This window comes from Prionailurus bengalensis, chromosome B1 (genome assembly GCF_016509475.1).
Source record: "Prionailurus bengalensis isolate Pbe53 chromosome B1, Fcat_Pben_1.1_paternal_pri, whole genome shotgun sequence".
NCBI classification, from domain to species: domain Eukaryota; kingdom Metazoa; phylum Chordata; class Mammalia; order Carnivora; family Felidae; genus Prionailurus; species Prionailurus bengalensis.
The window spans coordinates 49,764,497-49,886,392 of record NC_057344.1 but is presented as its reverse complement, the minus strand read 5'-3'; the positions used below and the strand labels follow the sequence as shown (position 1 = coordinate 49,886,392).

The following is a 121,896-nucleotide window of genomic DNA, read 5'->3' as shown; positions in this document are numbered from 1 at the left end:
CGGGGCTGCAGCCGCCGGTTCCGATTTTGGGGTGGGGGTGGGGGGAGGTGTCACAACTCGGTCAGGTTCAAGTGCGCATGTGCGCGTGGAGTCGCTCGGGCACTTATTGAGCGCCCACTGTCTACGAACCGCCGGGGGTGTGTATCCCCGGCGCGCGGTGGGTGTGCGGGGAGGGCGTGTGCACGCGTGGCCGGCGGGGGCGCGCGGGCCGCGTGCGCGCGCGCGCGCGCGCGCGGCGCCTGTGGCTGGGGAGGGGGGCGGGCGGGGGGGTGTGTCCCCGAGGCTCGCTCTTTCGCTCGCTGGCTGGCGCGCTCCTCCGCTCCCTTCCCGGGCGGGGAATCCGGGCCGGGTTGTGGCCGCGGCCGCGTACGTGAGCGCAGTGTCCCGGAGAGGGAGGGCAGGCCGGCCAGGTGGGCGCGAACGGAGCCTCGGCGGGCGGGCGGCCGGAGCGGAGCGGGGCGGTGGGCCGCGCCGGGTGGGCGGGCTGGGGCCGCGGCAGCTGCAGCCCCGAGCCAAGCCGAGCTGTCCGAGCGGGAGCTGCCCGGCCCGCGCTGCTGCTCGTGGCGGGGCGAGGTGAGCTGCGCGGGGACCTCGCGGCGATGCAGCCCGGGGACTGGGGCGGCCCGGGAACTTCCCACGCTCCGCGCGCCCGCGGGGGCCGGGCCGGCGGCCTGGGGGCCCGGGAGGCGGGCGCCGCCGGGGCAGCGGCCGGTCGGGGCGCGGGGGCGCTGCGGCAGTGCCAGTGCCCGCGCTGGCCGGGTGGGGGGTGGCCGCCCGCTCTCCCGTGCGCCGCCTTGTTTATCTCGCCCGCCGCGGGCGCTCGCAGAGGAACCCCCTCCCCAACTTTGAGCGGTTGTCCGGAGTCGCCTCTCCGACGGAGACTGAACTGCCCCCTCCCTGACCCTTTCCGGCTGGGCCGCCAGCCCAACCCTCCCGGCGCCTCGCGCGTTCCTGCCCACTCCACCGAGCGAGCGAGCGGGCGAGTGCCGGGCTGCGGGACGCGCGGCGCGACACACCCTCCACCTCGGGGGTTGCCCCCTTCCCTTTCTGGCCCCTTTTGTCCACCCCCACTTCCTTACATGTGGTTTAATCCTGCCTCTCCTCACCGGTGTCCCCTGGCCCTCCTTGGAACTGGCACTGTGGGCAAGTGGGGTGCTCGGGTGGGGGCCTGGGCTGGGAGTTTGTCATGTGCAAACAATTTCAAAGGCAGATTTTTCTTCCCTGTCTTGGAGTTCAGGGCTCAGCGCCTTCACTTTAGGAATGACTCAGAAATCTAAAGAAGCCCACCTGCCAGGCGGTGGGGGTGCCACCGCCTCCTTGATATGAGGCAGTCCTAGGCAGTTTTCGGGAGCTTTGGAACATTTCCACCAGGCAGGCGTTTTCATGATGTCAGGCCGCCAGGCGCAGGGTTACGTACAGGCCACCACTATCTTCTTTACACTCCTCTTTCTAGAAAAGTGTCTCTGGTGCAGTTTGCCTGAAAGTGAGTGATCAACAGGTATCGCAGGCTTTTGTGACGCCCTCCTAAGGTGTTGTGTAAACAGAGGTTCCAGGTCTCAAAGAACTTGAAACACAGGGGAACACGGGAATTAAGTTAAACTCCACAGGCACTTTTGAGGGGCTGCTGTGTTCTCAGCATTATGCCAGGCTCTCAGGGAACGATGATAAGAGGCACACAAGAAATCTAAGGCCTCAGAAATCCCATTGGTGGAAGTGATTTGAGAGCTCCAGTTCAAATTAATGTGCTATGGCTGCCTGAGGCACTGTAAATGCTGGGGTGGGAGGAGGAATATGGAAGGAAAGGTTACAGTTGGGGGATGGATTTATGGTACTAAGTCATGAAGTAAGTCAGCACTTGGAGAATAACTTGCTGGCCAAGGCCCAAAGGCAAGAGAGGGAGAAACTACAGGTGCCAGAGGTAGCAGAGGTACTGCCAGAGGAGAATAGGTCTGAACAGTTATCTCAGTGAGGGAGGATACAAAAGATACAGGAGATGATTCCGTCCAGGACTTAGTCTCAGGGAGGAGACAGAAACACTTAAGCACGTGAAATAAGACCTCAAGATAAGGCACAATTAACTGTCGAAATGCAAGGTATAGGAGAGGTGCTGCTGGAGCTCAGAGAAGAGTGCTATGGGCAGGAATCACCAGGACTTCATTCCTGGAGGATGAGACCCTTGAGATGGGTCATGAGGTGTGATTGAACATGGCTTTCCTGAGAGACAGGAGGTGGGCTTGGCCAGACCAGGGAACGTTTCCTGAGCAGGAGATAAAGATGGAGAGGAACAATGGTTAGGATTGTGAAAGTCCTAGAAAGCCAGGCTGGGGAATTGCACTTTACCCTGTGTGTGCTGGGGAGACATTAAAGGTTTTTGAGCCAGAGAGTGACGTAACAGGAAGGTATTTGGAAAGGTTTTTTAAAAGTAATGTTAGGAGACAAATCAGTAGACTGTTACAGTTGTGGAGTGCTCAGAATTTGGACTGGGATAACTGAAAATGGAAAAGCGGGTGGATTTTAGAAGCATTACTGTTGAAATAATCTGTTGACAGGGGCAGGGTGAAGGAAGGAGATGAATGGAAATTAATTCTTTGTGGAAATTGATTACACGCCAGGGCCTTGGAACTGCTGTCGTTGGTAACTCGAGAAATCGGAAATGTGTATTTTGGAGAGAAGCAATTGACACTCAGGCTGCGGAGATTTCCTGTATTTGCCAAGACATCCAAACATAGGTGTCCTGCAAGCCACTGAAGCTCTGGGACTGGTGGGAAACCAGGCTGCCTGAGCTGGGGGAAGGAAGACCCTCAGAGTGGGGCATCGGCTTGGTCATAGCAATAGAGGATGCTAGTGAGTGGGACTGAGAGTCTGAACTGGAAGACTGAGCTGTATTGCCATTCCTGTGACATTGTCAGGTACTGAACCTGAAGTTGGCAAAGCAAGTTGGGATTGGAGATTTGAGGGAAGAATGGAATTTGCTAAACACATAAATTGCTGGGCTTTGAAACAAGTTAAATTTTGCTCTCCACCGAGACCCTTAGGCTAGTAGTCCTGGTGTCCCTTCATAGCTGTGTGTGTGGGGGGGGGGCGGGGGTTTGGGGTGGGGAAGCAAGAAGATGGGGGAGCAGCAAGGTGACAAGGAGCAAGGAGGAAACTTGGGGCCCAGGGATACTACCTTTCCCAGGGCCAGGTCTGTCCTAAACTGTGCCATTACCAGTTCCCGAGGAACGTGCAGTGGGAAGCTAGCTGGTGCCGGTTTTTTCCTGAGCTCTGAATTCTGCTTTCTTGTTGCAAGGATGACTTAGGGTGATTTGCTGAACAAATTCCCCAAGCCTCAACTTGCAACATCTGAGGGCTGGCGAGTTTGAAGGATGATTGCAAAAAGTTGCAGAATGGAGTGGAGAATAGAATAGCAGTTCCTTAGCCTCTATTTCTCTGAAATGCAAGATCAGTGAACTAGCAGGGGAAGCTGACTTGGGTGGGCAGAGGTGTCCATTGGATATTTTTTCTTTATAGGTAATATATAGGTATAGGTCAAAAAAATTTCACAGAGCAGTGGTTGAGCTAATTTACTCTTTAAGAATAGGGTGTTTTGACTGTGACCTACATTAAGAAATAAAAATTACGTCATGACCTAGGTACACTAAATCATGTATGTAAGAATCTTAATTTTAAGTTCACAAAGCACTACCTTCTTTTGCGTGGTGCAATCTCCTTTGGTACTTTTATTCTTTTATTTTTCATTTAAAAATGCTTTTTGTCTCTCACTAAGGTGACTTAACTGCTCTGTAGTGGATGTAACCCATGGTTTGAAAACCGGCTAAGGAGAGTTTTCTCATCTAGTAAGTATTTATTAAGCTGCTCAGGTGCAGGGCTCCCCTTACTGGTGCCGTAAGTGGAAGCAAGCATGAGGAAGAGATTGAACATTTACAGGCTAGTTGGAGAGATAAGATATACCTGTGATTAAGAAGCAAGGCAAGATGATTAAATGCCAAAGTGAAAAGTAAGTACCTGTAGGGTTCATAGGAGGGGGCGAGCATCTTGTGCTGGAGTGGCTTGGGAAAACTTTTGGGAATAGTGAAGGGAGTCTGAGATGAACTCTTCGGGGCGTCTTATGGTGCCGCACAGGTAGGAGGGTGTGTAACACGGACAGAGGCTTGGAGTTAGGATGTGCACAGTATATGTAAGAGTGAATCAAAGGGTTCTTGTTAGAGAGTGGGGGGAAACCAGTCTAGAAAGGTGGGTTACAATCAAAGTTAGGGGTTGTAAACCAGCCTACAGAAGTGTTATAATTTTCAGTACACAAAGGTTTTAAAAAATTGGGAACAACCCAGAAAACCTCCTGGTTTGGGACTCTATAAAGAAGCAGATCAGGCAGTGAGCAGTGGCTGCCTCCTGTGCACGGGAGATGGGCCCTGTGGTCCTCAGTTGTCATTGTCTCCGGACTCCCTGTCACATCAGTGTGGCCGCTCGACACTCCCTGTTTAGTCTTGCAGGACTTTGGGTTTGCGACCTGATCTTTCAAGAGGCTTAAATGCCAACCTGGGGGAATTTGGGATGGCTGTGCAGGCTCTGGGTGGCCACTGGCGGATTTGGGTGGGAGTCTGACATGATGGAATCTGAGAGATTTGTGTGCAAGTGATTTGTTTTAGGCAAGTCAACAGTACTTTCTGAGTTGCTGCTGGCTAAGACTTTAGAATCTTTTTCTGATGATTGGAATGGTGCTAATTAGGGAAGGCTTTGGGCTGTATTCTCTTATTGTGAGGCCAGTTTCTAGTGACCCCAAGATCTCTCAGACACTCCCATTGTCTACTTCTGGCTGGCATGATTAGATGGTGGCTCCTGGTATGTATGTTCTGAGAATGCTGTTGGGGTAATAATTTGGTGTGATGTGAGTCATAATTGTCAAATGCCATACGACATTAGATTAGATCTTTGGTCATGTGATTCAGTAATAAAGGAACAGCAAAGAGAGGGGCTGTTTCACTTCTTATTTCCTGACTCCTAGGATTACCCCAGGGGGTAGGCCTCTAGGATCCAGAGATTCATAAGCCAGTATTCAAAATGACCACAGAATTATTGGCTCAAACTCAGGTGTTTGTGCAAATGACTCCTGAAAACTAGGCTTATTTTGGGACGAGCTGAAGTGAGTAAATTCAGGTCTCTGTGGTCTAGAGACAGTTTGGTTTACCCTGGAAGTCCATAGCCACCAGTGATTCAGAACATTTCCCCAGGTAAGCTACAGGTGAGAGGGACCAAACAGTAGTCACCCTGCTTTATACAGGTTGCACAATCTGATGACTTAAAATTTTGCTGTTGTAACATTAACAGAAGCCAAAACTGAAGCGCGCTTTGCTGAAAAATGTGTATTAAGGACATGGCTTTAGGACATGAGGCTAACCAGAAGTCAGCCTAATGGTATCAAACTGAACCCATTTCCTGTCTTACGTGGTGGTTCAGTTACTAGAACAGAGGAATGAGGCAGTAGCTATGGTGCACTGTGACTTTGGTAAGGTATTTAACAGTTTCTTGACATATGATGGTCTGTATTAAATAAGTCGTAGAATGTGCTGGTTGGTGTTATTAATTTGACAGTTGTATGCAAAATCTGTTAATTAGTGGCACTGAGTCAGCCTGGAAGGGGGTCTGAAAATGAGTGTCACAGGGTTCTATTCTTGGCCTTGAGCTGTTCAACATTTTTTCCAGTGTTGCAGATGGCGATACAGAAGGTGCGTTTGTCAACTTTGTTGATGCCACAGAGGTGGGACAGATTGCTTATTTAGTAGATGAATCAAGGTTCACTATCATTCAGAATGAAGGCCCAAATTAAAAAAGAAATGCAGTAAGGGGTAAATGTAAAGTCTGATGTTGTTTTTAAAATTTGAATTGTAACGTATCGAGATGTTCATACGTTCTGGTAAGTTAGTTCTACTTCTAGAGGTACAGCTAAGACCATATCCAAAATGTAGATGATGTTTTATGCACAGAGATTATTCAGAGGTTTTTTTCTTTTTTAAACTGGAGTGAAAAATTAGAAACAGCCTAAATATTCAGTGGTATGAGTGGGCTGGAAGTCATCTATAAGTGATTCTGATGGATATGTCTTTATAATGGAATATTATGAAGCCATTAAAAATAATGTTTAGGAATAGCTTTAAAATAACATGGACAAATGTTTCTGTTAAAAGCTAAGGTGCACCTACAATATGATTTCAAATCTTAAAGAAACAAAGTGTATAGAAAATGGCTGGAAATGGGGCACCTGGGTGGCTCAGTCCATTAAGTGTCTGACTTTGGCTCAGGTCATGATGTCATGGTTTGTGAGTTCGAGCCCCGTGTTAGGCTCTGTGCTGACAGCTTGGAGCCTGGCTCCTGCTTCAGATTACCTGTCTCCCTCTCTCACTGCCCCTCCCTCGCTCACTCTCTCTCTGTCTCTCAAAAATAAATAAACATAAAAAAAAATGGCTGGAAGTAAATATATTAGTAATTCTGATACCAAAATACTAACACTGGATAGATGGATGGAGTTAACTGACTTATTTTTACATTTTGCATTTATTATTTATATACTCTATAACATGTATTTATAACATAGTGGGGAGAAAACACTGCTATAGATTTCTAAATGTATTTTCTAGAGTAGTTTTGGGCTTACAGCAAAACTGAGAAGGTACAGAGATTTCCCATTTGCCTGGGACGCATGCATAGCCTCCCCCACTATCAGTTTCCCACCAGAGTTGTACAACTGTTGCAATTGATGAACCTACATTGACCCATCTAATCACCCAAAGACCATAGTTTACATTAGTGTTTACTCTTGTACATTCTAGGAGTTTGGACAAATGTATAATGACATGTATCCACCATTATTACAGTATCATACGGAGAGAGTACTTTTACTGCCCTAAAATCCTCTGTGCTTTGCCTATTTACCCGTCCCTCCCCCCAATCCTTGGCAACCACTTTTACTTTTTCCTGTGGGCAGTTTAGCTTTTTCCAGAATGCCGTATAGTTGGAATCATACAGCATGTAGTCTTTTCAGATTGGCTTCTTCGACTCAGTAATATGCAATTAAACTTCCTCTCTATCTTTTGATAGTTTGATAGCTCATTCCTTTTTAGCATTGAAGAATATTCCATTGTCTGGATGTACCACCGTTTGTTTATCCATTCCCCTACTGAAGGGCATCTTGGTTGCTTCCAAGTTTTAACACTTTTTAGGAATAAAGCTGCTGTAAACATCTGCAGCTGTGTAGGTTTTTTTGTGGACATAGTTTTCAACTCCTGTGGACAAATGCCAAGAGGTGTGACTGCTAGATCGTATGATAAGAGTATGCTTAATTTTGTGAGGGACTGCCAAACTGTTTTCCAAAGTGGCTGTACCATTTTACGTCCCTCCCCCCCCCCCAGCAGTGAATGAGAGTTCCTGCTACTCCACATCCTCACCGGCATTCGGTGTGGTCATTGCTCTGGATTTTGGCCATTCTGGTAGTTGTGTAGTGGTGTCTTGTTCTAATTTGCATTTTCCTAGTGACACGCAGATGACATCTCTACATGTGAGTTTTGCCATCTGTATATCTCCTTGGGTGAGGTGTCTGTTAAGACCTTTGGCCCCTTTTTTATTTATTTATTTATTTAAAAATTTTTTTTTTCCCAACGTTTATTTATTTTTGGGACAGAGAGAGACAGAGCATGAACGGGAGAGGGGCAGAGAGAGAGGGAGACACAGAATCGGAAACAGGCTCCAGGCTCTGAGCCATCAGCCCAGAGCCTGACGCGGGGCTCGAACTCCCGGACCGCGAGATCGTGACCTGGCTGAAGTCGACGCTTAACCGACTGCGCCACCCAGGCGCCCGGCCCCTTTTTTTTAAAAAATCGAGTTGTTGTTTTCTTACTGTTGAGTTTAAAGAGCTCTTTGTATATTATGGATAATTGTCCTTTATCAGATGTGTCTTTTGCAAATATGTTTTCCCAGTCTATGGTTTGTCTTTTCATTCCCTTGAACACTGGTGTTTAAAAACACAAAACATTTTATTGTTCAAGGACAGGATAGGGTAAGGGTAGATGGTTTATTCAGTGACTGATCTTGAGTACCTACCTGCTATGTGTCAAGCAGTGGATTAGGCACTGGAGTCCCAAAATAAGACTCAGTCCCTGACCTGACGTTGATGATCTGATTGCAAGGGGGAGATCGTCCTGTGAATAGACAAGCACACTGTAGCCTGGGTGGTACCGTAGGCACACTGAAGAGGGCAAATCATGTGGGGAAAAAGTTTTGAGATTGTTCTCTTGTTCATGGTTTAATGTGAGCCCTGAGTGGGATGAGGCTTTTAAAAAATTGAATCTAGTTAGTAACTAGAATCAGAAATAACTGGATCAGAAATTCATTGTTCCAAGCAAAGGATCTAGTTTTAGCGACCTCTACCGGTCATTTGACATTTGGGCCATGAGGGGTTGGGAGACATGATTTAAGGAAACATGAACAAGAATGACTTTATCCCCAAGAGGGACACTAGGATGATGCAGGATCAGGAATGATTGGAGTGAGGACGCTCGTGGGGTGGGTACACAATAGTGCTTTTGAGTATTTTCATGTATTAGCGGGTATAGGAAAGAGTAGATTTACTCATTATTGCTTTTGGTGTTGGAATATGACCAGTGGATAGTACAGTTGGTTTATCCTTTCTAGCTTCAGATTTCTTATCTGTAGAATGATTATACATTATAGGATTCCTTATCTGTAGAATGATTATACATTATAGGATTCCTTATCTGTAGAATGATTACACCAGGTTGATGAGCTCTCAGTTTCCTTTTAATCCTAAATACTGGGAGAACAGACGTCAGTTCAATACGAAAAAGGGTTTTTTGGTTGGCAGAACTGTCCAACAATGGAAATGTCTGCCCATGGAATAGTAAGTTTCCCGTTGTCAGAGGTATTCAATTCGGGCTGAATGCTGTTGATAAGAAATGCCGTAGAAGAGAAGGACAGGAATTAGGCTGACCTCCAAAGTCCTTTCTAGCTGTTAGGGTCAGGTTATTATGTGACTTGTCAAAGCTGAAAGATAATGTAGAGGAGGGGATATACCTTTAGTTGCATAGTATTTGAGTCAACATCATCATGTAAGCTCTTGTAAAAATGTTTCTTAAAAAAATGTTTTTAAGTGGGTCTCCACACTTGAGAGACACCTTTGGGGTCATTTTAGAAAGGTTGAGGAGACCCGTTTCCAGGTTGGTTAGGGTTGTGGCCCCAGGGCTGCTGAAAATTGAATTTGGTCTTTACGAAAAGCAAGAAGGTGGTGGTTGGGTGGAAGTGGCAAGTACTAATAAAAGAGATTAACATGTAGAAGACCAATGTGTTTATTGGCCAGTTTTATTCAGTAATAATGAATGAATCAAGATGGGGCCCCTTAATTGAACACTTAATTCTCTGCTTGGCTTTGGAAGGACCAGGGAGTGCCGTTGACCATCTCCTTCCTAGTTCATTTCCCACATTGCACACATATCACCAGGTATTGCACGTTAAACACCGTCCTGACATCAGGGATAACACTGAGCCTCGTGATGGCTTTGTAGGTTTAGGGACAAAGAGAATGAGGGAGGATAAATTTAAAGAAACTTTGGAGTGGGATTTTCCAGGAATGTACATACTTAGTTTATATCAGACAATAAGTTTGTGGTTTGAGTTAAAAATGTTTACTTTTTCATTTTTATTTATAGCTTACACGTAGAAAATTTGATTTGAGGGGCGCCTGGGTGGCGCAGTCGGTTAAGCGTCCGACTTCAGCCAGGTCACGATCTCGCGGTCGGTGAGTTCGAGCCCCGCGTCGGGCTCTGGGCTGATGGCTCGGAGCCTGGAGCCTGTTTCCGATTCTGTGTCTCCCTCTCTCTCTGCCCCTCCCCCATTCATGCTCTGTCTCTCTCTGTCCCAAAAATAAATAAACGTTGAAAAAAAAAATTAAAAAAAAAAAAAAAGAAAATTTGATTTGATTTTGTCTAAATTTTACTTAAATATATGGTTTGTTTAGAATCCACTCTGATTATTTAAAGTTTTTAGATTTTCTTCCTGCTACTTTTGGATTACTTTTTTGTTGTTGTTGGGGGCACTGTTAGGGCTGAATCCCATAGCAGAAGTTTCTTGGCTCTGCAGAGAGAATGGAGGTTTATCTCATCTTTGGAGAATATCATGAGATGGTTTCTGTCTCCATTGTCCATCTTCACATTTTGGCACTTGAAAAATCAGTATTTGGCAAGAAAGTGCTCTTTTTGCACAGAGTAAAAGAATTTGGGGGTACACAAAATAGGGAACGACAACTTTAGCTGCGTGTAAGAAACATAGGCAGAACTTGGTCATTTAGAACTGTGGTTGGAAATGCTTGTGTACTTAAAGTGCTCGGGTGTCCTTTATCTCAGTATCATTTGGGGCTCACAGTGTGCGGCACATCATCTGTGCTTGTTGAATTGCTGTGAACTGGTTCCTTGGGCCACATACAGGAGGCATGGAAACCACTCAGAGTATCATACGCTTTTTTTTTTTTTTTTTAAAGCAAAGTATGATAAGAGATAACCGCTCACAGCCTTTTTTGTCCTCTGAGTATTGGGAAGCCATAAAACTCTTTTAGTAAAAACAACCACATTCAGTGGCTGTTTTTTTTTTCTTTTCCCAAAGTGCTGGTGGAATGAAAAACTCCCTCTCCTCTTTCTATTTTTCTTCTGCTGCAAATGAATTGCTCTTGGTGTGCCGTTCTTAAATTCATGTGTCCTCTATCCATTTTAATCTTGTTATCTATTTTTATGGTGACTGTCGCCATGGTACTCGAGCTCTTTACATAGCACAACAGAGATTTCAGATGTCTGATAGGACAGCTCAAAGTTCTGCTGCAGCTAGCAGAGAAACAGTGTTTGAGTAGCTTTTTTTTTTTTAATTGAGGTATAATTTGCATACAGTGGAATGCTTAGATCTTAAGTGTGCTGTTCAATCAGTTTTGACAAATGCATTTTGAGATAAGACATTTCCATCACCCCAGACATGTTCCTTATGACCATTACCAGATTATCCTCCCCTGTAACCAGAAGTATTTCAGCTCTGATTTCTGTCACCCTGGGTTAGTTTTGCCTTAGTAGGTTCTTAATTTTAAAATGTGTTTCTGAGTAGTGCTTTGAAGAGGTGGAGGAGTATTCTATATGGCTAGGTGGCCCTGGTAAGTAAATAATTTTTGGCACTTGTGTGCTGGGGCATTCAGATTCCTTCTCATTAGTCCACGGCATCCAGATTAATGTCAGAAATTCTGATTCCCAGGTAGAAGAGTCTGAGGCACAGCCAGCCCAGTGTGGGATATGTGTGGTTGGGGAAGGGTGTTTAGTTGGTTGTGTTTGGGAGAGCTAGAACGCTCAGCCAGAAGAACTGGAATTGCTCCTAGGACATCCCCTTGGATTACCCAGAAAGCCCCCTGACATACTTTCTATCTTCTGCCTCTTCCTTGAGCTAGCATATAAATTTAAGGATTCACAGAGTTACAGCGTTGGGCTTGTAATATTGTAACAAGATTGGTGTTACAAAACCCACTCTCTGCACTGCTGAGCGCTCAGCCTCCTGGAAAGCGTGTGTCAGATTCAGATAGAAATTGCCCCCAACACATTATTGAAATGTATTGAACCGGGTCAGTTTCTTTCTTTTTAAAAAACTTAAATGGCTAAATGAAACTTTCATTACAAAAGTAGTACATGAATACATTCTCTGTAGGAAAAAAAACAATGCAAACCTTCCAGAGGAAACAGAATCTTCCTTGACAACCACTCCTAATCCCAGTCCTTCTCCAGAGGTTAACCACTGTTAGGAGTTCGTTGGTGTCCAGATGCTTTACATACTTGGGTTTATACCTATAGAACTTAAAACAAGTTAAGTGTATTTAACTGGCACTAGGAGCACTGTGCTGTGCTCCCTGTCTTCCACAACAGAACATCTTGGTGATTGCTTCCTGTCCGTATGTATGTCTAGGACTTCTTGATTTTGTCTAACTCCTGCATGGCCTTCCTAAGAACCTTCCTAAGCAATGGACATTTTTTTTTTCACGTTTATTTATTTTTGAGACAGAGAGAGACAGAGCATGAACAGGGGAGGGGCAGAGAGAGAGGGAGACACAGAATCGGAAGCAGGCTCCAGGCTCTGAGCCATTAGCCCAGAGCCCAACGCGGGGCTCGAACTCACGGACCGTGAGATCATGACCTGAGCCGAAGTCGGACGCTCAACCGACCAAGCCACCCAGGCGCCCCAGCAATGGACATTTAAATTATTTCTAAATCTACTGTTACAAAACCTGTTACAATAAACTCAGCTGCACATGCCTCTTTGCAACACAGGTGAGTATTCCTCTAGGGTAGAGAAAGAGCAATTGCTGAGTAATGGGGCGCTCCAATTTGAAATCTTAAGATACATTATACGGCTAGTTCTTAGCTTAGACTTAATGTAGGCCTGGACATACTTGACGCGTGCTCACATGCGAAGTAAAGTCTTCCCTCCCTTCCTCCCTTCTTTCCTTCTTTCCTTCCTTCCTTCCTTTCTTCCTTCCTTCCTTCCCTCCCCGCTTCCTTCCTTCCTTCCCTCCCCCCTTCCTTCCTTCCTTCCTTCCTTCCTTCCTTCCTTCCTTCCTTCCTTCCTTCCTTCCTTCCCCCCTTCCCCTCCCTCCCTCTCTTTCTTGTTGACACACAATGTTATATTAGTTCCAGGTATACAACGCAGTGATTCAACAATTCTATACCACACGTGTAGCTACCATCTGTCACCATGCAACTCTATTACGATACCACTGACTGTATTCCCTGTGCTGTGCCTTTCATCCCCATGACTTACTCATTCCATGACTGGAAGCCTGTACCTCTCACTCCCCTTCACCCATTTTGGCTGTCCTCCCACCCCTGTCCCCTCTGGCAGCCATCAGTTCTCTGTACTTATGAGCCTGATTCTGCTTTTTTATTTGCTTTGTTTTTTAGATTTCACATATAAGTGAAATCATATGGCCATTTGTCTTTCTCTGACTTATTTCATATAGCATAATACCCTCTAGGTCCATCCATGTTGTTGCAAATGGCAAGACCTCTTGTTTTTATGGCTGAGTAATACTCCATTGTGTATATACCCTGCATCTTATTTATCCATCCATGGATACTGGGTTGCTTCCATATCTTGGCTATTGTAAATAATCCTTCAGTAAACATAAGGGTGCATATATCTTTTCAAAATTAGTATTTTTATTTTCTTTGGGTAAATACCCAGTAGTGGAATCATATGGTATTTCTATTTTTAATTTTTTGGGGAAACTCCATGCTGTTTTCACACTGGCTGCACCAATTTGCATTCCCACCAGCAGTATATGAGAGTTCCTTTTTCATTACATCCTCACCAATACTTGTGATTTCTTTTTTTTAATATTAAAATTCTTAAAATTTCTTTTTGATTTTAGGCATTCTGACAGGTGTAAGGTGATATCGCACTGTGCTTTTGATTTGCATCTCCCTGATAATTAGTGATGTTCATCATCTTTTCATGTGTCTCTCTCTTGGCCATCTGTATGTCTTCTTAGAAAAGTGTCTATTCAGTTTCTCTGCCCATTTTTAATTGGATTTTTTTTTTTTTGGTGTTGAGTTGTATAGTTTCTTCCTATATTTTGGATGCTAACCCCTTACTGGATATACTATTTGCAGATATCTTCTCCCATTCACTAGAGTTGCCCTTTTATTTTGTTGCTGGTTTCCTTTATTGTGCAAAAATTTATTTTTATGTAGCCCCAATAGTTTATTTTTGTTTTGTTTCTCTTGCCTCGGGAGGCAAGCCTTGAAAAATGTTGCTAAGGTTTCCAATGTCAAAGAAATTACTGCCTATGTTCTCTTATAGGATTTTCATGGTTTCAGGTCTCACATTTAGCTCTTTGGTCCATTTTCGGTTTCTTTTTGGGTATCGTGTAAACAAGTGGTCATTCTTTTGCATGTAGCTGTTCCATTTTCCCAGCACCATTTATTGAAGACACTGTCTTTTCTCCATTGTATATTCTTGCCTCCCTTGTCGTAGAATAATTGACCATATAAGCATGGGTTTATTTCTGGATCTATTCTGTTCTTTTGATCCATGTGTCTGTTTTGGGGCCAGTACCATACTTTTTTGTTTACTGCAGCTTTGTAGCATATCTTGAAATCTGGCATTATGATATGTCCAACTTTGTTCTTTCTCAAGGTTGGTTTGGCTAGTCAGGGTTTTTTTGTGGTACCTTAAAAATTTAAGTATTATTTGTTTTAGTTCTGTGAAAATTTCTGTTGATATTTTTGGTTTGCATCAAATCTGTAGATTGCTTTGGGTAGTATGGGCATTTTAATAATATTAATTCTTCCAATCCATGAGCATGTGTCATCTTCAATTTCTTTCATTGATGTTTTATAGTTTTCAGTGGCATACATAGATATTTTATTCTTTTTGGTGTGGTTGTAAATGGAATTGTTTCCCTAATTTTTCTCTCTGCTATTTCATTATTAGTGTGTAGAAATACAACTGATTTGTACGTGTTAGTTTTGTGTCCTGCAACTATATTGAATTTATTTATAACTTCTAATAGTTTTTTGGTGGGGCTTTAACTGTTTTCTATGTATAGTATTATATCATCTGCAGATAGTGACCGTTTAACTTCTTCTTTACCAATTTGGATGCCTTTTTTCCCCCTCTCGTGTCTGATTGCTCTGGCAATTGTTTTCTAAGACTAGGGCAGGATTTAGGTTGTGCTAGATGTATGCCCCCCACGAGTCAGGGCTGCTTGGCTAGAAGGGTTGGTGTTGGAAGAACCCCTTTGAGCCTCATGGTTTGTTCTGTTTGGTCTCCCCAAGGACTTTGGTCTGCATGTTGGTTGTGGTTGTGTGGAGAAGAATCACAGGATGGATAAGCAGCACACTGAGGATTCTGGATGATAAATTTTAAATCCAGTTAATTTCCTAACAGGAGACCTTCAATGCATCTGTAATTCTTTTCCATGACATCTTTAGAATACAAAGTATAGCTTAAATGCTCAAGCCAAGGGCGAGGCACATTTGGAAGCATTTTAGTGTTCTTAAAAAAAATCTAGAACACTGTCATGTTACTTTTATTAACAGTTTCATTTTATTTGGAGAAGGATGATGTGTGTCTCTCTGTATTCACACTTCTTGCCATCATCTCTGGATTTCTGAGAACTCTAGAAATGATGAAAATTCATCATGTCAAGCCAAGTCCTTGCCTTTAGGAGCCAGTGTGGCAAGGGAGGACTTGGCTGTGTCCCTCTTGAGGGCACATGCTGGTGGTGCTGGTCACCTATTTGCTGGTGAGAGGTGGAACCCTTTTGCAGCCTGAATTATTTCACATGTATTTGCCTTCAGATCCCTTGTGCAGATACTAATGAAAACAGTTCTGGTTCTGACCCCAGGGGAACCCCACTGTTGGCATTAAAACTATTGTCCAAACCTAGTAATGCATTTATATTGCATTTATATTGCCTTCTTTTGGGGGGGTATTGAGGCATCTCCTCCTCCCGTCTCCCTGGAGTGTTAACAGGCATTCCCTCCTTGGTCATTTAGGATTTGGGGACAAAGTTGGCACCCACCTTATCTCTCCCGTTTGATAGATTCTCTCGAGGCCCTCCTGGCCTTGATCTTTCTGGCCGTCTTAGCATGCCCTCCCCATCACACCACACAGCCTATGTTTTACAATATCTCTTTCTTGTTGGGCAGCAGCCAATGTCCCCAGTGTGGATGAATCTCTAAATTTATGGGGTGGGGGGTAGGTGGGCGGTGTGTTTCTTTTTGTTTTTAGTACTCTTGTAGTGGTGCTGGTGCTGGACAAACAGTTGGTTTGTTCGTCTTTTGACCTTTGTGATCACAGTAGTATGACAGTCTGATCTGTAGTGACATACAGGTCTTTTTATGGCATTCTGACTGTTGCCCCAGAGCTTTACATGGTTATAATGTTTTTTTCCTTAAATGTACTACATTGCCTTTATCATTGTTAAAATTTACTGGCTGCTTTCCACCCTATTTGTTCAAAATTTCCCGTGTGATCTTCCCATAAGTTTGGCTCATCACTACCCGGAGTTTGGTGCCTTATTTCTATTATTATTATTATTATTATTATTATTATTATTATTAATTTTGGCTATCACTTATTTGCAAGGAAGGGACAACATTTAGTACTTGAGGTGTATTTTTTCATTTTTTTTTCCTAGGCTTCTCTGTCAGACCGAGGGAATCAGAATCTCTAGGAAGAGGAGTGTGGAGACTCTTAAAAACCAAGACACTTTGAAAAAAAGCTGCATTGCTTCCTCAAAGCTCCAAATTATCCTTTGAGTAGGAGCCAATGTTTTCCTCATTTTACAAGTGAGGAAACTGAGGCACAGAGAGGTGAGATAATCTGCCTGAGGTCACATAACTGGGAAGTTAGAGTTCATTTACAACCCAGTCTCACTGTGCATTCTCTCTGGGGTATTTATAAAAGTGTTAAATAAGGATAATTGTAGTCCTAACCCTGGGTGAGCCCCACACTTGATACTTGGCTATCATAATGCCCATTTCATTTCCTCTTCCAGGCCCAGACCACCAATACCACATTAACCTCTCAGTGACTCGAAGTTTTTACTAACAAGGAGCCTTTAAGAGGCTATTTAGTCTAGCCTCTTACTCTTCCTGATGCATAGTTTTCTTGCATAAGATAGTAGACAGAGCATAGCTTTTGGAGTCAGACATATCTGATTTGATCACATGTCTGTTCTGTCACTGTCTAGCTGTGTGGCCTTGGGCATATTACTTAACCTCTCTGAGTTTCAGCATCTCATCTGTAAAAAGGAAAAGATGATGGTACTTGTCTCATGAGATTATCGTGAGGGATGAAATGTGATACCGTATATGAAATGCTCAGCAAGTGACTGGCATATAAGTCTTTGGCAGATAATAGCTCTTGGAACATTCCTGAAAGAACATCAGTCTTCGAAAGGCTGTTTATTACATAGAAGATCCCTATTTTTCTTTTGTCAGTTTATTCTCTAACAGTTCTAGCAAAGTGGTTAGATGTGATTTTGTGTGTGTGTGTGTGTGTGTGTGTGTGTGCACATGGCAGTGCCTTTTCCCTCAAAAGGTCCTAGTCCTCTGAACTAAGTATAGTCTACCTGTTAGCCTGATACAGGGCTGAGATTCCATGTGGTGGTGGCCTCCTTGACTGTCCTTGGGGCAGGCAGGAGCTCACCAGTGCCGCGTAACCATGGCCTGTGTATCTTGGCCTACTGAACACTGATTTCATCCTTCACTTGTCTCAAAACTCAGGAGCGTGAGCCATCTGGTCTCTGTGATTGATCCACATTTGTTTTGGCATTTTGGCTTAGATCATCCTCTCCAGTGAGCGCTCTCTGACCAATGCCATTAGCCTATCCATTTCAGGAGAAACATTCAAGAGTGGACACCCTGATATCCTGAGCCAAGATGGGGGTGACTGACCACTCATTCATCCAGTGTCTCCATCTCTGTTTTGTCTTTGAACTCATTGTCAGCCCCACAGTTATGGGGGCATGAAGACGCCTTAAACAGCCTTCTTCAGAGAAAGGTACTTCCTTAGTGGTCATGCTTTGGGTAAGCACCCTGTCCACTGTGTTCATTTTTCACTGTGTATTTAAACAGTCTGCCTTTATGATGTCTGTAGTCTTTTCACTTAGGCCGACTTTCTATTTTCTGGGGAAACGTGTCTGTCTCCCTCACTCTCCAGGCACCCAGCAGATTTTTTTTTAAATAGATTTATAACATACTTTATTTCAGCTTAATTAACTTATGTCAAACACTTAAAATTTTAACATGTACATTCATCTAACTTTAGGAGCTTAATGCTAAGAACCGTCTTTTTCTCAGGTTTCAGTGTCAGAGTGCTGGGTGTTCTTTGCCTTTTCCTGAAAGAAGCCCATTCTGATTCATTCATCTAATTATACAGCGCAAATATATGAATGTAGCTCCGGAGCATATTAAGTGCTTTTATAAACAAGTGCTGGATGTGTGATCCAGGTAGGAGCTCATAGTTCTTTAAAGGCAGGGTCTGAAGCTTAGGCTTCTTAATTATTCTGTTCAGTTCATTGGTAAGAGCCTGGCACATGTGTTGAATATCAGCAGGTTTTTAAAAACGCTGTTCTGGGGTGCTTCTTTCCCTGGGTTTCTGGTGAGTTGGTGCTGAATTGTTTCCCATATGGGTCTGCACCAGTGTGGGCCTGATCCGGATCTGGGACAGCTGGAATCTCAGACTGAAGTGTCTGCAGGAGGCAGGCCCTGGAGGTTGTTCAGAGAGGCTGGTCAAGTTACGCCTCAGGGAGCTTTGGCAGCAGGCCTTGAACCACCCTGGGCAGGGCACCAAGAGTGAGATTTTGGCTTGGGGGAGGAGAGCAGGATTGGGACCTGTGTGCAGAGAGTGAAGTGAGCAGGGGCCAGGTCATGTGGGAGACGGGCAGTGGCCTGGGGCTCTGGCTTTCAACTGCAGGGGCAAAGCTGTCTGGCTTGGTGTTGAACTCTAAGCCCTGATCCCTGGGGTTGATTCATTGTGGCCAGCAGGCCTCCAAATGGAATATGCTGGACTCCCCTATCTTGCCGAAATCAGTTTTGTTGTGATTTCAGTTAATCAGTGGCTCACCCGCAGTCTACTTCTTGGTTTCCCTTAGAGCCAGTCGTTGTATTACTGGTTCTGGTTGAATATCCTTTGCTAATCGTGGTTCCCAGATGCCAGCTTGACAGTGGCTACTGAGCATTCAGAGTGGCCTGTTGTGGTACGTAGCTATCTAGCACTGGTCTGGAGTAAGGGGACGGGGAAGGAAACATGTCTGTCAAGTTCCTTCCTGGTGCTGGGAACTTTTCTCAGTTTTCACAGGTGAGGCCGGAAATTGAGGTTCCAAGATGGTGACTGAGTGTCACAAGTCACACAGGTGGAGGTAGACCTGTTCGAATCTCTATCTACCAGCTGTTCTTTCCCTAGAGAAGTGCCCCCTGCAGGGAGTGTGCCTTGGCTCAGCTTCTCCTGCACAGGCTGGGTGTTCATTTTGATGAGCCAGGTTCAGCCCCTCAGCAGTGTCTAGCCTTTTTTCCTCTCTGAGCCATGGCATTCCTGGGGGATTGGAAGCATTCCCGTTGGTATTGGAGGAATGCTTCCCTCTCAGAGCATAGCAGAGTCTCCCAGGGGAAGGTGATAGAGTGATAGGGTGAGGAGCTGCCCCCCATTTGGAAACAGAAAACACACATAGTTAATTGGGGAGTGGGAAAAGTTAGATTAAAAGGAAAAGTTAGATTAAAAGTTAGATAAAGGGAAAAGTTAGATTAAAAGTTGATTTGTAGTAGCTTGCCACCTCCCTTCTCGCCAGACAGGTCTGTAGCCATTGGCTAGTCAGCCATTTCGGTCTTAGAACAAATTCTGGTGTCCAGCTCCTATTTCAGGATTTAAATGCTTTCACCCACTAGAATATTCTGCCAGGCCAACATCACGTTTCTTGTGATTTATAGTTTCCGAGATTATAGCTTCCCATTAGCTTGCCTTTTAGACCGGTGCCTCCCAGATGAATCTTGGATTCCTGAGAGATATTGGGGGCACCTTGATCCCTTTCCTTACCTGTTTATCTTTCCTGGTTAGGTGTCTCTGAGTTGACCTGTCTTGTCTGCATGTGCATGGTTTCTTATGTTTAATTTTGGGGCTCACTCTGCTGGCCCGCCCCCAGACAAGGTGGCACCTTTCTTGGGCACCCGAAGCCCCTTTGCGCTCTGATCATCCGCCACAGGACAGGGCTGCTGCCTTTTTATTACCTGTTGATTCCAGCCAGGCAAGGTAGCGGGTGGCTCACACCCTCCTTACAAGCCCCACTCTCTGTTTACTTAGCATTGTGGACAAACACGATTATTGTTTTCTCCAGTTTTATTGAGAAATAATTGACCTGTATCACTGCACGAGTTGAAAGCATACAGCATGATGGTTTGATTTACATATTTTGTGAAATGATGATCGCAACAGATACCTATCTTCTCATATAGATACAATAAAAAGGAAAGAAAGAAGAAAGGGAGGAAAGTGTTCCTCAGGATTTACTGTCTTAACATCTTGCCTATAGATCACACAGCAGTGTTGGCTCTAGTCATCATGTTGGGACATCACTTACTTATCACTGGAAGTTTGTGTCTTCTGGCCACCTTCCTCTGATTCCCCCCTTTGCCATCTGCCTTTGGTAACTACAAGTCTGATTTCTTTTTCTATGAGTTTTTGTTTGCTTGTTTGCGACGTTGTTGTAAATGGTAGGATTTACTCGTTTTTCATGGCTGAGTAACATTCCATAGTATATATATATATACATCTTCTTTATTCATCCATTGATGGACACTTAGGTTGTTTCCATTTCTTAGCTATTGTAAATAATGCTGCTGTGAATGTAGGGGTGCAGAGGTATCTGATTTAAGGTTTTCTGTACCTTTGGGTAAATTCCTAGAAGTGGAATTACTAATATGGTAGTGCTGGTTTTAATTTTTGAGAACCCTCCACACTGTTTTCCACCGCAGCTGCACCAGTTTGCATTCCCTCCGACAGTGCACAAGTGCTCCCTTTTCTCCACATCCTCACCAGCACTTGTTGTCTTTTGTCTTTTTGATGATGGCTGTTCTGACAGGTGTGAGGTGTTATCTCATTGTGGTTTTACTTTGCATTTCCCTGATGATGAGTGATGTTGAGCATCCTTTCACGCACCCATTGGCCTTCTATATATCTTCTTTGGAGAAATGTCTGTTCAGGTCTTTTGCTCACTTTTAATTGGGTTATTTGTAGGTTTTGTTGTTGTTTGTTTCTTCCTGTTGAATTGGATGAGTTCTTTATATGTTTTGGATATTAATCCCTTATCAGATATATGGTTTGCAAGTATTTTTTCCCCCATTCTGTAGGTTGTCTTTAGGGAATGTGATGATTCATTCAAATGACTGTTGAATCCAAAATAGTTTTTTCTACTTTAACCACTTACATGAAAAAAAAAATAGAGAATGAATTTCTCTGCCTTTTTTTTTTTTTGTCTCAGGATTGGCACCTTGAGCGTCATTACTGCACAGGCTTCCCTTTTGGCATGTGCACTACTCGGGGCCTTATGCTAATGGGCTCTGGATTGGTAGGCTTTTTAAATTCTCACCTCCATGTTTTATTCTTTTCTTCTAAATTCTTTTTAATGTTTATTTGTATTTGAGAGAGAGAGAGAGAGAGAGAGAGAGAGAGAGAGAGAGGGAGAGAGAGACAGTGCATGAGTGGGGGAGGGGCAGAGAGAGAGGGAGACCCAGAATCCGAAGCAGGCTCCAGGCTCTGAGCTGTCAGCACAGAACCCGATGTGGTGCTTGAACTCACCAGCTGTGAGATCATGACCTGAGCTAAAGTCAGACGCTTAATCGACTGAGCCAACCAGGTGCCCCTCACCTCCATGTTTTATATTTTTGGGGGGGTTCTTTTGTTGCCAGCTTGAGCTTTCCATTACTATGAAAAGTAATAGGTCCCTTCTATTAGATCCCTTCTTCTGATAGATCCCTCTTCCCAGTGAAACTCACACTTTCTTTCTCATAGTCCTATGAAGATCAGATAAGGCCATGGGAAGGCATTAGGGCTGGGAACTCCAGAGCCCTCCAACCTGAGCCCCTGTCCTGCTGCTGGGTCTCCACTTGTACAGAAGACAGAACTAGATCAGAGAGGATCCAAGAAAGCTGCAAACACCACAGCTTGCTAGCTTGGGCAAATAAATGACCTTGAGGAGCCTCAGTTTTCTGAGCTGTAAAATGGAGATTATATTGTCCTTCCATATTTTTTTGAGTTGGTGGGAGGTCAGGAAGAAAAGGAAGACCCCAAATGTGTGCATTAAAGTGAGTGTAAACCGAAGTGTCATTCGAACAGTCCTTGGTGGTTTGAGTTAATGAGCAGATCTCTTATATGCCTACTCTAAAAACTGCTAGAGAGAACTGTTAGTTCTCTGTGGCTCGTTCTCCAGGAGATAGTCAGCTTCTGGTTCCCTCCCTCCCACTGGGCTCTGGGTAAAATGCCGAGTCAGCAATCACTCATCTCCCCGCCTCCTGGAACGCTCATAGTTTTAGCCCAGTTGAGATCAGGTTTAACCACAGTGCATGCACGCACACACACGTACATATGTCCTTATGTGCTCTCCCTTCCCCCCATGCATGTACAAAAACAGTGCTGCATAAACTGTCTCCCTCACACAGCACATTTGCAAGCATGTTTTTACTTAATGCCTGCTACTTTATATAAATTCTCTGCCTGTTTTCAATAGAACACTAAAACTCTACCTTTGCTTTTGATAACCTGCCTTCATTTTTAGGGCAAGCCGCAGGTATTCTTTCTTATGACGTTACTTTTGAACCTGGGACTCTCCTCACCCACAGGAGTATCATCCATTTTAAAATCCTAAACCTGATGGGCTAAACGAGATTTGGTCTGTGTCCTCAAAGGGCTTACAGTCTAAGGGAGTTGCAGCCCTACTGGCAGCGGTAGAAATAGATCCCTGAGCCTGACCATGTGCCAAGCACTGGCCTGAGAAGTGTCCCGTGTAACACAGAGTAGTGTATGCAGGCCAGAGCAGCGAAACAAAGGGCATCACAGCAGCGGTTTTGAAAGCGACCCGGAGAGCTAGGTGTGAAGGAAGGGGAAGTGCTTGTTCCTGGGCAGAACTGTGAAAACAGCTTTCCTTCCCTGCTGGCAGTGCAAACAGAATGGTCCCTTTTACTTGATTGAATGATCGCTGTGCAGTCAGACTAACAAAAGTGTTTGTTGATGAGGGTCCTTTATTATTTGCTGGAGAAAATTCAGTGTAACTAGATCAGATGACCTATTTCTATGGCCCATCTGCTGGAATATGAAAATAGCAGTGCTATTTGGGACCCTTATTTTTTCCTTCCATTATTCTATTACATGTATTACAATAATGGGAAGGCTCGGTACTCACAGGGGGATGCTGTGGAGAGGATGGGGGATAGGCAGCCTTTAAGGTGCCTGTCAATCCTGATAGTCTATAATTTTAATTTTACTGGTAGTCTAAACCATCATATACCGATGTGGTGTAATCTAGCTTTCTGAAACCATCAGAAAAAGAAGATGATTAGAATGCCCTGAAAGTCCAAATGGTCATTTTTCGAACAGCTGATTTAGAAATGTTGGTATGGAATCAATCACTAATGTGCCCAGTGCTGTATATCTTAAAGCTTGTATTGTGAAAATCTAAAATGCACACCACATATTTTGAAATGCTATAATAGGGCCTGATAAATAACTTGAGAGGTCTGAAAGTTTTAGCTTAGGCCCTTGGCCACTCTTGGAGGGGTTTCTTTCAAAAGCCAGGCTGGGAAGAGTCCTCTGGGAAGAAAGGTTGAGGTATGACCAGTGAAGGCAGTATTTTGTTTGTTAGTTTGTTTTTACTTTTTCTGGAGAAGGCACTCCAGGAAAAAACACAAAGCTTTAGAACCACCAGTGGTAATAACAGAGTATGATAGCTGGTTTCTGCCAGGGTTCAAATGGTGATCTGAAAACTATGAAGACCACAGACATGTTTGCACATTGTCATAAATATGCTGTAAATGCATGTGGCATCTCTTGACAGAGATCATCCCTGGCTAAGAATTGCTGGAAAATGAATTGTGTGGGAATCCTGTTCTCCAGTGAGTTCTGTTGTAAAATAATAGATATGCTTTGCTACAATATTTTGACCTTTGGATGAGCTTAGAAAATCACTGTGGGGAGTGCCTGGGTGGCTCAGTCAGTTAAGCGACCGCCTGGATTTTCAGCTCAGGTCACATCTTGCGGTTCATGAGTTCGAGCCCCACATCGGGCTCTGTGCTGACAGTGCAGAGTCCGCTTGAGAGTCTCTCTCTGCTCCTCCCCAGCTTGCGCACTCTCTCTCTCTCTCTAAATAAAGAAACTTAAACTTTTTAGAAGAAAAAAATCACAGTGAAAACAATTTTAAGTTAAAACTTTATAGAATTTAAGAGAAAAAATTAGCTTTCTGATAAAAGATTTAAGACTGATATGCAAAATACTAGCCAAAGAACTGAAAACTCAAGCTGTCATTCTGGGTAGTGGTTACCCAGTGGAGATCATACAATAGGCAGAAAGCTGAGGTTTAGTAGAGGACCTGAAACTCTTGGCAGAGGGTTGATGTCCTTCACCATGCTCCATAAACTATTCATTAGAGAGGAAGCAAGCACCCAGGATTTAGCAAATGAGAGCCTTATTCCAAACTTCACTCTCCTTAAAACAGCAACAACAACAACAACAAAAAAACTCCCAAGAAATCCCATTAGTTGTGTACTGAATCACGTTGCCTTACGACTTGCATCCTGTAAGTGCCATTAGGTGATGTCCTGGCTTGCTGCAGTGTCCTTGGGTGGTAGGAGAGAGCAGCCATCGTGCATGAATACATGCACACACACGTACGTGTGCTGAGACAGGTGGTTGTCCAGCACCAGTCACATGTCAAATAGCAATTTGCAACTCAGAACCACAGAAAGGGTTTGTTTTCCTATTCTGTCTGTTCCAGTTATTTAACTGATGGCAGATGTCCTCATTAAGGGCTATTAGCACATCAGAATATGTTTGCTGAGCCTGGAAAAGAGTTAACCCCTTTTGGACACTGACCAATATATGAGGGCAGCCAACCCCACCCATTAGTGACAACAGCAGGGTGAGAAGCACAAGGTGACTCAGGATCCTCTTAAAACTGTCCATAACTGGGAAGGCTGTTTTTTAGAGTGAGTCTATGCTTCAAAGAATTCTACAGATAACTTCATAAAGTGGGATTTGGCTACTTGTTGAAACACTTTTAGCGTTAACCTGAAATAGATGTTTCTTGATCTCTTTTTGTTGCACTAGACCCATATAGTAAATTAAGGCATGGCTCTTTATGTGGACCACCGATAGCTCCCAAGAGAAAATCCGTATGGGGAATGACTAGAAGTAGAGATGAGGGAAGAGGGGTTTGAAGGAGGCTATAGTTAGACTGAGAGAAGCATGCTAAGGAGGGACGGTAGGATCCTCACTCAAGGTGCAAAGTAGTAGGTGATCCTAGAAAGTCACTCTAGGTCCAGAGTTAACCTGGCTTCTTTACCCACTTGCATCATAGACCCCTGTAGGTACTGCAGTTCATTTCTGAATCCCTGAAGGACTCTGTTGATGATGTTGTCCATAAAGCCATGTCCATAAAGTAACGAGTTTACTAATGAGCACAAGAGACGTGTTGATCGCCCCTGGTGATGCTGCCTGCTCTACATTTAGTCTGACTTGTATTCTTCACTTCCATGCTATCAATCCCCAGTATAAACTTAGCGAAAATTTTCCTTAACTTTTGGGATTGTCCCATTATCTCTTTGTGCCCTCTCAGAGGGCAATCAATAAGTGTGTAAAGGTCTTCCTGAACCACTGAATGATTAACAGTGACTTGGACTGTTTGACAAGGTCATGCTAAAGCACTGACCTTTATTTTGTAGGTAGGAGGCCAAGTGGAGAAGAGATTTTCAAGGAAAGAAAATGCACAAAGAAATGGAGAGACTTGTAGGGAGCTATTTTTTTCTATCAAGGTTCATTGACATAGGAAAAAAATACCATGTAGATGAAAAGTGGCTTAATTGACTGTTTTATTTTGAGAGACCCCACACCTACTAGAAATCTCCCTTCCCCTGCCCAGGAGCACTGGCTCCTATTTGTGTAGCCTCAGCAAGCTGACCTCTCTGTGGCTCAGTTTCCTCATCAGAAATAGAAGACTGTTGATCTCAAGTTGTTTCTGAGGATTTAATTAGGTACAATCTGTGAAAGCTAGTGCCTATTAGGTACTTAATCAAGGCAGTTTCCCTTCCTTGTTTCTCTTCTGCTTTTAAAAATTAAGATGTGGGCATACTATAAATAAATCAAATAATAAAAAGTATTTCAGTGGATTTGGGCCAGTTAAAGGAGAAAGGCCAGAGAGAATGAAAGCAAATGCTGGGATGAGCATTGGGTGTTGTATGTAAGTGATGAATCACTAAATTCTACTCTTGAAATCATTATTACACTAACTTCGATTTAAATAAAACCGAAAAATTAAAAAAAAATTAAAAGTAACAACAAAAGCAACAAAACAACCACCACAACAAAATGAAAGCAAATGCATGTGGGGACAGGCTGGAAGCGGACAGGTTCACCAACTTGACACAAATCCAGCAGGCTTTGGAGGGCTTGGGAGTCACAAACCAAGTAAAAAGTATCCTTTAAATTAAAAAAGAAAAAGGCTTACAAAAACATCGTCAGAGTCTGTTAGCCAAATATTTCAGGCCCCATCTGAAGACTGGAAGCCCAGGAATTTTGGAAATATTATCCTTTCTTCATTTTCAGTGCTAGAAACCTCAAACTTCCTGCTGTGGAAAAGTGGGGGTGGCCACTGTGTTTTTTGGTCAAGAAAAGGTTGTTTTTTTTTCCCTTTTTTTTTTCTTTTTTTTTTTTTTTTTCCCCTGGATGGGTGCTGCCATCTGATGTCTCCAAGTGGTACTGCGGCTTTTCCTCTAGCTCTTAGGAACCCATTGAAATTAAAAAGTCAGAGGTTCTTGTTTCTGGCTGGAGGCTTCAAGGATGAGGGTAGATGACTGAGTTCCTAGAACTGACTTAGCTTGGATATACTTTTTTTTTTTTGTAGTGGTAAATAATTTACTTCTTACATTTTTCTTCCTTTTCAGTGTTCTAGTAAAGCTTCCCAATAGTGTTATTCAGTAACACTGTGAAGTCACCAGACAGCTAAACAGGAACTCTATAGGATGCTGTGACTCTGACCTTTTCTTATCTGTTCTTTGCTTTCTAGGGAAATCATGGTAGAGATTCCATGCTATCTGGTTCCATCTGATTCCGATACCATGCTATCTGAAGCTTGGAGTAAAATACTTGTAAAAATGAGCCAGTTACTTTTTCTCGGTGTCTGCACCTTTATCGTTATCTTTTAAACTTATTTTTCCCATTTGTGTTACTGTAGAGATGTTTGCTTAGCATAATTTGCTGGAATATGGTTGGAAAGAGGCCAGGATTAGGAGATGTGGAGATAGCATGGGACCCAAACAAAGCCCCGAGACACTTTGGGACAAAGTAGGAAAAGTTTATGGAACTGTTCAAAATAAGTTTGAATTCATAGCTGTGATGATGGTTTTCTTCTGGTGTGAGTGTGGCCAGGGGAGGGGGAGTGGAAGGGAGGAGAAATGTGGCTGGAATAGTCTCTTGAAATGCCAAACTTAAGAGACTGCAGTAGAGTTAGCCTGGTGGGGAATGAAATATCATTGGTATAGAGGTCTATGAACATCCTTGTATTTTATACCTCCTACAGCACTGGGGAATGTGCTTTGCACATAGCAATTCCTCAACTAATTATTAACTGAATAAATGACTAGGAGGGTACAGAGGACCTGGAACGGCAGAGATTAGGAATGTGCTAGTGAACCCAAAGGAAATGAACCACAGGACAGCCAAAGAACTATGAGTGCTGTGCAGAAGGAGGGCAGCCTGAGTTTGAAAAGGGGTGGGTCTAACTCTTCTCCTGCCAGGAGACCCAGGCCTGAGAGGTAGGCCCCCTGGTAGGCACCTGCCCCTCAAACCCTGTGTAGGAGCAAAGGGTTCAGGTTTGTGGTAGTGAAGGGACTGCAAAGGCCTGTCCTGTTGTTAGGTGACCAGTGGAAGTCAGTTATCAGGAGTTGGTGAGAAGGGCACCTAAGTAGGCTGGGGGAACCAAGAAGGAGGCTTCTGACAGTGCTACTTTGTATTTCTGTCATACTTCACAGGTTGTGAAGAGCTTCTACAGAATGTTCTCATTTGCTCCCCCAACATATTGGTGAAGGGAGTATTAGTGTTGTGATTTACAGATGAGGAAATAGGCTGTGAGTAGGCACTGACCATGTGGTCTGAGGGCAGATCTGTGTTTTCCCTGCATCTCACTTAGTGGGAAGGAAGGCTGCAGGGCAGGGGAGGGGTTTCCCAAGGGTAAGCTCGTTGACTGATTCAGATCACTGAGGGATCTGGAAGATGAAGTTCTTGTTTTCTGGAATGGTGTAGGTGCATGAAAGTCAGGGAGGGGCCCAGAGAACTCCTGAGGGTCCCACCCAGCCCTGGAGTTCACCGAGGACCACAGTGATTAGAACCCCTCCTCTCTCACAGGAGGATTTTGACTAGTGAAACATCAGACCAAGGTTTCTAGCTTCAGTCTCCTCCCTAGCTTTTCCCTCTCTAGAATGTGGAAGACAGTGCTACCCAGTTCCCTGCTTTCTGCAGTATGATAAATGGGGGTACATGGATGCCTCAGAGTATGCTGAAAGGACACTTCCCATTTTTCACAGTGGCTCCTGTTTATCATGGGATGAACAGGCTGACCACTTTTACTGCTGTGAAGTCAAGCTCTCAGCATTAGTTTCTCAAGTGTAAAGTAAGGAAAGGAGAGTTAGCTTCTCATTTCTGTGGCTCTTTGCAACTTTGAAGCCAACTAAGCTTGAGAATCTACGAGTCTCTGACAAATGTCCTCATGCTCTGACTTAGCGATGTCCTACATGAGGACCTGACCTAAGGAAGCGTCCTTGGTATGTGTGTGCTGAGGTTGAGCTTGGAGGACGCTCCTTGCAGGCAGAGCAGATTAAACAGCACAACGCAGGATACAGCCCTCAGGTACGATAATAAAGGATGTGTTAAGTTAGCAATGATGCATCTGCCTAAGAAAATACTTTGTGGCTTCTTAAAAGCATTTTTTATAGAATAGCATTTAATGATACAGTAAAACCTACACAAACTATTAAGTGAGAATTCATGATCCCATATTTGTAGAAACAGAAGTATGTAAATATGTATGTAGAAGAAAGCATGGAATGTTACATAGGAAAATTGGGTATCATCTCTGGGAGGCAGCGTTTTGCGTGGTTTGTTTTTCTTTGTGCTTATCAATATTTTCTAAATGTCCTACTAGACTGGCTATTACTTTTGTAAAAAGAAAAATTGTAGAAGTTACTTTAAAATGTTTCATCTACTTTAATGGATACTTCTGGACTCCTGCTGCATGTAGGGCGTTGTACTAAAAAGCTTCCTGATTACTCCAGATAGTGGATAAAGGACTCCCTGTCCCCTTTGCCTCCCCAGGAAAGGCAGCAGCATGGCCAGCGTGCTGTCCCGGCGCCTTGGTAAGCGGTCCCTCCTGGGAGCCCGGGTGTTGGGGCCTCCTGGGGCAGCCCCATCCTCGGAGCCTCAGACTGAGCTGCTGGAAGGGGCGGCTACCCAGCCCTTCCTCGCCTCTAAGGACACTTCCTGCCGGGAGCAGCCCAAGGAGATCCTCAAGGCTCCTGGCCCCTCGGGCCTCCAGCAGGTGGCCTTTCAACCTGGGCAGAAGGTAGGTTGATTCACGTGTGGCCAGGTGTCTGATCTCCCCAGGCTTGGGGCTGGCAGGCCAGCAGTGCCCTGAGCGACAGGCCACAAACTCTCTGGGCACCAGTTTGTACACAGACCTTTTACTTGTATCCCTGTGAGCCCTTGGGCAGCAGGCTTCTCTAGAGAACGAGCCATCGTTAGCAGACCCAGGGCTCCTCCATGACAGTGCTGTCTGGTGTCTGTTATTCTGGACTTAGGCCTACTCAAAACCTCAGCTCAAAGCATGGTAAGAGCTCAGTTTCTCGTCTGCCTCTGCCTCAGTTTCCAGCTTGATAAAACAAGAATCTCAGGCTCATGAGAGACAGATAATATTTCATCTTTGAATCACCTTTAGACATTTTCAAGAGGCAAAGGTGTTGTTAAGTCAGGATGACATTTGGATTTCCTTTTCTAGTGTTCCCTCCCCTTGTGGCAGGGCTCAGTCATCACCTGTACCTGATATTATCACCAGGTCCAAATGCATTGCCTTCTCAAAGGCCCATAAATAGAGACTCTACCTTCTACCTCCTTGCTGAGGCTTCTGTTGTCCAGGCCTCTCTTCCCATGATATAAGTTGACTTGCCAACTGCTAGGCACCCCTTGAGAGAAGTCAGCCTACCTCTCCACCCCTACTATCTAGTCCTCAGGTAGACTTAGAATTCTCTGAAGGGAAAAATTCAGAGTGTGATCAATTCAAGGTAATAGTTGGAAATATATATAGGCAGCAGATATAAAGGACTTCAAAGGCAAGACGGAGTAAGACATCAGGAGGTTGGATACAGATTCCAAATTCATTTGGTTAGAGAATTTAATCCATTTACATTTAAAGTAATTATTGATAGGTAAGGACTTCTATTTTGTTGTTTTCTGACTGTTTTGTAGTTCCTTTCTTCCTCTTGCTGTCTTTTTTTTATGAATTGTTGATTTTTTTGTAGTCACATAGTTCGATTCCCTTCTCTTTTATTTTTTGCGTATCTACTAGAGGTTTTTTTCTTTCTGGTTACCATGAAGCTAACAGAAAACATGGTTATCACAGTCTATTTCAAGATGATAACAAGCTAACTGTAATTGTACATGGATTCCATGATCAGAAAATAATTCCAGAAAATGGCATGTTTGCTCTCTCCATCTAGAGAGTTTATACGGATCTGTTTTGGGAAGAACTGATCCACTGTGGCTAATTTGGGTGCCCAGGTGGGAGCAGGTACTTGAGCTGGGAACATGTACTTGAATTAAAAATGAGTCAGAGATAGGGGCACTTGGGTGGCTCAGTTGGTTAAGCATCCAACTTCAGCTCAGGTCATGATATCATGGTTCATGGGTTTGAGTCCCATGTCCGTCTCTGTGCTGACAGCTCAGAGTCTAGAACCTGCTTCAGATTCTGTATCTCCCTCTCTTTCTGCCCCTCCATTACTTGTGCTCTATCTCTCTCTGTCTCAAAAATGAATTTAAAAAGTTAAAAAAATTAAAAAAATGAGTCATGGAACTAGTTTGTGGCAGGTGGATCCTGGCTCTCACAACTGGGGGCATATGGCATAAGAACTACCAAGTACTGACCACTGGTTGCTCTTTTTTTCCCCCCTCAGGTTTATGTGTGGTACGGGGGTCAAGAGTGCACAGGACTAGTGGAGCAACATAGTTGGGCAGAGGACAAGGTGACTGTCTGGCTTTTGGATCAGAAGTTACAAATCTGCTGTAAAGCGGAGGAGGTGTGGCTGGCTGAGCTGCAGGGCCCCATTCCCCAGGCACCAGCCTATAGGCCTGTCTCCAGGAACATTGATGTCCCAAAGAGGTTTGTGTGGGAGCGCTTGGGCTCTGGGCTCTGGAAGTCATGTGGGTGGTGAGGTACGGGGTTGTGGGATGTCTTGTGATGGGAAAGGAATGTGAAAGTCCTAGCTGTCTAGTTGTCAAGATACTGGACAAATGGGATACAGAGAGGGGGCATCCTTTCAAACAAACAAACAAACAAACAAACAAACAAACCCAGAATGGCGTCTTTTCTTCCCTGTAACTCTATTATGAGTGGTATATCTTTGGCATGGCTAAGGGCTATTTTTGCCCCTTCATTCTTAAATTAAAATTAGTAGTTTTTCATGATGAAAGACGGGAAAAATGGCTTAGATCAGGAGTCAGCCAACTTGTTCTGAGTGGGCCAGATAGTGAATCATGTAGTGTGTGGCCCAACCAGTCTTTGTCCCAACTACTTAGCTCTGCTGTGGCAGTGTGAAAACAGCCACAGACAGTATACAAAGGGCATGGCCGTGCTCCAATAAAATGTTACCTATGGACACTCAGATTATAATTTTATCTAATTTTCTTGTGTCACATATCAAGAGAGAATTCTTTTATTTTTAGGACCATATAACAATTGTGCCACTCTTAGCTTATGAGCTGTATAAAAATAAGCAGCAGAGCACGTTTGTCCCACAGCCCATAGATTGCTGACCCCTGGCTTAGATCTTCAAAACCGCTGATGAGTGAAGAATGCCTATTTTGCTCTAGAATTTTATGATACAATTTTCCCCCAAGAATGAATGTAATTCATATATATATATATTCTCATCTCATATATATATATATATTCTCATCTCCTAATTTCTATATTATATATTCCATTGGTCTTGTAAGACTAAGAAGGAAAATTGGCCAGTGGGGATTGCCGTATGTTCAGGGTGTACAAGTAGTCAAGCCCCATTCCATTATTTCTGTGTCTGTCTGTGAGTACTACCCTTGTTGACAGCATATCCAGTGTCTTCAGACCAGACCAGAGCAATAGTATTTGCTTGTGAATTCAGTAGAACGCTGGCAAAGAAATTGTTTTGTTATTCTATGGAAATAAAAATTCAAAGATCACACACAAAAAGGGGATGCTAATATGTTTACTATATTACTCGTCTTGGTTTAGCTGCCTCAAACATGGTCCCAGATTTCAGTGGATCTGAACTGTAAAGAAAGAATTAATATAGTCCTTTGAAATAGATGAGCCACCTAGAAATTTACTTCAGAATAACTTTTCATACATTGGCCGTTATAGACAGCTCTAAGTTTATTTCCACATAATGTTTGTATGGATTTTTAAAAGTCCATATGGATTTTTTAACATATGGATTTAAAAAAATTACATGTAAAATTTTATAGACCTCTGGTTTCTAAGCATTGAGATTTACCCCAGGAGATTTAGTGTTTCTGGTTTACTTGCTCATTGGCTTGTGTACTACGTTCAGGAGCTATCAGAACACCTCATCATTTTTCTTAAGGGGAAGGGAAAAGAACTGGTTAGTGTAATTGCACCTTTCTTAAATTTCAATAGAAGATGAGGAAAGGAGGGTAATTTTAGTGCCTTCGAATTCCAGCAGGCGTCTTTTATCCCTGTGGTTGATTTTATTGCTTTTGCTCTTCTTCCTTTCCCCCAAGTAAAATTCTCAATTTTAAGCCACAGTTAGAGTTACAAAGTGAATTTCGGGGACAGTGGCGCTGCCTCCAGGTGTCAGCAATGGCATGGGGACCGACCTGCTTGCATTGGAGTTGACTGATACTAGAAATGCAATTCAGATTGGGTATTTTTCATGAAGAATGAGGAGAGAGACTTTCATGCTTTAGTTAGCACGCACACTGGCTGAGTGGAATGGGGGTATAGAAGGGACAGTCCAGAAGTGCAAGCCGATCATGCTACCCGCTGTGTCAGGAAGTAACCTTTGGCATTTACCCACTTCAATCCAGGAAGTCGGATGCAGTGGAAATGGATGAGATGATGGCGGCCATGGTGCTGACGTCCCTGTCCTGCAGTCCAGTCGTGCAGAGCCCTCCTGGGGCTGAGGCCAACTTCTCTGGTGAGGAAGGGGTCCCTGGTGGGTACTGGGTGTGGCACAGGCCCACCACTAACTGCCTCTGCTTAGACCAGCCAATTGCCTGGCAGTAGGATTTCCGGAGTCTCTTCTCACTTGCATCTCAGACTGGCTGAGTGGCATTGAGTTAGATGCTTCCATTCTTTTTCTTCAGTTTCCTCAGCTGGGGAGGAGTTTCCTGGTGCATTGTGAAGATGATTGAGCATGAGGCTGAGCCACACTGGCCACTCGAGTAAGTTCTTCTATGGGAGTAAGTGAGTGAGGCACTTTGGTGGGGGCCTGAACAAGGCCAGTAGAGGAATATTTAGTTCACAGAGAAACTTACTAAATGGTCCCCTAGTGGCCTCAGAAGATTCATGCCCCCATTCCAAGTGCCTAATTCAGCCTTGTAAATTAGTGCGGGCCTACAGGCCAAGGACCTGGAATAAATGAGCTGAAGTCTAACAAATCCAATTGCTTAACACAGAGCAATAGTATGACTTCACAGAAAATTCCTGAATTAAAAGAAAATCCTTCTGGTGCGACCCCTAAAATATATATGATCAGTAATATGGGAGGAAGAAGGGTTGCCTTATGTTAGTAGTTTGACCAGACTGATAGTGAACCTGAAGTTGTTTTTGAACTTCATTATAGGGCTGGCCTAACTTACTCCCAGGGAATAACTTTTCTTCATTGGTGACATCTAACTGAATTGTAGGCTACTTAAAAGCTTACAGGAAAATATGAGTTAGCTGTGAACACTTGTCAGGAGGAAAGTGGCCTTTGCAAGTATCCCTCATAAGGAATTTCCCTAGATAGAAGGTAAATTGAAAGGTGTGGTAAAGCAGGCTCACTTCCTTCACCCAGAGCCTGCCAGACGGCACCTATGTGTGAAGCTGAGCATTGCACACCTGCTCTGTTAGTGCCTGGGAGCTGCACAGGCAAAATGGGGAGGAAAGGAAAGGAGCCAACTTTAAGTTTTTTAGGAAATTCCACAAGTTCCGGAGATCCAGGAGGAAGATCAGGAAAGTGTCATAAAGGCAAAGAAAATCATTGACTCCAATTCCCATCAGGTCGTGTGCGTCTTGTGTGTGTATCATACATAAGTACACGTTCACACACACACCCCAGCACCAACATTAGACACATCTAACTGATAATATGCCGTGATCCTGATATCTTAAGTCCCAGTTTGACAGACATTTTTAATGGTCTATTAAAGATTTTTTTTCCATTACAATATATTTCTGATCTTATGGTTGAAGTCAGTGGAAAAATAAGGTTCCTTGGCAGCTAATTATATTGAAGTATTTTGCCAGGTGAGGTCTATGCCTTGCTGTAATAATCACGGGTACTATTTGCACAGAAACCACGTATTCTCTTTGTTCTCTGTACTGTTGGGATGGCTGTGTGTGTGTGTGTGTGTGTGTGTGTGTGTGTGTGTATGTGTGTGGAACAGAGGGACTTCTACACATTTCTGAGAAATTCACTGTAAACTCTCATAGCTGTGCATTTGCAGAGGAGCGCTTTGTTTTCATGGTATAGAAAATCTGTTACCCTTGCCCTAGAAGATCTTGTGATCTAAGGTAGAGTCATTTATGTTTATCTTATAACATAGAGATTAATGTATGATACTACATTTTTCTTTTGTTTTTTGTTTTTCTCCTATTGTATGTCAATTTTCCAGTTCCAGTGTTTGAGCCATTTGGGCAGTTCCTGTGTGGAAGCCTATTGTACTATAGGGTGAACCTGCCATTTGACCTGCCCTTTTTCTCCAGAGGCCTGGTCACACTAGATGCAGCATTCTATTCCCTGGCCTGTCTCTCCCTGATATACATGTGTGGGCCTTGGACCTGTTGGCCCATTGGTGGCTTCTGAGTTCTTCCCTGAAGGGTTATCCTGTTTTAAGCCCTACATGTGCATGTTTTCAAGACATGGGTCGCTTCAAACTGGGTTTTCAAGAAGTCATAGCTTTGAGACTTGACAGTGATACTTAGGGAGGGAAGAGTTCCTCCATCCCATTCTCTTCATTTGGAGGAGAGCCTGCCTTGGAAACACGGAATGCTGGGAATTTCAAATGTCTAGATTAGCCTAGAAGCAGGCTAATCGAGCTTGGGAATCGAGCAAGATGAGAGAAAAGCATTACGGTTTTTATCCTGACCAAGGGATGTAGTAGTTGACCTTAGAATCCAGGGTAGGGCAGCTGTTTGGAATGGCTACCCATGCCAGCAGGTGGGACTTTAGGGGACATGGCCATCATATGACACATGTCACAGTTCCCCGCTACCCCCTTCTCTTGCTATTTCTGTGTCTCAAAATTTCACATTCTCCTGTACTATAAATTAATCTGGATTTATGGCCTCGTCATGGAGAGTCTAGGTTGGATCTAAAGCAGCAACAGGCAGTTGTTTGTTTGTTTGTTTTAAATGTTTATTTATTTTTGGGGCAGAGAGAGAGGGGGACAGAGGATCCCAAGTGGGCTCTGCTCTGACAGCAGCGACCCCCATGCAGGGCTTGAACTCATGAGATCATGACCTGAGCCGAAGTCTTGTGCTTAACCAACTGAACCACTCAGGCGCCCAAGACAGGCAGTTTATAAACTGAAAATTGCACCTGTCTCCCTGTGGTCTTCTTCCTGTCTAGACGCACCACTGGGAGCAGGGGAGTGGGTTCGGGGCTGTGTTGGATGGAAGGGCCTCCCCGTCAACTCATGATTAGTTTGAACTGGCTTTGCCACTCCATGGTGGGGCAGGGGGAACCCTAAAACCTCTCATTTCTGAGCTCTGGTAAAAGGATCCCTGCTCTACACTACTGGCCATTTCTTACCACAGCCACGTGGGTAATCATTAACCGACAGACACACACTGCAACTTTGTTTTATGTATTATTAATAGAAAGATAACGAACTCTCAGGAGTTCGTCTTTCCTTCTCCAGATGTGTTGCTTGTGGATAAAAGCAGGAGTCACCCAGGCTGTAGCTAGTCTAGTAAATGTCACACCTCTTGTAGCCATAAGAGCTGGTGCAACTGTTTTTTCATGTGCAGGTTTTGAGGGCCTTCCTGTGTTTAAATTCTTGAAAGGCATTTTTCAAGAAAGCCTGGCCCAGAAGCCCTTAAGTTGGCCTTGCCATCTGACTCTGCTGCTGGAGGAAGGATCCCACATGAGATCCAGCAGGCTTGTGGTGCAAGTTCTCATCAACCCTTTCAGGCCTAGATGCAGGAGGAGGGGCTCTCCCTCCCCACACCCCAGTCTCCTCCCTGCTTTTCTTTTTAACATATAAAGTGAGAAATACATTTTAATTAGGTTATCTTTCTATTAACAACACATAAAACGAAGTTACAGTGTGTGTATGGCGGTTAATGATTACCCACGTGGCTGTGGTAGGAAATGGCCAGTAGTGCAGAACAGGGATCCTTTACTGGAGCTTAGAAATGAAAGGTTTTAGGGTCCCCCCCCCCCCCCCCCCCCCCCCGCCCATGGAGCGGCAAAGCCAGTCAGAGCCAGAGCCAGGAATTGGATTCAGGAACCCAGACTGCAAACTAGAATTTCATGGTCTCTGACTGGGGCTGTTGGTCTGGATCTGGTGTAGACAGAGGTGTGCCAGAGGTGTCCCCTGCCTGGGGATAGTGTGTGAGCGCCCTCTGTCTTCTCTCTGGTCAGTTTCCCGCGCGGCCTGTGATCCTTGGAAGGAAAGCGGTGATGTGTCGGACAGTGGCAGCAGCACCACCAGCGGGCACTGGAGCGCAAGCAGTGGCATTTCTACGCCCTCACCTCCCCACCCCCAGGCCAGCCCCAAGTATTTGGGGGATGCCTTTGGTTCTCCCCAAACTGATAACGGATTTGAGACCGATCCGGATGCTTTCCTGTTGGATGAACCAGCTCCACGCAAAAGAAAGGTATGTGATGTGGTGTGGGGCTGACGTCAGCTTGGGGCTGGCTTTGGAGGGTATGGGGGGCCCCCCAGGTCCTGGGTGTTCTCAGGCTCCATCCCATTTCGGTTTTCCTTTGTTCCTCTGTTCCGTCATGATATCCCCAGGAGCCCACTCCTCCTCTTTTATGCTTGTTCCTTTTCACCTCTGCCCTGAGCCCTGCCCTCATTGCTGCTCTCACATAGGGCCTGTGTGTAAGGGCCTCTGACAGGGTCTTACCCACATCACGAAGCACTGGTGTTGGCAGTGGGACCGAATCCTGGGACCAGGCTCTCTGCCCCTGCCTGTCAGTTTCTCTGGTCCCAGGGAGTCCCTTCCCTAGAGCCTTTTGTTGGCTTGTGTTTAAAGGCAGCTCAAGTCTCCACTGGATGAGGGTGAGGAGCGGGGAGGGGAGGGGCACATCCCGATGCTCCCATCTTCCTTTCTCCTAGAACTCTGTGAAGGTGATGTACAAGTGCCTGTGGCCAAACTGTGGCAAAGTTCTGCGCTCAATTGTGGGCATCAAACGACACGTCAAAGCCCTCCACCTGGGGTAGGTATCAAGTCCGGGGCATCTTTGCCTAGAGACCCACTCGGGTGTTCCTCCAGCCTGCCACCCACAGCCAAGAATGGTTCTGAGAAAACTATTTGCTGAGAATACCACCTGGTGCCTATCCCCGACCCCTGTGTCTGGCAAAATAGCCTGTTGGAAAGAGATCTGTGCTTGGAAGGGAAGACCCTCTTCTCATGGTGAATGATGACGCCATTCATGGGGAAGGAGCGCCGCCCATCCTGTGGACGTGTCTTCCTGCCTCACTGTAGGGGGCAAGATGTTTGAATTCTGGGTAGAAATTGGGTAATTTGACGACACCTCATTGCGGGTTCTGCACCTGCTTCCCCTCAGGGAGCTGGGCTCCATTAGCTCTGACTCCCCGGAGCCAGAGCTGCTCAGGGAGGTGGAAGATGATCCCCCAGCCCTCTCCCTTGTGGAGAGAGCATGACCACAGGTAGGTGGGGACCGGAGGGGACCCGGGGCAGAGCCAGATGACTGTTGCAGGAAGAGAGACACGTTCTATGAGAGGAGGAGCCTGAGGTGCCAGGAAAAACCGTGTTCAAGCACGTAATCCTCTATGACACCTTCTGGCGTCCCAGGACAGGGCCTTCTGGATGTTCTCGCGGGCTCCTTCCCTGACTTATTGGGTGGGCCTGGGCAAGTGCTCTTCCCTCTTCTGCCATGCATTTCCCGAGGCAACTTGTTCCTGACCCTCACTGCATCTCCTTCCCTCACAGAGACACTGTGGACTCCGACCAGTTCAAGCGGGAGGAGGATTTCTACTACACAGAGGTGCAGATGAAGGAGGAAGCTGCCGCTGGTGCCCCCACAGCTGACCCAGCCCCAACCCCCAGCATGACCAGCCCGCCCCTTGCTCTCCTCCCACCACCTCCTCCCAAAACCCAGTCCTCAGGCCCAGAACACCCTGGCCTGGAGTCTTATCTGCCCTCTGGTGCTCTCAGCAAGTCAGCTCCTGGCTCCTTCTGGCACATTCAGGCCGACCATGCATACCAGGTATGAGGCTGGGGCACATTGGGAGCTCAGCCGTGTGGCCGTAAAGGATGTTTGGTGTCTGACATGTCACTGGCCAGCCTGACCGAAGGCTGAGCCCTTTGGCTAAATTGCTGATCTCTAGCTTCTATAAAGAGGGAAAGAAAAATGACTTCACACTCAACAAATGTGGGAATTCCAGAGTTCTGCATCAGTGGCTGTCATGAGTAGTCACTAGAATCTGGCTGAATCCCTGAGTAACCAGGTGGATGGATTTGGACTGGGGAATCGTTACATCACTGGTTATAAAAGTGGATGGAATAGTGCAGTTGGGTTGCCCAGAGTAAATCTGTAACTTCTCTAAAATTGTGTTACATTAACAAACAATCCAGCACCCTTTGTTTTGAATACCTACCGTGTGTCAAACATTGGGCTAAACTTTTTAAATAGAATAAGACATAGTCCCCAACCAACCTTGTGAAATGCATGGTTTAGCTGGAGAGAGAAATAAATATGTAAGTTTAATTGAGTATAATGAGTGGTCAAAGTACCTTACGAGAGGCATGAGAAATTGCTGTGGGCACAGGAAGAATCACGCTGTTATGCCCACGTAGCTGGGAAAGTTGTCATGGAGGGGGTTACATGTAGGATGGTCCACATAGGTACTCTGAACACACAGTTTGCTTTCTGGCATTTTTTCCCTTAAAATCCTTTTATGCCTTCAGCTTGGTTTTATCAGACTCTAGGGTGATTTACACGTTAGTAATTAAAAAGCAGTGCTCTCAGTCAGATAGCCTTCACAAAATGAGCCAGCTCTCCTTCTCATTAGAATGAGTGGCTGCCTGGTTAGTTTATGTTTGGCCAACTTCAGGAGGCCCTTCGGGCAGCTGGCTGACCCTGCAAGTTGGGACCTATAGAGGGTGGCTGCATCCGGGCTTCCAGGAGAGTGTTGCTGCTTCCCAGTGGTTGCCTGGGGACATCATATACTTGGTGCAGCAACACCACCTGTGCTCAGAAGGGTTTTGGACTGCTTCGGGGAACTGCCTGTAGCATGTTCTTGGTAGGTGAGCCAGCTGAGAAGCTAATCGACTGTGATGATTCAGTCATGGGGCTGGCCTGAAGACCAGCTCTCAGAGAAGGGATCCAGCAAACAACTGGAGCCAGGGACTAAGGAGGGTATCAGAGTTGGGCTCGCTCTGCCGGGAGCAGAGTATTCGCGTGCACCCCCGTCTTTTCCTCTTGGAGGCCCATGCTCTGTGGTGGACCGTGAAGTTGCAGGGAACATGGGCGGACTTGCTAGCTGCCTGACTGGGCTCCAGGCTGACCTGCTCTCGTCTCTGGCAGGCTCTGCCATCTTTCCAGATTCCTGTGTCGCCACACATCTACACCAGTATTAGCTGGGCTGCTGCCCCCTCCACGGCCTCCTCCCTCTCTCCGGTGAGTGTGCCTATCTCTGAGCCCGTGGGCCCCCCTGGGGGTAAGCCTCCGCATGTTACCAGTGCTGGAGGCCATCTCCCGCACTTGCCTCCAGTGCCCAAACTTCCTGAAGGCCCCCATACACTCTCCCCCTTGCTTGCCCTCCCTAGTGTGTCACAGCCCTCCTAGGAGGTGCAAGGAGTGTGTCTGCAGAGGAGAAGCCAGATAAAGCAAGTTTACTGCCTAGGAAGTCACCAGGCGGGTCTGCAGTCAGTGCCCTATTGAGCTCTGAGTGTGGGTGGGTGCTCGTTAAGGTTTCAGTGTGGAGAGAGAGGAGGGCAGAGAATATGGAGGAGGTGGGGAGGATGAGGGGAGGAGCATGAAAGAAGATGGGTGCTAGTGGGGGCACTGGGAGGACCGTGGCCTTAGGTGGCTTGCCTCTGAGCTAAAATAAATCAGATGTCCTTTTGAACCACCCATAGTGGTCGTGGTCTTAAATATTGCCTACAGGAAGGCATCACACATTGTCAAACCTGGGTGCCTGAAGGTGGCTTTCAGGCAGCACAGTCCCTCCCTCGTCCCACATGTGGTAACTCCATCTAAACCTGCAGGGAGCAGCCCACCAGGAGACCAGGTCAAGAGCCTCCCCTGTTCAGGGCACTCACTCTTTCCAAAATGTGGTTTAAAGGCCTGTCCCTCACTCTGCAGCCTTTCCTCCCTACCTGGCCCCTGCTCACCTGTGCCTGGAATATCTTACCAGGGAAGGCCTCCTGCCCTCCTGCCACAAAGAGGGGCTTGGCGGGTGTGGCTGACTTTCCGGTGGGATGGTTGTCTCTCCTTTTGCTTCTGCCCTCATGCCCTTGGCCTGTGCTTACGGCCTCTCTCTCTCCCCATGGCCAGGTCCGGAGCAGGTCACTAAGCTTCAGCGAGCCCCAGCAGCCTCCACCTGCAATGAAATCCCACCTGATTGTTACTTCTCCACCCCGGGCCCAGAGCAGCGCCAGGTGAGACAGTTTGCTCCGTGGCCTCCCTTCTGGCTTCTGTCCTCACTGTCCCCACTATAAGTGTGGGTTCTGAGTCCACCAACCCTAGTCTCCTGGGTTAGTTCCCCCAGGGTGGCTGGGGGTGAGGAGGTGGGGGTGGATGCAGGGGAGGGTAGATGCAGGGGCGGCCTTTGCTCCTCTGGCCCCTTGGCTCTTGCCCTTCCAGCCTCTGCTGGTTTGCTCAGCCTCTCGCCTGGCCACTGTCCAGGTCTGCAGCCACCACTGCATGTCTGTATCCTCCTTACTCTTTTTTGCCAGGAAAGCCCGTGGGGAGGCTAAGAAGTGCCGCAAAGTGTATGGCATCGAGCACCGGGACCAGTGGTGCACGGCCTGCCGCTGGAAGAAGGCCTGCCAGCGCTTCCTGGACTGAACCCGCCCTGCCACCGGCTCATCCTCCCTGCTCCCTGCCCCCACCGGCAGCCAGGCCGCGAAAGACAGACGCGTCCCATGCCCTCTGCAGAAACCTAAACGTTAAAGAGTGGACATTGGGAGTTTGGGTTCTATTGGCTAAGGTTTAATACGTAAAACATTTCCCCCCTCCCTTTTGGGAACATTTGAGTTTTTAAAAGAAGAAAGGAAAATACTCCCCCCGCACCCCTAAAATAGGAGAGAGCCGAAACTGACCAAGGGTATTCTGCAGTGAACCAGAGACCAAAGAATTAATTACCCTCTCTTTCCCACGTCTCTGTCTAGGGGATTAGTTTGCATGTATCAAAAGAAGGAACAGCTCATTCTGTTTTCCTGCTGAGTTGGTGAATTCTTTGCTTTCTCAACTCTTCCAGAAGGGACTGTGAGCAAGATGAATTTACTTTTCTTAAAAAAAAAAAAAAAAAAGAAAAGAAAAAAAAGTTTCTGGCTGATGACTCCGAGAGCAGGACCTGCTGTGGTTGGTGGGGGGGATAGTGGGGGTATCTGTGCACTTTTTAAGGTGCAGCCAGCCCCTCTTCTCCACCCGAATCCAGGAGAAGGGAGAGCCTGTCCTCACCGAGCAGCTTCTATGGAAGTAAAAGGAAAACCCTTTCTTGATGACAACTGTTTGAATCTGGGTTCTCTCTGAAGTTGGGTTGCATCCCAACAAGTATTGTATGGCTTCTTCTTAAAGCCCAGACTAATAGGTTTTTAAAGACTGTCCCCAAATAGCTGAGCCAAAAGGCTATACGAATTCACTTTTTGAAATGTGGCAGTTAAACACTACCTTGATCATTCTTTCCTCTGTTCCTTGAGGAAACACTGGAGGGTTTTAGTGTTCGTGAAAGCCCTCTGCTGTTACCTGAGTGAATAAACTCCCTCTTGATGTTCCTCCCTCCAGTTATGGAGGTGACACCTTTAAAACACTTTGTTTTCTTTTCCCAGTGTATTCAGAAGCCTTTTATCTGATTCAAGTTCCCTTTCATTTGGGTGAGAGACCCCACCCCCACCCCTGTGCAGGTTCCTCTTTGTCTCTGGCTTTACCTGGGATTTTCCCATTCCCTCTGAAGGCTGCAGTTGGGGCTGGCGTGGGGGATGGAGAGAAAAATAAAAAGAGAGAGAAAGGTAAGTGGCAGCTTGCCCCCATATTGGAGCGCGAGTTGGCAGGTTCCCGAGTTTTAGGTTGGGTCAGAGGGCCTGGGAGAATGTGATAGGACAGGACTCTGCCATCAATGCAGGAGGTCTCTGGAATTTTATCAGTGTTGGTCCAGTTCCTGAAATGGGAGGGTCAGTTTGATGTGGTGTGACCTTCTCAGAGGTATCTGCTGAGCACCATTTCTTGCCTGCAGGTGGGAGGGGGAAAGTTAACTCTGAAGAACTCTCTGGAGGAGGGGTTGGGTTAGCAGCTCCTAGTGCTTTAGCCCTTGTTTCTGGAGGCCTGAAGAACTGAGAGCAGCCTGGATTGCATTGCTTGGGAAGTAAATATGCAAAACTATTCTTGTTGATGAGGGAGATGTGGACGGGGAGCTTGGGGCCCTGCTGATCAGTGCTTAACTAGGACCAGACAAGCTGAGACCTCAAGGGAGGTCATGTTTTGTTTTGGGGCTCCCCTTTCTTTTAAGCCTGACTTGTTTGGGAGTTCATCAGGCCAGCATGAGCATGGCCACTCGGTGCCCAGCTGTCTGGGGTCCCAGTACTGCACTTATATCCCTGAGGTCGGGGGCTCGAGAATCCCACCAGACCACCTATCCTGGGGCTGGGCAGCAGCATCCGTCCCCTGGCTGTAACCAGGCCATCCTCTCTTACTCCCAGGTGGAGATACTGGCCTACTGAGGATCCTTTGGCCACTGCATGTGGGACTTGTGCAGGTGCTTGTCAATCTGTGACACACAGAGTATTAGAAAACCCGCCAACCTTAGAAGCATGGTGTTGTGAAGGGTGATAGTGACCCGGGTTTGGTGATGGAGGGAAAGACACTCATTCATAGGTGTCTTTGGTGGTAATGGGGTATATTTTTATAACTTAGTAAAAAAAAATGTGGAATCTGTCCCTAAAGCTAGAAACCAGGCCAGCAAGAGGTGGCCCAGTGTCCTTCTTCTTGTCCCTTCTGCCGCCCTGAGAATTAAAAGCTGATGGCAGGTTGTGGATTGTCCTGACTGCTCACTTCCCTCGTTCATCTTCAGATCTTGGTGAGGGGAGGGAGCTTCTGAGACGTGAGGACTCTGCCCAGCAGCATCCTCCCCTCTCTTAATCAGGCTCTTGTTGAGTCTTGTCTTCAGAAAAGCTGTTTTCATTTTCCCCCTCAGTTTGGACCGTATCGATATAACTGGACAGCAAGACTTCCTCTAAGTGAGGTAGGCTTCTCATGTCCTTGGTACACAGGGCAGAAAAGGAAGAAGAGAGACAAGAAATGGATGAAACAGTTTAAAAACTGAGGTGGCTTTTTTTTTTTTAATGTTTTATTTTGGTGCAGCTTTCCCCTATCTGTATTTGCTCCTCTCTCCTTTTCCATGGTGATGGCCTCCTCTAGCCTCTGCCCTCTCGCTCCATCTTGTGGCTGTTGTGTTCTTGACATGTGGTCTGTCCTTGGGGTTGCCCCGTTTGTTCTTCTCGGAGGGTGGGGGTGGCTTGTGAACTGATCAGCAATTTTGCCTGTTCTCTACATCTTTGTGTCTCTCCCTGCTCCCCAGCCCACCTGGGCAGCAGAATCTGATAGGTCAGGTGCCACAGGAGTGCATTTGAAACTAACAGGACTGATTTTTGAAAGAAGTGATGTTGGGAAACCCATTTATTCCAGGGATGTTGACCCTATTCAAAGTATTTCTTGGAATTTACCTTTGGAGTCTGTGGTGCCTGCTTGGAATAGCCTTAATGATACTAAATCTGTACCTATGCTCATTCAGTGCAGAGTCTGGTGAATGATGTCTGTGGTCAAGTGAGATCACAGGCGCAAAGCTAATGGATGGACCAGTGAGGAAAATTGCTTGGATATATGTGGTTCTTAAGCTGGCTGTGAAAGCAGGTTTGTAATTTCAGAGAGCGTTTTGAGTGATAGCCACATTGTGATTCTAAGCCTATAGCTTGACTCCTTGGAGGACATTATTAATTTGGATGTGGAAACTCTGATTTGTTTGAAGAAATCTGTCCTGTTACTTTCTGGACCTCCCAGGTTCTGACTTAACCAGGGGCCAAAAAGAAAAAAAAAAAATAAGAAAGAAAAAAAAAAGAAAAGAAAAGAAAAAAAAAAACAAAAACAAAGGAAAAAAGGAGAGAGAGAAGAGGGAGATAAATCCCATCTGTGAATTTGTCTTATTGGCGCCTTTTCCCCCAGCTGTCTTCCAAGTATTATTTTTACTGTTAAAAATTTTTTTAAAAAAATGTGAAATGTAATGTTTTTACAGCAACAATATGAAATATATTTTATAAGGAATAAAATGGTACATTGTCTGATTTAATGTGTGCCTGTCCCTCTACCCCTTCCCCCTACAAAGGATAAGATTACTGTTGTTCTTGGTGTTAAACAAATGGTGGCATGTGGGCAAAGCGTACACATTCATTCATTCATTCATTCATTAGCTTATAATAACGATAGGGACCAGGGTCCAGGCCAAGTGCATACATGAATAACCAAGTGCTGACCTAAATGATCCAATGAGAGAGTTACTACTACTATTCCCATTTTACAGATGAGAAGAGGGAAGCACAGAAGTCAAATAACTTACCCCAGGTCATAAACTGTGAAATATCGGCATTAAGATTGTAATCCAGGTAGGAACCATTTTATATACTGCTTGTATTGACAGTGGGGAGCGTGTTCTTGGCTATATCCCTGAGTTGGTTGAGGAGTTGGCAAATGACTTAGGAAAAAATAAATCCTTTTCTGCTTATGGGATGGGTTCTGACTTCAGGGAACAATACGGGACACTCCCCGAGTTCTTTGATTCCACGTACTGTGATGGCCCAAATGGCTAATTAAAAGCTGGCCTATGTGGGAAGCAGAGAGCAAACTCCCATCCTTGTGCACTGGGGCTGCTTTAAGCAATTTTAGCTTCCGGGACCATAGGTGTCTCTGGGAGCAGGATCTGGAGACCCCTAAAAGGCCCTGATGGTGAGAGTGGTGTGCCCCTAGACCCAGGGGCTGGATTACATCACTCAAGCCCAGCAGCATGTAAAGCTGGTATGGGGGTGGCCATTTTCCATACCTCGTGGTAGAGCACAGGGCTTCTTTTGCCCCGTTTTCCCTTGTCCCCTGCCTCCCAAGAAAAGTCCCAGTAGAATCTATTGCTCCACTGCCGTTTGCCCAAGCTCCTCTACATCACTTGTGACTCTGGGCTACATATTCTCAATTTGTACTTCCCAGGCTCACCTTTATGGCTGCATGCACAGACTCCCTAACTTTCCAGCTTCTAGTTGGGTTTGACCCACAGGTGACAGACTGGGGTTTGAAGGGCTGGAGGACAGAGAAATTGGGGGATTGCATCACCTAGCCCTTCCTGCAGTGTCTGAATGGCTAAGGTTCCCTACTGAGAGCTCAGCAGGGCTCTCCAGTTCCCCAGCAGAGCTCCTTACCCTCCTGACTGATTTCCCATCACCCAGTATACACTCTAGACATTTGAGTCTCCTCAGTTGCCCTGTCTGGGTGCACCATATGTTTCTTCGCCTGACAGTTACACCTTGACATGTTTCGTGTTAAATTGGAGATAAACATGACATCAGTGAGTTCATCTAGGCTCTGCCCTTTTCCTCATGTCTTAATCCAGTGGTCTCAAAACAGCAAGATCTGCATCACTTGGAACTTGTTAAAAATGCAAATTCCTTCTGAGTCAGAAACTGGGGGTGGATTCTGTGTCTCCACCTGCAACCCGCCCCAACGGTGATGTTAACAGGCACCCGGAGGTTCTGAGCACCCTGCCTCTCCCCTCCCCGCTCATCCATTCATGCACTTGCTAGAGATGCAGTGCAATCGGAGTGTTTATGCTCCGTGTTCTTGCCCGTCGTGCTTTATATAAAGCAGAGCCATGTGCTTTTTGCTTCTCCTTCCCAAGAGAGGCAGCACTGATGGTGTGTTTGGAGTCTGGGCTTCTCAGACTCCTCAGACGTACATACAGCCAACCGACTTATTAACCGTTTGCTGAGTAGAAGTTTAATGGAGAAATATCTGTTTAAAACAATCAGCCAGAAAGAACAGCTCTTTTACAAACAAGTTATGGCAGTGACAAGTCAAAACCCCGGGTTTGATTTCCTGTTCCTTTGACCCACTCCTGGAAGAGGAAAGAGGGAAGTGAGAAGGAAAGATGGGGCTGTCAATATGTTAGCTGGAGGAATTACAAAAATACACTCTGATGTAGCAACAAGATTATCATGAAACATGCCATGGGGGCGGGGTGGGGGAGTGGGGAGGGAAAGACAGACTGGGAGGGTCTCCACCCTGGGGTGGAGACCTGGAGGCAAAGCTTGCCTCAGTGTCTTGGGGAAGAAGGAATCCCGATTCCCAGCCGGCAGGTCTGGGGCTGGAGACATGCTGTTTTGGGGATCACCCGGACACCTGGGGAGACAGAAATGATTAAAATGGCAAACTCAGTAGTTTTCCTGACCTTTCAATCCTATTTGTCCTGGTGACTGAGCAATAGAAGGGAGGCAATAAAAAGCTTATCAATGGAATAAATAGCCACTAAAACAGCAAGTAGGGTTCCCTAACTTCTATACACCTTGAGTCTACCGGTAGGACTCACAGAATAAAGAGGAGGTCTGTGGGCTGGGACTTGAAAGGCATAACATAGGCCCCATGCCCAGAAACAGCTCTCTTGTCCCTAGTATTTGGAATCCATATGTAGTAATTCAATTCATTTCTTGAGGCTAAATAGTGTTCTCATTTATGGCTCTTTAAACCAAGTTTCACTAATTCCTCACCATGAATGAATCTGCTCACTTTCCACTGTCTACAACGGTTAGGGCATGGGGGCATAAGACATAGTAGTGTGGGGACAGGGAAAATGATGGTAAGTAGATACCCTTTTCACAGTTCTGTCTAGGACTGGACCGCCATGTCCCTCTTTCCGAACACATCATTATGCACTCTAAATAGGGCTCTTTATCCCATTTTGGTGTTAGGTGGCCCTACTTCCTCTAACCTTCTAAGTATAGATTAGTATTGGATATCTCAGAAGTCCGGAACAGCCCTGGCAACAGGATCCCCCAAGATGGAGAAATCTCAGGCATGTGTAGGGCTGGCTGGGCTACGTGTAGGTGAGTGAAGACAAGGTTTAAGCTGCCTGTTGTGGACTCATAAGTACGTATCCATATTGGAACTCAGCTACCATGAATGTGTGCAAGAAGGAAATTCAGAGATCGTTACAGTAAGAGGAAGGAGAGCAATCAATAATACCCAACATGAACTGGTTAACGTTTCCAATGGTTCCATCAAGAACTTCGTATCTTGAGCAAAGCAGCAGACAGAGGCTAGTTGCCAGTTATGTTTCAGTGCCTCTCAGCGGGAAGCTTAATAGAAAATTAGGAAAATCAGTTGCCTGAATAGGGGCTGAAATCATTTCTTTTTGTTCTGTTTTTAAATAAATTGATTCCTGCTAATGTAATTGATTTTAAACTGTCTTTAGGTAAAGAAAACAGTTGTGGTTCAGAATTAGACAAGAGCCTCAGTGTCCCTTAAGAGCCACTTTAAAGAAGAATAAATGTCTGAGATTTGAAAGAATTCAATCATGCCACTTCTGAAGGATATACTGAGTTAGGTAATGTGCAAATATGGCTTAGGAAGAAATAGGGTGTTGGTTAAGGATCCAAGAGTATGACTTCAAAAATGGCGTGGGTTAATTCAGGGCCTTCGGAAATTAGTCATTCTGCTAAAATATACAGGGCAGGCTTCTCCTCACAACTTAATACATATGTCTGTATTTGGCAATGGGCCTGTTGCAAACCAGATTACCTGCAAGGAGCTATGTGGGCTGCCTCCATGCTGAAGTGTGGGTGCCAAAGATTAACATTTGTATTAATATACTTTGAATGAAGATTATTAACATTTATTTACTTTTGAGAGACAGAGAAGGAATGGGAGAGGGGGAGAGAGAGAGGAAGACACAGAATCTGAAGCAGGCTCCAGGCTCTGAGCTGTCAGTACAGAGTCCAACATGGGGCTCTAACTCAGAAACCGTGAGATCACGACCTGAACTCAAGTTGGACGCTTAACTGACTGAGCCACCCAGGCGCCCCATTTGAATCAAGATTATTAATGATCTGCCTACCTTTGACATATGGGAAGCAAAACAAAACAGCACATATAGACATTTTTTTTGTTTTATGCTTCTGAGTCAGGGAAGACCCCCCCCCCCACTTGGGTAATGTTTGGGGAATGTTTTTGATCAACTGGTTAATTCTTTCCATTAGGGCAAGTTTCTAGACTGTTTGAGAAGAGATATGAGGCTCTGAAGATAATCAGAATCCCAAATATGAATTAAGGCACATATGCTTGATGGGTGGGATTTTCTTAGATTTTCAGAAAATTTCACTGTGCTAGTTTCCTATGCTATTCAAAGTTATGTACAGGTTGATGGGCTGAGGAAAGTGGAGTTTGTAATGACTGGGCAATAAACTAGGGTTTTTGATGTTTATTATCTGATATGTATTTTAGTACCTGTATAAGCATTCCCATGGGAGTAATGGCCAGGACGGAGAGAGGAATAAAAGCAAGCAAGCAAACAAAATAAAACAAAAATGGCCTCTGGGAAGAAAGTGAGGAAAGATGATGATCTCTTAGTCTCTGTTCTAAAACTACTGGGTCAGTTGGGCCAAATCCTCAAAGGCTTGCTCAGTAATGATGCCATTGACATCAACAAATCAGTCCATCTCTGGCAAGGTGGCAGTATGGACAGATGGCAAGTGGAAGAAAGAAAAGCAGAAAGTGTAACTCCTGGTCCTAACAAGAACTCCTTGATGGGGGAGAGTGGGAAAGTGTAGTGCTTTCTGTGGAATCCAGGCACCTTGAGATACAGGGGGTAGAGGAGGAGATAGCTAAGCTGTCTCTGAAGGTGAAATAGCAACAGCACAGCCACAGAAATCAGGCAGCGGATAGCTAAAGGTAGGTTTAGCTATTGGTTCTTAGAGATAGTCTCTGAGGAAAGGTGAATTGAATGGTTGTTATGGCAACCGGATAGGAGGATTGGTCCACTTAACTGTCCCCATAGTAACTGAGCTGCTGGAGAGCTATAGAGGAATTAGTTATCTTAACATGCTACTATTATCCCCATGGTAACCAATCTCTAAATGGCAGTGGTCAGCCTTAAGAAGTAATCCCAGGAAAATCTTTGCTCCCTAGAGAAAGGGTGGGTAGGAGGCAGGGAGGTGAATTGACTTCCCCCGCCTCCCAGAGGCTGAACACCTTGAGGTGGTGTAGGGTGTGTATATGTGGCTGGGGGCTAATGTGCTTCCAGGCCCAGGAGGAAGGCTAAGACAGTTGGGTATATAAGGTTTCCTTTGGCCCCCAGCTCATTCATGCCCAACTCACTCATGGGTTGAAGTGGATGGTGCAGCTGGGAGGGGCTCCCCTTCCGGCTACACATTACCATTCTGATGCAGAGTGCGCCGGCGCTGGCTGGACTGCAAGCTCAGGACCAGGTACTGCCTCATGAACTCACTGAACCGCTTCTGGTTGGCCAACTTCCGGGCCGACTTCCGGGCCCCGGTGAAGCCCCCAAACCTCTTTTGCAGCTGCTTCTGCTCCATTTCTCCAGTCTCATCCATGCCGGGCTCTGTCCCTTTCTGGGCTTGGATTAGGCTCCTGATGCGAGGCATTCGTTTCAGTTGTATCTCGGAGGAGGCGCTTGGCTGGTAAAGGGCAGCTGCCACGTGCTCTGGGTCAGCAGGGCTGAGCTGCCAGGAGCCCCTGGCCATGACCTTGGTGCATGGAGTCCAGAGAGGGCTGCTGAAGACCTTCCCTTCACACTCAAGGATGCACACCTGCAAAGACAGAGGTGGAGAAGGGAGGAGGATCAGGAATGCCTATTATATTAGTCCAAAGAAATAGTCTTTTTCTTGTTTTTAATGTTTATTCATTTTTGAGAGACAGAGAGCATGAGTGGGAGGCAGAGAGAGAGAGAGAGAGAGAGAGAGAGAGAATCCTAAGCAGGCTCCAGGTTCTGCACTGTCAGCACAAAGCCCGATGTGGGACTCAAACCCACGAACTGTGAGATCATGACCTGAGCCGAAGTCGGACCGCTTAACTGACTGAACCACCCAGGTGTGCCAGTAGTCTTTTTATTGTATATGAAATTTACATCGATACCAATACAAATGCTTCAGAAGCATCTCTTTATTAAGTCACCATTCAGTAGTTACTTAGGTTCACAGAATTTCCAAGTTATAAAGAAACAGAAAATGATCTGGCCAAGCTCTGTCATGTCACAAAGGAAGAAACCTGGGACTCAAAGAGGTGAGATTCATTTGTCCCAGGTGACACAGAAAGTTAATGCAGAATGAGTGCCCCAAACTACACACAGAGCCCTCGTTGAGTTTTTGAAGCCAAACACAACTCATGGCACCCATAAAGAAGAATTTTATTTTGTTCTCTTTTTGGGCTTGAGAGAGATTGAATTGGCTTAAGAAATTGGGGATGTCAAAGCATGTGCTGAAATCCGCAAGGCTATTTTAAGGCCACCATGTTAAGATGAACCCTGGTGTTGTTCATTTTTTATCCCACATACTCTAGTTATACTATCTGTGCATCAGCTCTAGAGAATGAGGGTCAAGACCCTTTGAGATGTAGGTAGGTTGGGCAATTGGGTTCCAGGTGGGGAAGAGGGGCCATCAGATGCAATCCTTTAGACTTGCCAGGCCCCTGGGAACTTTGGGCACTGCTCTGTCTCTCCAGGTGTCTCCCACTTCTACTCTAGACCAACAGCTTGACCGTGCTGTTTCCACGTCCCTCCTAACTGATCCTGGCCTTGGCCTTGCCTCCCACATTCCTGTCTCTGATTGGGTCTTCTGGAAGCACCTACCTCCAATTTTTCTTACTGTTTGCTGTTTCGGCTTCACCTCAAAGGCTTCTCTGTGAAAATCCCACTGCAGCTTCTCTTTGGACAGCTACAAAGAGCTGTGTGTGCCCAGTACCCCCTATCCGGGGAACAAAACCCTCGCCCCGGTGTTCAGAGAGGCACAGATGCCAATACGAGCAAGGTTTCCAACCTGACCCCTAACCGAGGAGTGAGATGTGCATGCAGCTATGTCACAGACCTTACGGCCATTCCACCAAACCCTAGAAAATGTCTCCTCCAATCCTACTTCTCTCGCAACCCCTTGCCACCCCTGACCCTGACTCTCTTTTGTCCTCACCAGGCTTCTCCAAGATGTGGTCTGCACTCATGCTTCTATCTCAGCATCTTCAATTTTTTTCTCATGTCCTTGAAATCTGCTTCCCACCCTCATCTTCCACTAACTGCCTTCTTCAGGACCACCAGTGAATTCTGGTCACCAGATCCAATTAGCCCTCATTCTCTCTGACTTTGCAGCATTTGGCAATGTGCACCACACCCTCCCCCAAATTCTCTGACATTGCACTCACCTCTCAGACTATGCACCTTCTTCCTGTGTTCTATCTTTAAGATTCTTTCTTCTCATCTCTATAATCTACCTCTTGGTGACTGTTCATTTCTGTGATCATGGTCATTTCATCTAGGGCATCCCAGGTTTATATGTCCAGCATCTGATATCTATCGAACTCCAGACACTTCTCTGATCCCTGTCTGGTATCTCCACCAAAGTGTCTGACTAGCACTTAAAACACAATTTGTAAAGAATGAAGCCTACCTTCCCTTCTGGGGCAGAGACTGCCAATGCGCATTGGATACCTTTACTAACAGGACACTTGTCCTGCCCAAGGCCACATGTATGTTTCTCAGTCTCCTTTGTAGCCAGAGGTGGCCAATGACATATAAATGGCAGTGACCAAGTGAGGCTTCTGAGGAAAGTAGGGGGCTGACTTATCAGAGAAAAGCATCCTTTTTTAATCTTCTTCTTCCCCTTCTTCCAGCCTCCTGCTTAGAATGTGGACATTTTGGCTGGTGCTCCAGTGGCCATCTTGAAGCCATGAGGTGACTCAGGGTATGGAAGCCATGTGAGGGTGGCAGCCATATACAGATAAAGCAGAAAGGGAAGGAGTCTGGGACATGGGTGATGTGGAGGAGCTACACAATACCAACCCTGTATTGCCCACCTCCCAACTTCTGCATAGGGAATCAAATCTCTGTCTTATTTGAGCCACTGTTACTTTAGGTCTCTCTTACTAGCAGGTGGATTTAATCATCCAGTATTACTTTTAATCATCCAATAGACTTTCACTACCCTAAGTCTGCCCTTCTGCTTAGTCTGGGTGTGAATCGAAATAATCTCAACTTTAAAAATATTTTTTAAATGTTTATTTTTGAGAGGGGGGGGAGGGGGAGGGACAGAGAGAGGGAGACACAGAATCTGAAGCAGGCTCCAGGCTCTGAGTTGTGCTCTGTCAGCAGCAGGGCTCAAACTCATGAACTGCAAGATCCTGACCTGAGCTGAAGTTGGACACGCAACCACAGCCTCCTAGGCACCCCCAAATCATCTCAACTTTAAAAAAGACAGAATTCAAAAGCCAGTTAAATTCCTGAGGAATAGCACTGGCATTTAAAACTTAACTTTTATAGGGGCGCCTGGGTGGCTCAGTTGGTTGAGTGTCCGACTTTGGCTTAGGTCATGATCTTACCGTACATGAGTTCAAGCCTCATGTCAGGCTCTGTGCTGACAGCTCAGAGCCTGGAGCCTGCTTCAGATTCTGTGTCTCCCTCTCTCTCTGCCCCTCCCCCACTCACACTCTGTGTGTGTCTCTCTCTATCAAAAATAAATAAACATTAAAAAAAAACTTAACTTTTACAAAGCTCAGGTAATTCTGATATCTGCCTGGGTTTGGAAACCACTGACGTAGTCCATGTTTGCATGTTATGATGAGATTCGGTAATGTGTCCAAAACTATACTGTTAGACAACGTATCACCTGAACAAGACACCAAATGTCTTGAGTTCCAGCCCAGGAGCTCTGTGTGCTTGCAATACAAATTGGTGGAAATTAATGCAAGAGTAAGGATCTTGTGAGACCAAAGGTAACGTTCTAATGGGAAAATTGCTCATTTTCTGTTGGGTCAGAGTAGGGAAAGAGACAGTATCCAGTGGGAGTGCCACTCCTCTTCACTGATAAGGTTTCCAAGGTGCACCCTTTGCCACGCCCTCCCCCACAGCCCCCTGCAAGCCATAGGTGGTGACAGGGGTCCCTGTTGATACACAAGTCGTGGGCTTTCTGAGCATGTCTTTGCCATTTAGATTTTCCTCAGAGATGCTGACAGAACGAATATCATCAGTGCCAACTTTTTCACACCCACAATGTCACTGGGTATGAAAGAATGATAGACAACTTCCATAGGTAGGGATAGCAGAGTTTAAAACAATGGTACCTGCAAACTTGAGTGTTCTTTAAGAATTGCTACTGGTTTGTTAGAATCCAAAATCTTTTTTTTTTTAATGTTTTTATTTATTTTTGAAAGAGAGAGAGACAGAGTGTGAGCAGGGGAGGGGCAGAGAGAGAGAGACACAGAATCCAAAGCAGGCTCCCGGATCTGAGCTGTCAGCACAGGGTCTGATGTGGTACTTGAACTCGTGAACCGTGAAGTCATGACCTGAGCCCAACTCATGAACTACGAGATCATGACCTGAACTGAAGTCAGACACTTAACCAACTGAGCCATCCAGGTGCCCCTAGAATGTAAATTCTTAAACTACACCCCTGGAGACACTGATTAGTAAGCCAAGGGTGGGGCCCAAGAATCTGTGTTTTTAACAAATACTCAGGTGATTTGGAGGCTGGACTGTGAGAAATCCTGCTTTGGAACTTGTTCTGAGGAAGGTGTCATCATGGAAGTGGTCAGAGTCTCCTTCAGAGAAAGGGTTATTGGGGTCTGTATTTAGCCTGCTCCTGAAATATTTTGAATAAAACTAGGTAGAACCAATTTGTAGGATGTTCTTTCAGATCAAAATCCTATTGGGTTATTACTGTATAGCAGTGGGTGTCTCTGGGGACAATTTTGTCCCCAGGAGCTATTTGACAATGTCTGGAGACATTTTTGGTTGTCATACGGTGGGTGGGGGTGGGGGAGATGCTACTGCTATCCCATGAGTAGAGGTCAGGGATGCTGGTAGACATCCTACAGGACAGCCCCACATGACAAATAATTCTCCAACTTAAAATGTCCACAGTGGTGAGTCTGAGGAATCCTACCTTCCAGGATAAAAGGGAAAGCATGAATAGTATTGGGAAAGCCAGCAGAAGTGTCAAATTTTGGTACCAACAAGGACTTTGAGCAGACTTGGTCCAATCCTCACAGTATAGGAGTCCCAAATGCTTATTGAACTGTTCTGTGCCTTCAGTTTACAAGAACAGGTGGAGGTTGTTAAACCTAGAGGCTATTAGATCTTCTGTGAGCCCCTGGGTTGCTAAGCCCAGATGGTAATTAGATTATGTGTCAATCAGAGAAAATGCAATTCTATGATCAAACCAGATGCATAGGTTGTACAGAGACTCAACATACTGTTAGATGCATTAGGTACTAACAAAATCATCTCAACTCTTGATTTAGGAGGTTTGGGGCAAATGTGGAGGATCCAAATTCACAACAGCATTTGTGGCGCCAGATGGGCATATGAGCTTAATGCCTAACACTCTGGTCTAAGGGACCCACCAGCCTCTTTCCAGAGATTGGATAATGGCCTCTTAAGTGAGCTGGACACATTTTCGCAGCCCACACTGATGACATTTCTATATTAAGCCAGAGTGTGGATGAGCATCTGGAAAGTTTCAGACTGGTGCCAAATTGATCTGTAAATCTGGGTTTGTGGGGAAACTGAGCAAAGGGCCATTTGGACATCTGAGATCAAACATTAGGGAAATAGGCACATGAGCCCACTGGAAGGAAACGAGGAAGCTCATTGATATTGTCAAGCGTCTGCCACTAAAGAATCAAATCGCTTCTGACCAAGAGACATTTGGGAGCTATTTGTTTTAGGAGGTTGTTCTAGAATATCTGAGGGCTAACACGAATTGGCAAGCAGATGAATAGTGCAAAAGAAAAACATGCTAGGAACTCTTACTGCAAATTAACTAGGAAGAGTTTTTGTGTAATGAAGATACAAAGCACTACGAGAAGTTAGTTTCTTTTGCTATTAATCAAGTTCCAGGGAGTTTTAGATAAATTTCCCCAGACCTTGAGGGTTACTTTCTCCTTTGTCTCTAAAACAACTCAGCGAATCTTGTTTTTTCTACTTTAGCTGAGGGGGTAAGTGCCATTCATAATTAGGTGGAAGGAGCCCAAGATATTGCAATGGGTTTGAGTGTATGAGTCATTTACTGACCAAAATTATAGTCTAACAAAAAGCCAGCCATACTTGGACCATTGACCTGGAATGAGAAATGCAGAACTTCTTGATAAAACCAAGAACTTAGGGGGTCCTAGGAATCGCTCAGTAATACATAACTTAGTGGAGGGATTGGGAAGGTGACCCTTGCTGAAATATCTAAGTTCCCCCCACCCCCCATAATTCACAGAGTGGAAAAAGGTTGCAAGATTTGGAAATGAGGTGTGGTTGCCAACATTCTAGGCATTTCATCAAACTTTTAAAAATAGGTTAAAAGTGAATACAAACTAGAGGCAAAACAGCCAGGCAGTCAGGTCCTCTGAAGGTCAGCAGGCACTTTGAAGCATTTATCCCTCAACCATGAGGCTGTAACTGGCCATATTTTAACTTGTTTCAAAGAAGTATCTAACAGCGTTTTCAGGACCCCAGAGATTTAAGATGCTATGGAGGAATGAAAACAAATTCTTTAATGGCTTTGAAAGACACCAATGTGAAAACGCGGCAGCGTCTGCAGTGGATGGACCTATTAGGAGACTAAGGGTCTTGCAATTTTACAGTTTCCATGGGACATATTTATTGAGTACTGCTCTGTGCCACGCTCAGTGCTGCATGCTGGGGATACCCAGGACAATCAGAAGAGGAAGCTCACACATTATGGTGAGAGAGTAGCAGATACGGATAACTGTTACAAGACAAAGGAGTGAGGGGCTGGCTCTCTTGGGGGCAGGTGGAGAATCAGCACAGTGTTCTCACAGGTGAAATTTAATCTGAGTTTTGAAGTAGGGGTATTGGATTAAGATGAAGGGAGAGGCATGTGCCAGATGGTGGGGCAAGTTCCTGAAGCCTTAGCAAGGCCGGGAAGGGAAAGTGGGATTTCCCAGGAACTATGAAAAGTGATTGAGCCCAGCAGAGAGGAGGTGAGGCGTGTACCTTTGGGAGTCCCCTACAGCCTGGGGAGAACTGAAGGCCTGGGGTCCAGGGATGGCATCTCAGAAGGAGAGAGTATGGGGAGGAAAGAATTCCTGAATCTTGATCACTTAGGTTTAGAGGGTGGGGAGGGGAACAGGAACCCACCAGGAGGTAATAAAAAATGAATCGGAATGGGGAAGAGAACCAGGCGAGTTCACCGGATTGACTGGGAGAGGACAGGGAAGACGAAACCTGCAAATTGGCTCCAGACCTCTGAGAGAGCAGATAAGAAGTGATGCAGCCCAAAGGGGTGAGGGCTGCAAGTGCAGATTACTCTCTGGGTGTACAGATATCTGTTCAAGTCCTAATGCTTTCTTTGATGGGGGAAAACAAAGCATTGCCATGAAAGCTAGAGATTCCAGCATTGTGCATAACTTTCAGTCTTGTCTAGGCTGCAGATGGAGAATTTAGCAGTGTGGAGATGATCAGATTATTGCTTAATCAACTCATCATTGGTTTACATGTAAACCAAGTTGGCTACTCTCCTTATTAAGGCTAGGGCAAAGTGTTTTTTTAGATGAGCTTTTAAGCCTCTCTGGGCTGCACAGAAAAAGCCTGTGGGCCTTCTGCGTTCCAGCCAAACTCAGCTTTTCTCAGTTCCGTAAATGCCACTTCCCTCTGGCACAGGCATTTGAACGTGTACTCCCCACTCTCTCTGTCACCTGGGACCCTCTCTCTGCCTCTTCGCTACCATTCTTTAGGTTTCCTTAGAGACTTCAGTTCCTTCAAGAGTCCCGTCTGTCCTTCTAGTCTGGGTTGGGGTCCACTGTCTGTGCTTCCCCGCACCCAGTAGTTAAGCCCTCTTGAAGGGATTGTGGGATCTTCTCTCCCACTGGTTGCAGACTCCATCCATCTGCTTCCTGGACCCTTTGGCCTGGCCCTGTGCTCAGCATACAGAAAACCAAAAAGGATGAATGAGGACGGGCCAACTTTGGATGGGTCATCTGGGGATGCTCTTCATGATGCTGTAGAAACCCACTGAGCAGGCGAGGGAAGAGCTTGCTGTTTGGGTCTGTAGGGCCTGTGTCTGCTCATCATTAGTGAGCTAGCCCAATGTAAATATGTGTTCTATATTTGTACACTTGCCTTAAGGAGCAGTAGTTACTTTTGGTTGTTTTTAACGGTTGAGGAGTTTGAATTATGACATCTTTTGAAAGAAGTTTGACTACAAAGAAAAAATGATTGAGTTATATTGGATTTAATAGAGGAATAACTCTTTAGGCTGACATGAAAGCAGTTGAGAAAGCAGTTTATTTAAGGAAAAGAAATTTAATGCCAGATTAGAACCTCAAATTAAAATTTTAAAATATAGGGGCTCCTGGGTGGCTCAGTTGGTTAAGTGTTCAACTTCGGCTCCGGTCATGATCTCATGGCTTGTGAGTTTGAACCCTGCATCGGGCTCTGTGCTGACAACTCAATGCCTGGAGCCTGCTTCGGATTCCATGTCTCCCTCTCTCTCTGCCTCTCCCCTGCTTGCACTCTCTCTCTCTCTCTCTCTCTCTCTCTCTCTCTCTCTCACACACACACACAAATAAATAAAACATTAAAAAAAAAACTAGAAAAACCAAAAACCAAAACAAAATTTAAAATATAAACAAAATTTAAAATATAAGATAGCATTTGGGTATTCACTGTAGAATTATCTATAATATCAAAAATGGAGGGCAATGTACATGTTCAACAGGAGGGGAGTAGTTAAACAAATTATACTGTATTCCTAGAAAGAAAGAACTTAAAATCATGTTTAATAACATGAGGAAATTATCCTGGTATAATGTAGCAAGTGAAAAACTAGGACTCTTTCTCTGACAGGTGGGATTAAAGTAACGTTCTGTTACACTTCTCTGAATTTGCCAAATTCTCTAAAATGAGTATGCATTATTTAATAATGGGAACAAAATGGCAGCACAGGCAGGTCTTTATCTGAAGTGGAAAAGGGGAAAGATGACAGAGTTTGCATTTAGAAGATGCTAAAGTCAGCATCTGTTTCCTATCGACCACGTGGCACCAGGTGAGTCACATGCCCCCTGGGCAAGGCCTTAATTTCTCATTCTGGGTTGGAGGAAGGAGGGAGAGGAAGACTGAGGGCGTTCCATGGCCTACCTCAAGGTTGAAGCTGTCAAGAGCTGGGCGGAGCTTCTCTCTGCAGGTCAGACAGTCCTTCTGGCAGCTGCTGGACACGCTGGAGAAGAGGCTGAGCAGCAGGAGGTCACAAAGCAGGATTTTCATGGTGCAGGAGCAGGAAGCAGGGGGCTAAAATACTAAAAGAAGTGAAGGTGCGCCACAATTAGAACAGCCTTTCTGGGCGGGTCTCACACAGGGGATGCCACCAGAGGGGACGGTGCCAGTCCTAAGATTCGCCTTCCAGGAGGGAGCGGGTTGTCAAGGATACAAGAGGCTTGCTCCTGCCAGCTAGGCCTACCGTTCATGCAGGGGTGAGTGTCTGGGATCCTAGGCGGAGCACCCCTGTGATTCCTGCCACCTAGCTGGCCTCGACGTGCACAAGCACTTCCAGGGGGCTACAGACCTCACTTTGCAACTTACTAACTTGTGGCTGTAAGACAACCTCTCCAAGCTTCAGTTTTCATGTCTTTAAAAGGGGGATAGTGCTACCTGTCTCGTCATAGGGCCATTGCGAAGAGATGAGATCCGTAAGGAGGTTTGGCAAAGTGCCGTGCATGAGTGAGACGTGTGCAGTGAGGTTCATGGATGACTCGTGTCCTTTGTCTCCTCCTCCCAGCCTTCCCTGCCTCAGCCAGGAAAGCCCCACATCCCAGAATTTGCTCTTCCAGGAAGCTCCCAGATTCCTTGTCTGTTTCCCCTACGAAAGGTGAGCTTGCTTCCTGAGCACAGGGCCAGTATATCCACCCTGCGAGGCCATCCAAAACACAGGACCAGGTATGTGGAGTTATTTATTGAAAAATGAACAAAGACACTAAGATAATAGCTCAAATTATTATTAGTTGGACCAGTAGTGTATAATTTTTATGTAGGATGGCCTGAAAGATGTGCGGTTTTTCCTGTTCCTCTTTAAATTGATCCTGTGAGCAAGCCTCCTGAATCAAAAAGCTATTTCCTTAGACTGCATCATTTTGTAGAAACATCTGTATTTGGAAGATTAAATGGAAAGGGAACAAAGGAACTTTCTGGCAATGTTGTGAATGTTCTTGATTGAGGTATAGGTTGCAGGGGGGGTATACATTTGCCAAAACCTGTGTGCATTTCCCTATATGTAAATTTTACCTCAACAGAGTCCAGCGTAGAGAAATAAAAATTATCGCCTTGATTGCTTTTTCATCAGACAAAACTAAGAAAATGTATAAGCCTTGCTACTCAAATGCAGTCTGCAGTCCAGCATCAACATCAGCTGGGGTCTTGCTAGAAATGCAGAATTTCAGGCACGAACCCAGAACCGCTGAATTTGATCTGCCTTTTTAGCAAGATCTTCAGGGGATCCATACACATGCTAAAGTCCGGGAAGCCCTGGGAGAAGATGGATGTGGAATGGAGAGGGTCAATAAGAGAAGGAAGGGGATCCTGCAGTTGAATTCACCCAATGGCCATATTGGGAGACTCCCCCAGCCCTTCTTGTGTGTCATCCAAGCATCTCCTACCAAGAGGATGTCCACTAAAAGATGATCAATCAGTGTTTTGTTTTTTATTTTGTTAATGTTTCTTTATTTTTGAGAGAGAGAGACAGAGTGTGAGCAAGGGAGGGGCAGGGAGAGAGGGAGACACAGAATCGGAAGCAGGATCCAGGCTCCGAGCTGTCAGCACAGAGCCCGATGCAGGGCTCAAACTCATGAACCGTAAGATCATGACCTAAGCCGCAGTGGGACACTTAACCAACTGAGCCCCCCAGGCGTCCTAGTGTTTGTTAAGTCAAAGAGGTGACATTTGAGATGGGTTTTGAATGAATGACAGTTTTCCAAGAGGACAAAGAAGAGGGCGTCTGAGCGGCCCGAGAAATAGCCTTTGGAGAGGCAGAGTCAGGCTCACAGCCTGTGAGGCAAACAGGCCGATGTACTGGGGCCACCTGCCCACACTCCCTGAGGGAAGCTTCCTGCTAAAAAGAGAGGTTCGGTCCAGATGGAACCAGGTCTTGTTTGTCATCAAAAGTGTTTGGGCTTTATCCTACAGGTGATGGGATGTCCAGGGCTAATGAACAATGAAGACAAACACCTATACAAATAAACATATCATACGCATTTTTCTTCTCTATCCCAAGGGCCAGTGCTGTAATTGAGACTTATTGCCTTGGTTATTGTGATGACCCCTAATTAGTCCACCTAATGATCTGGCCTCCCACCAAGCCATCTCCACATCTGATGCCATCACTTCATACTTAAAATAAATCTGTAACCTCCAATGGGACTTAGTATTCCTCCTGCCTGCTTTTTGTAGCGTTCTCTCCTATCATTCACCCTGCTGTCTCTTCTGGTCCTAGCAAATCATGTATAGCTCCCAATTCTATCCTGTCCTTAATGCATTTGTATCTTGGCAAATGATCTTCTTTCTGCACAGACTAGTTGTCTCCACCTCATACTTCTGACACATCTCAAGAGTTATCCCCTCTGGAAAGCCATCTCTAACCCCTGGTCTAAGTTAGATGAATCTCCTCTGCTTCTATGGCATCGTGAAACATATCACAGTGGGAAGGCACAGAGCCTCAGGGGCCTGTCAAACAGGCACAACAGACCTGTGTGATAGAGTTGTGATTTTCTTACCTGCTCATCATTGCAGAGTGACTGGGTTCAGATTCCATACCTGCAACTCAACCTCTCAGTTCCTCATCTGTAAAAACTGGACAATAATAGTACCTATCTTATATGATGATGAATGTGTTGATGTTTGTAAGCAGTTAAAATAGCACCTGGCACATAATCAGAACTATACCCAGGGGCACCTGGGTGGCTCAGTTGGTTAAGTGTCTGACTCTTGATCTCAGCTCAGGTCTTGATCTCATGGTCGTGAGTTCAGGCCCCATGATGGGCTCTGTGCTGGGCATGAAGCCTACTTAAAAAAAAAAAAAAAAAAAAAAAAAAAGAAAGAAAAGAAAGAAAGAAAGAAAAAGAAAGAAAGAGCCCCAGTACATAGCCTTCACTTTATAACACTATCATTGTCTCTCACATGGCACTTATGACATTATACTGTAAACTTCGACTTAGGTATTTATTTCTCCCACTGGACTGTGACTTCCTAAAGGGTGGAAACCATGTTCTATGGTTCCCTGTATTTCCAGCACCCAGCACAGGGTGAACAGGCACCTAAGAGATGCTCAGAAAGTCTGATAAATGACAGTGGAGACTTTTAGGAACACTTTTTGTTCTTAGTTACCATAGAATTGAGGAGTGTCTAGGAGCATCGGCCCCACTAATGGCACAGGAGCCACTTCGGGACCCGTGTAACTGACAACATGTCCATTAGCTAATTGTTCAGTTCAAGACCCCCGGGGAGGGGTGGGAACCACGTTGTTTCCAGAGCAAGGCAAGATGCCATCCTAATCTGGAACCCCATGCCTGCTGTGGCAGAAGACTGGTTACAAATGGCTGTGAGGGCATGGTTGGAATAGTGTTGTATGGTAAATTTGCAGGTTAAATAGGTGTTGGTACGCCAGCCACAGAAGCTCATCACACTTACAGACTCTTTTGAGGACTGCTTGCATATGTCTTTTGTTTAACTTGAGACTTGCCTTTACATTCCTTAATCTACTACACTTGAGTCATTCTACTTAAGGGGACATTTGTGTAGAACTTGTCCAGAATGGCATGGCTGTGCCCTCTATGGCCACGTGATGGCAGTGCCTGTACGTCACAGAGGAAAGGGAAGGCTAGGAGAAAAGGGACTGTTTCCTTCCCAATACACAATTGCAATACATAATGTTTGCATAGGCTGAGCTGATAAGTTGTGACAGATGTTAATGAAATGCTCTCCAGCTGAGGTTTTTCATGAACCTCATTAACTGCGGCTACTTGTACATTCAGGAAATGCCTGGTGGATTGATTGATGTTTGTTATCTCAAATTCCGGGTAAATGGGTTTTTAGGGTGAGGTGAAGAAAGAAGATGAGCTCCTGGGACATTTAACGTGTAAAATGTGTTTGAGAGCCTCCCTGCATGTAAAATATGAGCTGTCCTTGGTTTGGCACTTGGCAAACCTTGTCGAATTTACTTGGCATTAGCTTGGCCCTCCGGCTGGTCCCTGATCTGTCGCTCTTCCAGTCTCCAACCACCCTACCCTCTGTGTCCTTCCCACTCCTCATTTTGAAAAAGTGACTCCACCTTTTATGCAAAAACCGTCCACACACAAAGCTATTTATTCCCTCCAATTCAAAGAATCCTTAAAATGGGTCCGACCACATATGCCCATCTCAGGCCTATCCTGGTTGTGATATTTCAGTGACGTCAGTGTAAGTGAAAGCTCACAGTAAATCTAATTAATCCTTACAAAGGGGAACATATTTTGTACCCTTTGGTATACTCCTCACAACACCTAGTACAATTGCATTCTAGGTTAAGTTAGATTTTGAACTGTATTAAAAACTCAGTAGAAGTTTTTCATTTGTCAGAACAACATCTACATGCTTTTTTTTGTAGCTCTGTGTACAAGTTCATGTCAATTACAATGAAGGCAGGTGGGGCTCCTGAGTGGCTCGGTTGGTTGAGCGTCTGACTTTTCGATTTTAGCTCAAGTCATGATTCCAGGGTGATGAGATCAAGCCCCACATCAAGCTCCATGTGAGCATGGAGCCTGCCTGGGATGCTCTCTCACTGCCCCTCCCCCACTCGTGTGTGCATGCTCTCTTTCTCTCTCTCTCTCTCTCTCTCTCAAATAAAAAATAAAAAAATAAAAAAAAATAAAATGAGGGTGAGGAATTGGTTAATTCATGGGTTATACTTATATTTCATCTTTACTCTTTGTGCGACTCTGGACAAATTATCTTACCCCCGAGAGTGTTTGTCTTCTCACCTGCATAGTGGGGATCATGACAGGTGTTTGTCATTTATTGCACAGTACTGAGAGTCAGTAAGATAAAACTGCCCGGAATATGTTGGAATTTTACCTGTATTTACTTGTATTTCACTTGGTGACCCACGCTCAGGCTAACACGTCCATGTGGTGATACTATAATCTGGACATCTCTTATTGAATAAAGAAATGTTTAATTACCTTTTATTTCAGTAGTGACACCTCCTAAATTTAATTGTGACTCACGGTTTATGAAGACAAAATACCACTGTGTGTTAGCCTTAATCTATTTGCATGTAATCTTCCTTCCAAGGGCAATATAATTAGTTGCTTATCTGTTTGGAGGATTACGTATGAAGCGAAAAGTTAATTGAGTTTTGTCTCGTGACCTATGAGAAAGCCTGTAATTTTGGATCTTTTAGTGGAGAAGGGAGGAGGGGCCTCCTGATAGAGGCACATATGTGTAGATGTTGTTCTCATCAACCGTGTGTGAAGATACTGCTCTTCTACAGGTAACGAATGCTTTTCATATTCATATAAAACCCTATCATCTAGGGTTAATAATATACTTCTTTTTGGGGCCCCTGGGTGGCTCAGTCGGTTAAGCAGACTTCGGTTCAGGGCATGATCTCGCAGTTTGTGAGTTCGAGCCCCGTGATGGGCTCTGTGCTGACAGCTCAGAGCCTGGAGCCTGCTTTGGATTCTGTGTGTGTCTCTCTCTCTGCCCCTCCCCTGCTCGTGCTCTGACTCTCTCTCAAAATAAATAAACATGAAAAGAATTAAAATAATATACCTCTTTTTTTTTTATTTTTTTTTTTTCAACGTTTATTTATTTTTGGGACAGAGAGAGACAGAGCGTGAACGGGGGAGGGGCAGAGAGAGAGGGAGACACAGAATCGGAAACAGGCTCCAGGCTCCGAGCCATCATCAGCCCAGAGCCTGACGCGGGGCTCGAACTCCCGGACTGCGAGATCGTGACCTGGCTGAAGTCGGACGCTTAACCGACTGCGCCACCCAGGCGCCCCAATATACCTCTTTTTGAGAGGCACATAAGTTCATAGGGGTTAAGCAACTTGCCAAAGATTATCCAGCTTATAAATAGCAGAGCCAGGGCTTAACCTCAGGTGTTTGAACATCAAATTGTGTGTTCTGGGAAACCATAAATTCTATATTCCGATTCTGCTTCAGAAAGTTTGGCAGATTCTGGTGGAATCTCACTGGAATAGTCTCTCTTTGTATTTAACAGTAATCCCATCACTATTATATTCATAATACGATGTGCCAGGTGCTGTCCTAATTGCTTTGTAAGCATCCATCCTATGGGTTAAGTGCTATTATCCCCATTTTACAGCTGAGAAAACTGAGACTGGAAGAAGAGAAGTAACTTGGAGCAGCAGAGGTGAGCCTCAAGCCCCTCTGATTTCCAAGCTCATGCTCTCACTAGGCTACTTGTTGATCTCTGCAGCTGTCTGTCTCCATGTAAGTGAATTCATTCTAAGGACCTGAACCCTAGGCTTCCCCTCTCTGATTGTGACATCCTTATTGTTGCCTCCCCTTCGTAGAAGAATTTTTCATTGCCTACAGGCACAGGGTTTATCTTCTACACCCCCCATTTCTTTGACCCATTGCAGACAGGACTCCTACACTGAGATTTTGCTTGTTTACCAGCTATTACTGAGGAAGGCATCTGTAATGTCTTTTCCTCCTCTGACTAATGCACTTACATCCCAAAAGGTCCTTCTTCTGCTCTAAGCTTCCACCTGGAAGGAGGCAGTGAGCATAGAGGAGGTGGAGAGCAAAGCAAGTCTCCCGTCCTACAGAGACCAAGTGTGCCTGGTGCTGGTGAACAATGAATGAGAGCCCTGTGCCTTGAAGCAAGAGGCCTGGGCTCCAACTTCTACTTTGTAGAAGGGATCTTGTTGTAGTGGGATCTTGAGCAAGACCTTTTCTTTCTGTGGGCCTCAGTTTCCCCTTCTCTAGAAAGAGGCAATTGGGTTAGAAGGTTAATGTTTTTTATTTTATAAATACCCAGATATTTGTGCTCTCCTGGTAAGAGGAAGCAAGAAGGAAGGAGGGAACAGGGAGGAAAGATGAGGGTTTCATGAGGCAGTGGCTTCGGGGCAGCACGGGACAGAGGTGGACACAGCTGGGGCTCAGGAGAGGACCGGGGGCAGGGCAACAGACACATTTCCTGTCAAAGCTGCCACAAAGTTAGAAAGGTAACGCTTTTTTTTTTTTTTTAAGCAGTCTCCACATCCTGCTTGAAGCCCAATGCAGGGCTCGAACTCACAACCCTGAGATCAAGATCTGAGCAGACATCAAGAGTTGTCCAGCTCAATCGACTGAGCTACCCAGATGCCCTTGGAAAGGTATTGCTCTTAAATTTGATCTCCCGTAACTTTGAATTGCCCACGGTTCCACATACACTGTCAAAATAATGTAAATGGATTTTTAAAAGGCTTTTATGTACTTTTATAACAAAATCACTTAATGGTCTTTCAAAAAGATTCGAAAATACAAATAAGCAAAAGAGCAATGAATCTAGACCTATCATCTTCAAACTTCTTTAACTTTGTACCTCCAGCAATCCGTTTTGAGCACACATTCCCAACTTATAAGTTCTATACATTATAAAACCCAGTACACTGCAAAGTAAGAGCAATAGCATAAAAAATAAGGATTTAATATCCCAAAGCCCAGTGGGTTGCTGGGCATCCATGCTCCTTTTGCAGACCATTGGCCTACACTCGTTAGCATTCAGCTACATGGATGTGGGTTCCAAGGAGGCAGAGGACAGTTTGACAGTCTTCCTCCCGCATTTAGCGCTACTCAGCGTCTGTCAGGATCATCACATGTTTCTTGGCTGAATGAATGAAATGATGAATGGGGCGTGCGGGGTTGGGGAAAGAGGAGAGGCTGGCTCTGAGCCTTCGCTGTGTGGTGATTCACTGATATTTTCACCGGGACTTGGACTCCTTGGAAGCAAGCTTTGCACTTCACCTGCCAAGCCAGGCCCTTCAGAGCTGGCAAAACTTGTTTCTGCAATGCTGAGGCAGCAGCCAATATTTGCAAAACCACAGGATCACGGAAAGTCAAGACTGAATGTGATAGTAGCCTATCTAGGGAAATGCCCAGAAAAAATCAGCTTGCCCCCAAATTTGATGCGCCCCAAATCTCACGGTTTGTGGTTAGTGGGAAACCTTCATGTTAGACAGTGGGAGCACCTATAGGCATTTAAATAAAAGTGTTTAGAAAAATCCAGTGTGCTTAATGAATTCTCAGCCATTCAAGCCACTGCAAGATGCTGTCATGATGACTCCGTTTTCTGAGAAGGGCCCACCCCCTCCCAAGGATGTAGCTCCAGATGCGGGGTGATGGGTAGATTGCAAGTTTCCATCATGGGCTTTGGGAGCAGTGGGGCTATGGGGTGGGGCTCACTGAACCATGCTGATGAAAACATAGAACACTCACCCTAAACCTCACATCCCTACTGTGTGTAGGGAACGTAGGGTTTATTAGCAAGGAATAAACACGTAGAGAAGTTTAGCTCACTGCCTGGCACATAGTAGGTTTCAATAAAAATGAATTCTTTTGCCCTCCTTCTGTGCCTTTGTCCTGGCTGCCACCCCCCTCTCCAAAGCCCTTGACCCATCCAAATTTTACCTCCTTGCCTGCCCCTGGAATCTCTGGAGCATGTGTTCCTTCTTCCAAATCCCTCCAGCACTTGCTGTCTGGACCATGCAATTTAGGACTTAATTACAGCCAGCCTTGCATTGTCTTCTAATTGTTTGTCCCCTTCCCCCCCGCCGCCCCCCCCCCATTAGTTGGTAAGCACCCTGGGCCCTGAGGGGGTGGCGTGCAGAAGCCAGGAGGGCTGGGCTCAGTCCTCACAGGGCTCAGTCCAGTTCAGTCCTGAACACATTATTTAGCCTCTCAGCTTCAATTTCTTCAACTGTAACAAGGAGATAATGACACTACCTCACAGGGCTGTTGCTGGGGATAATGGGTGTGAAAGCGTGAAGATGTAAATCATTGTACGCATGGAAAAGGCTGTTATTGTCGCCTCTGTTGAATCCACCGGCCCCCGCCATGCACTTCCCTGCCTGGTGGAGTGTAGATGATAAATACCTGATTGATTGAATACAGAATAGCTTTGTGACAGCTCCTGTCATAGGCTCCAGAGAGCACGGGTTTGAGCCTAATCCTGCAATTACTCCCTTCATTGACAATGCAAAATCTCCTGCATCCTCTAAATCCTGGAGTACCCTCAGCCTTCAGCTGATAAAGCAGGGGCTCGTGCCCCATGGAGAACAGAGCTGCACCCCCAAAACAGCCCCAGGATGGGCCACAGTGCCCTCGAACGGCAGCATGCAGAACGGTGGAAGCTGCTTCTTTTACTAGGGCGGTGGTTGAAGACAGTCTTTCCAGGCACCCTCGCCTGCAGAGGACTCAGCAAGCCCAAAGGAACACTAATCTTTTCTGTTAAAGGTATCACAGCATCAGTGGAAGTATATTGAATATTTCCCTGCCATACTTTATAAATGCGAAAAAGGAGCAACCACCCACAGGCAATGAGAAAGCAGCAATTTCTTTGGGAGGTTTTGATAAGAAGCCAGGCAGTTACTTTCCCCCTTCTATGTTGAAAACTCTGGTTTAGGCTTGCTGGCAAATGCCATGCAAAGCTCATCTTTTGTTAGTCTGCCGAACAATGTTATTGGTTATAATTGGGGCAATTATGGGCTGCTCGAGGAAGCGAAACACAGATGTTTAAGCCCAGGATCAGGGTATTCAAGTCCAAAGCAGCTTGCTTTAAATAGTCCATTTCCCGAATCATCCTGCTTTACTTGAAATTCCCCCAGAACTTGCCTATGTTCAGAGTGAGATGGGGGGAGGGGTACTGAAGGGAGGGGAAGGAGACACACATGGGGCAGGGGAGAGAGAGAGAGAGAGAGAGGCGCACAAAGGAGACAGAAAGGAGGCTGAGAAAGAGCAAGAGTTTGGATGACTTCTGAACGTTATATTCATCGGGACCCTCAGAGACCTTTTAGTGGGAGAGATGGGCAGGAGGAGAAACATGCAAAGAAAGAGAAGAAACCGCCACATAATTCAGGGTCTGGGAGTCCAAGGTCATCCCTGCAGAAATCTACTTGGGATTCACACACAGTGGCCGTGTTCAGCACTGTACTGGTCGAGCACGGCGCCCCGGGTCCCACTTTTCCCCAGATCATTACTAGCAATTTCTATTCAGTGCATAAGGGAGAAGGGTTCCCTCAGGACAGAAAAACTCAAACCCAAATCAAGTTCAGTGGTATGTTGAAAACCAGCCTGAATACACTACGAGGGAAAGGAAAGAAAGGAAGTCAGCCACAGAGAAAAATCACTCACAAGGATGCCCTGAAAGGCAAGTCCCCTGCCCCAGTGCCTGCTCCTCCCCTAATCCCACTCCTGCATCCACCTTTTCTCAGTAGGGGCCGCATCTGGGGAATCAAAACTTTTTCTCATTTCCAAGTTCAGCTCTTTCTTCTTCTGCGTCTCTTCAGGATAAAAACCTCAGCCCTCCCCTCCTACCCCCCCATCTGAGCACTGAAACTAAGACGAACGAAGAAATAATTCCCCAGGAGGCCAGCGGCATCCACCCTGGACAAAGAGAGGGTGAGGAGAGAGCCCCGGGCTCCCAGCTGTTTGTCTTGGGGCTGGGGTTCGCATGCAGTTGCCTACCTGAGAGCTGTCAGTAGCCTGGCTCCTTCGGATGTGAGGCTCGGTTCCGCCGTATCAGCCACACCAGCATATATATATCCTCCCCCCACCCGCTCAGCCCTCCCCTTCCCTGCCCACCTCGATGACACATACACACGCTGACCCCCTTAATCAAGCGAATAGCAGAACCTACAATCCTCCCTGGCTGCTCCCCGCCCCCTTGGCTCTGTGATCAGACCTGTGACACCCCAGCCTCCCCCCACCATCCATCCATTCTCAAGCCTGCTTTACCTGGACTCTGTTCAGCCAGGATCCCACAGCTGCCTTCCCTTTGCTTCCAGAGGCACGGCGAGGGCTGATGGGGAGCTCTGGCAAGTCAGTCAGAAAAAAAGACTCCTGGTGACAGTGACGAGGCAGACCCCAATCCTGGAGTCTCCTTGAACAACCCTTTTGCACAAGGAGTAAAGAGTAGGAAGCGGGCAGAAGGAGGGGGAATCTCACACGAAGCTCCCACCGGCACAGGGAAGCCCAGAGCTGGGCTAAGCCAAGCCCCCTTTACTGCAAATGCCCCACGGACGGCAACTATGAGGCCACTCCAGGGAGTGGTTCTACCTGCGATGGGTCAAGTCAGGAGGCATTTTGCAGGTGCCCACAGCCTGGCACAATGTAAAATGCCGAGCCTTTCAACTCAGAGTGAAGTGTCTGAGATTCTGGCTTCTGTCAGAGCAAGTTACTTCTCTTTGAGAACCTCAGGTCCTTCTTCTGTAAAATGGGTATGCTACTGCCCAGGGTGATTGTGAGTAGAAAAATGAGATTCTATTTGGAACATAGGAGACCTTTAATAAATGAGTGCTGCACCCCCTTCGTCCTCTTCATGTTAAATAAGACCAACTGAATCTGACAATTCCCTGTCAACAGCTAGTGTCACAACAGAGTACTTTCAGAGCTGCTGCTGTACCTTTGGGCGTTGCCCCCGAGTGCCTTGGAGTCTCAGAAGCTGTTGGAGATGCCCCCGCCTCTCAGTGTGGAGCTTCCTTCCCTTCCCACGGGGAAGGCAGATCATGGTCAGCCCAGGCAGGCCATGTTTAAATCTTCAGCATTCTTGGGGATCCCTCCTTTCTTTGGCCCTAGGCCAATTGCACCATGACTTCCTCCTTGGCTCTCCTGAGAAGATGCAAAAATATTCCAGAATCCCAAGACATGAGGCTACGTCATTCAAGAAGTTCAAGCACCCTCTCATGTGGCAAATCTGGCTCTCTCATGGACCTAAGAACGGTGGGGAAGGATGAAAGAAAGCATCTGCTTTGACTGCTAATGGCATGGTTTTTTTTTTAGGGGGTGGGTGATTGAAACGTTCTGGAATTAGATAGTGCTGATGGTTGCACAACATTGTGGATATACTGAAAACCACGGAATTATGTCCTTTAAAACAGTGAATTTCATGTTATGTAAATTACATCTCAATAAAAAAAAATAGAAAGCAAGCAAGGAAGCACCTGCGCCAAGTTAAGATCAACAAGTTCTAAGAAGACAACTTCCCTTCCATCTGTATTCATAGCAAAAGGGTCCAGGAGACCAACATACCCTGATTTTAGATCTCTAGTGCCTGAAACTTACACTTTGTTGTTATTACAGGTCAAAGCCACCACTCTGAACTCTGAACAATTAGCATGATATGTGGTCAGTTTTGCATCCTGATGTATGTTGGAATGTAGACATGGAGTTTGATTTTGCACATAATGGGGCAGATATTCCTGGTTGCCTTCCTGGTACTCATTCTTCTGTTCTTTCTTACTAAACAGTAACCTTGATTGTATTCTAGGTGGCAATGTGGTCTGCTACCCAGCCTTCTTCAAAGCTAAAGGTAGCCAATGAGAATCAAGCTGCTAGTCGTTGGGTGGGGCTTCCAGGAAATCTCTTTTAAAGGGGGCCAATTCAACTAGACAAAACGTCTTCTTTGCTCTCCTTCCTTTCTGCCTGGAACACAAATGTGATGGCTGGAACTCTAGTAGCTATCTTGGGTCATGAGACAACTTTGAGGATGAAAGCCATGAACTAAAGATGGTGATGCATAAAGACAGAAGAATTCTGGGTCCCTGATGACTATGGAGGTGCCATATGCATCCTGGATTTCCAACCTCAACTTTTTTTTTTTTCAAGAGAAAAACCTGAGATTTTTATTTTAAGTATCAGTCAGAGTTCAGTTAGCTATTGCTGCATAACAAGCCACACCAAAGTGAGAGGCTTAAACAAATCCTTTATGTGGCTCGTGATACTGCAAACTGGCCATTTTCGGCAGGGTGATTCTTTTGATCTCAGTTTGGCTTCCTCATGAATCTGCAGTCAGTTGTGTGTTGGCTTCAGGAAGTTGGTTGCTGTTAACCGGGGGCACCTTGGTTCTCCTCCATTTGTCTTTTCCTTCATGTGTCTTTCGGATCCCTTCAACAGGCTGGTCTGGCATAGTCTCATAGCAAGGCTGAGGTGCAAGCCCAAGCAAGTATAATCAAGCAAGGAAACCAGAAGATGCACGTAGTATCACTTGAGACCTAAGCTCAGACCTGGCACTCCACTGCTTTTGCTGCATTTACTGGCTCAAGGCAGTGACTCAAGGCCAGTCCAGAGCCAGGTTGGGTGGAAACTACAAAGTCATAGGGCAAAGGGGGTGGCTCTACAGAGGCTATTCACTGGAGCCATTGATAACTCTAATCTACCATGTTTTGTTTAAGCCACTTATTTGGATTTTCTGTCACATACAGTAAGAAAATCATCCTGAATGATATACCTGCCTTTGAGCACCTAGTCATTCCCAGGGTGTTTGGTAGCCAAGTGCTTTTCTTCCCATGCAGTTGAGGGAAAGAAAGCACAACACTGAGAAGTCACAGCTTCTTTGAACTCTTCTCGCCTCATACCAAATGAAAGAGCTGAGCCAAATGACCCAGAAGTTCTCTTTGGGTTGAATGAAGCTACATATTCTGATAGGGTCGTCTCCTATAATGCACGGAGGGGAAGGGCAGGAATGAATCTAGGACGGGACTTTACAACCATTGTTCTGTGGGGGGTATAAGAACCAAAAGCCAGAGAAGATTGGAAAGGGTGCAAATTGGGTATACTCACAATCACATAAAGGCTTTCTCCTGGGCACTTTGCCCCTGAATCATGGCACCTTCCGGTCCATAGCCTTCCCTTAGGTGTGATAACTGGTCATTGAAGAGCACGCTGTCCTCTGCTTTTCTGACAGTGTACATTTATTAAAATCATTGGTGAGGAAAGGTCACACAGCCTATCTCTAGCGATTATGAGGCAATGGCCGTTCACTTCTGCTTGTACCATCTTGCCATCCTCTTGCAATAGAGACACCCAAGCCAAAGGGGCTGCAAGAATTAGACTCCATTCTGTTCAGATGGGTAAGTTTTGAGGCAGCCGTTGGAAGCTTTTAAAACAGCCACCAGAAAATTTCAGTAAAGAGAGTATAAGGGGAAGAAGGCAGCCATAGCTAGGCTCCCACAGTGAACTCCTGGAACCTCCACCCACCCAGCAATTTTCCCCTCTCAACGTAAAGAGCCTCTCACCATCAGGTTTTTGGCTGCTCAGAGTTTACTGATTAATTACAGCACCTACAGCCAATTGGTCTCCTTAGTAACCACACTAGCAGGGTCCCAGCTGGAAAAGCTGCTTCTTATTTCCAAAGAGGGCGAACCCTCTTCACATTTTAAAACACCTCCAGTTGGAACACAAACAGACTTTTATTATATTTATTTATTTGTTTATTTTTTAGAGAAAAACATCCCTGCTTGTTGCAACAGAGAACTTTATTTTTATTCATTTTTATCTTCACTTATTTTTAAAATATTATTTAAATCCAAGTTAGCAAACATACAGTGCAATATTGGTTTCAGGAATAGAGCCCAGTGATTCATCACTTACCTACAACACCCAGTGCTCATCCCAACAAGTGCCCTCTTAATGCCCATCACCCATTTAACCTCCCCACCCCCCACCCCTCCCCTACATGTAGCAACCCTCAGTTCTCTGTATTTAAGAGTCTCTTATGGTTTGCCTCCCTGTCTGTTTTTATCTTATCAACAGAGAACTTTAAAGTATTAAGTCTGTTTTCCTCCCCCCCCCCCTTTTTTTTTAAAGTACAGTTGACACTCAGTGTTACATTAGTTTCAGGTGTACAACATAGTGATTCAACATGTCCGTTATGCCGTGCTCACCACAGGTATAGCTACCATCAGTCACCATATAATACTATTATGATACCACTGATTATATTCCCTCTGCTGTACCTTTCATCCCTGTGGCTTATTCATTCCATAACTGGGAGCCTGTATCTCCCATTCCCCTTCACCCATCTTGCCCAACCCTGTACCCTTTTCCTCTCTGGCAACCACCAGTTTGTTCCCTGTATTTATAAGTCTGTTTCTGCTTTTTGTTTGTTAGTTTATTCATTTGTTTTTTATTTTTTTATTACTTTTTTATTTGAGAGAGAGAACCTGCAAGTGGGGGAGAGGGGAAGAGAGAGAAAGAGAGAGAGAGAAGCTTAAGCAGGCTTCATGTTCAGCATGGAGCCTGATGTGGGGCTTGATCTCACAAAACTTGGGATCATAACCTGAGCTGAAATTAAGAGTCGGAAGCTCAACTGACTGAACCACCCAGATGCCCCTTCATTTGTTTTTTTAGATTCCACATATAAGTAAAATCATATAGTATTTGTCTTTCTCTGGCTTATTTCACTTGGCATAATACCCTCTAGGTCCACCCATGCTGTTGCAAATGGCAAGATCTCATTCTTTTTTTTTTTTTTTTTTGGCTGAGTAATATTCCAGCATATATAAATCCCACCTCTTCTTTCTCCATTCATCTATCTAACCCAACACTTGTGTTGCTTCCAAATCTTGGTTATGGTAAATAATGCTGCAACAAACATAAGGGTGCATATATATTTTTGAATTAGTGTTTTTGTTTTCTTTGGGTAAATGCCCAGTAGTGGAATTTACTGGATCATAGAGTAGTTCTATTTTTACTTTTTGAGGAAACTCCATACTGTTTTCCACAGTTGTTGCACCAATTCACATTCTCACCAACAGTGCATGTGGGTTTCTTTTTCTTCACATCCTCACCAGCATTTGCTATTTCTTATCTTTTTGATTCTAGCCATCTGGTAAATGTAAGGTGTCATTTCATTGTGGTTTTGATTGGCATCTCCCTGATTATTAGTGATGTTGACCATCTTTTCATGTGTCTGTTGGCCATCTGGATGTCTTCTTTACAAAAGTGTCTATTCAGGTTCTCTGTCCATTTTTATTTGGATTATTTGTTTTTTTTTTGTTGTTGAGTCGTGTAAGTTCTTTACATACTTTGGATATTACCCTCTTATTGGATATGTCATTTGCAAGTATCTTTTCTCATATATTAGGTTATATTTTCATTTGTTGATAATTTCCTCCATTGCGCGTATTCCCAGTAGTTTATTTTTGCTCTTGTTTTTTTCCCCCCTTAGGAGACATATGTAGAAAAATGTTGCTTTGGACAAAATTTTAAAACAAACCCATGTTTCTCTACAACCTTGCTTCCAACAATGAATGGATTTTTGAGCTATTGAGGGAAACTTGAATTTTAGTGATCAGTAAGAGATGGGTTTTAAATGAAGAGCTAGTCAAATATAATTTTAAGGCAAACAACCAGTTTGACCTTTACAAGTGTAAGTTTGACTACTCAGAGTATCTATTCGAGTGCTATGCTAGGCGATGTGAGAACAAGAAGGACCTGGACACAGGTGTCTTTGCCTCAAGAAGCTGGCCTGGCGGACAAGATCTATGATAATGAGTGGTGGCTCGGACGTAGTGTCTCAGACAACTTAAGAATTAGAAAGGGGCGCCTGGGTGGCTCAGTGAGTTGAGTATCATTGAGTATCCGACTTCGACTTAGGTCATGATCTCTCTCGCAGCTCGTGAGTTCGAGCCCTGCGTCGGGCTCTGTGCTGACAGCTCAGAGCCTGGAACCTGCTTCAGATTCTGTGTCTCTCAATCTCTCTGCCCCTCCGTGCTCGTGCTCTGTCTCTTTCTCAAAAATAAATGAACATTAAAAAAAAAGAATTAGAAAGCACACAGTAAGGTGCTCATTGTAGATCAGACTAGAGATTAAAGAGAAGTTCAAGTGAGAAGGGAGAGAGGGCATGATGTCTATCTTCTGTTTTGAGTGAAATGTTGAGATGCAGATGATCGACAGCAGGATCTGAGTGGGAGAAAATTGACAGCAGGGCTTCAATGTGGGTGAGTATGAGGACTGCAGGGACAGTCTGCTCTGGCTACCATAGTAAAGTACCACGGACTGGGTCTTCAGCAACAGGCACTTATTTTCTCACAGTTCTGGAGGCTGGAAATCTAAAATCAAGGTGTCGCAGGGTTGGTGTCTCTTGAGGCCTCTCTCCTCGGCTTGCAGGAGAGGCCATTTTCTCCCTATGTCCTCACATGGTCGTCCCTCTGTATGTCTGTGTCCTAATCTCCTCTTTTTATTATATTTTTTATTTAAATGTTTATTTTTTGAGAGAGAGAAAGAGAGAGAGCACAAGCGGGGGAGGAGCAGAGGGAGAGGGAGACACAGAATCTGAAGCAGACTCCAGGCTCTGAGCTGTCAGCAAAAGCCTGATGTGGGGCTTGAACTCACAAACCGTGATACCATGATCTGAGCTGAAGTTGGATGCTTAACCAACTGAGCCACCCGGGCACCCCATAATCTCCTCTTCTTATAAGAACACCAGCCATATTGGATTAGGGCCCACCTAATGGCCTTATTTATCCATAATCGTTTCTGTAGAGGCCTTGTCTCCAAATACAGTCACATTCTGAAGTGTTGGGGGTTAGGACTTCAGCATATGAATTTTTCTTGGTGGGGAGGACCCAGTTCAGCCTATAACAGGAGGGAAATGATACTGTGCCATTAGATAATTGTTCCAGAAAGGGAACTAAAGATCACTATGTGTTAGTGGGTGACTAGTGTGCACAGTGGATTTTTTCTACCCTCTGGCCCACAGGCTTAGGCACTTGTATCCCCAGACACCAAGCTGATAATGTACATCCCGCTTTGACATATCACAGTGTTCCTGGAACATCCATGCATTAAAAAAAATTTTTTTTTTGTAATGTTTATTCATTTTCGAGACAGAGAGAGACAGAGCATGAGCAGGGGAGGGGCAGAGAGAGGGAAACACAGAATCTGAAGCAGGCTTCAGGCTCTGAGCTGTCAGCACAGAGCCTGACGCGGGGGTCGAACTCACAGAGCCCAAGGTCATGACCTGAGTTGAAGTCAGACGCTCAACCGACTGAGCCACCCAGGTGCCCCCCATCCATGCAGTTTTCATGGCTATGTCTTAAGAGTCTCAGCACCACTGGGAGGTGTATCCTGAAACTTGGAATGTGCAGAACAGAGCAACTTCAGACATGCCATGCTCAGAGTAAGAAGGCATCTAGCCACTTTGGGCACTTCAGACCATGGTTGCTGAGAAGTTTGTAGAATGGTGCGGTTTTTCTCTGTGGGGTCAGTATCTGAATGCCAGGGGGTGGCTCCGATATCCTAATATTCCATTACTCCCTATAAATAAGTGCATGTTCCACATTGTAGACACAAACCCCTCTCCAGCTTGTTTCTCTGTCAGATTAGGCATGAGTTTTTTTTTTTTTTTTTTTTAACATTTATTTATTTTTGGGACAGAGAGAGACAGAGCATGAATGGGGGAGGGGCAGAGAGAGAGGGAGACACAGAATCGGAAACAGGCTCCAGGCTCTGAGCCATCAGCCCAGAGCCCGACGCGGGGCTCGAACTCACGGACCGCGAGATCGTGACCTGGCTGAAGTCGGACGCTTAACCGACTGCGCCACCCAGGTGCCCCTAGGCATGAGTTTTGTGTGCAAGCTCATTTTCTTCCACAGCTCCACCCCTTGTGGGGACTCTTAGGTCCTGCTCCTGTCCACATCTCCCCTTGAGCTTTGGATGCCATATTTCCAATACTTTCAGGAGGTTCATACCCAGATGTCACATTGATGCCCACAAGGATATTGTCATAGCCCCCTTAACTAACTCCTGCCGAAATCTGCTAGGCCTATTACCACATTCATTCACCCCTACCACTCAATTATCAATAAAACTAAGGATGGCCATCTCTCTATGAACCGGTACTGTTGTTACTGGATTCCGTTATAAAACAAAAGCATCCTTAGCTCACTTCTTACCCCAGGGAATGCCTCTTCCTTTAATTCCTATGCTTGTAATTATTGAAACTATTAGCCTCTTCATCCAACCAATACCCTTAGCCGTACGACTAATAGCCAACATCACTGCAGGCCCCATCTGATTGGAGGGGCTGCTTTAGCCTTAATAAGTATTAGCACCTCCATCACTCTGATCACCTTCATCATTCTTGTCTTACTAACAGTCCTTGAATTTGCTGTAGCCCTTATTCAAGCTTATGTCTTCACCTTGTTAGTGAGCCTATACTTACACAACAATACTTAATGACCCACCAAACCCATGCATATCACGTAGTTAACCTGAGTCCATGACCACTCACAGGAGCTCTTTCAGCCCTCTAATAACTTCAGGATTAGCAATATGATTTCACTACAACTCGGTAATACTATTAACTCTAGGAATAACAACCAATTTATTAACCATATGCCAATGATGACGAGACATCATCCGAGAAATCATGTTCCAAGGCCACCAAACACCTATCGTTCAAAAGGGCCTACAATATGGGATGATGCTCTTCAGTATTTCAGAAGTGCTTTTCTTCGCAGGTTTCTTGGGAGCCTTCTATCATTCAAGCCTTGCTCTGACTCCAGAATTAGGAAGCTGCTGGCCACCTACAGGTATCACCCCTCTCAACCCCCTAGAATGGGGTCCAACACTTCTGTACTGGACTGACACTGGGAAATCTGGGCAGGAAATTTGTCTTGAGCGGTCTTCCTTCTTGCTCTTTCCACATCCTGTACCCAGGGTGTTATCGAATGTAATCATTTCATCTTTATTGCCATTTGTTAGAGCTCCAGCTCTCCATCTTTCTTCAATCTCTCCTATATACAGCAGCTTGCATAATATTTTCTAAGCAGCATTTTCAGATTTCTTCAATCCCTTGCTCCAAGATTCCAATTTAAAGGCAAAGAGTGATAGGGTTGGAAGATAGTGGAGGTGCACTACAGAGCCCATTGGACTTGAACTCTAAAGACCCGGGTTGGAGTCTCAGCCCTTTTCCTGCCATGTAACTTTGGCCAAGTCACACCTGCTTTTAGGACCTTGTACTCTTATACATTTTTAAAAAAAATTTTTAACATTTATTTAGTTTTGAGAGAGAGAGAGAGAGAGTGCAAGCGGGAGAGGAGCAGTGAGAGGGAGACACAGAATCCAAAGCAGGCTCCAGGCTCTGAGCTGTCAGCACAGAGCCTGACGCAGGGCTCGAACTCATGACCCGTGAGATCATGACCTGAGCCAAAGTTGGACGCTCAACTGACTGAGCCACCCAGGTGCCCCAGACCTACTCTTATTCTTTAAAAAGGGACATAGTAATACCTAACAGTGGTGGTGTAAAATTTATACAGTTAATGTAAATGAAGGGGTTTGAAAACTCTGAGCTACCTCACAGATAGAAAACACAACGATTATCCCTTAAGACCATCTCAAGTAACACTAATGAAAGGGCGGGCCTACGCCAGCTGACTCCATCTTGTTCTGTGTCCTTCACCTTGACTACACCTCCTCCCCTTGAGTAAACCCTCCCTCACCTGCCGGACCCTTCCCCAGGACCCCTCCCCAGCCAATCGGCTGAGGCCATAGCCATTACCTCACCAACTGCCCCCAGGCCCCAATAAAACCTTTGTCCTTTTGAAACTCGCTCTTTTTCCCTGGTATCTCACCGCTGCGTCGGTGCAGGTAGGGGATTGAGCTCGAGCTAGCTCGAATAAAGGCTCTTTGCTTTTGCATCGGACTCGGCTCCCTAGTGGTCTTTGGGGATCACGAATTCTGGGCATAACACTACCTCTTATAACTAATTAAAAATTGGCCTTTTCCTTTCCTGAACTTCCATAGCACTTTTCTGGACAGTGTTTTGTATTCAGATTTGCAGTTTGCATTGGATAGTGTGCCCCTGCTGTTCTCTGTGGGGTGGTCGTGGGGGTTGATATCTTGCCTGGCCAGGAAGACTGTAAACCACCAGAGGGAAGCAATTTATATTCTCTCCTATTTCTCTCCATTGAGCACAGAGCCAAGCACACCAAAGTCAACCAATCCCACATACATGTGTTGAACAACAACTATTTGTTGATATGCACAAGGAACATATTAATAGGCAAGAGAGTGAATGAAATATAATAAAAATCCCAGCACTCAAAGAGCTCACAGTCTAGCTTGGAAGATAAACTGCAAGAGCTAAAAAGGATGTACAGTTGACCCTTGAACAACGTGGGGGCTGGGGTGCCAACCACCCCCTCCGCCCCCCCCCCCCCCCAACCATGGAAAGGAAAATACATGGAAGGGTGCCTGGGTGGCTCAGGAGGTTGAACATCCACTCGACTTTGGCTCAGGTCATGATCTCGTGATTCATGAGTTCAAGACCTGCGTTGGGCTCTGTGTGGACTGCTCGGAGCCTGGAGCCTGCTTCAGATTCTGTCTGCCCCTCTCCTGCTTGTGCTCTGTCTCTCTCTCAAAAACAAACATTGAAAAAAATTTTTTAAAGAATAAAAGAAAATACATGTGTAATTTTGACCTCCTCAAAACTAATAGCCTATTGTTGACCAGAAGGCTTACTGATAGCATAAACAACACGTATTTTATATGTTACATGTATTACATACAGTATTCTTTTCAGTAAAGTAAGCTATAGAAAAAGGAAATGTTTTTAAGAAAATCATAAAGAAGAGAAAAATATGTTTATGGTACTGTACTGTAGAAAGTCCATGTGTAAGTGGACCCATGTATGAGTGGGCCTGCACAGTTCAAATCTGTATCATTCAAGGGTGAACTGCATAAGGCCGTTACACTGTTAGCACAGGATGGGTGGGCATTTAAGGGTGATGAATTCTCCTCTGGTTGGGATGGTAGGAAAGGCTTGGCCAAAAGGGAAGATTTGAGCTGGGACTTGAAAGATGGGTGGTATCTGGATAAGTAGAGATGGGAGGATTGTAGGAGAGAGTGGACAGGACAGGTGAACTGAAACAGAGGAGCCTTTGCAGAAGAGAGTGGTAGGAGAAGGGGCTGGACATTCGGTCTGCATGAGAAATAGAAGGTCTTGAATGGTGGCCTCAGTAATTGGTACGTTGGCAATCAGAAGAGACTGAAGATTTCTGCACAAGGGGTGAAATGTTCAAGGAGGTCTTTTGGGAGTGTGAAGCTAGGACTGACACTAAGTACTTATTGATTGGAGAAAGCAGGAGAGTATCTACCTGTGTAGGTGTTCATCAGTCTCTGTGGCTGGTTCTGTTTGGATGACTGAAGCCTCAAACTCCCACAAGAAATAGACAAATAGTCAAGCAACTGCACTGAAAGCTTCCTATTTTTTCAGCAAATAATGTCACATGAAAATCTCCTAACCTCTTGACATTTCCAGTTTCTAGACCAACTCCCACCTCTCTTCACCATCACGATCAGAGCCCTAACAGCCAGGGACAGTCTGAACCTGTGCCTAGCAAAGAAGGACCCCTTCTTCCTCCCTCTGTTCAAAAAGTGGCTGGCTTAAATCGTAGAATGACATTTCACGAAATTGTGTTGTTGTTCATGCAAGATGACTATCTTCCTAGAGCCATTTCATGGTTCTGGAAGGGGAAAATATAAAAACAGATTTTTTTTTTTGAGAAAGAAAATTGTTTCAGTCGTTTGCAAAGTAAAATAACGGATCTCCAAGTCCAATTTTTTTCTGCTTCAATTAAAAGATATTTCCTAAGAACCTTGTTGTAACCTTCTCCCTCCTGCATATCCTCTGCCCACCCTGGGTCTCTACTGGCCACACACACACATACAGCTGGTACTTCCGGCTCTGTCTACCATCATTACAATCAAAGAGCTTTTTACCAGCACCCACATGAGCCGGTGCCATTAGAGTTACTTGCAAAATGTGTCTTGTTGAATCATAAGAGCACAGCGCCTAAAAGAAAAAAAAATCCAAAGCCACTTGGCTGGTTAGGATAATGAAATTGTTTCTCCGAGGGAAAGCTAGGTGATTAACCTCTTGTGTCACGTAATAACAAAACTGAGAGCAGACCGCCAGGAGAGGAACTTTTTCAGCAACGAACTGGTGCTTGCCAAACATTGGCTGTGCCTTTTTTTTGTCCCGTTGCCCACCAATGTGGAAGAGTTATCTAGCCCTAGGCCGCAGGAGTTCAGGCTTCTATCCTAATGACAGATAAGACTAAATGAGAATGGGACTCCCCCCCGAGGTAGCACATCTGTGTTCCAGGCTGCCATGCCGCCTCCGTGGGGCTGCATCCAGGACCTGAACGTTTTATTGAAGCATTAATAGTGAATTTTCTGCTTGGATTCCTTGCTGCTTGGAGACAAAAGGCACCAGAGGGCTCTGAGTCAGGGCTCAAGGGTGGGGTGGAAACATTCTTATTTGCATTCCATGGCTTCGTGTGTGTGCACAGTCTAAACGCACACCGACCATCCCCTCCCCGCCAGCATAACTACATATTCCGGTTAATTCATTCAGCAAACACAGACCGAGGGCCTCCTCGGTGGGCAGGCACTGTGCTAGGAGCTGGGCACACAGATGACAATGAGACAGGATCCCGGCTGCAGCACACCGTAGCCCTTGAAGCTTGAAAAATGCATTTAGGATTAACACAGAGCAGTATATCTGCCAAACATGAATGGATTGCAGGGGATTTTAGATTAATGAACAGAAGATTCAGAAGAAAGCAGTAAAGGAAGGCCAGATGATTACAGCTGGGTAAATGACATGGATATAGATTGGTGGGAAACAGGAAAGAGAGAAATCATTGACATGGTGATTTTTCCTTCTTTTCAGAATTTTGTTTCATGTGTTGCTGTAATATTTATGCGGTAAAATAGGGAGAAAACACTTAAGTTTAGATGAGAAGATATTCAAGATATATCCGGAGTCTTTGCAAGCAACTCAGTATTCTCTCACACTGAAATATTTGCTAAATGAATATTTCATCACACAAATAATTATCTCCACCATTTCCAAAGATGGAAAGACAATTTATGGAATAGGAAATGGTGTTTTCCCCCCAAAATGAAAATAGTTATTTTTCTGACTCTGTAAGCAATGTGTGCTCATTGTAACAAAAAAATAGACTATACCCCCCCAAAAGCATAAAAATGAAAGCATAAAAAAATCTGGAAACTCACAGAGATATAGTCAACTGATCTTTGACAAAGAAGCAAAGGCAATACAATGGAACAAAGATAGTCTTTTCAACAAATGGTGCTAGAACAACTTGACATCCACATGTAAAAAAATACATGTAGACATAGACCTTACACCCTTTACAAAAATTAACTCAAAAATCCATCGTAGACCTAAATGTAAAACACAAAACTATAAAACTCCAAGAAATAACATGAGAGAGAACTTAGATGACCTTGAGTATGGAGATGACATCTCAGAAATGCTACCAAAAGAACAGTCCATGAAAGAAAGAATTGATAAGCTGGATTTTATTAGAATTAAAAATTTCAAACCCGTAGAAAAGTTGAAAGAACAGAACAATAAACCTTTCATGAAATTCATCAATTGTTAACATTTTTCCATGTTCATGTGCCTTCTCTCTCTCCATACACACTCACACATTGTTTTTTTTGCTGAACTATTTGAAAGTCATGATACTTGAATCCTTCAGCATGATCTCCTAAGGTAGAGATGTCTTTTGAACAACTATACCCTTATTGCACCTAAGAAAATTAACCACCATTCAACAATATCATCTAATGTCCAGTATATAGTGGGCACCTGGGTGGTTCAGTCAGTTAAGCATCTGATTTCGGCTCAGATCATGACCTCGCCGTTCGGGAGTTCGAACCCTGCATCCAGCTCTGTGTTGACAGCTCAGAGTCTGGAGCCTGCTTCAGATTCTGTGTCTCCCTCTTTCTCTGCACCTCCCCCGCTTGTGCTCTGTCTCTCTTTATCTCTTTCTCTCTCTCTCAAAAATAAATAAACATTAAGAAATTTTTTAAAATTGTTTTTAACATTTATTTATTATTGAGAGAGAGAGAGAGAGAGAGAGAGAGACAGAGCATGAGCAGGGGAAAGGCAGAGAGGGGGAGACACAGAATCCAAAGCAGGCTCCAGGTTCTGAGCTGTCAGCACAGAGCCCAACACCGGGCTCAAACCCAGATCATGACCTGAGCCGAAGTCAGACGCTTAACTGGCTGAGCCACCCAGGCGCCCCTAATAAAATTTTAAGGTCCAGTATATATTTAAAATTTCCCAAGTGTTCCACATTTTCCTTTATAATTTTTTTATCAAGGATCCAATCAAAATTTTTATATTGCATATCTTTGGTCATTTAAAAATCTATAACAGTCATCCTGCCTTTCTTTTGTGTTTCTTTCTTTCTTTTTAAAAATTTTTTGAGAGAGTGTGAGTATACACAGTGGGGGAGGGGCAGAGAGTGAGGGAGGGAGAGGACCTTAAGCAGGCTCCACACCAGTGCGGAGCCTGATGCAGGGCTTGATCTCATGACTGTAAGATCATGTGCTGAGCTGAAATCAAGAATCAGACGCTCAACTGACTGAGCCAACAAGGCACCCCTCTTGATATTGACTGTTTTGAAACATTCTGGCCAGTTGTCATATAGAATGTCTTTCCTTCTGGATTTGACTGGTGTTTCTTCATTATTAGGTTAAGATGAAATATATTTTTTGGTGAATCAATTATCTAGGTGATGTTGTGTACTGCTCATTTCATCACATGAGGGGATAACTCCTAGTGATATTAAGTTTGATTACTGGGTTAATATAGTAACTACAAAGTCTTTCCATTGTAATGATACATTTTGACTTTCTAATCAGTAAGAAATCTGTGGGTGATAACTTTGAGATTGTTTCCCTATAAAATTATCTAATATTTTTAATGAACTTTGCCTGAATCAATTAGTATTTTGGAGTTTGCAAAATAATAATTTTCTATCATTCCTTCTTTATTTTTAAGTGGCATTTTTGTAAAGAAGAGTTTTCTCCATCCCCTGCCCCTGCCCCCAACCTCATCTTTAGGGGAGCTATAGAATGTATATCTTAAAAAAAAACTCAACCTCAAAGTATTAGAAACACTTACTGTAATTTTTCTTTTTTGATACTCAGAGTGCTCCCAAATTTGGCCAGTGAGAGTCCTTCAAGTTGGCTTTTGTGTCCTGAGCCGATGCTATTAATCTTTGAACACTGTGTTTTCTGGCACAATATGTTCCAGAATTATCTTGCAGTTCCTTGCCCCATATCTAGAATCAACAAAAAGAGAGAATGTAAATGGCTTAACATTAATCTGTTACCCCTCACCTTTGACCCTAGTGGCTATGGAGAGGGGTAGGGTAGGGGGTAAGGGCCCCACAGAACAAACCTTCCTACCTGTGTATGAGTGTGTTAGTGTGTGTGTGTGTGTGTGTGTGTGTCTGGTGGGAATGGGGATGCCTGTGGGTGCTGGAAAAATCTGGAAGGTTTAATATTCCATGACACCAAGACTAGGGCCAGTGACTAAACCAAGATTTTCTCACGTTACCCTTTTGGGACATCTCTATCACATCTTTCCACTTTAAATCTACTTCTGATGTTCATTTGAACCAAGTTTCACCTGTTTGAAAATGCTGGTGGGAACACAGCAGTTTTATTTGGGCTCCTCACCTCTGGAGATCCACATTCAGAAAGACTCTCAGAAATTCAGCTAATGTTTACTGATCCTTCCACTACATTCCAGGATAGCTGATTTCACAGACATCATCTCATTTAGACCTAAAAACAATCATGCAAACTAGATACTATTGTTCTCATTTTACACACACGGGAAGGAGTGTCAGGTTAAGTAACATGCTTAAGGTCGCATACTAGTAAGTGGCAGGGTCCAGGCTTGAATCCATTCTTCAGACCCCAAATGTGGGTATCTCCTATTCCTTGTAACCTTGTATGTGAAAGCAACCTGGTGCCCTTATACAGTCAATCACCAAGTACGTCCTAAGTACCTATTATGTTTTCACCGCTACATTAGGCATGTGCAAGGATATATCATTTGTTAAGCACTGACTGTGTGCAGTGTTAAATTCATTAATGTAGCAAATGAACAGAAGGTATGATTCCCATTGTTCAGGACTTTATACTCTTGGTTGGGAGTGAGGGGAGACACACACAGAAAGACTCATATAAAGAAATAAGTGCAGGTTAGCTGGACCCAATGTGAAAAAAGTGTCATAAGAATGTCTAACGAATAGATGCTGTAACAACTATGCTATGTTATTTCAACTTGTAAGAGTTTTGTAAAAAAAAAAAAAAATTGACCTGGGAGCCAAAAGACTTTAATAATAATTAGATACTCCACCCTCTTTTTAACTGAAGTGTAATTAACATACAGTGTAATACTAGTTTCAGGAGTACAACATATTCATTCAACAATTCTGTGCAACACTCAGCGCTCACCAAGATAAGCAAAGTTACCGTGCAGCGTTGTTACAGGGTTATTGACTATATTTGCTACGTTGTACCGTTCATCTCTGTGACTCATTTAGTTTGTAACTGGAAGTTTGTACCTCTTCATCCAGAATCGAATTTTCTTTTTAAGGCATCCGGTCTGTGGTATTTTGTTATGGCAGCCCGAGCAAGCCAATGCACACCCATTCAAGGAAGGCAATAGGACCTCCACCTTTCAGGCAAAGAGAACAAGGTTCCGAGAGGCAAAGAAACTTTCCTAAGTTCCTGCAAATACGAAGTAGTGATAGCAGAATTCAAATCTAGGGCTGTCTCACACTGCAGCTATGACTTTTTTTCACTGCACTCTCCTTTGATTGCGTTTGGGCACTGCCGCAGCTGAAGTACGCGCCATAAAGGCAAGGATGATGTCTAATTTGCCTACTGTTATGTCCGTATGGGCTGCTACAGCACCCGTCACAGTGCTCAAATGTTTGCTGACTAAATAAGCTTGCCCTAAAGAGCTTTATGATTTGGTTAAGGTAAGAAGTGAAGCAAATACATAACTCACATCGGACCCCTGGTATGGAGAAGGGTTTTGGGATGGTAATTCTGGAAGGAAAATTCAGGGTGGGCTGGAACAGGAGGAAAGGTTCTAGAAGGTAGGTGGAGCTCCAGCTGGACCTGAACTCTCAGGACACAAAGAAAAATAGTCACCATCAGGAAGGCTCAATGGTTTATTTATTGATCTTTTATATTTGAAGTCATTTTGTGAATACAGAAGTGAAAATAAAGAGAATGAAAAACAACTTGATTATAATTTTAATAAGAATCCAAACAAGGCAAACGTCTTTGTATCAAGTAAGTTTTGAGGCACAAACACCGTCAAAAATGAAACAATGGTGTCACATGTCTTTTTAGCAAAATGGGATAAGCCAGGTTCTGTCACAACCTATTGCATGAAGAAGTTCTTCCTTTGACTGACTAACTAGAAGAAAATGCCATCTTCCCTTTTTGTCCTTAAATGCACACTATTCATATGTTGATTCTTAAATTTGAGAAAAATCACGAGAATAGTGTCATTTGAGGACTCACTGAGATTTCACTTATGGGATACATTTTACCATATTAATTGGGTCTAGTGTGCTGTTGTCTGTCTCTTTTCATTTCATCTTCTGGTTGTCTAATAATTTGAGATATCTTCTCCCGTTCATTTTCTTTTCTTTGCCTTTAAGAGTAGAAAATGAAAAATTCTGAATTATTTGTTTCCAATGAAGGCTGAATGCAGACTACAAAGATGGCACGTCCCGCCTTCTGTTATCTGTTATGCCCCTTGAGAGATGATATATTTCTTTTAGCGATAGGAAAACCGAAAGATAGTGATTTCTTCACTACTGGTTCATCTTTCCAGACAATTCCATCGTTCTTCCACCTAAAAGCTATAATTATTATCATTTTTTAGTATAGTTGGGGACAGTTGATGAGTAGTGATGAGGGATGATGAGTAACAATAATTCCAGGTAATGGAACAGTAACATGTTTGAAGATATAGGAAAAAATAAGATCATTAAGATCCCACATTGCACCTTAGACACATTGCCCTTCGATAAAATGGTTCTGGGGCGCCTGGGTGGCGCAGTTGGTTAAGCGTCCGACTTCAGCCAGGTCACGATCTCGCGGTCCGTGAGTTCGAGCCCCGCATCGGGCTCTGGGCTGATGGCTCGGAGCCTGGAGCCTGTTTCCGATTCTGTGTCTCCCTCTCTCTCTGCCCCTCACCCGTTCATGCTCTGTCTCTCTCTGTCCCAAAAATAAATAAACGTTGAAAAAAAAATTAAAAAAAAAATGGTTCATACGGTGATTTCAAGCTAAAATAAGTTTTGTGTAATTAAAAAACATTCAAGGGGCGCCTGGATGGCTCAGTCAGTTAAGCATCCGACTTCAGCTCGGGTCGTGATCTCACCATTTGTGAGTTCTAGCCTGGTGTTGGGCTCTGTGCTGACAGCTCAGAGCCTGGAGCCTGCTTGGGATTCTGTGTCCTCTCTCTCAGCCCCTCCCTGCTCATGCTCTGTCTCTCTCTCAAAAATAAACATATTAAAAAATGCAAATTCTCCTTTTGTTCTTTGGAAGACCTCTAGGAAAGGATGAAGTCATAAATATCAATCCTTATAAACAGTTGGAATTCAGAAAAGAAACACAAAAGGGGACTTCCAGCTGTGTGGGGCAGAGTTGGCAAAACATGCAACTGGGAGAGGCAACACAGCACTGTGTGTATGGGAGTCCGTGAGTAGATGAGATTGATCACAGCTGATATTTTGTTGGAAAATAGGGGGCTGATGATGGCTACCATCCACTTGAGCAATGCGGTCTCTATTCTGCAAGGCACAGCACAGTAATTCTGAAAGCTTTTGAGCAGGGGTGGCAAGATGTGTGCAAACATTTTCTGGCTGTTTTCTACTATGATTGTCAAGCTTTATTCCTAAGGAAAAAATTTAACTTTGAACATGTAATAAAAATCATACATAAGAACCTTAATATTCAGTTCAGTGCCGTAGGTATTTATTTTCTAGTCCTTCAACATGTATTTCATTCTTTTAAACAAAGTAAAAACCCGTATGCTTTCGTCCAATTAAAAGCCAATGAAAACCATACACATTGTAACAAATAAATTTCCCATTTCGTTGGGAGTTTATGCTGACTCCATAGGCCTTGAATGTTTTAGGTGCTGAACTGGTTTGCCAGTAGGGGATGTGATGAGAAATTCTAGACGGTTCAGCTTGGAAAGGTGAAGTTTGAGTGAATATGATTGTAAGTTCTGAAATGGTAAGTGCAGTACATGAATTGAACATGCATTTGTTTTTCCAGTTCTGGAAGAGTTTCGTAGGGAAGAAGCTTATGGAACCATTATCCCAAGAGGGGGCAGTGCCTGAAAAAGTGATTTCAAAGATTAAGATAAATGTGGAGATGACAGCCATAATTGGCTATTAAAGAAACCCAAGTGCCCTGAGTGGTACTCCCCTAGAAGCTATTGTCAGGGCCATAATTTCTAGCTGCTTAGGCTGAATCACACCTAGTATGGCCCTTCTTACATTCTTAGGAGTCAGTCTGCACCAAGAGGAGAAACTCAGAACACATGCCAATTTCCTTCTCCCTCCCTCCCTCTCTTCCTTCCCTCCCTCCATCCCTCCCTCCCTCCTTTCCTTCCCTTCCTTCCTTGCTTCCTTCCTTCCCTTTCTTTTTCTTCCTTCCTTTATCTCTCTCTCTCTCTTAAAAAAACAATCCTTTATTTTTAACTGGGTTTAGGAGGTGGTTCTCACTTGGGGTTTCTCATGAGGCTGCAATCAGATAATGACTGGAGCTGGAGTCCTTGCAAAGGCTGTTAGTGCTCTCTGGTTGTTAGGACATAGATTGGGGCTGAGGATCTGGCTTCTCCATTTTTGTCTGGGCGTTCTCACATTATGGTGGCTGGGACTGAAGAGTATCCCAAGAGAGAAAGAGCATCTTTTATGACCTAGCCTTGGAAGTCACACAATGCCACTTCTGCCCATTCTGTTCATTAGAAGTGAGTCTCTAAGTCCAGCCCAATACAAGGACAGGGGAATTAGATTCTACCTCTTCATAGGAGGCTCATTGACTTAACTGTCGTTACCACATATTGGCAATAATTATACCTAACATCTCTCTCTCTTTTCCATTCAATCAATCATTCATTCAGCAAATATTTATTATGTTGGCATTTTGTCTATACTTGACATCTCAATGGGGCCTCATTGCTTCAAAGCATCATTTACCTTTTTTGCTTGATATTCTCAATAGCCATGTATAATAAACTGAGCATATTTCATTACTTCAGTTTTTTTTTTTTTTCAGATAAAGCAAGAGAGTAAGGAACTCATCTGTAGCTGGTGCCTGGTACAGAGGTTATTCTAACCCAAGTCTGTCCTGAGACCATATTCTTACTACCCGCAGCACCACCACATCTCATTCTCTCAGCATGTCTAAGATTGGGGAGGTTGATGGACAGCCAGACAGACTTGCTCTGAAGTTGCATATCCTCTATACTGGGTGATAACATTATACCAAATGGGGATACTTTGAGAGTGAAAGGCAATGCTACTAATAATTATACAGTGATGACGGACATAGATCAGAAATGTTCCAGGTAAACAGGACATATGGTCACCCTATCCACATAGTCAAACTGCATTGTAACCTATGTCCTGTGTATTTCCACCAAATTCCTGTCATAATTATTCAACTTCTCACCTCTTAAAGCAAACCCTGCAACTGTTAAGAGAGCCATCAGCGTATGAGTGATTTACAGCTTCCCCGTATAAGTCACAGGGGCACCTACACACTTACATGCAACTGCTCGATCAATTCCTGGGACCTGGCTCATCCCATATGAGTGGAGGCCACAGTACAGGTTTGGATTGATGGGCAGAGGCCTGTGGGGAGACTGTCCAGCTGTCCTAGGCTTCTTTTCTGCTGTGTTGCATTGTTGGCTGGGGAGGCAGGAAGACCACAATCTTGAGTGTTGGATGTGAGGGTAAAGGGGGTGACTTGGGGAATGGGTAAGAAAGGAAGGCTGCCCTGAATGGGTGGCCTAGAATGAGGGCTCAAGCCTAGAATTAGGGTGGGCAAGTCAAGGATGAACAATATTGAGGAGAAGGTGGTTGCCAATTGAGTGTGGGTGTGGCATAGCCCAGAGAGGCAAGTGCGGCAGGTAGGGTGCTCCAGAAGCAGATGCTAAGGAGTGTGGGATGGGAGATGTTTATTAGGAATCAGCATCTGTGAAAGAAAAAGGAGGGAAACAAGACTGGGCACAGGAAGAAGTCACAGTGTGATGCAGGTCTGGCAAAATCCTGGCTAGCCCAGTGGGAAGCTCTGGAGTGAATATTGCCTGCCAGTGTTGCCCCTATTAGGCAGAGATGTCTGGGTCTTTATATCCTGGCTTATTTAGTCAATGGATACAGGCTCCCTGGGAAGGATGTGACTTTGGGTGACATTTCTACAAGTCCACTTCTACAATTGAGGCAGACCCTCATGGTGCGGAGAGCTGTAGGCTGTGTGCAGACCAGGCTTCCCACAGTGGACCACAGTCCTTCCTGGGAGGGAGTCTGGGTGGTGCATGTCTATGTCTACCCTGGGCTGTTATAGGAAGGACAGAAAAATAGGGAGAAATTTCTATTGTAAATTAGGTACAGTCTCACATTTAAGAGATCCAGAACTGCTGCAGATCCTGGTGCAGATTTGCTACTAATTAGTTGTGTGACCCCAGACGTGTCTTTGCCTCTCCCCGGACTCCCCATTCCCACCTGTAAAAGTGAGAGAGCCCAGAGTTGGAGCCAGCCTCCAAGCAGGGCACTTCCCAGCTCAAAGTTACCTGGGCTAGGCAGACTTTTCTGCCTCCTACGGTGGGTTGAATGAAGCATTTTTGCTGTTGGTTAGGGATATATGTCACAGGCTGTTGAAAGTAAACTAGAATACCCCCTGGAGAATAATGTTTTAAATGGAAGTACAGAAAATTTATTGTGACTGTTAAGTGGCTAAAGAACAGAGGATCCCTAGGGAGTGATCAGATGCCACTTGTCACACTTGGAAAAGATTTAGCCTTTCCATTAATGGGAAAGAGTATAGAACTGTGGTTAATAACTGCAGTGTGCCATCCTTAGCATTTATGGAGAACATTTTTGTGTCTTCCCTCCTCTTTGGATTTTACTTCCTTCCTGAAAACCTGTCACTGGCCTCTTTTGTGTCTTGTGAGCACCAACTTTAAATTGCACACTTGATGTGGAAGGTTTCTTTTGAAACTAATGGATTATCTTCAGCTTTCGATTATTCTTATCTCCTGTTCCCAAGGTAATTAAAATATGGCTGGCCATTGAGTGATTTCAAGCGCTTCATCCAGTTATCTACGGTTTTTATCTTTCTCTGTGTGGCTGAACATCCTCTTTCATTTCATTGAAGAAATGTTGGCACCTTCATTGTTTCTGACAGATTGCTGGTAGGAAGGATGGAGGTCACTCTGGGACCTGTGAGTTCTCTGGGCAGTCAGGTTTAAATGAGGTTGAGGTGGGAGCCCTGGCTGGCATCTTAGAACATTTTGCCCCCTGACTCCCCTGAGGACAGGTGGAGGATAAAGGGGAGCCTGGGGACTTTGGGAAATGGAAGTCTCTGCAGCGTGTGCAGCTCTGTTGGGGAGAGGTTCAGGGGGCTGTGATTTCTGCCAGGTTGGGGAGACTAGAAAGGGTCCCTTTTGGCAGAAGGACCACCTTTGATGGTGCTGGTCTTCAGCAGTGACAGGGGAGCTAGGGAACCAAAATTGGGGGGTTTATCCAGTTGATAATGGTCATCTGTGAGCTAATCCCAGGTTTCCTGGAGGTGAGTTGCTGGCTGGATATTGAAGAAGAGGGGTATAGATGAATGGAGTCAGACAAGTGACATGAAGAGTCAGACAAGTGACATGAAGAGACACTGACAGCAGGACCCAGCCAGTCACTCATGCATGTCTGAAAACAGACCTTGGCTGGCAGCAGGCTCAAGGGGGCACACTACATAGATGAAATAGGATGACTGTTAGTAATCAGAAGTCCTTCTTCTCCATTTTCTGCCAGAAATCTGAGAGGTTGAAGTGGGAACCACTTCAGGTTCTTGAGCCAGTGGGAACATGCATTGGCAGCGTGATTCTAGTAGCCTCTTGGGAATGGATCACCGTGTGGAAAAGACAGACCTGCAGGGGAGCAGCTGGTGTAATCCAGCTATGAGAAAAGGGAAGGGAAAGTGGTGTGGAAACTCCAAAGTGCTGCACAAATGCTTGCTTAATGTCACCAATACTCTAGAAACCTGGACCTGAAACGCTGGTAATATCCCAAAGAGCTCCACAGTGAATCATTTCCAATCTCACTGTCCTGCCCCTAATCGAGCCCATTAATAATGTGAATTTGGACTATTATAAGAGCTTCCTACCTGGGCTTCCTGCCTCTATCTCTTCTCCTTCTGGTTATGACTCCTTCACTGCATCTGGAGCAGTCTTTAAAAAAATTTTTTTTAATGTTTATTTATTTTTGACAGAAAGAGAGACAATGCATGAGCGGGGGAGGGGCGGAGAGAGAAAGACACAGAATCCGAAGCAAGCTCCAGGCTCTGAGCCGTCAGCACAGAGCCCAACGCTGGGCTCGAACTCACAGACCATGAGATCATGACCTGAGCCGAAGTTGGATGCTTAACCGACTGAGCCACCCAGGTGCCCTGGAGCAGTCTTACTAAAACACAGCTGTGATCCCCTCTTCTGGCTGAAAACCTCTTTGCATCCCCACAACCCCTCCAAGTGTGGCTGACTTCCTTAGCAAACACTAAGCCCTCTAGCTTGCTTTTTAATTCTTATGTCCTGTCTCCCCACTCCCCCCGACCTTTTAGAAAGTGAATTTTAATTGTGCTGCTTTTGTGTGCTTATTTATAGCTTGTCCTCCAGATTAGAACCTCCTTTTCTCCCCTACCCCAACCTCAGCTATAGAACTCTTACCATCCCTAAGGCCTCTTTCTGATGCCTTTGCCCAAAAAGCTGACCAGCTTCTCTGGGCAGAATCTGTCTTTTTTTCTCCTCTGATACCCTAGCACTATTATTTACTGCATGTAACCCAGTTTGCCTTATTTATTGGTTCTTTTCTTGTCTTTCTTGTGAACTGCTGGTAATCGAGGGCAGGAGTGGCACCTGACTGATCTGTATGTGCCACATGGTACCTGGAGACTCAGGGACAAATTGTTATAACTGTTACTACTCTCTCCCTTGAACTGTGGGAATCATTTATTCTCGTCCTACATGCTATTCCTCTAGGGGACCAAGATCTCCTCCCCAAAGTCCTGGTTTTGATTCTCCATAGTACCAATGCTATTCTCCCAATGTTCTCCCAATGTTCCCTTGGATATATAATAACATTATATTTTCAGCCCCACTCCTGTGGCAGAAGAGTGATCTCACATCAGATTCATTTTACCTGTCCCAACATGGTAACCCATCAGGGTCAGAAGGGCTGAATCACTGGGCAAGGTCCCTGGCCTCATTTTGTGGATGTTAAAAATAGTGGTCAATAATTACTTCTCAAGGGGTATTAAGGATAACAATCAAAAGTGGGCAAACAAGCACCGGTAAATAAAAGTTTAAACCTCAAGATAAAACACTTAGATGATCCTTTGTTCATTGTTTGTATTTTGGATGTCGTTGAAAGTACTAGTTAACCTCCATTTATCACCTATAATGTTAGAATTCAGGGTCCTCAGAAGAATTGTCTGACCCCCTGGAAGTGTGAGGGGTGGACGGAAGTTTAGTAACTGGCCCAAGGTCACACAGCTAGTGGGTGCTGCATTATATACATGACACAGCATTAACCCAAATACAGAGAGAAGGAAGTCCTGATTGAAGCTAGCTAAAGGGAAGATTTCCTTCCTGAACAGATAGACCTGGCATCTTCTCAACATGTTATTAAGTTGATTGCCGAGGCCATGGCTGTTGACTAAATGGGTCACCTGACTCACCTGTACCTCTTTCCAAACATAGACTCTGCCTTTGGGGTATCATGCTGAAGCTAGCTTACAAATGTTGCCATTATGGACAAAAGCAGCGTGAAAATGCATGGCCAGGAAGACATTAACTTTCTTGTTGAGTCGGCTTGGAGAGTTGGTGCAAAAGTTAAGAGATAACAGGTTCGAAACTCACACCCCAGCTCGCAACACAGAGTAAGCATTTAATGAATGTCACCCACTGTTGTTATGTTTATTCATTCCACATTCCAGAACTGTAGCGTGAACTACCTTTATATCATCTCAGAATATTCAGCTGGAAGAAACTTTGGAGATCTAGTTTAACCTATTCAAGGCGGAATTCCTGACAGATGGTGTAGACTGGAGTCTTGCTACCCATTTAATCAGAACTATTGCATTTTAATAGGATTTTTAAAAATAGGAGATCCTGTTAAAACAATCTATATACCTTTAAGTATCACTAGGGAAGGGGTTCTAACTACTCCCCTATTGGTTGGTTTTGTTAGTTCTTCCTTATACTGAATCTAAGTCTTGCTCAAGTGATGTGCACCCCTTGGTTGGAGTTTGGCATCTTGGTGCCACACAAACAAGGTCTTCCCTGCTTTCTCAAGGGCAATCTTTCAGTTATTTGAAGACAACCATCATTTCTCCCCGAGTCATCTTTCTGCCCAAAGGAGCCTGATCCCTTTAATTGTTCATTCTGACCCATGACTTCCTGAGACTTCATAATCTTGCTTCCCTGCCTTTGGACATTTTTTCAGGTCTATAATTAATACAGAGCATCCTTCCCAAAAGGATAAGAGGTGGTTTATGATGACAAGAGAAAAAGTGCAACAAGGTTTGGCTTTATTCCTTATATTAAAGAGAAACCAAGATAAGGGAAAATGAAGGAAACAATATGAGAACTCTAAGGATTAATGAAATCGATGTAATCCAGTGTAGCATTTGGCTCTGAGCGTCTGAACAGCAAAAGTAAAAAGAAAAGGACAATAAGTTGTGGGTACTTATTGTTAAAAAAGAAGAAAGCATAATACATAACTCTCTTGGGAGATTATATATATATATATATATATGACTCTAAGCTTCTCACACAAGCCTTTTCTTTCTAAATGAACTTAATTTTGTTATAATTTTAGATTCATGGAAAAGTTGCAAAGATAGTACAGTGTTTCTGCAGAGTCCTCACTCAGTTTCTCCTAACGTTAACATTTTACACAACCATGGCATGTTTGCCCAAAGTAAGGAATTAGTACTGTTGACCTTAAAAATAAAACAGCTAGGGGCGCCTGGGTGGCTCAGTCGGTTAAGCGGCCGACATCGGCTCAGGTCTTGATCTCGAGCCCCACGTCAGGCTCTGTGCTGACAGCTCAGAGCCTGGAGCCTGTTTCAGATTCTGTGTCTCCCTCTCTCTGACCCTCCCCCGTTCATGCTCTGTCTCTCTCTGTCTCAAAAATAAATAAACGTTAAAAAAAATTAAAAAAAAAAATAAAACAGCTAGTTATTTTACAAGGAAAATTAGTTTAGTTGGAATTAGAGGAATTACAATTTGGAACAGTCAAGCTATAGCAAAAGCAGGGAGTTGGGAGGGGCTATTATAAACAAAAAGCCCATTGGTACAAACCAGAAGTCTGAAGTATAGTGGCTTTTCATTGGCTGAGTTGTGATAGTCTCTCATTGGCTGGGCTGTTGCTGGCCAAGGAGAAAATCTTCTTTCCCTCTGCTGAGGTGGCAAAACATCAGCTGAGTATTGGTGGAAGATTTGTTCCATAAAGAGGATAGTAGCAGATCCAATAGGGACAAATGATCAGTATCCTTAGACTCAGCCATAGTGCTGCCAGAGGTGGGACAAACACAAGATGTCTGGAGGTCATTTAATTCATTTGGTTGGCCATTTTGATTGTCACTGTCAAATTCCAGAATTGTTACCCCCTTTTGGGAGAAAGAAATTCCAGCATAATATTTTTCTAAGAAATCTTGACCCAGTAAATGAATAGTGGCAGAGGAGGAATTAAGGAGAAAAAGATGGGTATCTCTCAAAAGGCCTAGACCAAAGGGAATAGGTTCAGAGAATGGAACCTGTTGAGGTTTATTAGAGACCCCCACTATTTGGACCATTTTAGTACTCCAAGGCAGGGGCTGCTTTATAGAAGCTGGGTTGAGCACTGAGAGTGTAGCTCCAGTGGCAATAAGACACCAAGAGATAAGAGAGAGATCAATTCCAGTCTGGAGAGTTGTTTTTCCAAGCTTATTAAGAGGGAAGATTGGGAAAAGTCCTTGTTGTTCCTCAAAGCCCCATCACTTCCAATTAGAAGGATACTGGAAAGGCTGGTTAGGGGGCTTAAGGCTCCTGGAGCACTTCAGTTTATAAAAATATTTTTCCCAATGTACTGGCTTTTTGTGATAGTGGAGACCATGAGGTTTTTGGTTTTATTTTGGGGCCTCCATTTTCCAGAGTTGAAATTTAAGACTTGTGGTGGTCTTCCTTTTAGTTGAATCATCAACTAAAAGTTGAATCATCTAGGGAGTGGGTAAGCTGATTTGCCAAGTTAACTAAATCTGGAGTGGATATAGTTTCCCATTCTATCCTGGTCCTTTTAACTGAAAGAGAAAGATCCTGGTTTAGCCTCTTAATAAACATAGAATTAAATGCTACCAGAGTGGATTCAACTTCTAAAGAAAGACCAGATTTATAATAGTCATGAACAGGTTCATCAGGCTTTTGTATGCTAGCCTGAATTTTGTTTCAACCAACAGGCTTAGGAAAAGCTATGGTAATTGCTTGGTGGAGATTTCCAGTGAGTGTTCTAGCATTTTGCTAAAAGTTAGGGGTCTGTTTCTCTAAATCTCTTTGTGAGGATATTCCCAGTGGGGCAAGTTTCATCCAATGTTTGGCCTGACCCTCACAAACAAGCATGTGGACTAATTAATATGATCTAAGAAACCATGTTGGTAAATTTGAATGACTATGTTGAATTCTTCGGCAAACCTGTGGGGGTCCTCAGTTACCTTAGGATACTCTTTAACTATGGCTTACACTTCAGCTTGAGTCCAGGGAGCAAAGTTTGGGATTTATTTGGATCCTCAGAAGACTTAACTTTAAAGGGACCGGTTTTAATAGGTTCAGGAAAGGAGGGAGCAGGGAGAGTTTGGGAGGAAAAGGGAAGTTGAGCAAAAGGATTAGAATGAGAGAGTGGGAGAGGAAGTGAGACCCTGCAAAAGGAACAGAGAAAATGGCACCAGATGGGGCCTTAAGCACAAGATGGTTGCTGCAAGCGAGACAGGGTGGGAGGTTAGGGGGTTGGGGGGAGGGAGACCTCAGAAGTCATTTTGACTTCTTTTGATTGTTTGCCTCAGTTAATTTAGAAATAGTATTTTGCAAAGAGGCAATTTTAAAATCCTGAAAACATCTGGAAGCTTCATTGTATCAATTAAAATAGGCATCCCATTCAAGTTTTTTTTTTTTTTTTAATTTAAATTTTGGAGCTTTCTAATTTAATTTTGAGAAAAATAAGTTTTGGGAGATTGAAAGTTCCCCATAATGGCCATTGAGGTTCTAAATTATCTTTAGCCAAGTTGGTCCATTTAGTTAAAAATGAACATGAGGAAGAACCATAGTTTTTAAACATAAAGCCAGCCAATGTTCCTGAAAGGGGTTGCTTTTAGATTAGAGCATTTAGATGACTAGGATTTTCTCTAGGGTTTTCCAGGATTTTTCTCTAGAGCAAAAGAAAAACTAAACAGCCTGGCTGCAAAGGAGTGAGGCCAAATGAGCACAGTTCCAATAGGAACAGCCTGATTCCAAAGCATTTGGGCCAAATGCACAGTTCCAGGGGGAACAGCCTGATTCCAAAGGAGTCAGGTCAATACCAAATGAGTACTCACAAAAAGGACAAAGCCTTTAAACACCACCCTCCCAAACAGGTCCCAGAAAAATCCTGGAGAGCTCAATGTGCAAAGAGAGTAGAGCTTGAGTTCAGGAGAAAAATTACCTTCAAACTCAAGAGTCTGTGAGAAAGAAGTGAGCTCAATGGGATCAGTGGGTACAGGCACCTATTTGCTCTTCAGCCCCAGAGCTGTTGGGGCGTCTTCTCTGGATTCTCTGACACCAAGTAATGTCGACTTTGAAAGCAATACGGCTAGTTATTTTACCAGCCAAGTGGGTTTATTTGGGAATAGCAGAGGAATTGCAATTCAGAGCAAGCAAGCTATAGGAGAAGCCATAGGCAAGTCCAGAGAACAAAAGAGGAATCCTCCTCCCCAGAGGAAAGGGGGAGGTTGGGATGACTGTTGTAAACAAAAAAATCCATTGGACTAACCTAGGAACTTGAAGTATACTGGCTTTTCATTGGCTGATTTGTAAGAGTTTCTCATTGGCTGGGCTGTGGCTGGGCAAAGAGAAAATCTTCCTCCTGCTGAGGTGTAAGCACAGGCTTCTTCCTATTGGGTCTGCAAAGGGCTGTAACATGTGGAAAGTTGTGAGAGCTCCCCTTACTGGCTCCTGAGTCCATTTTAAATAGGGTTTTCTATATTCATTTTCACAGTACACAATTCTTAATTAAACTCCAGAGTTAATTTGGATTTCACCAGTTTCCCCACTAATATCTTTTTTCCTGTTCTAATGTTCAGTCCTAAATACCACATTGAATTTGTTATCTGATTTCTCTAGTCTCCTCTGGTTTGTGAATTTCTCAGGCTTTACACAGGGTTTGTATTGTTGTCCTCATTATTGGAACTGCTGAATAATTTCCTTAATCACAAGATTTTTAGCAAAAGCAGAATCACATTTCATATACCACCTCTTGTAGTGATGCGCAATAAGAGTTGGTGTTAAAACATTTAAGTGCACTTCAGTGAAGATGTTTCTGTAGCTCAGGCTAATGGGGGCCAAGTATAAATCCTTTTGGAGGTTTGACCTGAATGAACAATCGGTAGATTGAAGTTAGCAACAGATGACTCTAGGCTTTCTTTAAACCTCACATCTCTTAACAAGGCTTTCTAAAAGAGCCAGAGTATGTGATTCAAGGTTATATTCTCTGACAGTGGCCTGCAGTACTGGTGTCTATATTGCTGATTAAAGTAGTGTCTATATTACTAAATCCTCATCTTTTGAAAAATCAGGTAATCATGTGGTAGCTCTTTGTCATACTGATATAAAATCCATCTTCTTATTACGTTTTAAAATTTAGTCTATGCTGCTTTACTCTCCTTCCTTCCTTCCTTCCTTCCTTCTCTTTTTCTTTCTCTTTCCTTTCCTTTCCTTCAAACTTAGAAAATGAGTATTCTCTTCAAAAGTGTTTTTTTTTTCAAGTTGCTTTCACCTCAACTTGTTGAGTGTTCACTCAACAAGAGCATGAGTGAACAGTGAGAATTGTTGCCAAATCTAATTCCCTACAGGATGTAGGGCATGGAAATTATATGGTGGTGATATATGGCAGTTGTTAATCAGGCCAGATAAAAAGGGGTTTCAAAAAGAATGTATTGTAATGGACCAGAAAATGTTTCTCTTTCTTCAAAGAGAAACTGACACCGGTCTGGTTGAAGGAATCCTCTGGCAAAGCAGCCAAGTCTTTTACCAGAGTGAGAATCATACATTCACTGCCGATAGCACATGTTGGCCTTCTTCACGTGGTTCATTATAGAATTTTGTGACATTGGCAGTATGAATGAGTTCTTCTGGTCTAGATGAACAAAAGTGTCAAGTTTGGATATACAGTGTGGTATCATTTTGGCCCAAATATTCATGTACAGAAACCCAAGTAATATTCCAATCTCAAATTGCTCTTAAAATCCAGTATTACATGTAAACTAATAGAAAATTATTTATCATGTGAGTTGCACATGATAATAAATTTTAAATACTTAAATTCATTAAGTAATTGTCTTAGTCCTGCAGGGCTGCTATAACAGAATACCATAGACTGGATGGCTGATAAACAATAGAAATTTATTTTTTACAGTCTTAAATTATTTTTTAGCAGTCCAAGATACGGGCACCAACAGATTCAGTGTCTGGTGAGAGCCAATTTCCTGGTTAATAGGTGACCATCTTCTTGCTGCGTCTCCATATGGCAGAAGGGGCAAGAAAACTCACTGAGATCTCTCTAATAAGGGTGCTAATTCCATTCATGAGGACTCTACCCTCATGACCTTATCACCCCCCAAAGGCCCTACTTCCTCATGCTATTATATTAGGGATCAGGTTTCTTTTCTTTTTTTTTTTTTTAAATTTTTTTTTTCAACGTTTTATTTTATTTTTGGGACAGAGAGAGACAGAGCATGAACGGGGGAGGGGCACAGAGAGAGGGAGACACAGAATCAGAAACAGGCTCCAGGCTCTGAGCCATCAGCCCAGAGCCCGACGTGGGGCACGAACCCACGGACCGCGAGATCGTGACCTGGCTGAAGTCGGACGCTTAACCGACTGCGCCACCCAGGTGCTGGGGATCAGGTTTCAAATATATGAATTTTGGGGGACACAAACATTCAATCTATAGCAATAGTTATGGAATATTTGTGGAAGGATTGTAAAAAAAGTAGAAATTTCAGTTCAGTTGGAAACTGTTTAACTCAATAAATAATATTTTGTGGACATGCCAAGTGGTCAGCACTGTGCTAGGCTTTAGAAATGCATAAATGAATAAGACAAAGTCCTTCACCTTGAGGAGGAGCTAACACTTAGAAGGAGACAACGCAACCGAAGTTCAATAAAATGTGTGGTAAACATTATGAAAGAGGCATTCACAAAGTGCTATGAGAGTACTGATGAAGAGTATTCAACCCAACCTAGGGGTTTAGGGACAGCTTCTTAGAGGTGGTGACACCTGAGCTTATCTTGAGAAAAAGAAAACTTGGAAATGAGATATAGCAGCATCAGCAAGTGTACATGGATGTTGGAACTACAAGCAGTTCTGTCCTATTCAGGTGTAAAATATGCATCCGTGATTGGTAGAATAAAACTAGTAAACTCTGGTATAGAGCTTGCACCTCATTTTTGTGTGAAGGAGTATCACAGAGGGTTCTCATCAGGTATGTTTTTATGTGTTAGATACATCCCTCTGGAGACCATTTGAAAGATAAATTCAGTGGACATAGGACTGGATGCAGAGACTCTGGAGAGGTTGGATGGAGCGCACAATTTTATGGTCCCCCATCCTCTTCTCTGCTGGGATCATCAACTAATAAGAAAGTTGTGTTTCACTGCTGGAGCCTGGAGGGGAATCCCCAACACATCTGGAGCTCTGAGTGGGAGAAGTGTGGGTATGGACCAGTAGAAGGTTACATTTGTGCACCATTATTTGCAATTTGGGGAAAAAGCCAAAGGACTTGGGAGGAAGCCAGACTTTCTGGCCAAGGCTAGGCCAGAGCCCCTGATCCAAAGGGCATGGACTACTGGTTCCACCAGTCCTTGGGAACTTCTTTGCTGGTTGAACTGCTTTCTTTCCATGTAATTGCGAGACGACTTTTCCCTCTGTAGTTCCTGTGAAATTGGGTGTCTCTTCAGGTGCCTCAGTCAAGAGATCCCAGCATGCCAGGCCATTTGACTCTGACTGAGAGTCAGAGATTCCTTCCTAAGCAGCCAGCTCCCCATTGCCTGTAAGAGCCCAGCATCCTAACCTGTATTAAGTGATGCAAGTAGGCAAAGAAAGTAGCTTGAAGGCAAATCTAACTAAAACCTGATTTGGTTCTGGTTAAGACTCAGCAAGAAACAAGAGATTTAAAAAAATTATATAAATCTTACAGAGATATTAAACTATATTGCAAAGGGATGGTCAGAGAGCCAAAAATGTTTCTAGAAATATAAAATTCTTTCTCAGTTGAAAAAAGTGAACAGAATGCCTGAAAAAATGGAACAAACATGATGATTTAGTAATCTGAAAGATCAAAAGGAGAACTGAATCTATAGATAATTGTGATCTCTGCTCAGTTATCAAGGGATTACCAGGGATTTTCAAAGGTAGAAACAATGGGGCCATATTATGCATATGCATTTTACAAATTTATAAGCCCAATTATATATTTTTTTATTTTTTAAGTATTTATTTATTTTTGAGAGACAGAGAGAGACAGAATGTGGGTGGGGGAGGGGCAGAGAGAGATGGAGACACAGAATCCAAAGGAGGCTCCCGGCTCTGAGCTGTCAGCACAGACCCTGATGCGGGGCTCAAACCCACGAATGTGAGATCATGAAGCCCAATTATATTTTAACTAAAACTTTACTGCATTGTTGTTCACCTTCTCAAAGGTTGTGTATGGGTTGTATTTTGCGATGTCATCTCCTGTAACATTTCACTGAATAGATTCAGCTCTTCAGTTTAGTTCTTCGGTCTATATATTTACGTCATTTGTATGTTATTGTACACATTTGTTGGATTTTGCATCCATCACAGTTACTTTGTATTGTAATGTCTGGAAAACCAGTGGAATGAAGAACAGGAGAACATTTTATATCAAAACCAATTGGAAACAGCGAAAGTAACATGTAAGGGAATCTTTGTCTTAAAATGTAGTGTAGTATTTGCCCAGTTTACAAAGAAGAATGGATGGCTTGGAAGTGGTTCAATGAAGCGTAAAAATAGAGGTGAAAACAATAATGTAAACACTACAATTCAAATGTAGAATGTGCTGGAACAAGTAAAACTGCACAATTTGTCAAAAGAAGTGCAAGTAAGAAGTATTACAATAAATTAGAAATTGGATTTTGTTGGACAGGTAATCCATTTTCCCCCTCGTCTCTAATACGCTGTCTGCTATGAAACTTTGTCAAGTAGTGGTATAGAGCCACCAAGATTCTTGCAAATGAAGCACAGAAACCTCTTCAGTAAACCTCCAACTGATTGATTTTGATGCATAAAGCAAAAGAGACGCCAAATCTAGCGGCATCTTTCAGAGTTGCAATCCCCATAGCAATAAAAAGGTATTAGTTACATTATTGATGGGAAGTTTGTAAAACCAACCAAAAGGTGATGACAAATATGCTTGGAGAGGAAAGCATAACAAGTTATTGAAAAATTCATTAAAAAAATAATGCTGTTGAACATCATAGGCAGTATGAAAGAGCAATTACCATCAGGTAAGTTTGGACGAAGCTAGTGATGTATAGAGTATGAAATAGCTCTGGTATAGGTGTGATATATACATAAGGGAGAAGGGCTTTGAGACATTTTGCCTTGCTTATCATTTGAAAAGCACATGCTGCAGAAGAGATTTTTCATTTTGTTGCTAATTAGCTCATGAGTGTTGGTGTAGATTGGAAATTAAGTGTTGAGATCTTCTCTGAACTTACTTAACTAGGTGTAGAGCAAGAAGGGGCATTCATTGCTCTACAAAGAAAAGAATTTGCTCCATAATGTCTTCCACTTATTGCCCTATTCACTGAGAACAGTTGGTGGCCAGCAGTATTCATGCTGTCTTAAGCATGTCTTTTATTTTCTGTTTGTTGATGCTTTGACATCTAAGTCCTTGCAAATACTGGAGGGACTGCCTGTCCCAGGGTTGGCCAATTCTTAGAGACAGAAAATGATCCCCATGTGAGTGTGACTTTCATATGCAAACCAACCAATCCACAGCCCATACTTCACCTACTTTATAAGGCTCTCATACCCTGGGGCCAGTATCCATCTGCTAATCTCTCCAGGACCAGATAGCAGACCACTAGTGACAGCCTCTGTGCCCCAGAGCGTGATGAAATTATCCAAACCAGCCAATCCTTACCTGGTTTACCCTGCTTCACCTCTTCCTTCCTGTTCAAACCACAATAAAGGCTCTTGCCCACATTTCTCCTCCTTCACCTTTGCCTCAGGACGGACCCTGGTGCTTCCTCATGTGCTCTCCCCCACTCCCACGAAGTGGTGTGCTCCTACCTCCTGGTATCTGTATAATCTATATAACAATCTGTCTTTTTAATGGCAATTTTCTGTTGGCTTCTGTTGGCTTCACCATACCTGAATAATAATAAAGTCTACATTTCAAACACAATCTGACCTTGATTCAAGGTTAATAGAAATAGTGAAAGTTGTAAACCCATCCAAATTATGCCCACCGGCAGTATATCTTTTCAACACGGTATGTCAAGAAATGGACATCTAGTACAAGACGTTTTATACACGGAAGTACCCTAGCTGTCAGAGAGAAGGTAGCTCTCAAGAGCTTTTGAAATTAGGAATGAAATAAAAACATTTCTTCAGGACACCGATAATGTCATAAACTCCATTTCTAAGACTTCAAGTGTTTTGCTCAACTGTGTATCTCAGCAAGGTATTTATGGTCTTTAGAGCCTGAGCCTATTGCCTAAGGGTTGAATAATAATGAATTTTAATATGGAGGATAAGATATCAGAATTTGTCCGTGGTACAAATAGCTCAGTTGCAGAAAGTTTGTCTTTTTTCTAGCACTTGCTGATTTTCTTCTCAGGGAGAAAGAAATCAATGATATATTATTGGGCATATTTTAAAATTACCTCCAAGGGCTGCAATGGAGCATGAAAAGCTACTTTCCAAAGAGTAGATTAGGAATCCATTCAGCACCAATTCCCAAATTCAGAGTCATCTGTCCAGCCTTTGAGTGTGATATGCTTACTGACTTAGCATCTGATGGAGAGCTGAAAGACTTCAGTGACTCATCTCTTCATGATTTCTGTGTCCCTATTCAACCCAAATATCTAGCACTATGTGCCAGAGCCAAAGTCTTGCTGTCCTGCTCAATAACATCATTGAAACTTAGTATTTTATAATTTGGTGGAAATAAAAGAAACTAATTGGATGTAGAATCTGGTGGCACAAACTAGGTCATCAAGCCAAAAAGTACAAGAGTTCAAATTGTCACCCCTTTCAATTGATCTGAAACAAACAGTATTGACTTTAAAGGATTTAATTTTTGTTATTAAAATTATGATGACTCTCTTTAGAAATGACCTAAAATTTGGCCCGTTAAGTGGTCTGTGGATGCCCAAAGTCAGAGAAGTCCCAGTTTAATGTAACAGCTCCTGAAGAATTGCCCTTCCGTTCCATACTGGGTCAAGTACATTTCCTTATTCTTCTAGGATCATTTCTCTGGCAAATGGGTCTGTATTAGGGTTCTCCAGACAAACAAAACAAATAGAATATTTATTTATTTATTTATTTATTTATTTATGTATTTAAGAATTGGCTCACATGATTGTGGAGGCTGAGAAGTCCCTAGATCTACAATCCGAAGGCCTGAGAACCAGGAGTCAGTGGTGTAAATTCAAATCTGAGTCCAAAGGCATGAGAAGACTGATGTCCTAGCATGAAAACTATCAGGTAGAAAGCAAATCTTACTCAGCCTTTTGTTCCATTCAGGCCCTCAGTGGATCAGATGAGGTCCCCTATCATATTGGGGAGAGCAATCTGCTTTACTCAGTCTGCTGATTCAGATGCTAATTTTATTACCAAACACCCCCACAGACAAATTTAGAATAATATTTAATCAAATATCAGGATACCCTATGACTCAGTCAGGCTGACACATAAAATTAAGCATCACAAGGTCTTCAGTCCTCCTGCACAGAGGATTATGTGTGACCATTCCATTAGCCTGCCATAAAAGGTATGATGAAGTCCAGCAAAGAATAGAGCTTAAATTTTCTTTCCAAGAGGCACCACAGCCCATATAATTCCTGCACTAATAGACTTCTGGTGTGACTGTGCCATCAACTTTCTAGGTGTGCCTAGAGCCTGAATCTTTCTGGAGTTTCTGGATCTTTCATCCTCATTCAGGATCTCTCATCCTGGGTCTGTCAAAGTTCTTAACTGCAGGCAACAGAAATTGATTCTGATTGATGTTAGTGGCAAAGTCATTTATTAAAAAGATATTCGGAAGGAAACTCTTGTGTACTATTGGTAGGAATGTAAATTGGTGCAGCCGCTATAAAGCAGTATGGAGACTTCTCAAAAAATTAAAAATAGATATACCATATGATTCAACAATTCTCCTCCTGGATATTTATCCAAAGAAAGCAGTCACTAGCTCAAAAAGATCCCTGAACTTCCATGTTCCTTGCAGCATTATTTACAATAGCCAAGACATGGAAGCAAACTAAACGTCCATCAATGGACGAATGGATAAAGAAGATGTGGTGTACTGGAATATTATTCAACCATAAAAAGGAGGTCCTGTCATTTGTGAAAACATGGATGGAACTTGAATTATGCTAAGTGAAATAATTCAGACAGAGCAAGATAATACTGAAAGATCTCACTTGTATGCGGAATCTGAAAAAAGGAAATAACCAGAACTCAAAGATAGAGAACAGATTGGTAGTTGCCAGAGGCACAGGGTAGGTGTGGGGGTGAGGGAAATGGGTAAAGGTTGTCCAAAGGTACAAACTTCCAGTTATAAGATAAATAAGTCATGGGGATATAATCTCCTGCACAATGACTATAGTTAATAATATTGTATTGTATATTTGAATATATTGCTAAGACAGTAGGTCTTAAAAGTTCTTATCACAAGAAAAAATATTGTAACTATGTGAGGTGATGGATGTTAACTAAACTTATTATAGTGATCATTTTGCAGTATATACATATATCAAATCATTATGTTGCACACCTAAAACTAATATAATGTAATACGTCAATTATATCTCAATAAAAAAGAATAAAAATAATAAAATAATGATAATTCCAAAAAAAAAAAGATATTGGGTAGCTCACAGAAGCCCTGGCTGAGGAAGGGTTTGGAAAACTAGGCTTGGAGGCCATACAACCAGGAATCATGATCAAAATTATGCCTTAGATCTATCTGTGACTCCCACTGCTGACTCCACCATCAAGCACTCAGGTGTAGGTGGTTGACACTTTTGACCTTGGATAGAGCAATAGCATGGCTGCCATGTGGCTCAGGAGCTCAATCAGTGCAATGCCACTGCCTCCAGGCAAGTTCTCCGTGGTTTTCACTTCTTTGCACAGTACACCTGGCTCGAAGTCTGGGGCAGGTGCTTCAGATTGGTAGAGTCTAGATTCTGTGCCCATGACTGCAGGGGGGTCCTGGGAAGTAAATTTCTGAAATTTTCTAAATGCTTCTAAAATGGCAGTTGGGTTCTGCCTTCCACCAGAAACTGCAAGATGGCAAATGTTCTGAATATAGTTAATAGAGTGAGGGCAATAGAGAGTAGTAAAGTGTGGACTTTGGGGTCAAACTCTCTAGGTACAAATTCAGGGTCTGCCACTTACTAACTTGAAGTTAAATTATACAACATCCCTGTGACTGAGTTTCCTCATCTGTAAAAGGTGGAGAGTAATAGTACCTATCTCATAGGGTTGCCATGAGGATTTAATTAGTTAATATAGATAAAACATTTGAAACAGTGCCTGACATATGATGAGCACTCAATAAATGTGAGCTATAAAGATGGGGAGTTCAAATGCTGTGTGGCCAAAAAATTGGATGTCCATCAGAGTCCACCATTTTGATTGTCCAGTGTCATATACACACACCTTTCTTCCCATATTTATATTTCCAAATGTAAATTTAAGAGCTCTAGCCTCACATAATATAGCAGTAGTACAATAGAAAATATAGCATCCATCAAAGAGGGTTGACTCAAATACTCATCAATGATCACATCTAGTTCCATTTTAGGATCTTGGGATAAAAGCCATTCTTGTAGTCTACCTGCTACTAATCCTATATAGTTGATGAGGGCAAGGGAGAGGGATATCAGGGTAAAATTAAAATGCAGAATGTTTATTTGACATGTCAGAAAAGAAGATATGGAGAGATGTTATAGTTCTTGTTTCTAAATTACTCATGAAGCTGAGGTTGAGAGTTATGACCACCCTTCTACAGCACCATCCATCCCTTCTTCTCTTTGTTGTCAGCTAGCACTTCAGTTGACTGGAATTTGTCTCTCAGTAGGGTGAACCAAATCTTCATTCTTGGAAGCCCAAAGTTTTGATGGTCCTGCCTGTTTAGGGTAGCTCTGACCCTCCATTAATTTAAATGACTGTACATGTGCTTTAGGGTGCTTTTGTCAGCAAGTAATAGAAAACCTATTGAAATGGCTTAAAAGAAGATGACATTCATTCATTCTCTCATTTGAAAATGTTTATTGGGTGCTAATGGTACCCTAACCCGTCTAGGTGCTGAGGATTCAACAGTGAACAAAATGTTCCTCCTTCATGAAAAATTCTGTTTGGAGGAAGTAGGAAGGAAGAAAATAAATCAATAAACTATATATAGGGTATTAGTGATAAACTATTTTTGGGTGTATAAGTGCAAAGGAGAAAAACAAAGCGGGTTAGAGTAACTAAGTGAGGTAGGGTCTGCTATTTTTAATAGTGTGGTCAAGGAGAGGTTCCTCAATTAGGTGACATTTGAGCAGAGACCTGAAGGTAATGAGGGAGTCAGTTATGTGAATATCTGGGGGAAGGGCTTCCATTTTCAAATTAAGGTTAATTGGATTATTCTGACAAACTCTGTTTCTGAAAATAACTAAAAACATTGGATTGATTTTTTAAGCAAACTTTTCCTTTTGAAAAAGATTTAGGCTTACAGAAAAATTGCCAAACTAATACAGAAAGTCCCCATTTACCCCTCATCCAGTTACCTTTATTGTTAACATCTTACATAAGAATGATACATTTGTCATGACCCAGCAATAGCACTGCTAGGAATTTACCCAAGGGATACAGGAGTGCTGATACATAGGTGCACATGTATTCCAATGTTTATAGCAACACTTTCAATAATAGCCAAATTATGGAAAGAGCCTAAATGTCCATCAACTGACGATTGAAAGAAGATGTGGTGTATGTATACAATGGAATACTACTTGGCAATGAGAAAGAATGAAATCTGGCCTTTTGTAGCAACATGGATGGAGCTGGAGAGTGTTATGCTAAGTGAAGTAAGTCAGAGAAAGACAGATACCATATGTTTTCACTCTTATGTGGATCCTGAGAAACTTAACAGAAGACCATGGGGGAGGGGAAGGGGAAAAAAAGTTAACAGAGAGGGAGGGAGGCAAACCATAAGAGACTCTTAAGGACTGAGAACAAACTGAGGGTTGATGAGGGGTGGGAGAGAAGGGAAAGTAGGTGATGGGCATGGAGGAGGGCACTTGTTGGGATGAACACTGGGTGTTGTATGGAAACCAATTTGACAATAAATTATATTAAAAAAAGAAATAATTAATAAAAAAGAATGATACATTTGTCAAAACTAGGAAACCGGCATTGACACATTACTATTAAATAAAGTCTAGATATTATTCAGATCTCATTAGTCTTAAACTAATACCCTCTTTCTGTTCCAGGATCCAATCCAGGATATACCACATTACATTTAATTCTTCTGATCTTGTCCCCTTCTGATCTTGTCTCAGTCTGTTCGGGCTGCTTTAACAAATTAATATAGCCTGGGTAACATAACATACATAGAAATTTATTTCTCACTGTTCTTGGGAATTCCAAGGTCAAGATACTGGCAGATTTGGCATCTGGTTAGGATCCAGTTCCTCATTCATAGATGACTGTCTTTTTGCTGTGTCCTCACATGATGGAAGGGCAAGAAAGCTCTGTGGGGTCTCTTTTATAAGGGTACTAATCCCATTCATGAAGGATCTGCTCATGACCTAGTCACCTCCCATATGCCCCATCTTCTAGTACCCTCTCCATGGAGGTTAGGATTTCAACGTATGAATTTGGGGGACATAAACATTCAGTCTATAGCAGTTCTGTATTAGCTTTTCTGTATTTTTCATCACCTTGACAGTTTTGAGGAATACTGGTTAGGTATTTTGCAAAATGACTCTCAATTTGATTCTGTCTGATGTTTTTCTTATGATCAAGTTGGACTATTGGTTTGGGGGAAGAATACCAAAGAGGTGAAGCATTCTTGTCACATCATATCACAAGGTACACAATATCAACATGACTCATCATGGGTCGTGTTAACCTTGATCAAGGTAGTGTCTGCCTGGTTTCTTCAGTATTGAGTTGTCTCTCCACCCCCACCTGCCCCTTTCCACACTCTGATCTTTGGAATCAAGTCATAAATCCTGTCCACACTGGGGTCTGGGAGGTGGGGGCAAAGATGAGAATGGTTGATTAAACTCCACCTCTGGGAGGGCATATCATCTACATAAATTATTTGGAATTCTTCTGTAAGGAAGATTTGCTCCTTCTTTACCATTTATTTATGAAATGATTTACTTTAGATTATAACCCAGTACTATGATATTTGTCTCACTGTTCATATGGTTCCAACTTTGGCCATCGGAAGCTCCTTCAGCTGCCTCTTGTGCCCCTTTGACATGTCCTTTTCTCTTATTTTTTGAACATTTTCTTACTCTCTGGCACTACAAGATACTCCAGATTCATCTTGTTTTTCCTTTGCCTCATCCTTAGAACAAGCCATTTCTCTACAGAATCCTGGTTCCTTTTATTGGGGAATAGTATTTAGAATATTATTCTAAATATATTTTTATTTAGGGGGTAATATTTAGGGGAATATTGGGTGCTGGGTGATTTTGTTGCTAGCTGGGTGTTACTGTTGTTGGTCACTTCCACAGTCAGAGCCAGGACATGCATGTATATATACTAACCCATGTGTGCACATATAATTATTTCTGTATCTGTAATAAGGTTGACATGAATTCATACTGATGTCTTCAACTCTAATTCAGTATCTTCATTCTGGTCTTCCTTTCTTATTTGTAACTTACCTATCGAACATAGAGAAACTTGGCTCCCAGTGGCTCTGTCCAGTCCTACATTTACTGCTTTCCTCTGGTGGTGCTGGTCTCACCCAACATCACGGCTAGGTGGTTCAGAGAATATCTAGCTCATAGGCACTTCAGCTGTCATGGCCTCCTGGAGCCCCATGTCATGTGTTTCATTCCTCAAAAAGAAAAGTTTTATGTACGAAGGAAGTAATATAGCTTTGTCCCCACAACTTTGGGGCTGCTATTGAGATTATCCTTTTTGGGTGGGGTGCCTGGGTGGCTCAGTCAGTTAAGTGTCCAACCTCGACTCATGGTTTGTGAGTCAAGCCCCGTGTCAGGCTCTAGGCTGACAACTTAGAGCCTGGAGCCTGCTCAGATTCTGTGTCTCCTTCTCTCTCTGTACTTCCCGGCTCATGCTCTATCTCTCAAAAATAAATAAACATTAAAAAAATTAAAAAAAATATTATCCTTCTTGGGTTTACTATGGCTCCCAAAGAGCATCTCAATATGGCATAAGCATGTGGAATACCACTGGAAGCCCTGAGTCATGAGATAGGGCAAGTGGCATTGCAGTTTCCATGAAGTATGGGCAGCTCTTCCTCTACGCATTGCAGCTCTAGTATTGGGACCAATATCAGGAGAAAGTCAAGATACTACAGTATGTTAGTTTGCATATAGATTTCAGCAAACTCCCACAAGAGAAGGAATAATTTAGAGGAGAGGTTGAGAAAAGAAAATATGACTTAAAGAGAGACATTCATTTCCAGCAAGTTACAGTCTATCTTAACTGAAACTTCTACAATTTGGAGCCTTGAGGGATTGGGAAAGCCAACTTCTCTAGGCCAAAATGAAGCTCGTAGCGGCAGCAGCCTTACCAGTTAGTGAAAAGACTAAAAGTTATTTACCCCCAGGGGGTGCCAGGGTAGCTCAGTCGGTTAAGCATTGGACTCTTGATTGAGGCTCAGATCATGATCTCACGGCTCCTGAGAGGAAACCCTGTGTCAGGCTCTGTGCCGACAGTGCAGAGCCTGCCTGGCATTTTCTCTCTCGTGTTCTCTCTGTCCCTCCCCCACGCATGTTTCTCTCTCTCTCTCTCTCTGTCTCTCTCTCTCTGTCTCTCAAAATAAATAAGTAAATAAACAAATAAATTTATTTATTCCCAAATCCATTTTGCCCCTTGTCTTTAGTATTATGTTGCAAAGCACGTTGCTTTTTGGAATAAAGGACTAGGGGGATGGGTAGAACATACAAAGTGTTATATAAAAGGTATGAATTTTCAATCTTCCAGGTTCTGTTTAAACAACATCTTTGTGGTTAGTTACACGTGAAGTTGATCAGAAACGAATAAATTGGAAGCTTCTAAGTTTTTTAAAGCTGATTTTATTGAGATATAATTCATAAACCATACAATTTACCCATTTAGTTTTTATTTATTGAGAGAGATAGAGAGAGAGAGAGAGAGAGAGAGCACTCGCAGGGGAGGGCCAAAGAGAGAGAGAGACACAGAATTGGAAGCAGGCTCCACGCTCTGAGCTGTCAGCACTAAGCCTGACACGGGGCTCAAACCCACGAACCATGAATTCATGACCTAAGCCGAAGTCCAAAGCTTAACCAACTGAGCCACCCAGGTGCCCCAATTTACCCATTTAAAGTGTATATCTCAACGGCTTTTAGTATGGCCTACCAAGTTAAAATCTTTTCATTGTGATAGAATATACATAACATAAAACTGCAAGTTTTAACTGTTTTAGTGTGCAGTTCAGTGACGTTAAGTACCTTCACATTGTTGTGCAACTATCACCACCATCCATCTCCAGAAATTTTTCACTTTCCCAAACTGAAACTCTGTCCCCAGTGAAAAGCAACATCCCGGTAACCCTCCTCCCAGTATCTGGTAACCCATGCTACCTTCTGTCTTTATGAATTTAACTACCCTAAGTACCTTGTGTAAATGGAGTCATACATATTTATCCTTTTGTGATTGGCTTATTTCACTTAGCATCTCAGCCCCAAGATTCACCCATGTTGTGGCCTGTGTCAGAATTTCCTTCCTTTTCAAGGCTGAATAACATCCCACTGTATGTATATATCACATTTTGTTTATTCATTCATTGGGACATTTGGGTAATTTCCATTTTTTGGCAATTTGAACAATGCTGCTGTAAACATTGGCCTATCAAGTGCTTAATTTAAAATTTTACATAGCTAATGTATTCGTATGGCTCCAATACAAAAGAATGGGTACACAGTGAAAAGTTTTGCTCCCATGGTTGCAGCCACCCAATTCCCTTTCTCACTGCAATCTTTGTTACCAGTTTCTTGAGTGTCCTTCCAGAGATAGATGACTTCCTTTCTGACACAAATGACACTTCCTATCCTATATGCACTGTTCTGCACCTGGTTTTGAAATTTTGCATTTCTTGGAGTCCTAAATTAAGAGCCTTTTCATCCCTTTTTTAAATAGCTGCATAGGATATCATTGTATGGGTATATCATACTTTATTTAACTGATCTTTATTGATTGTCACTTAGGTGGTTTCCAATCTTGTGCTTCAGAAACACAGCTGCAATGAATAATCTTGTACAAATGTCATTTTGTGTATATGAATACATTTGTATGATAAATTCCTAGAAGTGGAATTAGTCAAAAGATATTGCATGAGTAATGTATATGTATATAGCCAAATGCATTTAGATATCTATATATATCTCAAAATTACTCATATGTATACATGAATAATATATTTAGTCAAATTGCCCTCCAGGGAAGTAGTTCGAGTTTATGCTCCCATCAGCATATATATGAGAGTGCCTGCTTGCACAGCCTTGCCAACACAGTGTGTTATCAAAGTTTTTGATCTCTTCTAACCTGCTGGGTGAAAAATGGTTTCTGATAACCATTTTGACTTGTATAACAATGTATATAGTAGTCTTGCTCATAATAATAAAAACCACATGTATCAATTTTAAAAGGCTGTGAAAGCCATGCAGCTCCCAGAAGGCCATCTTCCTCCATGTCCACCTCAGAGGGGCTGCAGAGGACAATGGGCATGGCAGTTTCTCTCAGAGGCCAGGACAAGGGGTCACAGAGGCCAATGGACAAAGGGGACCATTCCAAGAGCAGAACCAGGGATTTCTGTGTTAGCTGATTAAGGAACTCATTCTTCTGCCAATGAATGTCTACTCTACTCATCTTCAGTGGAATATGGCATGTGTGATGGACCAGTGAACAAAGGAAAACTCCGTTCTCTTTTCAGGAAAATGTTATTCACCTATCTTATTCCTTTCTTATCACTGTATATTGGGTAAATTCAACTAGGTGAATTAAATAATTTTTTTATTTTTTTTTTAGGTTACAGGTCATTAGAACTTGAGAAGGCACATTTGGGTCTAAGATCTTGGACTTGGAACTGGTAACTGGATCAGATATTAGGGTGTTGGCTTGTCTCATGGGTAGACTGTGGCAGATGTTGTTAGATCCTTGATAAACATTTATCCCAATTTCCTTTGGCCTCTGGGGCAGAACATAATAAAGAAGCCTGGGTCTTTGGTCTCATTGGACTTCTACACCAGCCCTGTAATTCTTATTTCTAGAGTTCTTTTTATAGATTATAATTGAAATCTTTATTGTTTAAGCTACTGTTGACATAAATATTTTATGACTTTCAGCTGAAAACATTCCTAATGGATACACATGAAACTGCCAAAGTCCCATTTGTTAAACTAGTGGGATTTTTTTTTCTTTTCCTTTTTTTTTTTTTTTTTTTTTTACTTTTAAGCTCTGACCATTTCAGATAACCAACCTCCCAGGTCCACCATACTTCTTGTGTTTGTTGTCAAGAACTGTGAAAGATATGAGATTTTGTCTAATTGCAAGCTAATAAATTAGGTTGCCGAAATTTCATGGATGCTGGCGGAAGACATGAAACTCTTGGGTTAGAGGCAAAGGACTACTACTCACTGCAATGGCAATATCCAGAATATCAACAATTTACACTAGTTTGCTGAGCCTCAATTCTCATAGGGTAATGTAAAGAGGTCCAGGTGATATCTACACACACACAGTGGGGTGTGCTTCAAGAAAGGAATGCCAACTTTAAGTAAACTGAATCTTTTATAATGGATGTAAGCCTGCCTAATTTTTGTCCTAGAAGAAGACATTGTCTTCGTTATACCAGACTGTAACAAATCTGCCCTGCTCTCTGCTCCTGAGGAAGACCTTATGTTTTCCAAGGCTGTTCACTATACAAGCATCCTTGAACAGATAGTCTGGTATAGAGTCAGAATCTCTGCTCTGATATGCAAAAATGTGGGAGACCCTTGGATAATTGTTTCTTACCATCATTCTACATTCTTAGTTATAAATTGACTTTAGCTGGTGTCAGCAACAGAATAGACTTGTTAAAATGATATAAGATGCAACCACTTTAGAGGAGTAGATATATGACAATATCTAGTAGACCTGGAAATGCTCATACGGTATGACGCAGCAATTTTACTCCTAAAAATATACCCTCTGGGAACCCCTGCACACGCATACCAGGAGACATGTACAAGAGGGTCTATAGCAGTACTATTTATATTAGTATAACATTTGAATAACTTAAATGTCTGCCTTTAGGGGAATATATAAATTGTAGTATATTCATTCAATGGAATTCTATAGAGTCACAGAAATAAAAAATGAATGAACTAATAGCCACATATATATCATCCTGATAGAATTCCATAGTCATAAAATTGAGTGAAAAAAGCCAGGTGCAGAAAGATACATATAGTAATACACCATTTATATAAAATTAAAGACTATATAAGATTATTACTATCTAGTGCTTAGGGTTATATACATATGTGAATGCAAACACATATGAGAATGCAAATACCAACTCAAAGCAGTGTGGTTGCCTCATTGGGGAAAGGCAAGTGGGATTTGACTGATTTGTCAATGTTTTACTTTTATAGTTTATTATCTACATACCCTTTATGCCTTACATTTTGCTCTCTAAATTAAAATTTTATAAGAAATATTTTGGCGGGGCATCTAGGTGGCTCAGTCAGTTAAACATCAGACTTTGGCTCAGGTCATGATCTCATCATTTGTGAGTTTGAGCTCTGCACTGGGCTGTCTGCTGTCAGCACAGAGCCCACTTTGGATCCTCTGTCCCCCCCTCTCTCTCTGCCCTTCCCCCCTTATGCTCTTTCTCAAAAATAAAAACATTAAAGAAAAAGAGAAATATATTGGCTAGTCCATTGAAGTGCTAGAGGGATATAGACGTGGGCTCAGTGGCCACCAGGCCAAGATCAAGGAATAAGACCCCAGTACATTGCAATACAGAGTAGACTGGGGAGGGCACCTTTGGTGGTCTGCTAAGCACAGGGCCCCCTGTGCAGCACCAGAACCACTGGCTCCAAACACAGGCAGCCACCACTAGCACTGCACCATTCTAGAACTCTAGAACTGCAATCTTGTTTAAATTCCAGACAGAATCGTCTGTGGTTCTTGAGTCTACCTCACTTGCCACCGTTTCAAAGTCTAGAGTGAGTATATCTGATTGTCAGAACTTGGGCTGTATGGCCATGACCTAGTTGCAGGGGAGACTAGAAAGGTAACCAATTGGCACTTTCAGCCTCTATAGTGGGAGGTGGGCTCTGCTTCTCACTAAAATTTGTGAAGTTGGTAATTCTCCAACTTCAATGTTGGACGGAGGTTCTGATTCTGGGTGATCCAAAAGTGAAAATACCCATGAAAAGCCTTCAAAACATGTGGTCAGGTAGAGTTAGTAAAAAAAAAAAAAAGCATCCCAGGTAGAGGAAAATAGAAGAAATGAAAACATTTACATGGTGTTTTTCTAGAATGTAGAAAAAAATAGTAGGAGAAAATTAATAGACTAAACTTCACCTGGTTATAAGGAGTATTGAAATCTCAATCTCTCTGTGTTTCTTTTCTTTTTTTTTTTTTTTCCAACGTTTATTTATTTTTGGGACAGAGAGAGACAGAGCATGAACGGGGGAGGGGCAGAGAGAGAGGGAGACACAGAATCGGAAACAGGCTCCAGGCTCCGAGCCATCAGCCCAGAGCCTGACGCGGGGCTCGAACTCACGGACCGCGAGATCGTGACCTGGTTGAAGTCGGACGCTTAACCGACTGCGCCACCCAGGCGCCCCTGTGTTTCTTTTCTATTTAGTCATCATAATACATATTTTTGTATCAAACCAAAATGATCTCCTCTATTAGACCATAATCTTCTCAAAGTCAAGGATCATTTCTTACCTTGGAGAGACACCATGTTTGCTATGGAAAGCATTGGCATTCAGGTCAGATGGAACTGAGCTTGAATCTTGGGTCTACTACTGATTAGCTAAGTAATAGTGGTTGTATAAGGCAAGCTCTCTGTGATTTGGTATCCTTGCAAGTAAAATGGAGATTACACTTGCTTTTCTGTTTGGTAAATATTATATCCAGTATAAATAAGATTACAGCATAGATGTTCAGTAAAGATTTCCTTCATTACCTTATGTTTAGGCCCTTTCTGTTCCTCCTAAGGTCCTGCACTGGGCTTAGAAAACACTTGCCTGGTGTTTGCAGAAAGAATGAACTTTGCTTCATCACATCTGTAGATGTGCTTCTACCCCTTCCTGCCATATTTGAGCTGATTTCTGTAACAATTTAGGTAGCTTACTGTAGTTCCTTTTTACATGACAGCTTTGGGGAGATTTTTACATAGTAAAGGACTTCACTCGTGCTACTTTTTCTTTTTTTTATTTTTTAAATGTTTATTTATTTTTGAAAGACAGAGAGAGACAGAGAAAAAGCAGGGGTGGGCCTGAGAGAGGGGGACACAGAATCTGAAGCAGGCTCCAGGCTCTGAGCTGTCAGCACAGAGCCGGATGCGGGGCTCAAACTCCCGAACCGCGAGATCATGACCTGGGCTGAAGTGGAATGATCAACCGACTGAGCCACCCAGGCGTCCCTTGTGCTACTTTTTCTTCATTTACTAAATAGTTCATTTGATAAATGGGACATCTGATATGTGCCAGGCTCTTGGGATGAATTTCACCATCATGGAATGTACGGTTATTATAGGAGAGATGAGTTTTGAATTGCTATCGTATAACAGTAAGTGCTGCAGTAGAGGTAAACAGACAATGAGCAGCTCTCATGACCATCCAGCTTAGGAGTTCAACATACACCATTTTATTCCATTGTTATGCCATATAATTCTTAGGGTTTTCCCCAAAATATGAGCAATCAGATAATGATGTCTAAGTATTTTATAAGAATATTTTTAGAAGAAGACATCCCTATACATGCCTCATCAATATGCTCAAACCACAACTTTCACTTTACTTTTATTTACCTGTCTTGTGGTCTTCTTGAGTAGGAATTAGTCAAAGGTCCCATCTCAAATTTCCTGCTTCATGTAGTTTCAAAAAGCTCTATTTCCAGAGTTCCATCTTGGCTTCTTCCTACTGAGAAGGATCAAGACAATAACAATTTCCACTGAGAACTAATTATGAAGATAGCAGTGAAATTACTATATCAACAGTCCCATTAATGTAATCACTCGAGAAACCGGATGGAAATTAGTGAAAGCTGTAACGTAGTAAGGGATTGGCCCACCGGAAGCACAGGAGTGATCACTGAACCCATCTGGCTCCAAAATCTGACACTCAGTCCTGAGGAGGAGGATGGAAAGAAGGCAGACACTGGACTTTCAGCAAGTCTTTAGCTGTTGAAAAGAGGAGAGGCCATGGAATACTAAATAGTTTAAATGAATTAATTAGAGTTAATACGTGGACAAAGCTCAAGACCGTTCTAGAAAGGAAAAAACAAGTTGCAGAATAATATAAAAGACTTCCAAATCTGCAAAACAATGCTCTTTGATATTTATGTGTAGATACTCAAGTAAGAAAACTATCAAAATGACAGAAATGACAAATTCCGAGTTCAAGAGAGTGGTTATTTCTGGAAGGGAGGAAGGATGATGAGATCCAGGTAGGGACTCAAATATTATCATGATTTAATTAAAAATAACAAAGATTTGAAGCAAATGGAAGGAAAATGTGTGAGAGTTGAAGCTCTGCCACCCCATGGATACAGCCAAGGTGACAGAGAAAAGTGGATGGAACTGGTTGGGGAGGAGGGACATAAATCCAAGTCTTATCTCTGCTATGCTAGGTTGTGAAACCTCAGATGAGTTTCTTCAATGAATTTCTTCTGGGCTTCTTTTTGTAGGATGAGGAAAATCAGATTTAGCCATACCTTCTTTAAAGTGTTTCTGTGAACATTCCTTAATCAATGTGTATGAATACATTATGAAGACTGTTGAGTGTTCTCCAAATGAGGGTTTTTTTTTTAAGCAACCAATTATAGCTTTAGAGTATATTATGGTTAAGCCAGGAAAAGATTGAGATTAGCAACCAGACTATAGCAGGCAACCTCTGTATTTATCAGCAATATAGAGCTTAGACAGAAAACAGAGTGTTTCCAAAAACCTGCTAATCACTGAAGAAAAATATCCCTAAAACTCTGCGTTATGTTCCACATTCCCACCCACATGCCACCTTTAGGGTTGTCACATCGCTATCTCTGGTGGTGCTCATTGGAACCTTCTGACGGTGTGTGCTTACTGGTACAAAGGGCAGAGTGTGGGTGGGAAAGAACATCTGACATTACCCTGAACTGCAATGGTCTGATGTTACCTATAGCTAATTACTTGCTCTTCCTTAAGGGTGTAAATACTTGTGCAAGATTCATTTGGATGCATGAGGCCAAGGGCTCTCTATCCAGACTTTCCCATGGGGAGTAGCTTACTGGAGACCCAGGGTGGATACAATTATACCTTAGAGACTTTCACCTGCAGTCTTTCCTTAAAAGATGGTCACTTCAATGACACACTTGTCACCAAGGGTTTTGACTAATGATTTTGGGCTAAGACAGAGAACCTCTGCCAGTAGTCGTTTTGCCTATTGGTTTTTGTGTTTTTGCATTTGTCTCCACATGTCTGTCTCTATTGGCTGTGTCTGGCTGACCCTTACTGTTCTTTTTATTTCCTCCCAAGTCTTACCTGTCATTCATTTCTCCCCCCTCATTTCTCCTCCAAGCTTTTTGCTATTGCTGTGCATACTATACCTTGCTTTCTTGGATGTAGTCTCTCTTTTCTCTTTCTTTTTGGTGTGTGTGTGTGTGTGTGTGTGTGTGTGTGTGTGTTGTGGCTCTTTCTCCCTTTTGTCTCCTTATTTTGTGTTTTTCTGCATGTTATCTGATGCCTATTGTTTGGGGACCCCAGACTACTCTTTAGATTGGATGGGTTGGAAATCTTTCTCTGTTAAAATGGTTACTCATACTTAAACCAGTTAATACTTTTTCCCTATTGTTCTGCAGGAACACATTTTGTCTGAGTAGAGTGTGCCAGGAGAAAGCAAATGTGAGTCACCGTTCTTTTTCTTCTGTGTGTGCCATGGTTTTGCTTTTACAAGACACCAAGAGTGAGAGAAGGCTATTGTTGTACTGAGTACCTTTTCCCTTGAGATTATGCTGAGTCATGGCTGAGGGAGTTACTTTTCAGGGAAGCAGACTCCAAGAAGGAGTTACTGGGTGAAAAATATGATCTTGCTGTTCAGATATGATTATATGTTGGGAATCCAGAGAGCAGTTCAGTAGACAGAAGAATCCTCATTTCAGGGAGTCATAATTTTCATGGTGGCATGTCCCTGCAGATGGTGTCAGAAAGAAAAAGAAACAACAGAAAAAAAATGGCTTAATTTCTCCGAGATCCTGTGTGGTCACTTGTCCAGCCCATACTTACTACACTGGGACTGTGAAATGAAGATGGAATTTTCTTGGGTTTGTGGAACTAATTAGCTCCCCAAACTGACAAAAACATGAACTGAGGCATTGAAGAATGATGTAGAGGTATCTTTTTTTTTTTTAAGTTTATTTATTTATTTTGAGAGAGAGACAAAGGGAGCACAAGCAAGTGAGGGGCAGAGAGAGAGGGAGAAAGAACACCAAGCATGCCCCACACTGTCAGCATGGAGCCTGATGCGAGGCTCAAACCCAGGAACCAGGAAATCATAACCTGAGCTGAAACCAAGAGTTAGAATCTTAACCGACCAAGCCACTCAGGCATCCCTAATTTTATTTATTCTTTAATTTTTTAACTTTTACATTTTTTAAGTTTTTAAAAATTTACATCCAAGTTAGTTAGCATATAGTACAACAATGATTTCAGGAGTAGATTCCTTAATGCCCCTTACCCATTTAGCCCATCCACCCTCCCACAACCCCTCCAGTAACCCTCTGTTTGTTCTCCATATTTAAGAGTCTCTTATGTTTTTGTCCCCCTCCCTGTTTTTTATTATTTTTGCTTCCCTTTCCTTGTGTTCATTTGTTCTGTGTCTTAAAGTCCTCAT

The 121,896-nt window shown here is 43.7% G+C and overlaps 2 protein-coding genes across 3 annotated transcripts; one reads left to right on the top strand and one right to left on the bottom strand.

Moving 5' to 3' along the window:
• Positions 1–396: 396 nt before the first annotated feature.
• On the top strand, positions 397–45,016 carry ZNF395 (zinc finger protein 395). Its single transcript, XM_043564953.1, has 10 exons — positions 397–573; positions 29,161–29,407; positions 31,011–31,216; positions 33,145–33,254; positions 36,909–37,144; positions 37,609–37,709; positions 38,447–38,723; positions 40,044–40,136; positions 41,016–41,119; positions 41,417–45,016. Exons 2-10 carry the CDS (start codon positions 29,174–29,176, stop codon positions 41,526–41,528), a joined length of 1,473 nt encoding a protein of 490 aa, XP_043420888.1. The 5' UTR covers positions 397–573; positions 29,161–29,173; the 3' UTR covers positions 41,529–45,016.
• Positions 45,017–46,686: 1,670 nt separating this feature from the next.
• PNOC (prepronociceptin) lies at positions 46,687–70,425 on the bottom strand. 2 transcript variants are annotated; one of them, XM_043564941.1, is made up of 4 exons: positions 69,657–70,425; positions 59,074–59,231; positions 50,082–50,533; positions 46,687–47,111 (listed from the first exon to the last, which is right to left on the bottom strand). In XM_043564941.1, exons 2-3 carry the CDS (start codon positions 59,197–59,199, stop codon positions 50,129–50,131), a joined length of 531 nt encoding a protein of 176 aa, XP_043420876.1. In that variant the 5' UTR covers positions 59,200–59,231; positions 69,657–70,425; the 3' UTR covers positions 46,687–47,111; positions 50,082–50,128. The 2 variants fall into 2 exon arrangements, with proteins under 2 accessions (XP_043420876.1, XP_043420866.1); XM_043564931.1 differs by having other exon boundaries at positions 50,140–50,533; positions 69,657–70,394.
• Positions 70,426–121,896: the final 51,471 nt, after the last annotated feature.

What these genes read in the sequence shown, in the direction of transcription:
- ZNF395 (XM_043564953.1), top strand. Translation starts at nt 29,174, where the DNA reads ATGGCCAGCGTGCTGTCCCGGCGCCTTGGTAAGCGGTCCCTCCTGGGA. An exon ending in AACATTGATGTCCCAAAGAG is followed by an intron (nt 31,217 to 33,144) that starts GTTTGTGTGGGA and finishes ACTTCAATCCAG; the next exon opens with GAAGTCGGATGCAGTGGAAA. An exon ending in GTCAAAGCCCTCCACCTGGG is followed by an intron (nt 37,710 to 38,446) that starts GTAGGTATCAAG and finishes CTTCCCTCACAG; the next exon opens with AGACACTGTGGACTCCGACC.
- PNOC (XM_043564931.1), bottom strand. Translation starts at nt 59,199, where the DNA reads ATGAAAATCCTGCTTTGTGACCTCCTGCTGCTCAGCCTCTTCTCCAGC. An exon ending in TTGACAGCTTCAACCTTGAG is followed by an intron (nt 50,534 to 59,073) that starts GTAGGCCATGGA and finishes CTGTCTTTGCAG; the next exon opens with GTGTGCATCCTTGAGTGTGA. An exon ending in GCGCACTCTGCATCAGAATG is followed by an intron (nt 47,112 to 50,139) that starts GTAATGTGTAGC and finishes CTGTCTCCCCAG; the next exon opens with GTGTCCGGGTGATCCCCAAA.